The sequence below is a fragment of the Eretmochelys imbricata genome, chromosome 1 (genome assembly GCF_965152235.1).
Source record: "Eretmochelys imbricata isolate rEreImb1 chromosome 1, rEreImb1.hap1, whole genome shotgun sequence".
Taxonomy (NCBI): Eukaryota; Metazoa; Chordata; order Testudines; family Cheloniidae; genus Eretmochelys; species Eretmochelys imbricata.
The window spans coordinates 187,017,426-187,161,604 of NC_135572.1; the positions used below are offsets into that span (position 1 = coordinate 187,017,426).

Sequence of the window (144,179 nt, forward strand, 5' to 3'; positions counted from 1 at the left end):
TGTGGGCCATAAATAGAGATGCATGAAGGATAGATTAGGAGCAAATCTCGACCTCTTCTGCCATCAATTCTCAAGTTAATTATCTGATAATCACCACAGCGTACATTTGCAAAATAAACACCCCGTGTAAATTTAAATCTGCATGTAAATAGAGTAAGAGTTAATTAACGCAAGGATCAAAATACCCAGTGATGTGAGCACTCCAGTGACTCTACTCCCCATTAAAGGGGAGAATCTATGAGAACTTTGTGCTCAACTCCCTGATTGAACTACTCAGGGCTGTAGGGTTAGCAGCAAAGCAGCAGGTAGCATCACAAGGAACAGGGCAGCAAGTTGATCAGTGATCAGGATTCTCAAGTAACTTTCGGCCTGGATTCAGCAAAGCATTTAAGCTCAGGCTTGGGTTTATCCCTATTCAGCAAAGCACTTTACATATATAGAAGTCACATGCTTACGTACTTTGTTGAATAGGTTTAGACATAAGCACGTGCTTCAGTGTTTTGAAGAAACAGGGGCCATAGGCTCCTGATTTTATATTAAAGCAATTAGCTTCCAGGATCAGACACTTCTTCCTAAATTCATGTTAGATGCAGCAGAGAGAGAGAGAGAGAGAGAGATTCTATTTGGTTCTCCCTGCTATGGCAGAGCTTTTCTTCCTGCATCTTTCTTTTAAGGTCTTCTGTGGAGAGGAGGAGGGATTCCTAGGTTCTTTGTCTAACTCTGCCACTGACTCATGGGTCTTTGGCAAGTCACAGTGTCTCAGTTTCCCCATCTGAAAAATGGGGATAAATTCATGTGCCCCACCAGTGTACTGGGAAACTAAATAGCAGTTTGCAAAGCACCTTGAGATCCTTAAATGGAAAGTGCTATAGAACAGCGAAATATAAATCTCTCAGACCTTAACCTTGCCTAGTGATGCACAGACTAGGATTCCTTACTTTATGCAAATAGGATTCACATTCAAATGAAGCCTTTATGAAAGGGAGACAGCAGGAGCTGATATACCGTTGCCTTACACCTTGTGCAGTTATTTATCTCCGTACAAATCCAGTGCAAAGTAGATGTAAAACACTACCCCGACCTTACACAGCAGCTCACAGGTCTATTCAAGACATTGTGTATTGCTCTAAAAAGGAATTGTAGCCTGCTTCTACCTTAGAGCCCCTAACAGTGCAGAGTGTGGTATAAATGCCTAGCTAGGCTGCCTAATACTCTACAGTTCTGTCTTCACACAACTTGGACCTTTGCCTAAACAAACATCCCGAAAAGGTTTCACCAGCCCACCCTCTGACATGTGGCTGAAACTTATCATGCCCTCAGAGCCCTGCAACTAGCTCTCTGTCTAGCTAGACATGCCAAACCCAGTCTGATGCGGCAGCAAAAATGACCCAGCAGCCACTGAATACCCCCTGAAGCCTGGGTAATCTGCAGTAATGCACACAGGCTTCCAACAACCAGACACAGCTGCTTTCACCTTGTTCACGATGCTACTGAAGTCCTAAGCCCCCGTTACCCTGCAGAAGTCTAATGAAGTGATCTAATTACAGTAAGACTGCACCAGCTGGCATTTGCTGCCCTCCAGCTAGACTTAGACATTTGAGATCTCCTAACATTGGGACAATTTCAGCCAAAATAGTATAAACTGAACAGAAGGCTCAAGACTGCCGCTTGGTGAATCCCCTACTGTTGAGGGCAAGGACAAGGCAGCATCCAAACTGTCCACTCTCACCCTCACCAGAGCGTTACTCTACACCTTTTTTAATACGCTTAACAATCGAAGATCCATCCATTGGCAGAAGCTGACTCCACAGCATATCCCTACTAATACCAGGAAAAGCACCTTGAAGGTTTATGAAAAACCAATCCTAAGTCCCAGATGCCCAGTGTCCTTATCAGCTAGAAACAGAAGGTGAAAGTGTTCTTGGCGGGTGAACAACACACCCTGCAAGCATGGCATCTCAGTCTCAGGATAGGCAGCGTTGAGTGCTCAGTGCCATAGGGCACTTGTCTTTGGGGAGAGTCAGGCACCACGCAGGGGCAGCCCTGAGTACCAGATCTTTGAGAACTATGGAGGCAGGGACCTGGTTCACGAGGTGGCCGGCATCGCCTGTAATCCCCACGGTTGTTCCCTGAAACAAAGGGAAAATCTTGTTCCTCAGCCGGGACTGAATCCCCAGCCAGTCTCCTGCCAGCTAATCCACCCCACTGCAAGCAGGTTGAAATAGCGCTAAGCAGTGTTCATGCTCCGAGCCAGAAAAGCTGCATTGCCTCCCTCTGCCTACATATTGCAGCACAAACCAGTATCTGCATAATCAAGGATAAGGCAACAGGACCGTAAACTCTGCGATTCCCCTTTGGCACAATGGGATTGACTTGGTGCACAGGAGGGAATTTTCAGAATGGTGAGGGGGGATGTCCATGACACAACCCACACTGATGCCAGTGAGAGCTACGCTGCAGAGTTCCCATCATTTCAGACCTTCAGTCGTTCCTCTCTGGATTTCCTGCCTCTCATAATGTTATCTGACTGAAGTGTACGTCCCACTTCGTTAAGCCCATAAGCCAGTGGCTGATGGTATCTGACTGACAGCCGTTTGCAATTTAAAATGGGCATATGCCTCAGATCAAAGCAGCAGAAGCGGAAACAGCAATTAGAATATCTCAGTCTCTCTCACTCCACTTTCATTGCCACAGAGTGTCTCACTGATTGCTGGAGAAATGAAAAGTCTTACAGTTCAGCCTTTTAGCCCCTGGCCACTGCGTGAGGCATTCTTGCCACGTTTCACACTGATTGGTCATGGCCCTTCTCTTTCAAATTTGACAGCATGCCTCTTGTTGGCATTACCACCACACAAGGCGGACACAAAGAGTTGGTACCCCGGTTATCTTTCCATACTGCTGTTGGTATTCACGGATTCGTTCCCAGGAGTTTTTTAAGAAATAATACAACTTTTTTTCCCCTGCTGTCAGTTTTCATGCTCTATTGACACCAGTGCTCACTCTATCTGCAGTGCTCAGAAACGGCAGTGCTCACTCTATCTGCAGAACTGGTACGGAAAAGATAGTGCCGGCCCTATTCATCCACAGGACTCAGTTCTGACCTGTGAATTCAGGCTACCTGGTCCATTCAGTCTCCCTGGTCCTGCGGAGAGAGTGCTGACAAGAGTTCTAGATTAGCCTCAGATATGGTGCTGGTGTATTTCCTTGTTATAAGAAATCCTGCCCACTAAGAATTGGGCAGAGCCCCACCAAATTCAATTCACAGGCCACTGAACAGCCATTAGATAATAACTTCTGGTCACTCACTACCACCCTGGGCCACATCCAAAATTCGGAATACTTGACGTTCTTTTCTCCCCTCCAGGCCTGCAGGCATTTGTGTTGAGCAAAATGGAAGCAGAGAAGCATTTTTTTCCTTCATAGTTTACAGTGGACATGGGATTGCTGTTTTCCTTTTGTAGAATTCTGAACAGAATTTGGTGTTCATGAAATTGAGGGGCTAACAAAACTCTGGCCAAATCAGGGCCTCACACACGTAGCTCCATCAATGCACTGCTATCCTGAACTACAACGCATGCTGCTAGAAGCTGGGCATGGACAACACTTGCTGATTGCCTGGTTCTGTTCATTCCCTCTGAAGCACCTCGACAGGATACTGGGCTAGATGGACCATTGGGCTGACCCAGTATGGCCGCTGTTATGTTCTTATGCTAGCCCAGGCCTTGGCCCTCACTCAGCCGTGCCAATGTTTCTCAGTAACTCCCACTAACCCAGGCCTGAGAATAATCGTCACCCAGCCTTGTCAAGCGGACATCAGTCCAACCTCACAGTATTCTCTGCCCTTTGAGTTCTATCAAATTGTGCCAGCCAAAATACTGGGTTAGCTGGGTGATATTTGCAAATGAAGAGATTAGGGCGAGAGCACTAAACTCACTTCATGTGAACTGAGGTCTCCGGGGTGAAAGGAGAATATATAAGGCCCTTTGTGCCAGGAGCCCCTCCCCAAAACACTTTTCCTTTCGGAGCATCTCTGGCACAAAACCCGCTCCTGTAAGGTTACAGAAGTAATAAGCACATTGCCAATTATGAACACACACTTGCATTACTTTCAGTGAGGTCGCAAATGGAGGTGAATGTTTTGCAACTGTTTGTACTGCTTGCCAGCACTCTCATCATTCCAGGGCTTTTGGGAAGGAGCTGGTTTTTATCTGGAAAGGACCTTTCCCTGTTGCAGTCATTTATAAACATGTAAATCTCTCTCACAGTGTAAATGACAAGTGTTAGGATATAGATATTCAGGTCTGTCTGTAAAGGCCTATACTCTAAGAATTTAGCTGTATTCTTATCACTTGGCTAGTTATAGAGGTATAAAAGAAAGAATCAAAATCACTGTCTGCCAGTGTAAGGGCCTTCTCTTACTGTGATAGTCTGAGGCCCTGTTCTTAGGCGAAGGCCTTTGCCTAAGCAAAAGGCAGCCATAAACTGGGAAGCGACCGGTCACATCCTCACATTCCAAACTAGTCACACTGAAAGAAGGTGCTATTGGGCTGTTAGGAATACAATTCTGTCCTGATAGTGCCTATCACCTCCAGAGAAAGGGAAGGGCCTAGAAAATGTAAAAGGAAACTTAGTTTGATAGCATCCTGTCTGGCAAGAACTCACTTATCAATAGCTGGGATGTGAAATCCTCATTTCTGTATTGTTTTGTCATTATAGTTCCCACTTTGCTATTGTTTGTCTGTATAATCTCTGTCTGGTTCTGTGATTGTTCCTGTCTGCTGTATAATTAATTTTGCTGGGTGTAAACTAATTAAGGTGGTGGGATATAATTGGTTACATAATCATGTTACAATATGTTAGGATTGGTTAGTTAAATTTCAGGAAAATGATTGGTTAAGGTATAGCTAGGCTGAACTCAAGTTTTACTATATAGTCTGTAGTCAATCAGCAGGTGAGTGGGTGGGTGTGGGTGGGGGAAATGGGAACAGGGGTGTGGAAATTGGAATCATGTTTGGCTAAAAGGGGAAATGGGAACAGGGAATGGGGGTAAGGAAATTGGAATCATGTTTGGCTAAGGGCAGGAATGGGAACAGGGACACAGGTGTAAGGCTCTGTGGTGTCAGAGCTGGGAAGGAGGATAGTAAGGAAGGAAACGGGAATCATGCTTGCTGGAAGTTCACCCCAATAAACATTGAATTGTTTGCACTTTGGACTTCGGGTATTGTTGCTCTCTGTTCATGCGAGAAGGACCAGGGAAGTAGGTGGGTGAAGGAATAAGCCCCCTAACAACAAGGTGTAAAGCAACCATCTAAGTTGTGCAAAGTATAAATAGAAGCTCGTCCTCAAACTTCTCATTTGTGGTTTTGAGTTCCCTGCGTGGATTGCAGAAGTTCGTGCTGTCTGGCGTCAGGGTGGCTTTCCTGTTTGCGTTTCTAGCTGGGAACCTTTGGGAGACTGAACTACTTGCGACACCTGTGAAGAGGTAGATTTGAGAATGTATTCAGTAGAGCAGGGCTGGGCAAACTTTTTGGCCTAAGGGCCACATCTGGCTATGGAAATTGCATGGCGGGCCATGAATTCTCACGAAATTAACGGATGTTACTGAGGTGTGGAGGGAGGACTCATGGGGTGTGGCGCGGGGGGGGGGGGGTGCCCTATAAGGGATGTTACCAAGGTGCGGGAGGAGGAACTCATGGGGCTGTGAATCGGGGGGCTCTACAGGAGCCGTCCCAGGGACTCCTAGGGGCTCTGCTGGCAGTGACGGCAAGGCTGTCTTGCTAGGCACCGCCATGGAAGGAGACACCCTAGCTGAGACAGGGATGGCCCCTGGGCAGTTTTGACAGTCTCGAGGGTGGGGCTGTAGGAGACTGGAAGGGTCTGGGCCACAGTGATTGGCTGATGAGGAATGAGGGGAGTCTCTTGGAGGAACGGTGCCTCAGGGATTGGTCGATGAAGTAGCTCGTGGTTCCTAATTGGACTCAGTTAGGGGTGGCATCCTGCAGTGCTGCTGGCCTTGATCATTGGCTAGTTTGGGTGGAAGCTGGCTCTTCGGGGATTGGGTGCGGTGCGGGGTAGGGGCGGGGTTCCAATCCCGAAAACAGCGCCGTGAAGTCTCAGTAAGAGGTGCCTGTGCAGTGTGGCTCTGCGTGTAGGAAGATGGTGCTCACTGGGGGCTGGGGAGCACCGGGCAGGCAGAGTGGGGCAAGCCCCCAACCCCGCTCCCCAGCAGGAGCTCGAGGGCTGGATTAAAAGATCTGATGGGCCTGTGGGCCATAGTTTGCCCACCCCTGAGTTAGAGGGCATTAGTCTAGAGATGCGGGGAGGGGCCATAGGGTGGGACAGAGGGAACGCCTTTTCTGGTTTGAGCTCCACCACCTTCCCACTGCCGGAAATCTTCCCAACCACAACTAGTGGCAGTGGCCCCGAACTCTGTTTATTTAAGAATCTGAACGCTCCTCAAGACAATTTAATGCTGCCGAACCAATGCCTGGTCGTTCAATAGGCCATGTCCTGATCTCAACAAGGCCAATGAAAGTTTTGCTACTGAGGTCAGTGAGACCACTTAGTGCAGTGCCACCAGCTACCACAGGGAGAGAGGCAAACAGAAATGAAAACGTTACCGTGCAAGTGTACTACCCAGTGTTTCTCAACAGCCAGTCCATGGACTGGTGCCAGTCCCCGAGATCTGCCTGCCACAGTTTAGGAAAGCAGCAAGCCAGTCTCTGGTATCTAAAGGTTGAGACATATTGTGTTAACCCACTCACACTGCTGCTTGCTGGTACTCAAGATGGTGCAGGCAGGACAAAGGTCATTAGAAAACTGTCATTACCAAGTTGGCATGTAAGGAAAGATCAAATCATGTTCTCAGCCTGGATGGACATGAATGTCAAACCTCAGAAACGCATCACTTCTTTGATGACCAATGTGCTCGCCCTAATCTATTGGGAACGCAGGAGACTAGCAGCTGATCAAAATGCAACCAGTTATTTGGGAACTTCCAAACCCTGTCTTCGCCACCTGTGAGCCACGAGAGCAACTAGTACCACCAGCAGCGTTACCTGTTGGACCAGTGGGAGCCGGTATACCTGCATCAGGGCTGCTTTCAGGGCAGGTCTGGAGAACTACCAGCTGGAAAGGAGCCTAGGTCTTTGGTCAAGAGGGGCCACTCAGCAGCCTCAGAGGGGAAGCTAGGAGAGCTTGCTGTGGGGAGGGAAGATAAGGAGCTGTAGATTAGTATTCTCAGGGCTGTAACAGGAAAATCAATCAAAGGAGTAGGAGACAAAAATACCCCTTTCCCTCAGTTTTCCAGAGACCAACGGTAGTGTGCATTGAAGCGTCACAATGCTCCCATCATGATTTCTTTGCCTTGTTCACCTGCCTTTTATTCATCTCAGAGAGACAGGTTCGCAGGGAGCGACCCAGAGCTCTATGTTACCAGCTTCCCGAAATAACTTCTCTCTGCTCAGGAGCACTTCGCAGCCCTCTCTGCCGAGGTGCAACACTATCACCACCTCATCCACTGGCAGGCATTTCTAGCCAATAGGCTCCAGTTAGCCCCCTGTGCACTATGGGAGATTATTTATTGGAATAAGACACACGGCCAGCAACATCACTGACAGCGTGGGAGCCTGAGCACAGCCACAGGGCAGTTATTTGCAGCTCGCTTAGCCCTCTTAGACTCTCACACTTGCAGCTGTGGCCTGTTCATGACTAGACAGTGTTCCTTGAGGCCCACAGGCATGGTCTCCTGACCTCCGTGTTGTTGACGCTCCACCTGACCATCAGCCTGAAAACCAGCAGTGGGAGGTAAGCCAGGCAGAACTGACCCTGGCTAGGTGGGTGGGGTGAGCTCGGACCTCCTGCGTGTTGTGCAAACACTAGGGTATCTTCCTGTCACTGAATCTTCTCGCCTCCTACCCTGTTTGTGTCATACATTGTGTCATAACCTATTGTGAGCTCGCAGGGGCAGAGACTGTCCTGTTACTGCATGTGCATAGAGTGCCCAGTGCAACGGGGCCCTGAACAGAGGAAAAACAAGAACATCAGCCGGATTTGTAGGGGGAAGTGACAGAGAGTTGAAAGAGGTTCTTTCCAATTCTCCTCCAGCAGCAGGGAGGAAGGGATCAGCCTTTGCAAGGGGTTGAGGCACTTGCTTGGTGGCCAAGAGAGTGTTGGAGTCTCAGGAAAGAATCTACTTGCCTTGGTGCTCCAAGGTCTAATAAACGGAAGGACTCCCTGAATGACAGACCAGCGGGGGCTGAGGAAACCAAGCCCAGGATGTTGAAAGTCTGAGTAAGACCAAAGCAAACTCGAAAACATGCCCTTGTTTGTGACACTTTATCTGCAGTTTAAAACATTTCATCACAGGAACGACAACAAACCCTATTTCAAAATACCTGGAGAGCTGATGGAAAGGGACCAAGAGACCATACTTGGCCTAGAAGCTGAGACAGGCCCAGAGGGACACCCTACAAGGTGGGCAATAGGAAAGCCCCTCGGCTGTTTCTGAGAAGTACCTGAAGGTTCAGCAGCTTTTCCAAGAGCCCTGGATTTGGCACTGTCAGGAAGCACGCTGGTGAGGTTTTCCCTGTTTCCTGAATATGGCAGCAGTACTCGTGCTAGCCCATGGGGGGCCCTAAGCAGGAATATTTTGCCTCCCCCGCCCCCATACTAAAGTTCTTATAATAAAAAGTGAACGGGGGAGTGGGCCTTGAGCTGCTTAAGGCCCTAAGCAATTGTTTAGAAATTATGCCTAGTGCCCGCTCTGTATGGCAGGGAAGCAAATACTGATCTATCAGCTCCAGGATGCACTACTTGCCTACCAACTCACCAACATGGCAAACTGCACCCCGTGCTGCCCCTGCTGAGAGCGTAACCCTGCCCATCTACCTCCTCAGCTTTGCAGTCCAGGGCACACCGTGCCCCACAGCTCCTTTCTCACCCTCCGCAATCATCTGCCCCACCCCAAGAAAGAGCCATTGGGGTGGCAGCACGTAAAGCTGATCTCCATTGTAGCATTTCTGCTTCTCTCCAAAGCCAGCTTGCCACTAACAACTGCAACAAGGGAACGCAGCTTGCAAATCGCTAGCTGAACTTCAGGGCTGACAGCTGAAGGGCTGGGTCTGGTTGTTTGATGCGAACTGGCTCTCTCCTTCCCACTACCATTTCCACCTTGCTTCCTCGGACATCCACACCCTCTTCCTCACACCCCATGAAAGAGAGCTTGGAAAACAGGGAATTGCTCACTGAAGAAAACCTTCCCTTGATTTCTTCTTTTTTGTGCCGACAGGCAAGTCGAGAGATAAGCTCATCAGAGCAAGATGGGAAGTGAGTGTATTTCTCTGGCAGCTTTCACAAAACCTGACTAACAGCTGACTGATTTGTTTTGGCCGCACTCTCCATTGCCCTCTAACATCCCCACCGCTATGCTGCTTTATGGTGTAAAAGGGCCATAAAGGCAGTAGATCGGCCCACCGTGTTACATCCCTAGCCCAGGGAATTCCCAAGGTGGGACAGAAAGCATGGAGGGGCAGAAGCACTGTTACACTCTCTGATTATTCTTAGTTGCTGCAATGCTCCCTAGGGGGCAGGTGCAGCTCAACATAAGTGAGAGAAGCCTGGAGGCTAGTCTAAGTTACACCAGGGGCCAGAACAGGGGGATGCACAAAGTTGGCTCCTCCCCCATTTCTATTCCTGTGCTAAGTAGGGTTCTGGCAGCCCTGTCTCTTTCCTTCTCAGACAGTGCTGGGCAAAATGGTCTCTTTAAAAATAGAGAAGTTTTGGAGGTTTTTAGGAGTGATAGGTCAGTTCACTCGCAGAAGAAAATCAAATTTGTTAAAATAAAGTCAAAGGTTTGGCTGAAACGCAGCAAAACCAGGAAATTCAAACACAAGGTGTTGTGCTTCTCTAGCCCCATCTAATCAAGGCTCTCAGAGCACTTTACAAGCTTTAATTAAGCGTCCCAACCCAGGGATGAAGGAAGTGCTGTGAGGGTCGGCCTGTAGCTAGTCAGGCAAAGGCGAGGCGGCAATAAGAAGGGAATAATTCCCCCCACTGGAATAAACACGGATATACCAGGTGCAATCAGTTTTATTTTAGCAGATTTCAAACATTTTCAACAAACATCGGACCACAGCAAAGAAGCCCACCCGGCCTGGCTGTGGAATTCTCCAGGAAGCTACTGTGCCAATGGGATGTTAGGATCTGCTATTTAAATACCAGTAAGAATGCAACAAGCCCAGCGGTCACTGGGCCTCTAAAGCCCTCACGTCTCTCCATTCAGAAACTGGAGATTGGAACCGGTTTGTCTATAACATAGGTATTAGCACGTGAAGCAGCAGGGCAAGCCACCCCCAGTACAAGCTCCTGCTAATGTGCCTAGTCCACTGGGACCATGGCCTAGTGCCAACCAAAGTTAATGCAAATTGTGATGAGGGGTTTGGGAAGCGAACGCACTACTCCACTAACGATTGGGCTGAAAGCTCTCTCTCACACACACACATTTCATAAGACAAATCAGATGGCAGAGACTTTCAGTCAAGACCAAATGGATCTGGATTGGAGCCAGCAACCTAGAGAAAAAAAGGCTCCATATTCCATTAGTACCAGTCCCCTGAGCCAGCTGGTCCTTATTTGGTTTTAATGCTGATTTGAGTGTATGGTGTGAAAAATGTAATTGTAAGGCAAATATAATAAAACCCTGTTTGTTCACTTTTAATAAGAATTAACACTAACTGCGGGGAATCAGGGCACAGGTGATATTGCAGGAGAATGAGAAATCAGCGATCACATACATGCGGGCAGTGTTCCAAGACCGTAGTTTTGCGGGTCCATCTGTCCATTCAGTGTAAAGAGCAGACAGACATTCTCTATATTTAGGTTAGAACCTCTGGGATCTCTCACTTTCTTGTGCTGCAGGGCTCTGAGGCATGCCTGACTGGCTCTGAATGCTGCTGTCCAAATAACCAGTGTAGACTGGTGGGAGTAGCCATGTGGTAGCAGAATCACAGTTAAAACACTGCCAGACAGCTCCAGGATCTCCCGATTTGCCACTTATGTATTAATTATGTGCTCAGCCCCTGCCCTAAGCAGCTTACAGGCTACTCTGGACACATACAGTGCATTGCATTGAAAGAACTGGAGATTAATTTTGCTGAAGTCATTGCTGAAAGGTGCTGCATCATCCCAGCCATCCTGCCAGCCATGGGGAGTTATATGCAGCTTTCTCCAGAGTCAACCAATAAAAGGATGGAAACAGAAAGTCTGGCACAGCAAAGTGATTACATGAGTGACACAGAGCTAGCCTGGCAGCTGCGGTTTCTTTCTGTGATCCCCAGCTCCATATAACTCCCTTGCTGGGACAATAAGACCTTTTCTCGGACACCTTTCCAAGACGCTTGGTGTTTTCCACATGGACATCTTTTCAGTCTCAGCTAGCCCTCACCTAATATAGAGCCCATCAGCTCTGTTCCGGGCCAGAGCTGGTACAACTGGAGTTTTAATTAGCAGATGGGGCAGGGCACTCAGGTCGTTTTGTACTGAGCGGCTAGCGGAAAGAGGGGTATTCATAGCATGCATTGGACAGAGGTGTTCCAGTGGGTGGGGTGGGGTGGGATGGGAAATAGAGGGGATTTTTACATTTATGTTTTTGGAGTGAATTTAATGCTGGATGGACAGCTTTGGAGAGTGAAGGCCTCTACTTACGCACTGCAGAGGCCCAGTAATAGGAGCGACTCTAGATTTCCCCCCTACACACACACACACTGTTCTGCCACTGTGCTTCCCTCCTGCCCTGAAGGGACCACTCTCTGAAAGGGGAGGGGAGTCCAGTCTCCAGGGCCCACTCAGATACGACTGCCAACAAGGAGGCAAACTGGTGGCAGCTGGAGTTGTGATTATTGATGCAAGGACTCCTTTCCCCTGAGAACTGAATTAAGACCCACCAACTCATCTCTCATAGACCATTCAAGCGTAAGTAGTTGGTAATGACTTTTGGCCCCTAGCCACTGACCACTGCACTAGAGCCAGCTAACGTAAGATGAAAGTTGGTCTGGTGGCTAAGGCATTGGACTAGGACTTGGGAGATGTGAGTTCACGTCGCAGCTCTACTACAGCCCTCCTGTTGGACCTTGGTCAAGTCCCTTAGGCTGAGATTTTCAAAGTCGAATCTCGAATTTAGATGCCTTATTCCCATTAAAGTTAACAGGAATTAGATGTCCAAGTCCCTTTGAAATCTCAGCCTTGATCTCTCAGTGTCTCAAGGCTCCATCTGTAAAATAGGCATCGTACCTTCCTTTTTCACAGGGATTTTGTAAGGATAAATTGATTAATATTATGAAGGCCACAGAAACTACCATTATGGGAGGAGAGCCACATAGGCACCTATGCAAGTAGAGAGGCAAGAAAGCTCCAGTCCCATTACCTTAGCCATCCAATCTGTCTCCTATCACTTTCTTACTTTGCCACATTAAGGTGACTGAAGGAAAATGCACATTTTCAAGGTTCAGAGCATATGATGCTGAACAGCAGCACACAGTCCCTTTCCCCCTGCATGCCACCTGAGCATTCAGTCCATTTTTTCCTCCTTCAGATTATTCATCTCTTCCTCCAGATTACTATGGTCAGAATAAGTGGGCTCAACATCTCCAGCCCCTTTCAAATCCACCCACAGCTCTTTTCCTTTCCTTTGATAGATCGATTCCTTGTGGGTCTGCCTGTTCTTGACATAAAAGTAGAGGAGAGCAGCTATCAGGCCAAGGAACAGAATCAGGGGGTAGATTAGGATGAAGTGGAGCAGTGACGGAGACGAACAGACCCTGGAAGAAATTGTTGACTCTGCAAAAAACAGAAAACAATTGAACACAGCAGCTAATTGTACTTACTCCTCCTGCTGTTCAATATTCACAGCACTAATGGGGGATTATAGCTAACAGCCCAGTGGTTATGGCACTCACCTGGGATGCACAAGACATGGGAGAACTACATTCATGTCCATGTTTTTCCTTATTCAGAGCAGGGGCTTGAATGTAGGTCTCCCACATCCCAGCTCAACCAATTGTGTGAGTCTCTCTTTCCCTCCTACACCCTTCACAATAAACTTTCAGGTTTGAGAAATCAGCAGTTTCCAACGATCTGCATAACACAGGCCACAGAAAGTAATCTCTGGCCTGCTTTAGCACCGATGGTCAGAATGGTCCCTTTGGTGTATTCCTGGTATCTTTGTTTGTTTCCTTTAGTTTTCCCCTTTATGCCATAAAACACCCAGGCATGCTGCTATAGGGTTGTTCATGAGTTTGGGGCTGTATATGTTGTTTTTTTGATCTAGGATTGTTCAGGAAGTGACTAGCCTGGAAGCCAATGTGGTCTAGAGAGTTAGGCAGGACCTAGGAGTCAAGCAACCTGATGTCTAGTCTTGGTGCTGACACTGACTTTCTGTGTTTCACTGAGAAAGTCACTTCATCACTCTGAGGCTCAATTCTCCCATCTGTAAAATGGGAGGAATTTACCCTACCCCATAAAAGTAAAAGTACTATATAAGAATTCTTCAGGCCAGGGAGTGTTAGCAGAGGGTCTAGAATTTAAGATATCATTCCTCTAGATCATAAATCCTGTGGGATACATCCTCACCAGGACACACACATTTTTCGAGTGAGTGGCACTTCCAAGTTTGTGTGCTTCGCTGTGAAAAATATCCAGTCTCCTGGAATTTTACGGAAATCAAAACACTGAGGATGCAAAACTACTTGGCAAAAATATATATCCAAATTCCATGGGAAATTTTCAGCAATTACTATTTCACTCAGCAACAACAAGGAGGGTTAATAAATAATCCACACAAAGGAACAGCTAGTGAAAGAAACATCCCAGTACAACAGAAAGCTAGCATCCAGTTACGAGGATGACTGAGATCCTAACCGCAGATGGGTGATGACAAATCTTCAGCACCTCCCTAAACACACTAAATAAGTTTGAAATCTTTGGTTCTGTTTATTCAGTTTCATTGCTGCAGAATCCCTCTGCATTTCCGAATTTTGTCCAGGCCTTCAACACACCCCAGTTTACCCCCCAAAGGAAGGTTGTTTCCAGTGGGGCCAACTATGAGAACAGACAGGACTGGAAGCATCACCATGAAAGCCTATTCCCAGAGGATTTCCAGGGGCTTTCTGCAATCTCTAGAGATTCGGATGACCACCCAAGAGTTTATCCAAGCTGAATGAAAGCCCTGGTTTTTCTAAGTTTTTCCAAAAAAAAAAAAAAAAAAAAAGAGCCTAATGAGAACACAGGTTCAAGCTCCAAGATTCAGGTTAGGACTGTGAGGGCTTGATCTCACAAGGCATTGAGTGCTCGGTCCCAATCCAGCAAAGCACTTAAGCACAAGAATAGTTCTTTGGAAGTCAGTGGGGTTGTTCACATGCTTAAAGCTCAGCATGTGCTTAAGTGTTTTGCTGGATCGGAGTCAGTGCTCAGCACCTTGCAGGCCAAACCTGGAAACCCCCTCCCCTCCAGAGTTTGAGGTACCCAGCTCCTGGGTCTGGCCCACTAGAGAGCTAAGGGACAGCTGTGGGACTGAGTTCGGATCCCCCCTTAGTAAATTCCAAAACATTCCGTTCCGGGGTTTGGTTTGGGCCCCATCTTCACTCCTTCCCCTGCAGGGCTGGAGGCAAGGGAGAGGCTTTGGAAGGACTTAGAAAGTTGCTCATTGGTTACCTGCTGGAAGAATCAGCACAGTGATGTTCCCTGAGTGCCTTACACTCCTCTGATACCAGCCGCGCCCAGGGCCGAACACCCACATCTCCCCATGGCACTGATAGTCCCCGCTGTCAGACACCTCAGGCCTCAGCAGCGTCAATCTGTACTGCAGCTCCCCAGGCCTCTCAAACCGCAGCCGGTTCCTGACAGTGCTGGTGGTGGCAGGGCCGTACTGAAACACAGAGCTGTGGTTCACACTAAATAACTCTTCTCTGCCTCCCCTGGTCATTCTCCACCAGGTGACGGAGAAGGCGGTGCCGCCGGTGCCGGGCGATCCCAAGATGAAGTTGCAGTCTAGGTGGAGGTCCCCCTGGTTCTCTTGCAGCACAGCTGCTGAGCTTGCAACCTGCACCTGCAGGTCATCAGCTATCCCACAAGGAGAGAGAAGAGAGGCTTCAGGGAACTGGGTGGTTGTTGAACAAAAGCATCGTGAGGTATATTTTCTGCTGGCAGGCACTCCTCCCTTCTTTTCTATTCCCTACATACCAACCAGCAGCACTCCATGCACTTCTGGCCCTCCCTCCCCAACATAGCTCTGCCTCCTTCCCTGCAGCAGGCTATTCCTGCAACTGACCCCAGTGCAGCTGAACCCTAACTTGCAGTCATCTCTGCTATTCCAGCTGTGCTCCCCTTTCCAGACCCTGCAGTGCCCCTCGACCCTGGCTGCATGGGAACATTGCAGAGACGCAGCAGATGTTTGCTGGAGATGGGCAACGTCATATGCAGGGGAACTGGGAATGGGCCGGGGGGGCGGTGGGGGGAGAGCATTACCTGGAGGCAGCGCAGTGAGCCTCGTGTACCCCGACACTTCCGACGCCCGTTGAACCCAACTGCCACTGCTGTCCTGCTGCCACTCCTGCACCTGGCAGCAGTACAGCCCTGCGTCGCCCGGCTCCACGCTCCACAGTACCAGGCTGAAGTCACCGAAGGATGGGCGGCGAAGGTGCAGCCTCCCCGCCATCTTCTCAGCATACTCCACCATGCCGTTGGCGTGGACTTTCACCAGGGTTTTCATCCCAGAGTGCTCCAAACCATGGAACCAGATGACAGAGAAGAGAGAGGCTGGTTGGGAAGGGCCCTGCAGGAGGCAGCTCATGGTCACGTCCTCATTCTCAGTGGCTGTGATGCTGTGGTTTGTTTTTTCAACATGGAGTTTGTTTTCTGGTGTGGGAGGCAAGTGGAAGAGGCCTTCATTTAGGGACTGTGTTCCACAGCACAAAGAGACACACACAGGCTTGTTCGAGGCTGATCTGAGTCTCCATACAGTATGTGGGGGGGGTAGGGTGGAGGGGCAAGGGGTCAATGTGGATGGCCTGTTAAAGGGCCCCTGTTTAAGAACTGGAATCACATTCTTTTCAGGGTTGATGGGAAGTCATGTAACTGGCTCTTGTGTGAGGCGCTCGGGGCTCCTTCTACTGCAAGTCCTAACTCCCACCCTTACGGCTCAGTCAGGGCTCTAGCCCCTGCCTCCACAGCCCCACCGGCTCACTTGGGCAGGTGACCTCCGCACCACAGTATTCAGAGGCTTCCTAATCGCTCACTCAGGGCTCCGGGCTGCAGGACGCGCCAGGCCAGGGAGAGGACAAGACGGAGGTTGGAAGAAGCAATCCCTAAGGGACCATTCCAGCCTGCATAATTGATCAAGGAAGGCCTTCCACCACAGCTGTGTCTAGCATGAGCTCAGTACAGCTGGAGATCCAGCCTTGGCTTCTTACGGACATCCATGCTGTGATAAAGGATCCCTTCTAGGATAGCATAGTTACCTGAAACCTTGAACTCCAGCATGGTCTTTCCTGATTCCTTCTTTCCAAGTTTGTACCAGCCACGGTCTGGAGACCACAGCCACTCCTCTACCAGGCAGTAATACCTGCCACGGTCACCATGATTCACAGACAGAATATGCAGCCAGAACAGGTTGCTGGAGACCCTCTCACTGTGGAATTTCGATTTCTGTATAGCAGAGCTGAACTCTGCCCCGTAGTCCAGGATATTGCTATAGTTGGCCCTCACGATTTGCAGTGGGGCAGCATCAGCTGGAGAAGGCGGTAAGAAGTACCAGGTAATGGCTAACTGAGAATCCCTCTGGGTCAGTGATGTGACTCTGCATTCGATTTCTGTGTCTGCGCCGCCAGAGATCTCCAGGGATCTATCTTCTGTGTTTACTCTTAGCTTGCTCTCTAAATCAACAGGAAGAAAAAGAGAAGAATTTACTATGGTAGATACCAGTACTAGAACACCAGCAGGAAAGGGATAGATTTCTTGAAATGATGGCTTACGAAGCCTTAGGAGAAGAGAAGCTGGAGGGAACAAGTCTGAAATTACACATAAAAGGCTCTGTTCAGGTGTTAGAAACCCTGCATTCTGAAGGATGCCTGGCCCCAATTTCAATCTCCTTTCTTTTAGGAGTCCTTGCAATGTTTCGGTAATTAAAAAAAAAAAAATCTTTGGACACGTTTTTCCTTTGCAGAACCCCCATGAGCAATCCTACAATAACAAGATGTGTGTCCAACTCAGCCTTCACAAGCAACCCTACAAGAACAAGCCTGCGCACACACGTTCAAGCACTCAGGAGCAATCCTACAGCAAACCAATCTGCACAGACCTACCTATCCGACCACCAGGGCTAAAGGAATGCACCAGTGAGAATCACAGAAGTCAGAGATAGAAGAACTCCATGGTCACTGTCAAAGGACTTGCCTGACTTGCAGCACCTCCTGCTGGCCAAGTGTGGCTCCGCAGCACCCTGCCTCTGTTCTTTCGGACCAGATCAGTCAGTTATCCAGACCACAGGAGTTCAAACATATACCACCTTTGTGGGGGCTAGTTTATTAACTCATTCTACAGAGGGTAACTTCTTTAGTTGCTGAAGTTCACAGCCACTCTGGGCCCATGAGTCCTGGGGCCAGTTTTCTTCCCTGCTCAGGAGGCTCTCACCCTCTTCCCAGAGCTGGCTTATACTTCAGACTCTCTCTCTCCTTAAGACAGGAGCTAGAGTTATAATTTAGGCCAGCTGTAGAGCCACAGCCAGCTTCCCCTCCAGCTGGCCCTTCCCCCAGTCAGTCCCTTCACCCGCAGGCTAGGAGAGTTCAGCAGGCAAAACCTTCTGCCCCTGGTAGAAACCGAACATATACAATCCTCTTCCCAGAGCGCGTCCCAATTCACTGGGAAAGCACAGAGCCCTGCCTCGCCCACTCTGTAAGGCTCCTGGTCCTAGGCCCTTAAAAAAATGACAGCCTGGGTTTTCCCCAAGCCTTAACTATTGTCCCGGGACCATTTTCCTTCTCCCAACAGCTAGCTCTGTAGAGTGGATGAAGACCTAGGGAAGGCAAAGTCCCAGAACTTAAGGGTCACACCACTGAAGAGGTGTTGACTGACCACTACAGGCCCTACTACCCTTAAGGGGATGGTCACCCTGTTACAGTCACCCAGCCAACTCCCTGCCCAGGCAGGATTGTTCCTTTCCAGGTATATTTCCCATACTTTAATAACGCCAATACAGATTAGTTTTAAATTTTCTCAAGCGACGGGGCTTCCAGTCCTTCCCTTGGGAGACTGTTCTGCTATCTCACTGTCTGAAAATTTCCCCAGCCAGTTAATCCCATTACTTCTAGTCAGACCCCTGTGTACCATCCCAAACAATTCATCTGCCTTCTTGAGGTTTACTCCCTTCACACAGCAGTAGGTGGGCCCTCCAGGCGGCATTACTGGCATGGGATTGATGCACGAGCTGATAATGGAGGGGGACAAACCGGGAATGAAGATCCCACTGGTGCCAGTCCTCTTTGGTGAAGCAATGGGGAGGGAGGAGAAGATGAATTAACACAAAAGTGCAGCTTTGGAAACTGAACAATGCGGGCCTTTCATCTCAGACAAACTAAAGAGTCTGCGTGGGTTTCACTAACACTTCCTGCCTCATCTGTCTGCCTTGGTTAATAACTAGAAATTTGGTAATGTGTTTCTGAATGTCCCTAGTCATTATACCTGGTAATTGTTCAATTAAGTGCTGAATGTCTCTAGTGCCAACAAAAGAAACATCCTAATCCGTCTTCAATTCTGTAACCATCTCCCACTGGAATGATACTGAGGTGTATCCTGCTAATGCAGTCTCTGTTTATGGGGCTTAGTTCCGATTGCATCACCTGTTGCTAAATCGATTGGGAAAGCAATAAAAAGCATGTGAACATGCAGGTCTCCCACGTAATCCTCCCATCCCCCATGCATACATACCCCACATCCTGCTTTCTAAAGGCCCGTTTATTTTAGATGGCAAGACTAGCCACAAAGCAGGAGATCACGTCTTTGGGGACTTTTCTCCTTCTCTTCTTTCCCTTTTCAGGCTCTCATTCACCCTCTTAGACAGCAGGTGCTGAGGATATAGAAAAACTATCCCATCCCAGAAGCTGCAGGGCTGGATGGGTTGGACTGGGGAGTTGTTGCCTTAGAGTTGGGATCTGATCATCATTTTGGGGTGGGATTGAGGAGCTAGCAAGGGAGACTCTTTTGTCCATATAGATGGTTCCTGCATCCTGTCCTAGAGGCCCCCCCTTATGCATTCAACTGGGACACTATTCTCTTTGCTGGCCACCATGGCAAAGAGAACTGAATGGCATTGCCATATACTGAACATACAGAGGACTGCGGAGGACGGAAATTAGCTCTGGGGTCTTTAATCCCAGCTATGATGGTCAGTGGGATCTCAGGAGAGGCAGAAGAAATTGCCTGTGAAGATGTAGATGAGGTGCATGGCATTCAACATCCTGCCACCCTGGGAACAGGACAATTTTACAAACACACATGCACACACACTTCAGTGAGAGTCAGGAACGGTTGCATCAAGGAACTATTAATTCACGAGGTAAGAATTATGGCTCTGATCCTGTGAGGTACTGTGTCCCCTCAGCTCCCACTGATGTTACTGGGAGACGTAGGAGCTTGGCATCTTCCCCTATTCCTCAGGAGCAAGGCTTTTTGCCTCCTCCCTTCCTTCCCCACTGCCCTGAAGGCTCCTCTAACATCCCTCTCTACATCTGGTGTCCCCCACAGCCTATCTTCTCCCAGAGGTCCCTCACTATTCAGAGCCCCCCCACATTTCCTCTTTCCTTTGGGGATCCCCTCAGCACCCCTATTCCTTCTCAGAACCTATGGACATTCCTTGTCTCCAGAGGGCCCCTCACGTATGCCAGCACCTCATGTTTCCCCTTCTCCTCTTCCTTCCCTCCGAGAGTTCCTCTGCACGTCTGCCAGTGCCCCCAAGAGCCTCACATTCCCCCCCAGCCCCACTGTGTGCCTCTCCCTTCTAAACCTAGGTGTTACAGCCCCTCAATTCTCCGGCCAAAGAGGAATGTCTCCCTTCAGAGCTCATCGTTGCCGCTTCTCGACTCAGATAGCCTCCCTAACCCCTCTTGGGGCTTGGGTGGTGCCTCTGCCTCCCTCTCACATCTGCTAGCCAAGTCTCTCTCGCCTTTATCCCTGTGTTCCTTTCCCTATTCAATGCATCTGCATCCTCCCCTCCCCCTCAACTCTATGTCTTACTCTCTATTTCTCACTCCCCCCCCACCCCGCATCTCAAATCCCACTGGAGACATTAGCACATGTCGCTCTCAAATTGAAAACGCAATACACGGGGATCAGCCTCATAAATGTTTCAGGCAGGTGGAAAAGGCATGTTCCGCAGCCCGACTCTTTGCAGGCTGCCAAGTCAGAGTGAGAACAGCAGCGAGGATTTGGGTCCTACTGTGACAAGAGTCACAAAGGGGCGATGGAAAGAAAAAAGACAGCTGCTTTAAATGGGGTGGCAGGATGCTTTGCTGCTCTGTATTTCCCAGCAGATGACATCTGTGCTTTGAAGCTGGGCTGTGAACGCAGGGATGGTTCTAGGGGCAGGCAAGCAGGGCAGCTTCTCTGGGGGCACCAACTTCCAGGGGGGTGCCATACCACTAGCCTTCCTCCTTCCCCCTCATTCTTTGCTCCACTCCGGCTGGCTGACCATTTTAACTCTGACTTTTTTGGCTCGACTGCTGAGGGGGAGGATTGCGGGGAGAGGAAAGAGGCATAGTTGCCAAAAAACATTTTCCACCCTGGCCAGCTCAATAGCTAGGGCTGCTCCTGCGTGAATGCACAGAATGGCTAGGAAGCAAAGAGGAGCAAATGCATTTCTGTCTCAAGGGTCACCCACTTTAGTCATCTGTCCTGCTGCCATGCACCCCTCTGACTGTTCCATATCAGATCCCATGGGCTAAGCAGAGCTGAGCATGGGCAGGACTCGGATTTGACTTCATTTGTTTATTTCTCCATCCTTAAAATGGCACCCCTCAGAGCCAGCTCTGGGTATTAGCACAAATCTAATGCAGCATAGATTAACTCTTCATAACCTAAAACGGATTCAACCCCAGAACCTAACTGCTAAATATAACAGAAATGTCACTTGCCCCCAGCCCAGATCCGGAAGTCTTATTCTGTGCCCTGAAGGCCAACACAGACTCTGCCACCGTCTAACTAAAAGTGGAAGGAAATTCCAGGGTTAAGAGGCATCCACTGAGAATACCTTGCCAGCAGGCTTTTAAATCTAGACTTGAGCACCAGCGGATCTCAGCTCTTATGGCAGAGCAGAGGGAAGGTGTTGCTTCCTCAGGAAGCTAGGACCCAAACCATAGGGCTTTCAAAATTATGCCACCGTCAATGGCATGAGAACACCTGCATATCAGAGGAAGTGGTGTGATGGCTTAATAGAGGGTGCTGTTCAATACTGAGTTAATCGCCTTAATCTCAGAGGAATAGTGAGCCATTTCTTAGATGAGACAAAGGCAAAGGCCGTGATATCACTTGTGGTCATTAAAGATACTAGGCTTCCTTATTAGAATAGGGCTATGAATTCCAGACTCCTAGCCTATTTATACAATCGCATTCTGATTCCATTTATTTCCACCTCCACTTTCAAAGGGTTACACTATTCTTCTTCATTTCTTTTCCTGAAAGGCTGTGACTTTTGTATCCTGCTGGTCAGTGTGTCGTGTCCCCTTCTGTGTCTGATCCACAGAAGATACCATTCTCAGCTCTAGAGACAGGCTCTTTAGCTCAATCTATAACAACTCATGGTTAGCTCTGAAAGTCCTTGGTTCAATCCCCTGTGATGGCCACCATAACTGTGGTCTCATAAGAGTAGGCTCATCATCTGAGATTCAAACTCCTTGTGGGCTTCAGACATTTGGAATAATCTTCCTCTAGATGGCAGCCTTGAGCATGGTAAAACAGCTGCTTGTGACCCACACCAGAGTGGATGCTATTGCAGCAGTGGCAAATTGATTGTTGAATACAATTTGCAACGCACTCTGAGACCTTTGGAGACAAAGAGCTATAGCAGGGTCAATAATCTGAACTGAAAGAAGGGAAAAGATGTATCACACTGTAACACAGATTCAGGCTAACCTGCATGGTGGCCTCAATCATAGAACATCAGGGTTGGAAGGGACCTCAGGAGGTCATCTAGTCCAAACCTCTGCTCAGAGCAGATCAATCCCCAACTAAATCATCCCAGCCTGGGCTTTATTAAGCCTAACCTTAAAAAAACCTCAAAGGAAGGAGATTTCACCACCTCCCTAGGTAATGCATTCCAGTTCTTCACAACCCTCCTAGTGAAAAAGTTTTTCCTAATATCCAACCTAAACCTCCCCCACTGCAACTTGAGACCATTACTCCTTGTTCTGTCATCTACTACCACTGAGAACAGTCTAGATCCATCCTCTTTGGAACCCCCTTTCAGGTAGTTGAAAGCAGCTATCAAATCCCCCCTCATTCTTCTCTTCTGCAGACTAAACAATCCCAGTTCCCGCAGCCTCTCCTCATAAGTCATGTGTTCCAGTTCCCTAATTATTTTTGTTGCCGTCTGCTGGACGCTTTCCACATCCTTCTTGTGGTGTGGGGCCCAAAACTGGACACAGTACTCCAGATGAGGCCTCACTAATGTCGAATAGAGGGGAATGATCATGTCCCTCGATCTGCTGGCAATGCCCCTACTTATACAGCCCAAAATGCCGTTAGCCTTCTTGGCAACAAGGGCACACTGTTGACTCATATCCAGCTTCTTGTCCACTGTAACCCCTAGGTCCTTTTCTGCAGAACTGCTGCCTAGCCATTCGGTCCCTCGTCTGTAGCGGCGCATGGGATTCTTCCGTCCTAAGTGCAGGACTCTGCACTTGTCCTTGTTGAACCTCATCAGATTTCTTTTGGCCCAATCCTCTAATTTGTCTAGGTCCCTCTGTTTCCTATCCCTACCCTCCAGCGTATCTACCTCTCCTCCCAGTTTAGTGTCATCTGCAAACTTGCTGAGGGTGCAGTCCACGCCATTCTCCAGATCATTAATGAAGATATTAAACAAAACCGGCCCCAGGACCAACCCTTGGGGCACTCCGCTTGATACCAGCTGCCAACTAGACAGGAGCCATTGATCACTACCCATTGAGCCAGATGATCTAAGCAGCTTTCTATCCACCATTCATCCAGCCCATACTTCTTTAACTTGCTGGCGAGAATACTGTGGGAGACCATACCAAAAGCTTTGCTAAAGTCAAGGAATAACATGTCCACTACTTTCCCCTCATCCACAGAGCCAGTTATCGCGTCATAGAAGGCAATTAGATTCATCTGGCATGCCTTTCCCTTGGTGAATCCATGCTGACTGTTCCTGATCACTTTCCTCTCCTCTAAGTGCTTCAGAATTGATTCCTTGAGGACCTGCTCCATGATTTTTCCAGGGACTGAGGTGAGGCTGACTGGCCTGTAGTTCCCCGGATCCGCCTCCTTCCCTTTTTTAAAGATGGGCACTACATTAGCCTTTCCAGTCACCCAGGACCTCCCCCGATCACCGTGAGTTTTCAAAGATAATGGCCAATGGCTCTGCAATCACATCCTCCAACTCCTTGAGCACCCTCGGATGCAGCCCATCCGGCCCCATGGGATTCAAGATGAACTCACTGAAAACTGGGACCTTTCCAAAAAAAGTCAGGATGGGTTGTTAGTCCTAGCTAGTATTACAGCAGCCTGAGAGTGGGAGGGGACCTCACTTTAATGTGTGTGGCTTGGCAGTCTCCTCCCAGGAAATGTTCCAGAGAAACGGATGGGGATTCAGCAGAGCTCACACAGGGAATTTGACCACATAGCCTGCTATTAACAAGGGACACTTGATTCCCATGAGAGGAATTTTTGTTGCAACTCCTCTAAAGATCGTCCCCAAGAGGCAGCAGAGTGCTTGCTAAAGCCCCACCCCTTTTGCTTTAAGCTTCTGTCTCTCACCACCACATTGCTAAAGTTCAATTACTATAAAAAACAGACAGGCCGCTTCCCTCTATAGAAAGATGTGAACACAAAAACAGAACCAATTTCAATTTAATTAACTAAGCAGAATCTCCCGCTGATGGTCTCGTTTTTGAACCCTGTCTGCTGACAATGCACTTTCTGCTCTGACAAGCTGGGGAACAGCTGGAGTATGCAAAAGAACCTACCTGCTCTCTCTCTCTCAGACAGACAGACAGACACACACAGCAGCAACAGCACCACCAGAAGGGCATCTCTCGGGGTTCTGGAAGAATCCTTTTGGGCAAGAGCTAGAAAGGAGCTTTATCCTTCTCTCCAGTAGAGTGTTAAGGTGCATTATGGGTAGATTTAAACTTCTTCTGAAGCAATGGGTATGGGCAACCCTAGGGAGGTAGGATGCTGAACTGTCAGGGCCTAAATTAGATATGGAAGTAATCTGTTGTTTTATAATCTAGCCTCCTCCTGCAAAGGAAGGATTGTTTCTTAGCCTTCATTTTCTAGGGAATTTTGCCCAGTCTCCGTTTAAAGTGTCCCAAACAATGGGGCTCCCATCTCCCACTTGATATTACTACTTAGCCTAGTAGGTTTCATTGCAAAAGTTTTTCCTGATTTGCAGCCACCTTTTTCTGTTACTCAGTTTCATTCCGTTATGCCTAGCTTAATTTCCCTTCCCCAAGCCCCTGTACTATCCTCTCTGGTACTTTTGTCCACCAGATAGACTCATAAGCCGATGACTTTCTTACCAAAGCAGTACACAGCTAGCTTTCCAATCAATCCCTCCATCCCCCTGATCATTTTTGTTGTTCTCCGCTCAACTTTAGTATCTTTCCTGTACTGCAGTTTCCAGGAATGAACACAACATCCTGGGAGCATACAGAGCAAGCCTAGCCTCTTCCTGCTCCATGACCAAGATATGTCTGCATAAGTAACCTACAGCCTTCCACTGGTGTTTTCTGTGGCCATTTTAGATTAAAAAATTTAAGTTTGCTTCACTGTCACCCCTTGTTCCCCTTCAGTGTTACTGTTTCCCTGGGTCCTCGTGCTCACTGAAAGTCTGTATTCCAGATGCAAACCAGAGAGTCACAATGGCCAAATCCTTGGGGAAAGAAAAGGGGCAGCAATGTTGGATGGTGGGAGCAATGATAGCCTCAGTTTGCCAAGCTGGGAATGAGCAACAGGGGATGGATCATTTGGTGATTACTTGTTCTGGTCATCCCCTCTGGGGCACCTGGTATTGGCCACTGTCAGAAGCAGAGCCGTCCCTTGGGTATGGCGAATCAGGGCAACTGCCCCAGGCCCTGCACTTTAGGGGAACCCGCGCTTCAGTAAAATCATGAGGAGGCAGGCGGGGAGGCGAGCGGGGTGGGGAGGTGAGCGGCAGGCAGACAGGCAAATAGCGAGGAGGAGAGCAGCAGTCGGGCGGGAGGGAGAGGAGACTACCAGTGGCCACTGGCAGCCCCCCTACCAGAACCTCCCCCTCCCTCTCAGCACCTACCTCCTGCCACGGATCAGATGTTTTGTGGCATCAGGAGGTGCTGGGGGGAGGGGAGAGGAGCGAGGGTGCAGCGCGCTTGGGGGCGGAACTGGGTGGGAAAGAGGTGGAGTGGGAAGTAGTAGGGTGAGGGTGGGGCCTGGGCGGAGCACCTCCCCAGCCCCCGTAGATTAGAAACTCGGCGCCTATGTCCTGGGCCCGGCAGCCCCGTAGGAAGCACCCTGGTCGGAAGACAGGATACTGAGCTAAATGGACCTTTGGTCTGACCCAGTATGGCTGTTCTTGTGTTCTAAGAAGTTATGGACCTATAGGGAGTCATGGCAGTCGGGCTGAACAGGAGAGGACATATTAAAATACACTACAGCAAGCCCCTCAGTTATGACCGCAGAAAGCTCAAGATTTCAGTTCATGGGACTGCATTCCCTATAAGCCAAAGGCCAGGTCTACACTAAAAAGTGGGTTGACCCAGCTATGTAGCTTAGGGGTGTGAAAAATCTACACCCCTGAGGGACATAATTAAACTGACCCCCACCTCCTGTGTAGACAGTGCAAGGTTGATCAAAGACGTCTTCCATCGACCTAGCTGCTGCCTCTCCGGGAGGTGGATTAATTATAGCCATGGGATAATCCCTCCTGTCCGCACTGAAGCACTGCAGCTGCGATGTTGTGTAGCAGTTTAAGTGTAGATACAGCCTTAGGTTAAGTGGAAAAATTAGAAATAGTTCAAGCAAAAAAAGACTGATTTTTCGTGAACAGAACTGGTACTAGGAAATCCCCATGGTAACAGGGACACAGTCCTCGGCTTGAGCTTCAATGGCCTAGTGGATCAGGCCTGGACAGTCACCATGTATTCTCAAGGGGCCAGATAATTAGCTGCTGTAAGTTGATGTAGCTCTATCCATTTTGATGGAGTTACACAGACCAGCTGAGGATCTGCACAAGGAATTAAATTCACTAACAACATTCAATGGTCCCATATGGGGAATTTCAGTCTGTGACTTCCTACAAGATACTGGGAGACTCTCGAGAGATACGACACAGAGTACAGATCCCTATCAAAGTTCTGGTTACTGACAGAGAATCAGATATACAGATGCTGTTTAATCCAGGATGTACCATGCCTCAGAGGGATCCTTCCCAGCCACTGGAGTCAGAAGGGTAAAAAGTACAAAACACCCAGATCCACTCAGCTTCTTTTTCACAAGCCATGACACCTCCCAAGTAGACTATATTGACCTCTAGTGTATATAGGCTGGTAAGAAGAGAAGAACGTGTTGTGGATACATTGGACAAGTGGAGAGTGGAAGGCTCAAGGGACTGGTAGTAGGGAATGGAGCTTTTTACATCCAAGTCACTGGTTCCTGTCCAACCCAAAGCAGTAGTGACCATATGGTAGCCATTCGGGGGCCTAGGATAGATATGTAGCCTAGAAGAAACCTCAGTAGGTCATCTAGTCCAGTCTAAGTATTATCTAGTGAAATGAGGTGTTCATGTTTCAGAATCTCCTCCACTGGCCCCATTTTGTGACAGTGTGAGCAGAGAGGCCAAAGACTGAATAGGCCACGGAATGAACTCTCACTTTGCCCCAGAGGTTAGGTTTAAAGCCCACCAGCAAGGCTCTGTGTGTGTGTGTGTGTGTGTGTGTGTGTGTGTGTGTGTGTGTGTGTGTGTGTGTGTGTGTGTGTGTGTGTGTGTGTGTGTGTGTGTGTGTGTGTGTGTCTCTCTCTCTCTCTCTCTCTCTCTCTCTCTCTGTGTCGGGGGGGAAGGGTGGGGAGAATCTTCAACAGCCATTCCCCACATTGTACCCATTCTATGGATGACCAGAGGCTTGCACTCACCAGCACTAAGTTCACTTTAACATGCGTAACAGCCACACTGGATGAGGCAGAATTAATACAAGCAGCACCTGCTGCTGTGGCCTTGGTGCATGATCCAGCCCGGAGGGATTCTAGCAGCTTTAGGACCATGGAGTAACTGCTAATTACATTTTTGGATTTATGCAAGTCGCACAGCAAGAAGCTGCTCCGGAGGAAAGCATTTGCTGCAGCTCACCTGGTGGATTGACCTTTATCTCCACAACGTTAGACTTCACAGCAGCAGCTGCTGCCATCGCTGGGTGTCGTGCTTGCTGGCAGCTTCTCCTCCAGACCTCCACCTCACACCTGTACCTGCCCGCATCCTGCTCTGTGGCACTGTGGATTAGAAGTTCGGAGGAAGATGCAGATTTTGTGACTCTGGTCTTCCTCTGAAAGTGAGGTTGGGCAGCCCCCCACTCGATGGTGCCACAGGGCATGATTTTGACCAGCTGTTGATAACCATTAGCCTCTGGGATGGTCTTGAATTGCCAAGTTACTGATATTGGCACTTGGGAGATGAGATGGGTGGCAGAGACCTGGCAGAACAGTTCAAAATCCTGAGTAAATTTGACATTTGCTGTTCGGCTTCCCAGTGTGGCGCTCAAATTCAGACCTGTTAACAGGGAAGCACATCATTGGTACTGGGTTTGTAAGATTATAACAGAGATTGTACAGTCATTCTCCCTGCTTTTATCCCTTCACATGCAGCACTATCCTCCCCTGCCAGGAGCTGTTCCCACACTGATTGGGTGATTTGGGGTTTAGCTGTTTATTTTACAAGTGAACTTTGGGTTTGTGATACTGGGAAACTAATAGCTCTGTCCTGATCATTATGTAGGAAGCATTGACCCAGCTTCCCTGCCATTCCACAGCTCTGATAACACACCTTGCTCCTTCCTTACCCCTCAATGCTATTTCAATCTGGGCTGCCCCGTGCTGTCAGTGTGCCTCCGTCATGACACAGAGCGCCCAGGCTATTCTGGATCATACAAACATTGCCAATACAATTCAATCCTGATTAAAGTCATCCATCCCCTGCTCTCCCATTCCTGTGCCCCTCAGTTCTCCGAATGCATCTCACTCCTGACGTGCACCTTGCTATTCCACTCCTGATCCCATGCGCAGCTCTGGCATTGTGCCTAAATCCTGAGCTGCAGCATCTCCTGCTATTCCAGGCTCAGGCCTGAGCTACACTTTTATACAGGCATAGTTGTGTGGATCAGGATGTGAAAAACCACATCCCTTAGTGACAGACCTACATGGACAAACCCCCAGAGAAGACACAGCTATGTCAACAGAGGAAGGCTCCTGTCAGCACAACTACCGTAATAGGGAGATGGCATTCCTGAACCGGTAGAAAAACTCTGTCAGCATACACTGCGTCTACACTAGGGGGCTCTGCCAGCACAGGCTCCTCAATGTAGATAAAGCTTTGGGTCCCCCATGCAGCTCTGCCAACACCATACTTCAATCCTGCCCTGCAGGACAGTCTGGAATTCCATCACAGCTCTGCTAAAGGAAGGGTCTGTTTTCGATTAATGATAGGTGCTTCATTTTGCCAAGCACACTTTCCCCACTGATCATCCGCAGTATTTATTTACACATTTATTTCGTTTTTTAAAATGCAATGGCCCATCCAGTGCTACAGGCACCTAGCCCATACTAGCCCGTAAACTAAAAGTCTAAACTAAACTAGCCCATGAACGAAAAGTCACCACGTGGACAGAAAGAAAGGTGCCTAAATAGATCCACGTCAACCCAAACCCTCCTCAACAGCCAAACGGGAAAAAAGAAAAGGGGCTTGTGCCTGGAAAAGTTAACCAAACGAGGCTCTGGGGGGGCAAAGAGTGCTCCAAAATCAAGGACCCCTCACCGAGAACTCTTGTAGTACAACTCAGCAAGCCCTTTTGTTCAGTTTCATTTCCATATACCATTGTGGCAATAGATTAATCCCTTCTCATTTCAAGAAGCTGAGGATCCAAAAGGGTTCCTGCTGAGTAGTAATTGGTATTTACACAGTGCCTGGCATTCAGGGGTCTCAGAGCACGTTACCAGTGTTCATTGATAACCTCTCCAAACAGCTTGCATGGCGGGCAGGCAGGTTGTATCCCCCCATTTTACAGGTGGGGAAACCAAAGCACTCAACTGTTAAACGATTTCTCTGCAGTCACATAGTATGTCAATGGCAAAGCTTGGAGCAGAACCCAGGTCTCTTCCTTCGCAGGCCAGTATTTTAACCAGTAGACCACCCTACCTATGATAGAAGGTCATCCAACTGTAACGTAAGGAAGGGATTCTATCAACTTACTGAGAGGGCTAATGGCTACTGATGTTTCCTGTGCCTGTTTCCAGCTCCTGTCCATGGACCACTCTGTCACTTCACATTTGTAAGACCCTCCATCATCGGTCGCTGAAGTGTTGTAGATTGCCAGAGTGAACGTGGTAGAGTTCATCTTCTCTAGTCGGAGGTCCCTATTAGCGCTGCGTTCCTGGTAGGAGGGACCTGGCCTCAGCATGCCATCCTGTTCCATCCCAACTATGTGCTCTGGTTGATCTCCGTTCTTTCGCAGGTGCCACCAATTCACCGAGAGTGGGCTTGTTGCTCCGCTCACCTCACAGTGAAGGATCAAGGTGTCTCCTTCCACTATCTGACTTTCGCCGCCGAGCACAGACACGTGCATGTGGCTTTCTGCGAACAACAGCAGCAGCAATTATCTTTCCAAGCTAGTCAGGAGTATTCTCGTAACAAGGTAAATCTCAATGTAAAGGGTAGGGGGAGTTGTCCTGAAATTTGGAGCCATTTTTTCAGTACCCTGAAGTGCATTTCTTTCTGCCAGTGGCATTCCTGGAGTGGTAGCATTAGGGAATGTGTCAGTGAATACACTCAGTTGGCAGAGTCTTGCCTATTGCATTGAGACAGGCAAATTCTGGGCTCCAGTGCGGACACATCGCGTCAGCTCTTCACAACTGAGCCAGATGCATTTAACTTTCATTTTAAAAGGGTTTTTTTTTTTTTAAAGACACAAGAAGAGTTGTGACAAATATATTAAAGAAAACAAATTATTCTCTTCAGGTTCTTGTACTATGCCCATCACCCTGGCATTTGAGCACCTGTGGGTATTAAATAGAATGTATGAGCTGTCACGGCTACAAGAGGCCTGCAGTAAAACACCTACTCCACACGTTTCAGAGTAACAGCCGTGTTAGTCTGTATTCGCAAAAAGAAAAGGAGTCCTTGTGGCAATTGTGGCACCTTAGAGACTAACCCATTTATTTGAGCATAAGCTTTCGTGAGCTACAGCTCACTTCATCGGATGCATACTGTGGAAACTACAGAAGATGTATGCATCCGATGAAGTGAGCTGTAGCTCACAAAAGCTCATGCTCAAATAAATGGGTTAGTCTCTAAGGTGCCACAAGTCCTCCTTTTCTTTTTGCGAATACAGACTAACACGGCTGCTACTCTGAAACCAAAAATTCACACAGCATCATTGTATGAACAAAACCAAGTAATACAGAAACAGTAAGAACTCTTCTAGCTTGGATATTTTTCTAGAGTGGACTCCTGACTTATATGTGCATGACCTTCATTACTATTTGTGTTCCAGTAGTATTAGAAGCCTCAGTTAAGACAGGGGCTTCATTGTGCTCCTGTGTGTACTGTGTGTACGTACACACGCATACACACACGCACACAAACAGCATAAGAGACAGCCCCTTCTCCAAAGAGCTTCCAATCTAAACAGGCAAATGCAGGGTGAAAGAGAGTAGTATTATTGTCCCCATTTTACAGATAGAAAACTGAGGAACAGAGAGATTAAGTGACGTGCTTAAAGTCACTGTGGCAGAGCAGGGAATTGAATCCAGATCTCCTGAGCCCCAGTCCAATGTTGTAACCACCCCTGACAGTTTATTCACAGGGACACCATGGTGATGGTTGTCTCCTTTGCAATGTTGGGTAGAACAGCATGCCATGGTAGGAGAAGTCATTGGGAGTGTCAGTAAAGCTCATTTAGCCATCCAGGCCTTAAAAAAAAAAAATACTGCAGTATTCTACTATAATAGCCCCAACACGGCAGTATTAATACTGGAAGCTGTCCGACTTTGGACCATTACCACGTAGGCTATTGTAGCCAATGCTTAAAGCGGTTTGCGAAAAGTATGTGTATGGGGTGGGGGGAATGGGGTGGCTCAATCTGGGAGCAGGACCTTTGGTAAGACAGTGCTTAAAGTATATCTCTCAACAACCCAGCTTGACCTGAACTTTCTTTGGGGGGGGGGGGGGAATCTGCCCTCTCCCCCCACATCTCCCCACATTTTAAGTACCACGCATAAGCATAGGCAATAAAAAAGGCAGTAAGTAGAGAGCCCTGATGAAACTGGGACTGATCCTACCAAATGTAGGATCTCAGTCACCCTGTGTGCACAGGCAGCTGCCTCAGAAGAGGTGGTGGAAACTGCAAGAGGGACTGTAGGTGAGAGGGAAAAGACTCTTATGCCTACTGGAGAGAGGAAGCAGGTCATCAGGACACTCTGTGGAGGTGACCCGGTGAATTGGTGCAGACAGTGAATTAGAGCACACACTTCCCTTGCTACAGTAGAAATGTTACGTGTGCCAGTGTGAATACCTTGGTTTCTATCACTGTACCGAGCACTATAGCCCACCTACCCCTTTTGGGGGACAGCTTACTTGTGCCAAGGCAGGAGGCCAAATAGCAGTGGAACCCAGACCAGGGACCTTTTTCAGATTTCACTTAGAAGAAAGGGCATTTAGTTTCACTGACCTATTGGCATCACATTGACATCAATGTCTGACGATGTCTTGAACTGGGTGGTGGAAAAGCCTGTGGAAGCCTTCTCCATCTCTGAAACCTTACAGCTGTATGTGCCTTTGTCTTTTAACTCCACCTGGTATACTTTGAGGATATACAGTTCATTGCTTTTCTTCACCACTTGGAGATGTCCCAAGGCAGCTCTCTCTTCATACTCCTCCTTCAAGGCCAGTACCCCATGTGGGTCAATCCTAGCTACTTCTACTCCTTTGAAGAGCCAAACCACTTGGAACCATCGGTTTTGGTTATTCTGGGCTTTCACATAGCAATTTACCTGCAAGGGCTCCCCTTCTGCAAGGGAACTTTCAACAGCAGCAATATTAGCTTGGAAATCTCTGTCTGTAGAAAAACAAAAGCAAGGTAAGTGTATGTCAAGAGGCCCTGTTCAATCACCCCTTCCTATTACTAGCTTCATTGGAGTCAGAAGGGACCTCTATCAAATGGGTCCTTTAGTCCATTTCCTTTGGATAAGATTCTCCCTTCTTGGAGGGCAAAGTATTTTTAGGTCTAGTACAACGTAGACCAACTTCCACCCTTGCTGAGGCATCTCCCAGGAATTCTTAGATTTGAACCAAAGCCCCAAAAGGTGATTCAGGACAAGATTTTAATAGAAACTGGTCACTGCTGAGTGAGCAGGGAATAAGATCCCCTACCAAACTCCCATGCATGGAACTCATGAAATCAATGAGAATTCTGCGCAAAAATCAAACGCAGAACATATCTCTGTCTGTATACAGGTCGCATTTTTACATGACCATTGCGTTGACTACTTAGATTAATGCTACACAGACAACACCTAGCTCCAGGGGAAATACCATACATTATCGTCCAAAGGTAAAAATACAGTAACTCCTGAGATTTACAGCTGCTTTAAGTATTTATTGCAAATAAGTTATCCTACAGTTTTAAATGTTTGGTTCATAAACAATTCAAGAAGAAACATCCTGATTCCTGCACATATGCTTGGTATTCCCAAATATTGGCTGAATAGTTTATAGGCATAATGAGATCTAGAGGCCTCCACGTTCACACAATGGTGTAAACTGTTCAGGTACCTGGGTGATGAGTATAATATACTAATCTAAGTAGAATAGAATTCTCAGCCTATAGGGAGTTTCAAAACTCTTTACTTTGACTAATCCCTATTCATGAATCATAGCATGTGATTGGTAATTGAAGTTACGTGGTATTGTTTCTGCTTTCTGATTGGATGACGAAACTTTAAACAGGAGAATAATGAAAAGCAAATATTCTTGTCTGCTATGAATGTTCATATGAACTGCAGCTGTTCTCCAAACAATGGTGCACACAAAAACCTCTCCTATGAATGGGAACGAGGGGTACAAACGTTGTCAAACCTGCCAGCCATTCCAAATTAAAATCTATGGTCATGAAGAGAGAGTTTTTGCAGTGTTTGACGGGTGCACAGCATGGAATCTTGCCCACAGCTTAATGAACTGTTTGAACCATTTAGCTCAGTGGGTTTCAACTTGTGGTCCAGAGACCTCTGGGGTCCTCAGACTGTTTCTCAGGGGTCCGCAAAAAGTTGTTGTTACCATATAACAGTGGTTTTCAACCTGTGGTCCGGGGACCCCTGGTAATGGGTCCACACTTCCATTAGAAATTTTTTAGGTGTCTGCAAATGAAAAAAGGTTGAAAAACACTGATTTAGCTATTTGTTTCTTTGGTTTCCTGTTCTGAATCAGGGTCTTTACTAGATGCCAGCTTCCTTTACCCCACACTCTAAAACCCGATCTTTCCTCTCCACCCAGGCCACTAACTTTGGCCCAAACCATGGTCATTTCTCACCTCAACGATCAACATCCTCCTTTCCTCTGGCCCCCTTACATCTCAAATCAGCCACCCTTTCCCAAAATATTTCTGTGATAGCCTTCCTTGTGCACCGTTCCCACCACATCACTTTCTAGTCAGACCTCTTCACTGCATCCCCCGGCTCGCTCCAGCTCCTTGTCCTCGCCAGGGCCAGTATCCTCCATTTAGCTCCTTTCTCTCTCACTGCTTTAACTTCCCTACCCCACCCCAGGCCTAACCTTCTGCCTTTGCTCCCTTCCCACCTTCCTCCATGCTACCTCTGTGCTTGCTATAATCCCCTTTGTCTTGGTCACCAGTGCCTCAATGCTGTACCCACTGCAGTCAATGCGAGTATTGCCTTCATTTGTATCTGGGAAGGTGTTCGTGTTGCCAACTCTCACAATTTTATGAAAAGTCTCACACTATTGGGTGTTTTTAGTGGAGTCAGGTGATTATATGAGAATCTCAGTTTTCAATTAAAAAAAACACAGTGTTTCTAGCCCTCATGGTTGCAGAGAAAAGCTTGAAAACTTGAACCCTAAAGGCTCAGATGCCCAAAGAAAAATAAGAACCCAAAGTTTGTTTTAAAATGTCATGATTTTTAAGATGATCTTAAAATTTGTCAGGGATTAACTAATGATGGGAGAGTTGGGCCAGGCAATATTGAGTCATCCCTCCCTTAAGCACTTCTGATCATCAAACACAGGATTTGTGTACATCTGGAGCCATTCTGTCTCCTGTCTAGAGCCCCTGTCAGTCAAATGTTACAGGACCTAGACCTTCAGAAATCTCATTCACATTAATGCTGTTGTGTAAAATGACATTTTGTGCAGTGGCTTAATGACTGGGTGGATGAAGAGGCTTTAGAGACACACAACAAGCCTGACTCTCATTTACATAAAAGGCATCTTTGTAGAAAGGGTAAGCACGAGTTAGGATCCCTCTGCAGTCCCTAAGATGGAAGCGGAGGTATTTTATAACGACAGTGCGTCTCACCAATGGGCTGTATGCATCTTACCATGGCTTCTGATGGTCAGCGATGTCTTTTCCGTTTTTTTCCGAGCTATGTCTTTCCAAGTCCCATCAGGATCCTGTATCCACTCAACCGCCTCACAGTACACTTGGCCCTGGTCAGAGGGCTGCACTCTGCCAATAGATAGCTTGTATGTGGTGTCCCCAACCTTGTCCAGCCGGACATCTGACAAAAACCTCTGCGTGTAGGAGGAGCCCGGAGTCAAGATGAAATCCTTGGACAAGGAAAGGATCACCATGGCCTGACCATCTCCTGATCCTTGGAGATGGTACCAGGCAACAGAAAGGTGGGTGTGTTGAGCTGTGGATTTTGACACCTCACAGGTGAGCTCTAGTGGATCTCCTTCCACTTGGATGAGGGCCTGCGGTGTCATGGTGGCGGAGAGGGTGTCAGGGATCACTAAACACAACAAAAACACAGCCATGCTGGTCACAAGTGGAACAACTCTCTGTCTAGACATAGATACCCTGCTTATCAGCCATGCCCTCCTCCTGGTGCAGGGATTTCCACTCTGTGGCATTAGCAGCTTTCACTGCTGATTGCCACCGATACATAAAGGGGCTCAGCACCTGGGTGGGCAGAGCATGTCTCCTTTGCTGCAACGCTCTCTTGCGCCCTCTTCAGTCAACGTGAGCCAGAGTTAACTGACTCCAAAGAGAATCAGGTGTAGCCCAAAGAGTATGGGCTGGTACACCCCAAGGATAAAGGGAAAACATGTGTGTGGAGGAGGGGGAGGTACCCCAGAGGCCCCACCAAAGTTACCACAGAGCATCTCCCTCTAGGGAATGCTGCACCGTCATTTACATAGGAGAGTTCTGAATAAGGCATTTTCCTTTGCCTCTCCCACCCAGTCATGCTTCCCCCTCCTAGCTCTCTCCCCCCTTCCCAAAGATGTCTCTTAGGATGGTCACCCTTTCCGGAACATCTATGGGCATCCCACGTATGTCAGAGTGACCCTGTGTCCTATCGGCATGGCCTAAAGGATGCTGAGGGTCAGTTTTGAGGGCCTTTGTATCCATGGAGATGTTCTGATGTGATCTGCTAGAGCTCTGTCATGACTAGGGGTTCAAGAAATGAGGTGTGGAGAACACGGCTCCCCTTCCTCAACTAATAGCAGAGCGGCGGCTCCCCTTCCTTTCTCCTTTTCTGGCTGGTGGGGGGGAGCTCAGCTCCTCCTCCCTAGTGGAAGTGAGGATTCACCAGGAAAGGAACATGAAGTGGGAGCCGCTGGAGGGGTTTGTGACTGGCTGAGGGGCCCCCCAGGTGGAGCAGCAGCAAAAGCCCCAAATGGGGAAGAAAGAAAGGCCTAGCTAAGAGACCCTATTCACCTCCTCTCCCAATACCACACCATCTGCCCCTTCCCTTCAAGGAGGAAGACACCTGTCCCTCCATCTACTCTGAGGAGGTGGGGAGAACAGCCATCTGATGTCTCTGTGCTTTTTAGACCCTGCACTTCACTGGCCTCTCCCTTTACTAAATGGGATGCTGACATACAGGGTTTCACTGCCAACTTGGGACCGCCACAGCTGGACAGCGTCAACAGCAAAAGAAAAGCAAAACCTGAACCGTCCTATCTCACCACCCTCACCCAGTGCCTCAGAGCAGCCGATAGAAGGTGGCCGAATGGCAAGTGTGAGGCTAGCAACCTTCTCTAGTTCTTACCTGAGAGGTTCATCTTGTCGCTGTAACTCCCGAAGTACCTCTCGTCGGTGGTGGGTGTGTGGCACTCATACTCGCCGGCGTCCCGATCCTGGAGCTCCGTGATGTGCAGCAGGGCAGAGTCCCCCTGTACCCTCTCTACGTAGATCTCTCCACTCCGCACACGCTGGGTGTAGATGGCGTAAGGGAAGGAGGGATCCATGGTGCTGATAATCTGCACTTCCCGTTCTGGGGCAGATGGCAGGTAAATGGACCACTGGAAATTCTGCTCTGAGGGCCCCTGGTAGCCACTGACCTTGCACCAGATGGTGATGTGATAACCTCTAGCCCGGTAAAGACGTCCTTCCTGAACCAGCACTACTCTCTGGCCAACGCAGAGGCCTGCTTATGAATAATGAAACAGCAGTAGCGTTATGTGGCAATGCAAGTTCTTCTAGAGGCACATCCCAAAAGAGGGGATTTGGGATTTAAAAATACCTGGAATCTGAGTTGTAGAAGTGGGGTGCTTGCAGTCACAGGCTTAAGTCACTTGTGCATTTACCACAATTGCGAGAGCAAATCAAGTATCAGCGCAACTGTCATTTACAAGTGCGGATACCCAGGTGGCACATACAGCTCCAGTGACTGCATGTTCAAACCGAGCGCCTCACATTTTAAGGAATGGCGTCCTTTTAATGATTATTCTGCCCGCCTTGGTGCTGCTTAGATCTCTGTTTGGAGGGGAGAGCAGAGTGACATGGGGTTGAGATGGATGCCCCACAGTTCTAATGAGATCAAGTGGGGCCAGTTCAGAGGAGAGCACCAAAGAGGATAACAGGTTTCAGTAGGGTCCTATGAAGAGGTTAAGAGAACTGGGCGTGATTAGCCTGTGGATAACACAGCTGGGGTGAGTGGATATCCGAATTTCCTATCAGTATCATAAGGGATGTTAGAAAGAGGGCAGAAAAAACTTATCTCACTAGCCAGCATGCACATCTGATGGGCTGCAAGTGCAGTGGGGGATAAGGCTGGTTTGCCATTAGAAAAACAGCTATAGGAACATGTCAGGTGATGAGCTGTGCCAAAGGAGGCCTCATCAGAGCAGACAGATAAGGACGTCCCAGCAGAGGTGAATAGTCTGCAAGGGCGGTTCACCCCTCAGCTGTATGGCCCATCCTCCTTCTGTCTGCATGGGGCCTGAATGGAGTGGGAATGGGAAGCAACAGGGTCATCTACTCAGCTGGTAGTTTTTCTCCCCTCATTACAAGTGGAGTTCACAGAGCAAGTTGTTTTAATCTACATTTTATTTGAGAGTCCCAAAAAGGGCTTGTCTACACAGAGACATTGACCAGAATGACCATTAAGTAGATTACACTAACCCAGAGAAAGGTGTTTGTATTCTGGAACACAGTGTCCACCTGGAGAGTTATATCAGTATAACTACAGCCCTTATAGTCACACCCTGCGCTATACTGGAATAGCTTCCCTTGGAGATAAGCCCTTAGTCTCCTGAGTAAAGTACAAACAGCACCATAAGCAAAAGGACCAATAACAGCAGGTGCAGCTCCCTAGGGAGGCTGTGGGCCAAATTAAGTTGGGATGGAATTTATGGTGCAACATGCAGGTCCAGTGTAAGCTAGTGATAAATGGGGGTATGCAGTAAGGTGATGTAACGTGTGCCAGTCGGGCATTCAGCAGTTGTACAAAATGGAGTGAAACAGGCAGGAGTTTTTGCCATTTATTTTGGAGAGATCATCATATTAATCAAGGGCCAACCAGGAACAAGGCCCCATTGAGCTAGGCACTGTACAGAGAGAGTAGTAGGGGGTCTTGCCCTGGAGTGCTTCCAGTCCAAATAGCTAAGCCAGGGCAGGTGAAGGGCTGTCATACACAAGCAGCGTGAATGATGGGATGGCAGCAAATGTCATGTTAGCGCCACAAGTTTTTGGTTTGGCTTTTTCAGTTGGCAGGGGACCAGGTAAATGGACAGAAAAGGGAAGGGAGCGGGAACATTGAAGGGGGAGATCAGGAGTAGCTCAGCCAGGGGAGCATAGCAAGAGGAAGCAACTAAAAGGAGAGTGACAGAAAGCAGCCCCACCCGTCCAGGCTAACGTACCTCCACAGTGCTCTCAGCACCCCTATGGGCCATGCTAAGCCACTGAGAGGAGGGCATCTCTGTCCACGACTGAGCCCTAGTGCACCTCATTGCCAGCTCAGTGGCCAGCGCGACAGAGAACCCCAGACACACCCAAAACCCCAGGGGCTGAGTCCCCTCCCTGAGAGGAGCCAAAGGAGTGGGTGGCTTTGATGAAAATCAGAGAAGGGTGATGGATGGCTTGCACGTCTAAGCCCTCCCTTTGGTCTTTGCCTACACTCCTTCCCACCCCCACCCCCTCAAGTGCTGAATGGAGAGGAAAGCCAACAAGCTCCATGACACTCACCGAGGACGAAGAGAAGCAAAGCGGCCGAGCGCTGGACAGGCCCCATTACAAACAGGTGCAGACGGGTCCTTCCCCTGCAAGTGGCAGGAAGTTCTCCTCAGACAGCTGCAGCCACCAAGCCCTGCAAGAGCCACCGGACGGAAGGCAGCCGGCTCACGCTGTGGTTTCCCTTTTTTCAAAGGGGGGGGCAGAAAGAGGCTAGCGAAGTGACTTATTTCAGAGCTGCAAAGGCAGGGTCCCAGTGCACAGACACAAAACCAAGATGTTACGTGTCAGATGCCCCCATTTCCTTGCCCTGCTTTGTGATGCATCTCACCCAGTGCTGAGGTGCAGCCTGCTTAGACTGTAAGCCTCATTGCAGGGACAGTGGTTTCTCTGCTGTCCATACAGCACCTAGCATGCAGCAAGTGCTCTGCAACGGATGAGAGAGATCACCCCCCTCGTTTGTCACTGTGGCCACCATTAAAATGCTCACCATATAGGCCCATGTGCCCAACACTGGGGTTCACACCGCTGTGCTTCATTTTGTTATTAAACAAAAACCTAAAAAGAGACCCCAAACAAACCAACCAAAACAGACACACCCCCACACAGCAGAGGGAGAAGAGTTAGCAATTCCATAGGAGACTACTTCGGGATTTGGGTACTGCCCCCCGCCCCCCATTGTGCATGGAAGGTGCTGAGGAGCAATACAAAACCCTTACTTAGATCCACGGGGGTTCACATGATCACGTATGGCCAAGAACTTGGCATCACAACTTATACAACAGGCAGCGGGGCACCTCCACTACAGTGTTGGGGCACGGACTCCATACTGGCTCCGATTAAGACCACATTTGATTGAGCCACCAACTCATTGGCAACCACATTTTCCAGCAGGGGAAGAGAATCTCTCTCGTATCCAGATGCTGAGTAGGCCCAACCTGTGCGGCTCATTAGCGCTCACAGGATGACAGCCCCTTAGCAGGACAGCTAAAGGCCCGCTGATGTACTGATCTCCACCATCAGCCCCACTCTGCTTTAAATCTCAACACAGATATGGGTTCCGGGGCCTCATTGATGGAAGCCTCCCCTCCACTTATCTGCCCTGCAGCTGGAAAACAGCTGCCTGCTTCCCCACCTCCACCCCGCCAGCTCCCTTTAATACCATGAGGTGGGTTAACGGGAGACCGGAGCACCTGCCCCACGGTTCTCTATGACCTTATTAGAGGCTGCGTGCCAAAAGCGGGCGTTTGCTTCAATTAACTTTTATGGCCAGGCATTGGAAAACCCCTGAACAGGCCTCCTGCTTCCAGAACTTCTGGGATCCCTTTCTGCAGTTGCTGAGGAAATGGCGGCCACAGAGTAAAACGAGACACCACCCCCCCGTCCCCCCGGCTCAGCAGTTTGCACACACCCACAAAATGCAGCTGAGCAAAGCAAGGCTGGTGGAAAAGCAGTCACGTGCAAGAGGCTCAGCAGCACCCAAGGCATCTGCAAACATTTGAGGCGACCTGGAGAGCGCTGAGGGGGGCGGGGGCACCGCAGTGGAAATTGAGACTCCTGGTTTTTGGAGTTGCGGCAGCAGGGTCTGACACACAGCTACAGAGAGGAGCACTGCTGCTCCTCTTTCCTTCTGTGAGAGGGGAAGAGTTGCATCCTGGCTAGTGCTGCTTTCCCATTCATTTCAACGGGACGGTTTGGAACACCATGACCTCTCTGGCTTTCAGCTTCAAGCTGCCCCCTAAAGGGCATCCTGGGGTCTGTCCACGCCATTTCTATCCACACCTGGAATCTGCAGGAGAGCAACACAGCCTGATGCACAGCCCAGCCAACGGGAAATCCAGCCCCCCCCCAAGGCATCTGGCTAATCCACAGAAAATGGTTTGAGTTGGAGGGACTTTCTGAAGGGAGTTTTCCGTAGGAAGAATGTCGACACAACATGGTTAGTCGAGAGTTGTGCAGCTCTGCGCAGCACGGCTGGGGTAGCAGCTGAAACAGACCACTGGTTCAGGGACGTGGCGTTGGAAGGCAGATTGTAGAACAAATGCTGTTAGCGTGAGCCCACCAGACTGGGAGAGGGAGCAAGGGGCATTTAAAGAACAAAACCAAACATCAGATCTCTATTTTCTCCTTTTAATCAACTGATTCATGTGACAGAACCTGCAGGTCTGGGAAATAAAGACAGATACTCGGTAGGTTATTCGCTCCTACTCAGGCTGCTTGTTAGCCTGTTTGAATGATTTCAGTACAGACAAGCAGCCCCAGCGACAGAGACCAGCCTCCATCCTTGGTGACACACATCATACAGAGCTCCCCGCCAGAATGTTGCCTGTCTCCTATGTGCAACCATATAAAAACAGCATGTGCTTTCAGGGATCTGGGGGAGTACAGGGCCTAATTCTGCTCTCTGGTTCCACAAATGGCAGGAAGCAGAAAGTGGCTGATCATGACAAGCAGCGGCGTGTCTCTCTATAGGGATATGTATATAGGGGAGGGAGTAAGCTCTGTGGGACCTTCCCCAATTGCCCTCCTCTGCAAAACTGCAAAAGCCCCTCATTGAGACAAAACATCATGGGAGAGGACTGGCAAGGCGTGGGGGTCAAGCAAATGGCTGAAGCCCATGGCATTGTTCCTGGACTAAGTTAGTGCTTACCACATCTGCTTTTGCTTACCTTAGTTCCTCCACCCCAGCATGAAACCCCCTTGGGCGGGGGTTAGGGAACATTCTGGGAGCGGTCTACTGTCATGGGCTCCCTGTGGATGACTCTGGCCTCTCCTACTTGAAGATCCCAGGTCAATCCCCCTACCAGGTCCATGGGAGAGCAAACTGCCATTGCTACCCCAACAGAGCAATGGAAAGGAAACACAGAGGTCAGACTCACTGAGTTTCCTACAGTCAGTGTAGAAACAATAACACTGGGACAATTTGGCTTTGAGTCTGAAGTCAAATGATGTGTTAACTGACCTTTGCATTTGCAAAAGAAAAACTGGATACACTTGAAAAAAGGAGGAGGACTTGTGGCACCTTAGAGACTAACCAATTTATTAGAGCATAAGCTTTTGTGAGCTACAGCTCACTTCATCGGATGCATGTAGTGGAAAATGCCACAAGTCCTCCTGTTCTTTTTGCGGATACAGACTAACACGGTGGCTCCTCTGAAAAGGATACACTTGCTTTACCCAGCCCCACAGGTGTGTGTATAGAGCTCTCTAAACAAAGAGAAACAACAACTCCCAGCCTGGAGGAATTTGCAGTCTTTAAAAACACTCCTCCTCAGAGGGAAAATGTTAAAACAAACATAGGGGAGGGCTAGCAAAGGCAGAAAGCAGAAAGAAGGGAAAGGATCAGAGTCCTTTACAAAGCTGGTTAAAAGTTGCCAATTCTGTTAAAAACCATATCAGCAAAGCCAGATCAGTGGCTAGAGGTTTACCAATTCTATCTTTCAGGTACCTGGACAAAAAAAGGAGGGATGGGGAGCGGGAAGAGAAAGAGGAAAATGAAAAAAAATCAACTAAGACCAGGATAATATATAGACCAGCTATGCACTAGCTCACAGGGAATTGATTAGATATGAAATTAGAGCTGGAAAAAAAATTAGGGCACAAATAGACACTTACTTGTACCTTGAATGATGTGTTACGAGTGTTACTCTAGCACCCTCTGGGGGCAGATGTTGTTACCTCTCATCGCTTTCTCAGGGGAAGCTCGATCAATGTAAGAAATGGAATAGTGGAGACTTTTTAAAATCTATAAATACCCGTGTAACACACACACTATGTTAAAACAACATTAAGGTTTCCTATTCTAACTTGAGTGCTTGACTTTGACACAGTAAAAGCTGCCGCTACAATCTTCATTCAGCCCCCTTGCGCACATGCATTATGATACAGTTTTAATCACATGATCACACTCTCTTTTCCCTCCTCCTCTAGGCTCCCTGCCAATGCCTCTTCCTTATTCTCCTTCTTGGACATGGCCGAACCATTTTGGCTGAAATTTTCCAGAAAAAATGAGCCGGAGAGAAAGTTCAACCCGAACAGTTAAAGCTTGGTAAAGTGACAAGCAACTGAAAGTAGGGTCTGATAATGAGATGCATCAGGGCCACGTTAATATGTGGTGCTACCAGGTGTGCCTATAAATGTTAAACTTTCCAGAGGACTACTCTTACAACGCTCCATTTAGGATCAACATTTTAAAAGCACTTTGGGACACTCATCCAAGCGGATGCCTTAATTGGCCTGAGAGAACAGGGGCCTCGCGTGTGTGGTGCCACGGGTGGCCAAGCAAGATGAGCCCATTCCACCATGACTGCACCGGGCGAGGCAGTGTTTGAGAAATAGGAAAAGCAGGGCTACATCTTTCAAAGGGTGAAGAAGAAGCCATTCAAGCCGAGGCAAGAGGATCTGTGTTCGGTCACTGTTTTAAGGGGGCAGATTGATTTTTAAAGTTGAGTCATTGATTTCCATCCCCTTGCCTGGTATAGGCTCCCTGTTACATTAGAGAAGCCCTTGGCCAGGTGAGGATCTGTAACTGACAGCACCTGCCTATTCAGAGTACTGCCATTCTTCCTTGCCAACAGCTGACAGAGCTTTTGCTGGGGTGGTCTCCACTCCTTCTCAAACATCTAGCACAGCCTGTTCCTCCCAGCTTTTAAAAACCATGGGCAAATCCAACTTTTCCCAAGAAGTGTTTTCAGCTTCAATTCAGGGGACTCCCTACATAGGACTCACCCCTTTAAAAATCATGCTTCTAACCCTCTTGCCTTGTGTATGCAGCATAACTAATGACCTTGCTGAGTAGTACCTGGATTGATTATGGTGGGCGCTGTAGCTGCTATAGCAGCAAACCCTTAATCCTGACCTGCAGCACCTTTCTCCTTCCAGTCCTGCCTTCACACAGCTCCCCCAATGAACCACCACCCTGTTCAGATGCCCTTCTTGCTGTTCTGCTGAGGAGTGAAGAATGCAGATGCCTTGAAGTTGGGGTCTCCAGCGTGAAGAGAGGAGCGAGGGAAGTGCCCCACTCCCACTTTGTTTCTTGGACGGCAGCAAACCCCATCTAATGTGTTTTTGTTAGGCAAGATGGTCCGGCAAGTAGGTCCCATCTCCTGCATCTCAGGGCTTGGTGCAGTTTGGGCTGAAAGGGGCAGTGAAGGCTTTTCGGTTGACAGCATTATCACGTTTAGCAGCTCTTAGAGGTATTTAATAATTGGCTGCAGCAGTGGCTGTTTAATTCTCTCTACCGTTTCAAATGTAACCATTTAATTTAAAAAACCCTCGGCCGCTGGAAATCCTGTAATCGAATCCAAGCCTCTGTCAATCTAATTAGTTTTGAAATACTGTATCTCCAGCACTTGGAGACCTAAATAAGCAGCTTAATATTAAAACCCAGCTTCTTTCCCAAACATTTACTGCTTATTTCTTTTAAATTCCAAAACAGAAGCCTCATGAAACAATAGTCAGCTGAAATTTTTATTTCCATTCCCCTCTTGGGTCCCCCCCACCAACTCCCGGCATTTGCCTTAAGAGCTTGGGTCAGGAAGCTGGAAGGCAGGTGAGGCGCGATGTGCATCACCTCTGCCATTCTGTCCATCAGGCATTTTGAACCGTGCTTCACTATTGCTACAGAGGCTCGTGTGCCTTCACATCCCAGCGCAGCAAGGTTTAACCAGCTTATGTAACAGTTTACAATGCCCTGCTGTAGCCTAGCTCAGCAGGACCAGCAACCAATGAGACCGAGGCTATCACCTGCTTTTTTCAGCTGTTTAGTAACATGAGTAGGTCCCATCTGTGCTGGAATAGGGGTCACATTCCTATTTAAAAGAAATTAGGCTGCATTGTCCGGGGCCGGGCTGCTCTTCCTATGGGGCATGGCCAGGAACGGAGTTGTGAAGGGCCATCTGCGGGATTGCACCCTCTTGGCTGAGACAGCAGACCAATCCCATGCTCCACGTGTTCCAGCAGGGAAGAGAAGCAGGAGCTTTCTTTCTGCCCTCCCTGCTGATGCTTTTGCTCTTCCCTTCTCTGCCCATCCCGGGCAGCAGAAGTGTGCTTCAAAGGGCCACGGGGTTGGATTCATGGTTCCCTGGAGCAAGGAAGTCCCAGAGCTGAAGGATGTGCAGGCAGGAAGGGGAGAGGAAAGGGAGATTGGCTCCCGCACCACTAGGTCCATTCTCCACAAGTCCCTCAACCCACAATATATCCAAAAAGAACTGTGATCCAAATCCCATAGTCCTTTAGGATACACAGAGTCATGGGACAGGATTTCCCCCCAGGCCCCAGCCATTTCATCAGTGGCAGACAAAAGGGTTGAGAGACTTGGTTAGTGGGACAGGGCACAGGGCGAGGAGACATGGGCTCTATTTTTGCCTTAGTCACATACAGTGTGACCTTAGGCAAGTCACTTAATCTCCCCATGCCTGTGCTTCCCCATATGTAAAACTGGCATAATGATACTTAACCTCCTTTCTGAAACAGCTTATGATCCAGAGGTCAATAAAGCAGGGGCCTGATGGTGCCATTATTCACCATGGGTCCAGTCTGATTTGAACAGCGATTGACTTGATGCACACTATTCCCTAAATAACTTACTCAAAGAACAACAGCAAAACTGTTAACACGATTCATTGACTAACATCTGAGTAGCTCTATTTATTTTGGATATCACAGCTTGCAGTCTAGGTCCAAGGAGGCGACAGCATCCCCGCCCCCTCCCCCGACGACTTTAATTTCAGTTTAAAAACCATGGGTTTTTAAGCTCGGGAATCAATAGCCTCCTTGCTGCACAAACCTAACCCTCACACACACACCTTTCTGCTTTCAAAGCTACCCAGGTGGTTCATCACTACACCTCCCTTAACTGAACCCTTCCTCTTATCTGAAACCAGGTCACAGCCCAGGGGGGCATTAGACAAGTGAGGCTCAGATAACAGTGGCTGCACTCAGAGCTCCCTAGGCAGCTACTTCCTGTAGGAGGAATGGCAGTTTCATTTCCCTTGCTTGGTACCTTCCCCCCGCCACATCAAGTCAGGGGCAGATGGCTTCCCTAAGGCTGGCTGGCTCAGTGGCATTCGCTGCACAAGCCTTTATCCACTGAAATCTGACTTGACTCCATTAAAACAGCAGGAAAGAGCTTAAGCGACTACAGGCCAGCCGCTCTATTGAAGTTAATGGGGAGTTTGGGCCACGCAAGGACTAGAGGATTCAGATCTTTGCGCTCCAGAGTGAGCTTTCAGCACACGAATACATGCACGTGGGAGTGTAGCTGATCTGGCCGGCCTTAGGGCAGTCAGCCAGTCAGCTCGCTCTCTGTAATTAGAACTAACTGGCAGGCTTTGAAGTCTGCGATCAGGGCTGAGAAAACCTGACAGCAGACTTCAAAGTCTGCTGCGCCAGCTCGCCTGATTATCTGAAGCCTGCTGGTGTCCCCCAAGACTCTGAGATAATCATGGTAGCGCTGCACTTTTCCCCTCCTCCCCTCCCCAAATTGCTAGGATTTGAACTCAGGATTATATTTCCTCTGCTCCTCTTGGTGTGTGAGAGCTGAATCCTCCCCGAGGAAACATGTGGGTTCTGCTGAAACATTTCAGTGAAAGGCTCGAGGAAGCTGGAAGTCTTGGAGTGAATTCACCACTAATTTTTGCTGCAGGTGCTGAAAGCCAGACAGGCCGACTGCAATCACAGCATGGAGTGCTGGGCCTTATTGTGCTGTGAGTGACTTAGCTTACACCAGTTACTGGGATAAATGTTGACTCAAACCACACATTTTCAAACCTGGCTGCCTAAAAGTGGGCTCTTGCTCTCTACTGCCAGCCTAGTCACCCAAAGCCCTGAGCTTTGTTGTCAAGAGAGCCCGGCTTGTAACCACAGAAGGTGACTTGTTAGCAGGCACTGGCTGAGCAGCTCTGACACTGGGTGAGGAGCAATCATGCTGCAGGGCTAAGCAACCAGGCTGCAGGGAGACAGCTGCTGGGCCACTGTATTTATAAAGCGCCCTGGCTCCGTGGAGGGATTGGGGTGCTGTACAGACATGCTGAAATGGACTGCAATGAAAACACCCTGCTAAGAACCAAGGGTTCAGCACTGGAATATCAAGGGATTGCACTTCCTCACCCAGAGGTACTGGCAGAGCTCTGGAGAGCTCACAGCTCCTGAACCCCCAGCTGGGTCTGACACTACCCAGTCCTGTAGCGCCTCACTCTTGTCACTGTAACACGTACAATATACCCACCAGCAATGTCTTTGGGCATGGCCAGTGACGCTCCACTCTAAACAGAAACCGATTCTCTCTCTCCTCCCCCTCCCCCACCCTTGAAATTGTGTATGTCAGACAGGCAGCATCCACAGAAGCTGCTCAGATTTCACAAGGTCCATTAGCAGAGTCAAAGTGGGTCCAGCTGAAAGCCTGGAGCTGCAAACTCTAGCTTACCGCAGGCTCCTAAAGCTTCCAACCTGCTTCATAGTGATTTATAGCTCCTCTGAAATGAATATAATCTGCAAACTCGGGATCATGCATGGCTCAGCAGAGCGTGGGGTGGGGGCAGAACCTTTCACTTCCAGTTTAAATACAGCACTGTTTGGCAGTAACTGACGAGATACCAACTGATGGCTATTCTGCGGGCAGGGCGCAGGTGGTCTCTGCTCACCTGCTAGCAGACAGCTCTTCATATCAATACAATTGCTGCCCTCCCAGCCCTTTGACAGGCTCAGCAAAACAGCCACAAACTAAACAGGCTATGTAGGCTGACCTGTTCTCCCCTGAAGAGCTGGTCCCAGGAGATCAGATTGCAGGACAAGGGTAGGTAACACCTGTCCGGCTGCCGCCAATGCTCTGGCGAGAGGCTGCTCCAGCATCTTTCACCGTTACTACATTTACTTGAAAAGAAACCCTCGTTATGCCAAGTCAGACTTTGTTTCTTAAAAGTAGGTGGGGCGAAGTAAAGGGAACTTCTTAGACCTGCCGTTTTTGTGACACAGATACATTCGTGCGGGTGCTGGATAAACCATATTCTAACCTCGCCTCTCCTGTCGCACAGAGGAAGCAGTCGCCCCTCTGTTATTCCAAGGGGTGCAAATGGTTCTAGAATGAGAAATGATTTGAAAAGTACCTTGATAAATGAGCCATCAGGACCAGCACTGCAACATGGTGAGACCGCTCTTACACTGACACAGCACCTTTCATCCAAAGGACCCTAAGCACTACGCCTATTGTACATACCCAAGGGAAACACCTTCCACTGAGGAAATGCAGCTCCCATTTGAGTGGTGACAGTTTAACAGGACAGGACAGCACTTCTCAACCTCACTGCGCTCAGACACGACCAACATTTATTTCAAAAGAGACCCTGCCCCCAAAGATCTCATAACTTGGAATCTGGGAAATCATGAAAACTCCATACTGATTGTCATGATCTTTTCTTTCGGTCATGGCTGCCAGACCTGAGCTGGGGAGGGAAAGAAACCAAGGCATACACTTCAGTGGGAGCTGCCACACAAGCCACCACTCAGCAGTTCTACATGCTACCGTGAGGTGGCTTTGGTATTGCGATCAAGCAGGATAGCATGAGTGACCTGAAAGACTGACCTTGCCAAAGAACGAGTACAGGAGTTCCCAGAGGCTTTTGCACCAGCAGACTTAAATACCTACAGAAGGACAAATTACCACCCTTACCGCATCAGAGCAGGGAGGTGCATTCTTTACCCTGCTGTAGGGGTTGGTGATGTTACCAGCTGTGACAGGAAGAAAAAAAAAAATCCCAGTCTGGGGGCACGTCTTCACTGGCAGGGCTTTAACATGGCTTGAGTGGTCGTGGCAGAGCACTGGGAAAGAGTTTTTCCAGCGCTGTAAAAAATCACCTCCACAAGAGGCGTGGCTCTGGGGCACGGTCTACACTGGTGCTTTATAGCGCTGAAACTTGTTGTGCTCAGAAGGGTGTTTTTTCACACCCCTGAGCGAGAAAGTTGCAGGGCTGTAAATTGCCAGTGTGGACAAGCCCTCAGACGCCGGCAGATACAGTAGGCGAAACACACAGATTTTCCACTCCAGCACCACTGACTTTCCTGATGGCTGTTTGGCAGAGTCAGGAGAGCCAGCCAGCAGGCCTGATGCACTGGTTTCAGAGGATACAATAGGCATTAACTCATGGCCCTTGTGCAACAGACTGGTTCAGGGTGGGCAGGAGGAGAAAGTTGCTGCTATCAAGTTGCCTGTTGTATAGCGGGCAGAGCCTGGAATCAAAGTTTAGACCTACCTCTGACAAGGATACACCATATAACCATAGTCCAGTCATTTAACCTTTCCATAAAACCAGGAGAATACTTACTGAATTGGAGGGGGGGGGGGAAGAGAGCAAAGAGGGCTGGAGGCTCAAATCCGATGTCTGTTTGAGAGGAGCTCTGAGTGCAAAGTTGATGGGAAGTGCCGCGTGCAGCGTGAACATTCTGACCAGAGAGCGGTTACCAAAAGACTTGCTCTTTATTTTGAACATAAAAAGAAACATTACATAGCATCATTAGAACCGTTCAATTCCGGCAGTCCAGAATTGTGCCAAACACCTTATTCTGTACCTTCCACCAATTCCTGTCTATTTCCTAAAGTCATTTTCAAGCAATGCCTGGTTCAGAGTCCAAGTAGAGAGGAATTTCCCAGCTGTAACCGAGTAGGAAACACATGGCAAAGTGAACAGAGTAAGATCAACAGGAGCCCTTAGCATACTTGGCTATTGGTTTCAATCCCAGGAGTTGCAGCTTAGATGGTACTGAACCCTTGCATCGCACCTCATGCAGCTTAATCCTTAATCTCCTCAGATACCAACCACTCCTAACACACACAAGTGGGCACAGGGAGTAAAAAAAAAATCATGGGAAAAGGAGTGACTAAGAGACACAGGTTCTTTACTTAGAGACGAGATTCCCATTGTATAAAAAGAGGATAATACAAAATTGGCACACTTGGAAGACCTGCTGGGGAACTACTGCCCCAAGAATTTCAGCCTTTGAAAATACAGCAACACCAGGGAGTAAGGGGGAGGGAGCACCATCTCCCAAAGGGCTAGCAGCTGTGCGATGTAGTGGCCATCTCCTTTCACTTGGAACGGGAAGGAGATGTGTTATGGGCTATGATGGAAGAAGTGGTTACTCACCCTCTGCAGTAACTGTGGTTCTTTGAGATTTGTGCCCTTACAGGTGCTCCACCTAGGTGCACGTGTGCCCCAGAGGCCCTTGGAGATTTTCAGGAGCAGTGTCCGTTCAGCCCTTGCATGCATCATGGTTATCCTTGTGCCCAGCGCCAAGGCTGTATCAGGCTACATGGGTGAACTGTGCCCCCAGTGCCTTCTGCACCACTGAGTCTCAGAGGAAACTGAAACAGAGGGGAAGGAGCGTGGGTAGCGGAGCACCTACAGGGACACACATCTTGAAGAACCACACAGTTACTACACAGGGTAAGTAACCTCTTCTTCTTTTTCAAGTAGTGTCTGTATGGGTACTCCACTCTTGGAGACTCCTGAGCACTATCCCCCCATACGAGCAGGGAGCTTAGGATTGGAGTCCATCACAGAAGAGAGAACTGCATTGCCATCAGCCGCATCTGTGCCTAGAGAAGCTATGTATTGAAGATTATGTGACAGCTCTGCAGATTTCTGGAAAGGGAACATTAAGGAGAGCCACAGATGTAGATTGTGATCTAGCTGAGTGCACCAAAACACTGATGGTGGTGGAATGTCAACAGCCTAGTAGCAGGCTATAAAATACCCGGACACGCATTTAGAGCGTGTCTCTAGGTAGAAATGGCAGAACTCTGTTTCAGTTGCAGACAGGTCAAAAACGTTCTAGTGGATTTATAAAATGGCTTAGCTCTGTCCAGATGAAAAGAGAATGCCCTCCTGACATCCAGAGCATGGAGAGCAGTCCCCAGGTTAGAAGAATGTGGCTTCGGAAAGAAAACTGGTCGGTATATGCTCTGATTCAGGTGAAATTCGTATGCTACTTTAGGAGAAACCGGAGACGTAGCCGTAAGGGCACCTTATCCTTGTGGAATGTTGTGAAAGGAGGGTCAGCCATTAAGACCCTGATCTCTCTGACTCTGCAGGCTGAGGCAATAGTAATAAAGTCAATAAGGAGCAGGTCGCCATTGGTTCAAAAGGGGGCTTTGTGAGGCTTTTGGGAACTAGGTTCAGGTCCTACACAATGACCTGTGGGAAGGTCTTTGTGTGGGAGAAGAGGGTCCCCAAGCCTTTCATGAATCACATGGGTGTGGGGTGAGCAAACAGAAAAGTCTTTGATCTAAGACTGGACTCCACCCTCTATAATAAAAAAAAATTTCTTTTTCTTTTAAACAAATACTAATCTAACTACTAACAACTAAACTAAACTAGCTAACTAGGAGAAACTCTGTAACTACCGAGGTAGGCAAGAGGCGGACATGCTAACTCCATTGTGCCGACGCAGCCTGATATAGCCTCGGCCGGGGCACAAGGATACCAACGGCGCAAGTGTGGGTTGAACAGACATTGCTAATGAAAATCTCCGATTGAGGGCATGTGGGGCGCACACGCACCCAGAGGGACACTACTCGAAAAATAAGGTTGATGTTAGCTAAGGGCATGGGGACCCTTCACTAATGGGTAAGGAACCCTCACAGCCAAAATAACCCTGAGTTTCTTTCTGCAGGGAGAAAATGCCAGCATGCAGTGTGTGCTTAGGAAGAGCTGCCATTCCATGCTTGTTCATTCCATATTACTGCATTCCAAGCTTGGTTCTGTTTCCCCCAAACGTAACGGACAGCAACAGAGATGAGGGTTAAACCTGCAAGGAAAGCGAGTGACTTGTGCTTTGGATAACTAATCCCCACCCCACCCAACAGAGAGACATGCTAGGAACATTTTTAAAAGAACATCAATGATGTGAGGAAAGCAAATATTAAAGCAGGAAAGAGAAGAGTCGTTTAGCTGTGTGTGGGAAAGAGGACATCAATGCAAACTCAGTGCCCCGCAAGACCAGCAAGCGAGTGCCTCAGTGTGGTAAGGCAGCGCAGGAGAGGACAACAAACATTCTGTGCTGGTTCTGGAAGAGGATGACATCCTGCTCTAGCAAATCAACTCCTATGCTTTCCTCTTTTTGGAGAGCATATAGATGCAAGTTCTTCCACTTTAACATGGGGAACTCAGGTGTGCCATGATGGCTATGCATTCCTCCCCCACCAGCTTCTTGCTGTGTCCACATGCAGATTCAGGAAGGGCACTGAAACACGAGGCTCGGCTTCAGAAAAAGCTAGCAATAGGGGGAGGCTGCCAAGAAGACGCAGGTCAAGATTTTCCAGCTGTGACGAGTGATTTTGGGTGCCTCCATTTCTGGATGGCCCACATGAGACACCTTAAAGGGGCCAAAGTACAAAAAATGATGCTGAGCACCCCCTCTGAAAAATCAGGCTGCTTTTGAAATGCACACATCCAAAATAGTCACGCGAAAAATCTTAGCCCCAGTTCCCTTTCAGGGACAAAGTCTTGTGCCAGTGCTGGGGAAAATATCAGGACAAAAGTAACTGAACACTGAGCATCTCAAATAAATGCCGTCTGTAGCGGTTACAATACAATGGCGTTAAAGACTTCACTAGCTCAGCTGTGAAATGAAGTCATGTTAATAAAAGGAGGTTAGATCCTGCAGTACCCCGGAGGGTACGTGCGAATGGACTACTAGTCACAGAGAAGGCCTAGAATGTAATGAAAGTCTCGAGACAGTTAACAATACAGCAGGGCCTCTAGCTTTTGCAGATGGTCTCATCTGTCATTGGTTCTTTATTCCTAAAGCATAATGGAGAAGGATGGACCATTGGTGGTAACTCAATTTCCTATCTTTGTTGATTTTAGCCAAACCCAACATGCGATATCAGTGTACTTCTTTTGTACACAATGTCTGACTTTTATTGCTTAAAAACACCAGCTGTGCTAGAAGACAGAGCTGCCCGGATAACTGAGAGCAGCTCCTTAGGAGCCATGCCAAGGGAGTGTGGAAGACCAGAGCCGGGCTTTCATACGATAGCACCTATGAATATGCCTCAAACCCCCTGGAGAGATCTGCCCATGTAGTGTCCAGCAATGGAGAGGACCCCTTGAAAAGACAGGGGTCACTGCAGGTACAAAGAGACAGAGACCTGCTTTAAAAAAAAAAAATATCAAAAATCAAACTCCCTTCTATGATGGCCTGATTTTGCACCCACACAGCCACAATTTGGCTGCTGTTGATTGTGGACACACTGCTGCCAAATTAGAGATTGCAGAGATGTGTGTTAGGTGGCTGCAAGGAAACAAAATGGAAATTACTTTAGAACCTGCTCTGGGTATAGGTAATAGCTGGTTCCCACACCATTTCCAGCCAACGGCCAGTTGACCATATACCTGAAAAGAGCTGGTGGTCTCCATCCTCTTCCTAAAAGGACGTGTGTTCCTCTGACGAACACATCACCACCGCCATGACTGGTAACTGGCGCCTTGCTGGTGGTCTCAGCAGAGAGGCCAGGGAGACACTCTCCACTCAGGAAGAGTAGCACCCCTGTGGGTCAGGGTAGAGGCACAGTGGGAGGGGCTATGGTGGGAAGGAAGGCCTGCACTGTGAAGTACTTGGTCTGAGCATTCAGCCTCTAGGGTTGCCAAGCTAGCACTTGTCACCAGAACAAAGACCAACTTTAAAAAAAATATATTTAAGAAAATTGTCACAGACACGTCCATACATGCTGTATTGTGGAGTGAACTCCAAACCCCTGAAAATAGGGGAAGAGTGGGCACCCTGACAACCATAAACCCACCTTGACCATTGCATCTTTACCAAACAAGTACTAGAGCACCTCATACGGCTGCTTCCTTCCCAGCACTGGAGATAGGAACAAAACCCGGGGAGGGGGGGGGGGGGAGGGAGGGAGGGAAAAGAGAGAGAGAACAGGTCAGCTAATTTTATAAAAGGCAAAATATTTCTCCCAAGCCTTGCCCACCACAATAACCCTCCCCCCCGCCCAACGATGTTCACACACAAAGAGAGATCCTAAAAACAAGACAAAAGGATTTAACAGTGAATCTTGTCTGAAGGCTGCTGAACAGTTTGCGTGTCAGAAGAAAATATCCCCACAGTAAGTGTCCCTGGAAGAAGAGCTCTGTGCTGGTACACATGGCCTGTGCTCTCAGTACTTAGCATGTGGAGAGGAGAAGCTCTAGGTCCTGGCTTAGATCAGAGAGAAAGATACTGTCCATTGGGCATTTGTGTGTCTCACACACACACATCTTAGTCTCAGGCCAACTGCCCAAATCTCTCCCAAAACGTGCATAGTCTCATTCCCACACTCAGTCCATCTCCATTGACATTAGCCGGCGTCGCTCCCGTCTGGTTTCTTGTACTTCCTTCTTGCAACACCAGCGGGAACTGCAGTAGCCAATGAGGCAGGATAAGAGTCCGATGATGGTGGCTAGACCAATGCCTATCAACAGTGGATATTTCAAAGCGTTCAGCACTAGGAAGGGGGAGAAAAAAAAAGCAAAAGCAAAATGATTAAATACAGCGTATAGAGAAATGCCAAACTTGCTCACTCTGTCTAAGAAAGGGAAAATACACATCAGCCAGGGACAGATGAAACCATTCAGAAAGAAATTCTAGTTCCCCCTCTCCATTTCGAAGGTTCTGAAAAAATTCAGCTCTCACTCCCCTCTGTTTTGCTTCCATAATTCTCAAGCCCATATAGAAACAAGAAGGACAGGATGCAAAATCTCACAAGAAAATGTCTCATTGTGAGATTCCCAGCTCCAATCTGACAGACTCCAAAGGTTAAGCTAGTCCTGAGGAGCATCCACATTTTGGGTTCTTATCCAAACCAGATTAATCCACCAACAATTTAAACAAAGATGGATGGAAACCCATTCCTTTTACAACACAGCTTCCAAGTGACGAGTCAAGGGCTCTGACTTTTTGAAGGACTGTATACGTAGATTTAGAGCTCGTTAGGAAGCAAATTCATTCTAGCCACCTAGCAGTTTCCAGTCAAGTCCATATTTAGGTGCCCAAAGAAGTGGCCTGCTTTTCAGAAGTGCTGAACATCCTGCAGTTCAGTGAAATGGAGGGTCTGGAATGAGGACCCATTCAGGGGATTAGGTAAATCAACTCAAGGGGCACACTGCTCCAGGAGGCTCATGCAGAGTTTGAATCAACTGCAGCTCTCTCTATGGCTGGTATGGACAAGCAATATTAATTGTAGGATTAGCTCCACCAGGGATGGGAGCAGAGCATTAGAAAATTAGGGACATTTCGTCCCTGAGGTAACTCACTAGCTGCACAGAAAGCAGAACAAAGACTTATGTTTCATTTCATCTTCTTTGGGGCTCTCAGTGAGGCCATTCCTTGAATTTATGGGAAGTACCTTGGTAAGTACTTGGCCTGACATGCCCCCTAGATTATCACTAAATCACAGTTTTAACTATATGCTGGATGTATACAACTAATGTTAAGTACATGCAGCAGTTATCAAAATTAGTTTCTCATACTTCAGGAGATTTAAGGGTTGCGTGTAACATGCAGAAAGGGCTGAAACATAGGTCAAGAACCATGAGCACAGGGAGCAGTGTATTCGTTGTGTTTACAACAGGGGATTAGGAGTCAGACTCCTGGGTTCTGTTATCGATTGAGATACTAATTGCACCACAATTCACCATGCCTCAAGTCCCCTGTCTGAGAAATGCAGCTAAGGCCTGGTCTACACTACGAAGTTAAGACGACTTACGTCAACCTTTGTTGACAATGATGCCACCTCTCCTAGTGGCGTTGCACCATGGTCTACACACCGAGGTCAGTGCGTGTGCAGACACTGTGACCTGTATCAATCCTAACAATCCTCCAGTAGCTGTCCCACAATGCTAGACAGTGACTCCACTGCTCAGACGCTGGAAGCCACCCACTTCCCTTTAAAACCCACACATACTTTTGGAATGTCTTTTCCCGATTGTTCAGCTTTGACAAGTGCACCCAACAGCTCTCCACTGTTGCGTAAAATTGCCCAACCAACCATGGCAGCTACATACTATAGACATGCTCCTGCCTGGAGCAGACAGGAGGTATTGGATCTCCTGGGCATCTGGGGAGAAGAGGCTGTGCAGACACAGCTATGGACCAGTCATAGAAACATGGACATCTATGAAAAGATTGCACAGGGGATGTGGGTGAAGGGGTATGACAGGGATCAGCAGCAGTGCCGCATGAAAGTGAAGGAACTATGGTAGGCATATCAGGAGGCCAGGGAGGCCAACCGTCTACCTGGTGCTGAGCTGCAGACCTGCTACTTTTACAATGAGCTGCAGGCCATACTTGGACCCTGCACATCACCATGGATACCCAGACAGAGACTCTTGCCTGGAGCAATGAGGAGGAGGGATATGCAGCAAGAGGTCAAGCTAGGCCACAAGCCAGGAACTTGGAGACTCCATAACCATCTAGCCAGTTCCGCCAGCCAAGCACAAATGAGCCCGATCCAGTAGAAGGAACCTCAGGGTAAACGTGGGCATGCATTCTCCCTTCACGTGTTTAGATGTGGAGATGGCGCCTGGCCCAACCACAAGTTAGCAGGACACCGGTATCTACGCTTCACTGTTTTACTCAACAAGAAGAGGTAAAGGTACCACACACACACACACACAGGTAGTGTTTTCTGCATTTCAGTCTCCTGTAGAGTTAGGCAGTGGGGGGCACGCATGATGTGGAGCACTTTGTTTATGTACACAGGGACATCCCTTGTATTGTCCTGAGAGATCTTGATGAAACGCCCATGGAGGTACTCTTCAATCCTCTTCCGAAGGTTTTTAGGAATGGCTGCCTTATTTCTGCTTCCATGGTTGGACACTTTCCCCACGTCACTCCATGATGACTTTGGCAGGCACCGTTGCAGTAAACAGGCTAATGGCATATGGGCCCAGATGGCTTCAGGATGCCGGAAGTCACTGTGTTCTCTGGGCCTTCGTGACCCTCAAGAGCAAGGTATCAGCTAAAATCATTTGTGCCCATGGTAAATAGTGCCAGTACTCAGTGCCATTGCCCTGTCCTCATGCCCACGGAAATAAGTGCTGAAATTTTATTGTTTTACGCAACCAAACAATTCCCTCCTGATTCCCCACCTTGCCCCTAGTGGCCATAGTGACTGTGGCTGCTGCTGGAGAGCGGTGCTGTGGAGAGGCACTCCAGAGGGTCAACAAGCAGGTCTTGTTTAAAACTTGTAGGGGAATAAGGGAAGGGAATCCTGAGATCTTCTGCTTTCTGTCTTGACTGTAAATAGGATACATCTGTCTGTTTTATCTGTGGCTGCTGACACTGCAGCCTTGAGGGGTGCCCCCTCCACACCCATCCCCTGATGAGGAAGAGAAAGAGGACATGTTCATCGAGATAATGAAAGTCAGTGGCGCATCAGACCATGAACAGAGGGCCAGGAGGGTGAACACAGCAGACAGCCTGGAGAAGGAAGGAACGGGCAGGAGAAAGACACAGGAGTCCCAGCAGGAAAAGGAGAGGAAGATGCACCAGGACAATGGGGTTTCCCAGGCAGCAAACACAAATGCTGCAGACTCTTGTAGACCTACAGCTCCAACAGTCACGGGCTCACCTCCCCTTACAGTCAACCGAGACTTCCACTTCAGCAGCTTCTTACATCTTGCATCAGGGGCCACATCCCTATCCCCCCACAGCAACGGACAGTGAGAAAAACCACAGCTTCACATACACTGACCTGTGAGAGCCAGCATTGGTGCATGTTTGGCAGAAATGGACTGGCATGGACATGAACGTTTTCCACCGTTCTAATTTTAAAGTTCTGTTCTGTTAATTTACAATTAAAATTTTGCACTATCTTGGTTTTTCTTTGCACATTAATGTTTGGCACTGGTTTAGGTATGCAATACATTTTTATTTTTTGGACAAATTCATCTTTATTACTTCATTACATTCTGCGGTATGTCTGTGCTTCGAGTGCCACTAGATTATTCATAAGAGACCAGAGATACAGAATTCATAGGTTGAGTGAAAAACCCAGTGTAATAATTATAAAATGTACAATAAGCACTGCAGAATTCATTGGTTCATTAAAAGACGAACATAAATGTACACCAAGCACTACACGATTCTTGACAGCCACCCAAAGGTCAGGGACAGGTAGAGTACAGCCTACCACACCACACTGCTGTGGCTGATGGTTAAAATGATCTTTCAAGGTGTCCCTCAGCTGCACAGCTCCACACTGAGCTCTTCTAATGGTGCTCGTGTCAATGTCAGCCAACAGCTGTTCCACCTCCATCCTACTTCTCAGCAACTTTTCCTTCTTTGCCTCATAGATATTATGCGGTACACAGCAGGAAGCTATAACCATTGAGATGTTTTTCTCACAGAGATCTAATCTAGTGAGTAAACACTGCCAAAATCCCTTCCATCTGCCGAAAGCACATTCAGCTGCCATTCTGCACCTGCTGGGCCGGTAACTGAATCTTTCCTTAGAGCTGTCAAAGTGGACAGTGTACAGCTTCATAAGCCAGGGGAGCAAAGGATAGGTGTGGTCACCCAAGATCACTTGGCATTTCAGCATTGCCAAATAGTAATCCACCTGTCTAGAACAAGTGTCCCTGATGCAGATTTCTGAACAGCCCTGTGTTCTTAAAGATGGAAGCACAATGTATGTTCCCGGACCAGCCCACATTGATCTCAGTGAAGCATCTCCAGTGATCCACCAACTCTTGCATAACCATAGAAAAGTAGCCCTTTCTGTTCATGTGCCAAGAAGGGCTGGGGCCAAAATAGGGATATGCGTGTCACAGTTCTGGAAACCCACAGCTGAAAATCCATCCATATCATCCTGCACATTGCCTAGAGTCACAGTCCTGTGTACCAGGATACAGTTAATGGTCCTACACACTCGCATAAAGGCAGCCCCCCACTGTGGATTTTCCAATTCCAAAATTATTTTCCACTAACCGGCAGCAACCTGGCATTGCAAGTTTCCATGGTGCTATCATCACTCACTTCTCAACCATCAATGCAGCTCTCATTCTGGTGTCCCTGCACTGGATTGCGGGTGCCAACTCGGCACACAGATCCAGGAACGTAGCCTTTCCCACCCAAAAGTTCTGCAGCCACCGCTCATTATCCCAAACCTTCATTATGATGTGATCCCACTAGTCAGTGCTCAGCTTTCAGGCCCAGAAGGGGCACTCCACCGTCTGCAGCTGCTCTGTGAACGCCAACAACCTTGCATTCTTTTAATTTTTATTTTTTTCCCCACTGTGTTCCCTAGTAATCTGTCCTCAAAGAAATCATCATGTCCCGTGTTGTTGCGGTACTTCCTGCAGCTCTGCAAATACCGGAGCACCATTCTCCCTGAGTTTGTAACGTTCATGACAACAGTACACAGCTGTGCAGGCTCCATGCTTCTGTCAGAGATGGCAGACACTAACAAGTGTGGGTTTGTAGGGTTTTTAAAAAAGACACAAAAACGTGATAGGATAGAGATGGCATTATGGGATGAGAAAATTGCCTGGTGGGAACATGACCCCTTGCTCCCCCTTCCCCGTGACTCGTGTGTGCGCAAGCATGTTCCAAAAATTTCCCAAAAGGTATTGCACCAGAGGGTGCACCATGACGCACTGGGATACCTACCTATGGTGCACCGCATTTTACATTGACACAAGCTCTCCTGGTGTGTACATGCAGCACCAACACAAGCAGTCATGTACGCACAAGCGATGCAGTAACTGCAGTGGCTTTACACCGATAGAACTTACATTTACCAGAGTTTGTAATGTAGACATGGCTTAATCTTCCCTTGTGTGGTCAGCATCAGGGTAACTTTACAATGTATATCATGTGGAGAGTCTTGGTTAAAAGATGCTTTAGGTGTGAGAAGTATCAGGCCACTCAACGGGTTGGGAAAGGGGAAAGCTTTGCCTTTGTAAGCACGATACATTGCTGGGCACATTGTATGATCAGGAATTAAAAGTTTAACATGCAAGAGAAAATGCAAAGTTTAACTGCAGATAGAACTAGCACTTTTCATATTTAGAGGCAGTTGCAGAGTACTTAAAAAGCTTTTCTAGTTCTACGACAGCACACATTAGACCCATAGCATTACGTGTGTTCTTATCATCAACATGGGGTAAAGTGTCATCACTGGTATTCCTGAGCCTTAGCATCCCCACTGGCAGAATACAGCAGGTGTACAGATGGGCTGTGAAGTACCCTGTGCAGTCACCTTCGGAAGAAAGGAGGCAGCTACAATGCAGGGGCCTCTAAAAGTGGGGGTGGGCTGGAGGGAGGGGCGCATGCAGAATGGGGAATAGTTGGTACCTGAGGGCTCCAACAGCGGTGTGGCAAGTACATTCCCCAGCCTCAACAAGAAAAGTATTTAAAACCCTTACCATCCATTTTCACAGATATGAATATGGGCTTGGATTTGATCTCCGGTTCCCGCTGCCAGACACCCGTGGCTGATCGCACCCAAGGGGTTATTGAGCAGTAATGGTTGCCGAAATCCTGGCCCTCACAGCCATGCACCCGCAGCCGGAACTCCATGGGGCTGATCCTCTCCAGGCTGACGTCGCTGCTCCAGTTCCTCCTGGCCTGGGTCACGATCCCTTTCCGATCCAAGGAAGCTAGCAAGACAGGGGCTCTGTCCAGTGCAAAGGAATGCACAGCAAACCAGGAGACGTCGAAGGACATATCATCTGAGTTTGAAGGCAAACAGAATTTGGCAAGGACAGTGAGCTCTGAAGGGTATTTACAGTGTCACTTAGTAAGCAAATGGGCAGAGTCTGGTGTCTCGGAACATACAGGAGCATTATAACCAAATGACTGAAAATACAGCATAGATTAAAAACAAAAAACAAAACAAAAAAAAACACCCTGTTCTTTGACAACTCAGCTTTCCAGCACAAACCAGGTAAATCACAGAAGGATTACAATGCAGGTGGTATCATGAAAATATGAACTCTTAGGCAGTTAACCTCATTTCTGAATTGACCAGACACACAAAGAAGATTATGACTGCAGGAAACTAAGTAGGCCGGATCAGTATTTGGCATTAACCCTTGGAATGCTACCTAATTATGACAGAGATGTTGGGAGTCGTGGGCACTTGCTAAAGCAGAGGAAGCAGAAAGCGAAGAGACAGGGCTAGGACACTTAGTGGGGTGGTTGGGTCTTTTTTTCAGGGATGGTAGCAAGGGATTTTTAGCTGGGAAGGGCTGTCAGTGGGAGCATAGGAAGGGTAGTGAGCAGAGGTGAAAGTAAGCCGGTGCGCCGTACCGGGGTGACCTGGCTTCCGCAGGTGGCAATTTAAAGGGCCTGGGGCTCCCAGCAGCGGCTGGAGCCCCAGGCCCTTTAAATTGCCGCCAGAGCCCCACTGCTGGAGCCCTTGTAGAGGGCAGCACATGAGCGTTTAGCAGCTGAAGAGGAATGGGATTAAGATCTTGTCAAAACACAGGTTTAGCAACTAGGGGACAGTGGGTAAATCGTGCAGGTACTTGTTGGGAGGGTAAGTGTGTCATGAAGTTGGGCTGGGGTACAACAGTAGGAAGGCTATGAATAGTTGGGAGAGGGACAGGGTTTCCTACTGGGGACAGCAGAAGATCTTCTATTGTGTCTTTTTCCTACTATTTTAGACTGAAATCTCAAATTTAATTTCATAGGTGAGTCTTTGCTAAGCAAGCCTAGAAGCTGGGTAAGACCGTTGTAATTCCCACATGATTAAACTAAAGCGCAAGGCCTGAGGAGCAGAATGCTAGAAGTTTGCTAGCGGGCAACAGTTTCCAAACAACATCCTTGACCTTGTCTAGTCTCTCGTGCTTTCAGAGAAGTCTCTCCTCTAAAAAGACAGCCTCCCAGCTGTAGTTAGTGTGCTGTGTGCTCAACATAAAAAGGCAGGCCCCCAGGTAGTACAGCGATGAGCATGCTAGAATTGCTCATAAAACACCACACACACAATGATATCACTAAATATTTGCCTTCACATCCTGCCCATGAAACAGCCTACCTTTCTGCCATAGTTTTTCTTTAATTATGTGTCAGAAGGAACTATGCCTCACACATATTGCACTTGCAAGGAGATAATCTACCAAGTGTCTTTGTAGTGACTTCCACCTCTAACACCAGTTGACAGATAGTCAGAGTCCATCAGTACTACCGTCCCTTTCCGTGCTCATACAAGATCATATTGATCCATTTAGCAGATCTGCACTTTTAACCCTATTAGGCTGGCAGCTGAGGATGCAGTTTAATCTCTGCAACATCCTCTGTGTTAATACCCCAATTCACCGCACAGCGGGTTAGAAAACCAACATGGATGCTATTATATATGAGTAATATACAGAAAGCTGCTAAAGAAAGAGACCATAAAAAACAATGACTTAACAAACTTGTCTAAACTCCAGCTGAAGATGGATTCCATCTGAGAGCAATAATGAAATATTCTCATAATCTGTGTGTAGGGATGATAGGGGTGGGATGGACCATTCTCTATCTGACCTATCCACAATGTCAGGAAGCTAAGCAGGAGGGACCTAACACTATCTCCTTGATCACCAGAGCTGGGGACTTTATCCTGAGGTGTGCTAGACTGACCACATTGTAGTCAATGGGCTCTAATAATACACAGCACACATCTAATACTGTTCTTAACTAAATAGTCAGTGGCCCACACTGTCCAAGGAAAACTGTGTTGAGCTCTTCTTACCACACAAGTGCCTCAGACGTAGTAGTGGCTAGCATGGCTTTGAGTGTGATGAGGACACAGCCTTAGACAATTCTGCTGCTTCTATACATTATCTGCATCTCTGATTCCCCTACACATTAAGCACACAGATGGGCCACAACTGACTCTCACATCCTTATGAATTTTGGATACAGATTGGTGTTGGCGGGGAGTGAGGGGGGAGGGAGGATGGGATACTGAATATGAATTAGTTGAATTCCCATATCCAAGCCAGCCTCTACAATTTTGGATCCACATCAGATCTAAAACTGGAAAGGGTTTATGTTTTCCAGTTCTGAGTAAGGTCCAACCAAAATAACACTAACATTTTGCAGGATATCTGCACTGCCAGTCCTGAATTGAGCTTCAATCTCAGTACCTAGCCCTACCCTACACTTGCAGGGGGTATCTCCTCGGCTTATCTGTAGTTAGCAGGTGCCACATCTACGTACGTATGCTGAGCTGTAGCCGTGATGGTTCCAGGAGATTAGAAAGGCAAGGTGGATGCGATAATATCTTTTACTGACCAAATTCTGCTGGTGAGAGAGAGAAGTGATCGAGCTACACAGAGCTCTTCATGTTTCAGGAAGGACCTGAAGAAAAACTCTGTCTAAAATGAAAGATATTACCTCACCTACCTTGTCTCTCTAATAGCTATGTATTGCATTTCAAATTCTGTTACTTATTCCCCTACTGGAGGGGATAATTCTGTTTGTAATATCATTAATTGACCTGGAAGTACCCATAAACAGGATTGAAATATGTAGCAGGAGCAGATAAACGCTATGGGATAAAATGTCCTATTTTCATGTACGTCTTCTGTAACGAAAAGAGGGAAAGACAGCAGATAGGGGCACACTATATAGCAACAGAGACCCTGGCATCTCCAAATAGTCCATTCACCCAGTAAGTTCACTATCCTGACTGCAACAATGGCCAGTACCAGAAGATGCCACAGAACCTCCATAAAAGTACCTGGTGTATTTTGCAGTTCTGGAGAAGGGAAACATTACCCAACCCCACCTGGGGATCAGTTAATGCCCTGAAGCACATTTGTTGACAGACAGTCCTTGTAGATCATTCCTACTGCCTGTAACTGCAGAGGCTACTTTTAGTTACTCAGGGTGACATCCTGGCCCCCCTGAAGTCAAGGGAAAAATTCCCATTTGTTTCAACACAGCCAGAATTTCACCCTCTATCTTGCCTGCTCCCTTCACCACCAGTGTCCCTCATTCTGCACCTGGACCAACCACTTCTAGAAGAAGAGTTCCATCTCCATAGCCCAGTCAGTTCTTGACTTCTGTGGAGACTGCTAAAAAGGTGGCCTGTTATGTGGTAGCGGGCACCAGTCCACAAGAAGCCAGATTGAAAACCACCCACTCATTTCAAAGATCATTAAGACAGCCATTAGCTTTTTTGTCTCCACCAAGCTGGGTTGAGTTTGAAACCGTGACCCGAGGTAACAGGTCCACACACCCTGGCTACACCCAATCTCTGAAGACATACATTGCCCATAAATTCCTCTTACTTCCACATATTCTACTTCAGACAAGCTCGATCCAGTTATAGTAAGGACACTTGGACATTCTCCAGGATAAATGACATCAATGATGACACAGCTCTGACCCATTGCCTCCCCCAAATCCCCAGTCACACACAGTTACACTTGCAGAATAAAATTTTAACAAACAAGTCCTTTTAACGTCTCAGACAAATTCATACCTTTGAAGAATTGTTTTCTGTTTAAAATTATACTGTTAATTTGAGGTTCTCTTTTTCCTTCATACAGAGATAATGAGTTGAAAGTTATAAGATCTTGCTGTCATTCTGAGAATGCCAAATCTATCTTTTGTAATTACACCATGGCATAATAGTATTATGCCAACATATCTTATTAATCAGTATACACAGTGCGCAATTAGTGACTCAGTACCGACACACAGAGAATCAGAGGGAGATTTTGTCTGCCTGAAAGATTTCCTCGTTATTATATCCCTTGAAGGGGCTGTGTGCCAAAGTCATTTGCTTTATTCCTGAGTTTTGTGTAATTTTTCACATTACAAAATATTAGAAATTTAGCAACAGCAGGACATGAATTTGGTGCTCTATAAAGATTAGTAGCAAATACGTCCAGCTGCTCCCAGAATCTGATCAATTAAACAGCATATTTAAATATTTGGTTATCCACTGGTATCCCCAAAAGCAAGAAAAAAAAATCTTTCCTCCATCCCCGTTGTTCATACTAAGTATCAATTTTAATTATGGAACAAAAATAAAGTCTCCATTTTTGGATCACTGGAACAGATCATTGTCACCACAAATTCATTGCTATTCTTCCCTGCCCCGCCATACAGTCTTATATTAGTCAATATCAGGCACCAGGAAAAGAGAGGCTAAATGATCCCTGGGATATTATGAGGGAGAAATATAACATCCCAGTGACAAATCCAGGGGGCTGCTGATCCCTTTGGGTGATGAAACTCTCAGGTCCTCTCTACATGCAGACTAATGTGGTGGTGTCCTGCTTTCTCCCTCCAGGCTGGCTAGAATCATCAACATGTAAGGCACATCTTTAGGCATATTCCAATTTGACACACAGGACTAAGCTGTCTGGGTTTTAGCTACTTTCCTGGCTACTCAGTCCTCAAGATAGTGAATTCTATTCCCAGCCCACCTACTAGACACCATGCACTTCCACTCGACAGAATGGAGCTCTTTTAGCATCTTGTGATTGTGCTGAATCACAATTTTGAAACCCCTTTTTGTTTGCTAAATTGATATGAGGTTGAACAGGGCTTCCTAGAGAGCTGAGAGAACCACTCTTCAAGACAGGGTAAAGAAGCTGGCTTTGTTAATTTTCCAGGGCACTCACTGGGTCTGTCTGGAGCACATAAAACTACTTTTTCAGAGAGAGACACCGTAATACTCTCAAGGACCTGAGAATACAGGCCTATGAAGGGGTCATTTGGGAGACATTGTTATCTGTTCGAAGAAGAATTTTTACAGAACTAATAGAAGAGACTCTGCCCTTGAGGCAATGGAGACACTAGCTTACTCAAAGAATTAAAAAAATTTCATTTGAATTTAGCGCACTAATCACAGCTGTTAAACTAACAGACTGGCTCTCCCAGATGAAGAATCTATAAGGGACAGATGTTCCAGTGTCCCAACCCTTCATAACGCACACTCCATTCGGGGCTCAGAGCAGCAACGGCACTCCTTCGCATAGTGTTGCGGCCAGAGCAGAGCACTGCGGGAGACATCCAAAAGTGCCTTCAGTGATGGATAAATGTACTGCTAGCTAAGACAAGTTACTTTGCCCCACCTAAGTCTGACCTACAACCAGTACTATTATAAGTACTCTAAATTGATTCTGGGTGTAACAGAAGGAGGATAAGCTGACTGATAAAGAGAAAGACATTGTCTTCTCTCAAGCACAGCAAATATTTCACAATCTTCCTATAAGTACTTTGCACAGATGGTTATGAAAATTAAGGAGCGTGTAAAACAGATCACCCCAGATGTTTCCCTACCTTACTCCATGAAATATAAACATCTATTAGAATTGCACACTTGTGAAGGAGAGCTGCAAAGCTTAGATGAAAATAGTTCAGCACAAATCTGGGCTTAATGCCCTCAGCAACACGTCTGCGGACTTTAAAATAAAAGATCCTCTCAAATCCACTGGCTCGTCTGTGTTCATGAGAGATAACCTAGAATGAACAATTCTGGAACATCAGAGACCAAAACAGCAAGGATTTAATATGGAGACTTGACTTCTATGATATTCCAGAAGATGCAAGTGGGCCAGGGGTGGTGCTACCTCTCTGTGCAAGTTAAGCAGACAGTTGGCAGAGCAGTGATGTCTGCTCTGCCTTCACTTAACTTCCCACATCCCGGGGGCAGGCGGAGACCAGTACTACATTGCTCAGTCAACCCAGAAAGTACATCAACTCTTGCTGTATGTATTCAGTTGGTGCAAGCTTTCCCCAGTATTGGGTGTCAGTTCCAATTTGGGGGGAGTTTCCATGGTCTGTTCATTTCCTTGGTGTCTCTGCTAAGTTTGGGTTATTAATTCCAGTTGTGAATTAAGTTTTGCGATATGGAGAGATGTCTCACTAAAAACAAGCCAAGCCACCAACAGGAGAAAAAGATATCAGACTCCCATCCACAGGTCCAGCAGAGGGCTGGAGAGGTGCCAGTTTCTCTAGCATGCCTGAAGGGCCCAGATGCAGCTTCTCCATGAGGATACAGATGGGGCTGGTTTGAATCTCAAATCTTGTTAAACAATGTTTGCACAGACCACTGACTAAGTTACTTGGACACCTGTCACAATTCCACACTTAGTCATTCCCTGCTGTGCACGTCCACTGTACAAGCTGAATACGGGTCTGTTTGCCCAGCTGTTACAGACTTAAGGAACTGTGGAAGCAGAGATCTGCCAAACACAATGAGACAATTCCCAGAAGCAGAATCGATTACAAAAATCTTCAGTGCTATGATAATGGAAACTCTGCACTGATTGCTCTGGGTGACAAGGACATTTCTAATTCTCAGCAGTATCAATGCTTTCAATAAGCATCTCAACCCCAGTGAGACTGCACTATTCACACCTTGGCCATAGGGATTGGCAGTTTCCTGGAGAGGTCACCGTTCCAGTGTAAAACTCTGTTCTCTATCATCCTTCCACCCCTTGTCTGAATACCTCCAATCTCTTGTTCTCCGCATACCCCCCAGAACAGTCATATAATAAACCTCACTACAATGTACACTGAGTGGCCTCCTTGTTGGAAATCTCAGAGGCATCAAGAGCTGAAAATGGGCCACGGAGACTAAATTGTCTGATGATTTCTAAAGGGCTCTTGTGCAAAGCACACTAAGGGCAGATTGGGGCACAAAGAACACAATTATATTGCTGCAGATCATGCCCATTCTCCAGGGTTATGAATCTTGTCAACATTAAAGATTCCTCAACTTTCTCCCCACCTACCAATTCAAATAAGACACACAAACCAGGTTTTCACCATTCTCACTACAGTCTTTACTCATATTTTCACAGACAGCACAGAGCAGTAATTTAGCAGACTACTTCCCTACTGCATTTGCCTCTGCAGCACAAACTGCTTGACTAACTCTTGGTATGTCATGTTATACGCTTCTATAATAAAAGATGTAATCTTTTTTGGAGAAGCATCATGCTTACAGAGGTCATAAGTGCCACATGTACTAATTTACATAACAAATAGGGACAAATTAAAGAGAATATAAACCAAACTAAACCTTCATCCAAAACTCATATCAAGCCTAGGGTTTTTTTTGTTTGTTTTTGAGTTCTCAAAGCACAAATATATCATTTAAAGCTATTTCATGGTTTTTTTACCCCAAGTCAGGATCAGCCAAGCTAGTGTCAAGCAGGCATCTGAACTTTTGGTGCGTCTCTGAACCTCATAACCTTTTAAGGTTTGCATTCAGTGTGCATCCTACCATGTTAGCAATGAACAGAATGCAACATTTCTTCTTGGTATTTCATACAAAAGCTCCTGAATCTAGAAGCAGGCTCATTACTAAAGAGATCAGCAATGAGAAAGGATTGTTGGCATCTTGGCTAAATTTTAAAATTGTAAAAACAAGATATAAAGTAAGTTTAGTGTTGGACAAACAGTGCTAAGCTGACACGTGGAGATTTAATGACTATCCACAGAAGATACACAGCTTTTCCCCCGCACTGCCCTGACAATGAATCTCATTCCTAACTAAGGGTGACTGGGCCCACAGCGCATTCAATCTTTGGCTCTTTGCTCAGACTGCCAGCAATGGGGACTGTTAGTGTGAACAGTAATGGAGGTTTGTGATGAGAACACCTCTTCACTAGGATATGAAATGAGAACCTACCAGTTTGTTTTATATATACAAATATAACCTTTTGGCCTATATTTTCCTATATTCTCCATTGCTTTGACTAGTATTATGGGGCTTTGTGGTGGTTCTTGATTTCTAGACCTATTCGAATAGTGTCCCAATTGCCAGTGTTGTACAGTACAGTGAAGGTAACGGAGTTATTTCCAAAAAACAAAAAATGAAATAAAGTTCAGTGGAGTACCTGGCTCAAGTACCACTCTGTCGATGGTGACAATGCAGAGCAGATCTGCCAGCTCGCCCTGGTAAACCGTCGGGTTGTCCGAATGCACTGAGACATTAAACACGGGACCTAAAAGATAGCAATTTAATCCCATTATTCATTCAAGGTTCCTTCTTTGTGTTACCCAAAAGCTTTTAACCAGTGCTTAAAACAATCTAGGTTAGTTTGTGAAGCACTTTGATGTCAGATGACTAATATATTGCCTCTGCTCTCAAAGTGAAGATTTATGGAACCACCTGCATATTCTTTAAGACACTAAATTTCATGCTGGTGGAAACTACCAATCACCAGCTCTGAAGTCCTCTACTGATTCATAGAACAGGCACAGTATGGCAGGAGGAGTTTACCACACACTGACCTCTGCCAATATGCCATCCACTTGCCCTGGAGGAGGCCCCTATGGGTGTCTTTCACCTGTTCAGTCTTGGGAACCCCCCCGCTTTGATTGCGGAGCCACTGATGTGTGTGATGTGGACATTTCTATTAGGAGCTGAACAAAGACCAACTCACCTCTTAGAACATGTAACCTTTATTATATGGCCACAATTCCATATGGTTTTCATATGGGTCCTGGCTCTACCCCATACAACTTCTTCTATGATCCTAGGCAAGTCAAAATATCTGTGTCTGAATTCCTCCACCTATACAATGGTTATAATATGGATATACCCTCACAGGGGTGTGGTGAGGTGCTCAGCTACTATGGTGATGGGCATCACAGAAAAGCCTTTAGATCAAGACACCCACTTTTGACCAGTACCAAATCCATGGTGCAAAATTAATGACAGAGTGATGGTACTTCACATAGGTTTACATGGCTAGAACTGTACCTCTTTTGTAGGCAGAAGACTGAAGGACAGATATCTGAATATCCCATAATCTGAGTCCTCCACTAAAATAAGGATTCACCTACCAGAGAGGTGAGAAACAAGACAGCACTGTTTATGGTTGTCTCCATCATTCTGAGGTCTAGGCCCTACTTTAAATCCAAGAATCTTCATAACTCTTGCAGAGTCCCACCAGGCTTTTGACGGGAAACCTCCAAGGAAAATCCAGGTTTCTGTAGGAAGCTGTACTAGTGACTGAGTAGATTGTACTTTTTCTTCAAGTCACTACTGAACCAATGTTCTGGAATGGAATTAGGGCATTATGCCACTAGCTGTAACCTATTGGTTGAGATATTGAAGACCGCAGGGGGATGACTATTTGTGGTCCACGGAGATTACAGAGCACTTTTTACAAGAGCCAAAATTCCAATTAAGAGGAAGCAATTACTTTGTGGCTTCCTAAATTTGCCTGATGATTTCAAATGGGCATAATTTTCTTTACTTTCTGTTAAACTGTAGTGCAACATTCTTGTTGCAGTTAAATCTCCCATTCCCCCCCCACACCTCCCCATGGCTGCATTTTGGCAGTGATGAAGCAAGGTCTACCTATGTAAGTTTATAAAATCACTGTCACATGAAAGGCATTATATAAAAGTGTAAGATGTCCCTGAAAACATGGAGATAAATGAATACCAAAGATGCCTTAGAAGTTGTATGAACTATTGGTTTAGACTTGAAGAGTCTGCTAGAACATATTTACGGAAATAAGAGACCTAGAATATTATGAAGTTCAGATGCTATGGTGATGGGTGTCTTATAAATGCATTAAAATTGGCACACATTTAAAAGTTGAGCCCTCCCCCTCGATCCCCTGCAAGCAAAGGGGAAGGAATATTAGCATGACCACTTCCTCAGACTCTGTCCAAGATCTTCCTATGAACATTCAATTTGTTTCCAAAGATAGCCAGCAACCTCACTTTCATTAGAGGTGTTGTTATAAAGTTTATCCTTCAAATAAAACAAATTAAGCTCTTTCCTGTGAGCCTTCAGTGAGTTGTGCAGCTAGAAATTAAAGATGCTAACGCACTTGTTACAAAGTCAATGTTAACCATCACGTTCAGGCCAGCATCCCTTCATTTGATTTTATTTAGATTTATAAAACATCAGTCTCAATGCATGAGATTGTCATGTTTGCTTGCAGTGCCACTGCCCTCCCAGAGTCTAATGTGTTGCAGTGTAGACTAAATGTGAATGGCACCGTCATCACTCACTCCTGTTTTACATGCACCCCATTTTACAGTAAGTAACTGCAGCGTTTCAGAATCAATGAGTGAACTCTCACATCAGGTGAGGAGAGAATCACTGCATTCCCACAGATCCTGCCACTATACTGGTAGGGAGAAGAGAATCAAGCTTGAGTTCCTGTACATACCTCCCTAGAGGCCATGGACAGAGAGTGAGAGAAGAATTGTCTGATCCTTGTCAATGTCACTTTGCCCTGCTGAGTGTTTCAGAAGCACAGCCTGGATACTGTGTGTGTGTGTTTGGGGGGGGGGGGGGGGAGGGGGGAGAGAAGGAGAAGGAGGAGAGGGGAGAGTTATCAATGCAGAACATTGCACACTGTGACCTGTAGTTTCTACAGGTCATGTTTCTATATTAAAGATGAGGTCATCTGTGATTTACTCCATTTTATAGACATTGATTGTAGCCATCAAGGCCCCAGCAAGTTGCCAGTGTAGCTTCTCAGCTGGGCAGAATCTGAGCACCCTTTACCATAAAAGACCTTAAAAGCATAAGTCAATGTGCTTAGGTTATTATCAGATCAAATTTCTTCATCTCTTATAAAAGAGAATTTCTGCTTTCAGACCATCAGCTGCATCTCCCGGCTTGTCATCAGCATGCCCAAGTTTCTAGGGCAATACTGATGCAACAACTAGAGCAGCTGCTTCCCTATGTCCATCATTTAATGATCACACTTCCCCTGGGTAAACCACAGTAACCAGCAGAAAATCATTAGTTCCCTTCCAGAGTACACAACTCCTGCAAATCATCTCCACGCTGGGGAAAATTGTCCCTGAAGCACAAAGAAAGTTAGAAGGAGAGAAGGATACCATCATCCTACGTCAGAAGTGCTGGACTTCAACAGAAAGCCCTGAAACATTTCCGGGGTCACCATCCTCTCCATTCATCCAACAGACTAAAAATCTTGGGCTTCCTCTTTTAAACAATGTTTTAAGCAAAGCTTTGTTCTAGTAAGCGCTGCTAGGCTGACAATCTGGGAAACTCTATCCACACAATTATGGCTTCGACGAGAGCAGTTTCCCAGTGAGGCACCATTCCACTTCTCACACCAAAGTGCCTCACCCCGGCCTGAAGAGACCATCTTCAGAGATAAGCTCATGGCTCATTCAATTCTTTGTCCCTCTGCAGAAGTTGCAAGTACCTGAGGACAATCAATACTCATGGTTATGATTGTTTGTGATGTGGGCACTTAACCAGGAACTGGACTGTATTTCACACACGCCACTGAAACGCAACCAAAAAGTAACAAGTTTTGATCACTTGCCACCTGGGCAGGATTTGTACTAGTGACCTAGCTGTGAAGTGCTCCATAACTCACTAAAAGCCCCTGCAGCCACCAACTCCCCATTCCTTAAAAAAAAAAAAAAAAAAAAAGGGCAGGTGAAAGTAATCTTTATTTCATTCAGAGTGCTATTTGCCTTGATTTAGATCTCCCTGTTTAAACCAGGTTTCAGAGTAACAGCCGTGTTAGTCTGTATCCGCAAAAAGAAAAGGAGTACTTGTGGCACCTTAGAGACTAACCAATTTATTTGAGCATAAGCTTTCGTGAGCTACAGCTCACGAAAGTTTATGCTCAAATAAATTGGTTAGTCTCTAAGGTGCCACAAGTACTCCTTTTCTTTCTGTTTAAACCAGTTGCCCTGACTTCAGCTAAAGCTAATAGGAAGAGATGAGCAGGAATGAGCAGTGAACCATTACCACAGAAAAACAACATTGTGATCTGTCAGCGAAAGCATACATAGCAAAAAACCTGCTAGCTAGGCATTTTATTTCTGAGGGCTCTAAGAAAAGCATCTTGGCAAGCACTGGTATCAGTGCAATAGCATGCAGCTTTCAGGCATGCCTCTTAGCACAGGGCACCCAAATTAAATGAGCAACAGTAAAGACTTCTGGGACATTTATGCAAATCAGGTTGGTTTTCCCTCACGCTCATAGCTCCATCTTAACCCAGGTCCCTGTACTTAATACTTCAAAATATGGACAGTCACTATTATAAACTACAAAAAGAAATTTCAGTTACAGTACTGACAAATCACATGACTTGTTTTATAGCTCTCATTGAGACCTAAATCAAGCCAAGTTTGAAAATATTATTCAGTAGGTTTAAAATCTGGAACATTTAAAGCTGAATGACCTCGAGTTTGGCTTAGACCTTGATTTTTTCCAATGTAGCTTTGACTCAAGCTAAGAAATCCAATGAAAAAGCTTGAACATAAACTTTACAGACAAGCATTATTAAAGGAAAACTGATTTCCTAGTTTTGAAATTAAGTTGACATTTTGTAAATCTCATTGAAACTTAAAAATCAAACCAAGATCGAAGTCAGACAGTAAGCTGTCATACGTACACAGGTAATAAGCAATACCTGTTTTTATTCTACTATATTATGCATCCAATGAAGTGAGCTGTAGCTCACGAAAGCTTATGCTCAAATAAACTGGTTAGTCTCTAAGGTGCCACAAGTCCTCCTTTTCTTTCTGCAAACACAGACTAACACAGCTACTACTCTGAAACCTGTATTATGGTTGTAAAGGTTAAAAAGTTGTTATATTAAAAAGCTATAAACATAATAATGGCAAAGGTAAAATAGATCTTTCAACCACAGCTCTTCATCTCTTCATTTTTGAAAGACTGATTACTCAAGTCCAACATTACACCACCTTGATTTTGGGAGTGGGGGGTTAGGGAGGAATGAGGTTAAGCACAATTTTAAAAACAACCAAGAGTAAAAGTTGCTAAATGGGAATTTGTAAATTCCAGAACCAGGATTTACTGGTTTAATTCCTTCTGAATGCAGCTATTGGTTAACTCTCCAGGCCCAAATTCTGGGCCAGAGTTTAGTTCCATCCAAAAAATAGAGTACATCTCAGTGCCTAGCAGTTTGAAGTAACTTAGCTTTAGATTTTAAAAAAAAAGTTACAGCAATTTCTTCTGTGGATACACTGAAAAAAGCTAATGGTTCAAACAACATCAAGCTTGATTTATTCCTTATACCTCAGACATCTACACAAGAAGCCAGGCTTGAACAAAACTGGCTTGGTTGATAGAGGTTTTGTGCAAGTATAACTCAGAGTTTAAGGATTGTTTTCCTTTTATTTTTAAAGACTCATACAGAGAATTTAAAATAAAAACAGCTGAATTGATAGCAATCAATCTTTCTAGATCGCTGGATCAAGACCAAGTAAAGCGCGGAAAATTTCATTCCCAAAATAAACATTTCAGAAAGTTAGAATTAATGGGGAAAAGGATTTATAATGGAAGATGGCAACCTTCACTTCTGGCCTCCGTTACTGCATTTTAGACTGTGTTCTCAAAGCACTATACAAAAATCAAATTTAGTTTCACGTAGACAAGTATTATGCCTATTTTATAGATGGGAAAAGTGGGGGATGGAGAAGTTAAGTAACTTGCCCAAGGTAACAGTGACTCAGAATCAGAAGTACAAACAAGGAATTCTGTCATATACTCTCTTCCTCAACAGCCAGACAGCAATCATTGTAGTGTGCCTTTTCTACTTGAAATCAAGCAGTGCCATAAACCATGTGAGGAAAAATTGATGCAATCTGCAAATTCTCTCTATTCAAAAATATTACTCATAACTGCCCTGGCACCAAGCCATCCACTATTGCACTGAAGAGACCATAATCTGCTCTTCTCTAAGTAATAAACTCCTTCTCTCAACCTCCCCCACCGCCTTTATTCTTTCTATATAGATTTCCCTAACCAGCACCATCCCAAGTTTCATAATAGTTATTCCTGGAAAGAACCCTCTGTACTTTAATCTGTGGTTTATATTTCCAACTACAAATTGACGAGAGGAAAAAACTATGATGACTAATCATATTTCTATCCATTAATTAAGGGTAGAAAATACAGGGCTTTCTTGCCAGGGAGTTTCTGCTGTATTGCTCTTCATTCACTTCCCTGATTAAGACAAATATATTTGATCAAGTGAGTGAGTGACGCAGGAAGAGAAGGCAAGGGAGAAGTCAGATCTCCAGGTCAGCAGGGGGCACGGTTTTATTTTAATTTGAAGTTTAACAACAAATATTCAGCTCACATTTCAACATTTCTTGGTTTATCTTTGCTCCTTCCAAAACAAGTGATAAAACATTGCTGTGTAATGAGCTCATACACAGATATCATCCAGAGTTGAAGATTACAACCAAGAAGCTTCTTAAATTCCCTTTTGTTTCTGACTTTCACCAGCTTTCAGCCTTTGCTGGGGTTTCTCTGGAGGCAGCCAGCAGAATGAAGCCAAGCTCGATTCTTCTCTCTCGTACATCTTATTTTAGAGAAGCACATTATCACACACGCATGCCCCCCCCCCCCATCCCCCACCAAAGCACTTCTGTGGAACAGAAAAACTGTACTGGATCTCTGTGTAACCATGCTGTGGGAGAAGCCATTCTAAATACTATCTGGGAGGATGATGGCAAAGAATTTAACGCTATGGGATAAGCCATCTGAATTGCAGGCTGACTGGGTGCCTCTGAGTACAAGAGTAGGAGGCTTTTCATGTCAAGGTCACTGGCTCAACTGCGGTCCAGCTGGGAAGAAAATGAACCTATTACTATCTGACGGCTGTACAACGACCTGTGTGAAATGAATGTTTTAGTCCCAGTCTGAGGCCTAACAGATAGGGATCCGCTTCACAAAAACCATACATGCAGTTAAGTGCTAATTAGACCTTTGTTACCCAGCTCAGCAAGAGGATGAAAAGGACTATGAGAAAGTGAACACTCCTCTCTTTTAATGGTGATCCCGTGTGAGTGCAGTGAAAAGACATATTGTGGAATAAGAAGTTAGCACTGCTCAGAGTCTTAGTAATCGCCAGTCTCCAGGGTTGTTGATTTAGCACCTTTCAGTTGCCAAATAGACCTTTGCCCTCAAAGGACTCGGAGAATTTCTCCAAGTGGGCTAACAACAGGTCCTTTAGGCCAGAGAGAACTGAGGCACTGGTCTAGCAAGAGGCAGCCTGAGTGTTGCACTGTATCAAGGAGCAGCTCTAACATCACCTAAAATGCATGGTTTATACCCTGAGATGGAAAGTATTCAACATGTTACAAGTAGTTCTAATGTTTAAGAAGCCTGGTCTGAAGGAGGGCTAGGAAGGATCATGAGCTTTGGGTTGGAGGAGTATGCTCTATGAAAGGGACTACCTTGTGAGGAGTTAAAAGAACTAAATAGATACACAGTTTGGCCAGATTGAGAGGACACATGTACACATATTTGAAGAGTGCACGCACTAAGGAGGGAGAAGAACTGCTTAGGGTTGTGCCAGGAGATGTCACTAGGAGTGGTGGCATGAAATTAAGAGAAGGAGATTTCAGGCTGGATATCAAACATTTGTCAACAGTGAGAACTATTAGACTGCAGAATAATCTCCCAAAGGAAATGACAGTTCTTCCATTTCAGGATACTTTTCAAAGTAGACTAAAAAAGAGCATTGGATAATCACTGGAAATCTTTAAATCAAGACTGGACGTTTTTCTAGAAGACATGCTTTAAATCAATCGCAGCTATCGGACTTGGAGCAGGAATTAAAACAAGTCCTGTGGCAGGTTATGCAGGAGGTTAAACCAGATGATCACAATGGTCCTTTTTGGCCATAAAAAAAAAAAAATCTATGAAGCTATCCACTAGGGAACAATCTCCAATCGACTCAGGTTTTGGGAGTACACAGACTATACCTAATAGTTCCCTTCCGCTTCTCCCCCACAAACGTCTAATTTATGGGATTCTGAAATATAGATTGTATCACATCTTTCAATTAATGAAATTTCAAGTAGGTTTTTCCCTTTAAGTTTCAGACCACGAATTTACTGTAGTAAATTCATTTTTATGCAGCATTGAGCAAAGAACAAGATTGCCTCTGCCTGCAGCCAGCAAGTCGTGCCACCACGGGACAGAATCTGGAGGGAGACATTTTCCCATAGATATTCATGGAAAAACTTTTCATAACAATGCCACATTTCAAGATCATTATTGGTGGAGTTTGTGTGTGCAGTCTCCAGCTCGTATATAAAAATCTTACAGGCCTCCTTCACATTTCACAAGGTGTATGTGCAATAAAAAAAAAGTTTTCCTTGAAACACAGCCAAGCTCAGACAAAACAGATCTGGGAGGAAGCCAGGTTACAGGAAAGGACTTCCAATCCAACAAGTCCCCCAGCTCCAAACAGAAATCAATAAAGACACAGAAGGATAGTCCTACAACCACTAAAAGCTTTCATGTAACACTCATTAAGGACTTCCTTTGCTGAAAGAGTTTCTCTATTTTCTTATTTATTCCCCTCCCCCCACCCCCAAAGCATGGACTCAGGATATGGTCATAGTTTGAGCTTGTCAAATTGGAGAAGATTGGAACACTACAGTTGTTAATTGTTTAGATAAATAACCTGATTGTAAACCACCACCAGCAGTTAAAATGCCTTGCTGGTCAGCAGTGACAGTTCTAAATGGTCAGGAATTCCAGATGGTGAGGCAGCACTATTACCGAACAGAAGATGGAAGCATCCTTCGGAGCGAGTCAGAGTTCACCCCCATCAGGCCTCCACTCAGTTCAGGATTTACTGCAAAGTGGCACTTTATAGCTTTTTCAGTCCTCCATGGACTTCTTCCAACTCATGTCAAGGACCTCATCTCACTACTCCCCACCCATTGGCTTTTGTTCCCTTCACACCGTCTTCATGAGTGCCTTCCCTTCTGCAGAGTCTGCCATGTGGAATAGCCTACCTTACCTTTCTGCCTCTTGACCTTGACCTCGATCAAGTCAAACTCTGTGCATAGGCGCTGGAACTAGGGATGCTGCCGCACTCCCTGGCGTGAAGTGGTTTCCATTATATAACAGGTTTACAGTTTGGTTCAGTGGCTCTCTGCACCCCCACTATACAAATTGTTCCAGCACCCCTGACTCTGTGCCCATTTTCTCATCCGTAAAACAGGCATACCACCTCTTGTCTGACATGGAGGAGATATAAGGGTAAATTAATTTGCATTAGCACCTTTACCGTTATTGGGCACTGTCTGAGGCCGGTGAGATATCTTCAAATCTGAGTAGAAACATTTCTCCTCGAACTATGCTTTTTAATTTCTCCCTACCTTTGTTATTCATCTATGTAACTATTACTTCAATCCATACTGTATCCTGAATTTAAGTTGTATTTTAACCCATCTTTCATGTAAGCCAACCATAGATATTCATTCCCCCTAGAAAGCTAGGTGTATTGTATCTGCCTGTAATCATTCCTCTAAATTTCACTCGCCTGTCTGAATCCAAGAACAGAACAAAAAGGCACAGGAGATAGGAATGGAGCTAGAGGAAGGCAGGTGTGGTATGCACTCTCATGTGTGCCCCTATTCCTAATGATAAGCAGGACGTCTTTTTGGTTTGGCATGTTTGCCAACGTCCCTTCTAATTGAGCTTGACGAGTTCCTTTTTCTCCACAGATGCTTCAGTCTGGCAACACCAGCATTTCCCATCCAAACTATATTCAGACAGTTCAAGAAAAGGTCCCAAATAAATAACCTGCAGACAAATAGGATTTTAAAATGTCAGCTAATCACTCAGTCAAAGTGAGGCAACAGGTCGAGATTCAAGAGAGCTTTTAGAAAAGCTACTACTCGGGGGGACTGGGAAGGCCAGTGCAGACGATATTACAATCAGAACCAGATAAGACTGTGAAATTTGTTCATGTGCCATGAAACTTGAATTGCCAATGTGAAAATTTTAAATCAGCCTTTGCTATTTGCCAGATTTATTTTGGGAAACAGCTTTTTCTTCTCTTGGAAGGACTGAAAAGGGAAATAAGATTCTCTTTTGGCCAGGAAAGATGGCAATGCAACAAACAGACCCATCACTTACAAGCTCACAGGTCTTCCTCCATACTGTGGAGATTAATGGAGTGCCTTTTTTGTCAAACTGTTTGGCATGAATACAAAGTGACACCATATGAACACATTCAAAAGAGTCGTATTAGTGACCCCCCCCCCTTTCTCGGGGGGAGAGGGAGGCTCTGGGTAGGGGAAAAAGGCTCGCCTTTTCAGGCTTCTCGTAGTACTCGTTGTACACTGGCAACACAAGCATTCAGGTAACACGCATCCTGCTGGAGCGATAAGCCACGAGCCGTGGTACTCTGAATGGAACCAGAGCATGGGTAATGTCTGCTTTTAGAATGATTGTTTTATGGTTAGAAGCAAAAAGGGAAGAGGGAGTAAAGAGTAATGCCTAGCAGTGCTAGTTTCTGAGCCCTGCACAGTTGCAGTGGAGGACATCGTTTTATGATGACTGCTTAAGGCTTAGCCTGTGGCCCTTGCCATAAGATGTTTCAGATTTAAATACCGGCTGGTTGAGGATCATTTCATTATTATTTGGACAACTGGAAATGAACAGATCCTAGTTTGTGCAAATGTTTGTCCTCTCACCAAACCCAGAATTCCTCTTCCCCAAAGCTTCAGATACTGTGCACCTAATGTGACTCTGGGCCGTGCGTGGGACCACAGAGAAGGAGTGAGATGGTGCAAGGGGAAGGAACACATGGGGAACAGAGATAAAAACAAAGTTGCTACCTGCATTGATACATTAAAAAAAAAACAGGGTCAATTTGCCCACAGAGCCGTTAACTTTGATGGAAATGCTCTTGGGGAATCTGAAATATGTAATCACTAAAAATTCAGTAAATTGCCAGTTAAACCAACATCAACATCTAGAGCAGCCTCAGCTCTTGTATAACCACTCAAAACCCTCCCAGACGGTTCAGCACCATAAAAATGTAACAATGCAATGTATAACAAATCAGAAACGCACCTATCTGATGCCTCAGTCACACTCAAGTGCACACAGACATCATACCCATGGACAGACAACATCCACGGAAATAGTTTAATCTAGCAGCTAAGGCTGTGAGTTTGAGTGTAATTCTGAGGAACAGATGCATGCACTGCAGTTGTGTATTTGCTGAAATTCAAAATACCAAGTCACACTTTGGAGTCCAAGTATGATTGGGTTTTAAGATGTTTGGGTAGTGGTGCATGCAAGCAGAGGCTCCTGCAATGTAAAAGTTGGCTTAACTGGCAATTTCCTGGATTTTTTTGCAATTATATTGATAGGAAATGCACTTGGGCAATTTTACTCCAAACTAATTAAGTTTGCTTTAGAACAGAAATAGGATTCTCCATGGCTTTTTAGCGTTAAAGCTCTCCCAAAGCAATCGTTATATACCAGCAATATAGTGACTGAACTGGCAAGCGTAGTAGCCATTCTCCACTCAGAGATAGGTCATGCCATGGGAGACTTTCAAGCCTGTATTAGCGAAGGAAGGAATGTGGGCCAGGACTCCAAGGTCAGACACAGTTCATTTAAAGTATTCCAAGATATAACTAGGCACAATGAACAGCAGAGAAGTGCCAGGGGAGTGCAGATACGCAACATTCTAGTGACCATACCCATCTCAGCATGGAGATGCTCTCAGATCGAGCTAAGGAATAGCAGCAACGACCCCAGAGATTAGGGACACTGCCACAAGCACCATGCAGCACTCAGCTCCCTCCCAAAGCACATACATGTATACACTGAATTCCGTACTGACCTGAGGTTTGGAAATCTATCTGGATGGGATTGGATAAGCCGTTCACTGCCTCTCGCCACATGCCACTGCCGCCTGGGGACCAGGCGGTCACCACGCAGCGATACAGGCCAGCGTCAGACATCTGCGTTTGGTACATCCTATAGCGGAACTCGTTCTCCTGAACCTTCTCCAGGACCACACCATCCACTCGGGCCTGGTCTGTCCAGTCTTCCAGTCTTACCACCGAATCCTGGTTCAAGGAGATTATGCGAGTGGTTCCATTAGGGTTTGACTGATCAGTCAGTGGCTTTTCTGCTGTAATGAGAACAGAGTAACGCGGTGTCTTGATGTTTTGGGAAGACACTTTGCATATCATCTCAAAAGTGTGTCCTGCCATGAAGAACGGCTTCAGTTTCACAGCCTCCACTGTTAGTGTATAATCTGAAAGAGGGAAGGAAATCAGAAGCAATAAATAGCAGTCTGCATTTATGTAGCACCTTACAACCCAGCAGATTTTCAAAATGCTTCACGAACAAAGTAGACACAGTCCTAGAACACTTTGCCTATTGCTGGTGTAGTGTGCAGCTTGCTATTTAACAGCCTACACTGTTACATAAACAGCTTAGGATAGGACATGAAGAACATTATTCCTGACAGACACCGCAGAGAAACTGTGACAGGTGGAACTTAATTACTCAAGTCAGATGTGGCCAGAACATCAAGGACAGTACCCCTACATTTGAATAAATCCCTAAAGGGATCAGGGCCTCAGTTTTATGTTGCTATAGGAAGTGCCATTTCAGATCAAAGTGCTGGGGCATTGGTTCAGCACCAGTGATTCAAAATGAAAATTACAGCCTTTTGGATCAACACCAATTCCTGCAGCACTATGGGTTTGCCTTGAAGATCCATTCAAGTAGTGTCCTACCCTTGCAAGATCAGCTGGGATCAGAGAATAAGGAGGGTTGGTTACAAAAACAAAAAAGTCCCCCTCACACTTCTACATATAGGAAAAAAATCCAGGATAGATCTCCTCCACCGCTGGACTTCTCACCTGTACTCTACTTATTTGTCTAAATCAGTCATAACTAATATTGGAATGTTAGAAGTTGCATATTTGACATAATTAACTACAATAAAAAAAGAGCAGAGGACTTGCCCTACATTTCCCTGCTCCTTCCCAATCTCTGGGAGCCTGAATCCTAAATATCCCTTATTGACAGGATTTTCAAAAGTTCTGCATGTAGGAGGGGAGCAGAGCCCCCAGACATGGAAAATTTGAGCTTAAGAGCAAAGAATCAAAAAAATTATAGGCAAAAAACAAAAATAAAAACCAACAAAAACCAAAGACCAGAGGTAGATAAAGGTAGCGGAGTTGCAAACTTAAGTATATTGTTCACTACTGGGAAAGATCACACACTTGAGAAGGGTCCTACTTTTTGAGGCACTTAAGACACCAAATGCCATATCTATGTCCTGGTCTGCACACAGAAATTGCACTGGTTTCACTAAAGTCAATTTATAAAAGTCAGTTAAATAGCTGTACAGATGCATCAATTTACAACTCTCAGTTTAACTTCCACCAGCTCATTTTACAAACAAGGTGACATTTCCATGTTTAGATAAGAACTTTGCACTAGTTACATTTCATAGAACAAAAGAAGTTATATGAAGGCCTTGTGGCCAATCTATGAGACAAAGAGCAACTAGGGCTCCAATTCATATCCCTTCCATAAGGAATACAGGGTTCTCTTAACTTCCAACAGTGTCCTAGTTTGGCGGAAGTGGGTGGGAAAAGATGACCCCAATATCATCTTTCCAGCTCTCATTGCTGGGATTGATCCTCCATTTATCTCATGAGCTATGGCTCCTTCCAGTGGAGAGAGTACAACATACCTACCCACGCATTATAAGCTGAAAAAGCCTCTGGATTGGCATTGCCCATCCCCTCTAAACAAATCAAGATAGATCCCTAAAGCATAACCCCCTGAGCCATTTGGGAGACCATATTAACCTGGTCTGCGTGAGCATGCTTTCTGTCTAACCTTTGCCTGCGCCACACAATGCCAGTATATTTAACTTGTCAGTCAACCCACACGAGTCAAGGTATCTATTGGTTATTATGGCAAGAAAACACAGAAGTGCAAACAGTAGACTGGAGTCAGCTCAGTGTTCAGTACTGATTTTGCGACAGTGAATTTTCTTCCAGTAATGAAAATGACTGCATATTAAACACAAACCCAGCCACGCTGTGCAAGGCAAAACTTTACAGGGCAACAGGGAAATAAGCTAGAGTAAGACTGCAACACATACCCCCCACATTGAAATAAATACTTCTGCCTTCCCCAGGAGAGCAACAAGATACTAGTCATGATTACATTTTGCAGTGTTTTGCCTTTAAGCAGCAGTTTGTCCAATGACTAAACAGTGCACGAAATGAGAAACTGGGTATGACAACTTTAAAATCAGCACTGTACAAAGTAGATCACTATGCAATGCTACATAAAGCATCAGCAGGAACAGAAAAGGAATATGGTATTAGCAGTAGTCTGGGTGAGCATGGAATTAGATATTCCATATAACAAAATTTGAGAATATTAGGATTGCAGTTAGGTGCTCAAAAGTCAGGAGATCCCAAAATTGTGGTTGCATGCACAACCAAGTCTCTGCCCCCTTGTGCACATTAAGCAGTAACAGTTTAACAAACAGTCAGAGGGAATATAATGAAATCCAATGGACAGTAATGTAGTTATTAAAATAGTTACCAGTGCAACTGGATTCTGAATGCCTCTAGTAGGCAGCAGTGGGCATGCCACAGTTTAAGTTGGAACCAAGTTTCCATTATAAGACCAATTTTGGCAGGTTAAGTCTGAAATGGGTAGAATTATTCTATCAAATTTAAGTAAATCAGACAAGGGGTTGATACATTAGGAGTTGAGGATGAATTAGAATCATTAACTATTTCATCATTCTGTAGCCAGAAAATAGAAAGAAGAGAAAACCTAGTTTGCTGGACTCGCCTAGTTGAGATCTAATGACCAGGACCTGGTTAAACAACAAGTAATAATGGTAGATGGCATATCAACTCTGCTGTGATAGTGCTCAGCAGAAGTTCAACAGATCAAGCCTGAAAGCAGCAAGAGTCAGGCTAGGGGAAAGAGTAGGATAAGGGTTTGCTCACTTCCTGGCTCTCCTGCAAGTAAGAAGGCAAGCAAGATTGGGCATGGGGACTGTCCCTGAGGTAGGCTGTCCCCCAGGCTCTCCGTGCTTGCCCAGTCCCCTCCTATAAGGCAGTGATACTCACACTGTGGCTCACAAGACACAAGTGGCTCTTTAATGTGTCTCATGGCACACTTTGCAGCACATATTAAAACAATATGTGATTTAATTAATAACCAGTTTAAGTTATTAACCTATCAGGATGCTTTTACCACTGAGGTCTGAGCATCACTACTATAAGGTCTACTGAGGGGGCTTTGGCAGATCCGAGGAGGAAGGGGAAGCAGCACAGAAGGGGACTATCACCTCCCTGCTACCACCTGGGCCTCATGCAGGGAGCCTGAATGATCTCTTTCCTTGCCTCCCTTCCTGCTCCAGCCCTCACCTTGTCCTCCTGGTCCCAGTTCTGCTTCCCCCACCCTTCCACAGGGTCCAGAGAACAGAGAGGGGACAGCAGGGAAGAGGTTCTTCATTCCCTGGGACCACAATCTCCACCCTAAAAACCCTTACTGAGCCCATCCAATGAGCCTACTTAGGCTCCTCAACCACGATGTGCTTCCTGGGGATTGTCAGGTGAGGAGAACAACAGAGAAATGGAAGACAGCTCACCAACTCTGTGGAGGATTAGAAGGCACCATGGAGGATGAGGAAGAAGTTCTTCACATGACCTGCTCCAGAGAAACCAGACAACAGCAAGAGGCAAGGTAGGGGAAAGTTCTTCCGCTGGATTCTGATCACCTTTGAGTCTCCTGAAAACTCCATACATCTCCCTTTCCTGCAGACCTTAGGACAGCCCCAGGCCTGTGGACCGTAGGAAGTTGACAGGACTGTGGCTCCCCTCCTAGGCTCTTTAGGAGAGGGGCCCCTGATCCTTAGGGCCTACAGGGGGTTCATAGAAATGGGACTCCTTTTGGCAGGCCACAGGCTTATAGCATCAGGACTCCTTTCCAAAGGATGGTGCATAAGGACTGTGGTTAGCAGATGATTTATGACCAGTTACTGATGGTTTCACATATGCTGGCAATGACCTCCTTTTAAGGACTGCTTGATCAGGGCTCCTCTCTTGTAAAGATTCTAGGAATTACAGAGACAGGGCTCCTGTCTAACGGAACTTGGGGCCTAGAAAATAGAAACTAGCATTCCAAATATCTTTTTACTGAAGATGAGGTGGCCGGTACATATCAGGATTTTGACTGACTGCATACATCAAGAACAGGTGTTACAAAACCACAGAGTCAAGGCTGTCCCAGTGGAGTTGCAACTATTCTGTATTTGCAGGTTAATTTAGTTACAGGGTTGGGAGTTTTTTGGCTTTCAAAACAGTTCATTTCCAGAAATTATGCATTCAGCTGAATTTTTTCAATTAAGAAGTCAGTTAAGAGTGCTGGTGACAACTCACAGCTTGATTTATGGACCAACTGTCCAACTCTTGCTCATGAACATCTTGCCTGGAAGGTTATTTTTAAGTAGTTTTCCATTGATAAATACAAGCACAATAAAGTCTGCGGTCCATGTATGTAATAAACAGAGGAATAGCACATTCGTCTATTTCCATCTTGATGTATAGCTTTACCCAAGCATTTATGCACTCAAACCACATGCTCTGAAAATGGCTTTAATAATGTAAGGTATCTTTAGATACGTTATATAAAGTGTACCTAATTTAATTAAGTATATGCTATATGTCCCCATTTTAACTCCTAGCTCTTGAGAGAGGAACTGAGCACATTTTTGAATTTAAAATGACTCTTGTTCGCTATGTAGTGAAAAGCAGAATAGATAAACCTAGTAATTTCAATGTCTACAATGCAGAGCATTTTGAAATAAGCCAGTTCCTACTGCAGTATTACAGCTAACTTATTAGCACCTCCTGAGGACTGGTTACAGTAATGGAATGTTCTGTTCCTTTGAGGTTCTTTACCATAGTGGTTCATATGGTTCATTGCCAGAGTACCTGAATGCCTCCACCCCTGCCCCTCAACCTCCCCAGTCGGAGTTTTGGCATTTGTTGGCCAAATGGGACAGAATTAAGATTGTGATGGATGTTTTAAGTGGCTGTGGTTAACTCTAGACTTATATTTTTAATTCTGAATTTCTTATTTGTTTAACACTAACATTCTTGAAAGTTTATACATATTTGAAATATTTTTGCCTTCCACCTTACCTATTGCGGGGGAGGGCGGGGCTTGGCCGGAAATTTTTGCTATTTTATATTTACTCTGTAATAGGAGTGGCGTATTGCTTCTTGTTCCCAATTTTCATGGCCAACCTGGCATAGCTGGCATACTCCGAAGAGAACAGAGTATTGTAAGCTGGCCCAAATGGGTCTGTAATGTATATAGAAAAAAGCGGTTTCATGTTTTATATTTCATTTGAGAAATACTATCACTTGTGATCATGTAATTAGGGGACTATCATGATGCATACACACAAGGCGGTCGAGTTACTGTTGCATGTGGATACCACTCAGCTCCGTATCTCCTTTTCACTGCCCCCAAATGGTGCTCTCTTGACTTTCCCAATGCCTGTCTGAGACCACGACCTGAATCAGAGATAACTGGCTGTGGCTCAGTCCAGATAAGACAGGAGTGATGCCGACTGGAGGAGGGAAGCAGTCAGATGGCAGAGGCAATATTGGTTCTCATGAGAGAAGGGATACATCTGCTTTTTATTAATGTTCACAGCCTGCTGATCCTAGTGAACCTTGAGTTACCTCTGGAATTCCAGGAACCAGTAGTATCTGAGCATGCTCTGATCCATCTGCACTTTACAAACACATTGCTACAGCTATCCACACCTTTCTCCCCTTCATATTAGATTACTGCAGCGAGCTATTCTTGGGGCTACACTACTTAGTGTTTCATGCATGGAGCATATTACACTTGTGCTTCACAAACTGTGCTAGCTTTCAAGTTGTTTTTGGGTACAATTCAAGATTTTAGGTTTAAACTACAAAGCCTAGTATGTTTTGGGTCCTAGCTGTTTTATAAATGCTTCCGCTGATTTCAGTTCCCAGCATGAAAGACTCAAGTTGACAATCCACAGTTTATGTCTTGAGGGCTTACTGTGGAAAAGCATTTTCAGCAAAAGGCCTTACTCAGATTCACTTCTCCGACTCATCTGATGGGGCTGGAGTGGGCTGACAGACCGGACATGCTGCAAATCCCATATCTTCAATCAGGCTTTTGCACACATGGGATAGAGTGGGAGGAATTGATTTTCAAGGATGGGTGGGAAGCTTTTTGTTTTGCTTTTGGAGAGTCTGACGTGTCAATTCTAGGACCTAATACACAGAGGGATTTTTCATAAACATGCCTAAGATGCCAGTAGGTACAATATATATTTGTAATATAAATTGGAGGGCTATGGTGATTCAACATGCAACCCCACTTTGTCTATGAACAATCCCCTTCATGAGAACATCTGACCCTCCTAGAACAAGACCACTGTAAAACCAGTTCTTACAATGATGCTCTGATCCCAGAAGTGACAAGGAAAGGTGTCATACATATAAAGGGAAGGGTAACCACCTTTCTGTATACAGTGCTATAAAATCCATCCTGGCTAGAGGCAAAACCCTTTCACCTGTAAAGGGTTAAGAAGCTAAGATAACCTCGCTGGCACCTGACCCAAAATGACCAATGAGAGGACAAGTTACTTTCAAAGCTGGGGGGGGGGGGGGGGGAGGGTCTGTCTGTCTGTGTGATGCTTTTGCCGGGACCAGAGCAGGAATACAGGAATCCTGTAAAGGAATACAGGAATCCTGTAAAGAGAGTTAGTAAGCAATCTAGTTAGATATGCATTAGATTCTGTTTTGTTTAAATGGCTGATAAAATAAGCTGTGCTGGAGGGAAGGTATATTCCTGTTTTTGTGTCTTTTTGTAACTTAAGGTTTTGCCTAGAGGGATTCTCTATGTTTTGAATCTGATTACCCTGTAAAGTATTTACCATCCTGATTTTACAGAGGTGATTCTTTTACCTTTTCTTTAATTAAAATTCTTTTTTAAGAACCTGATTGATTTTTCATTGTTCTTAAGATCCAAGGGTTTGGGTCTGTGTTCACCTGTACAAATTGGTGAGGATTCTTATCCAGCCTTCCCCAGGAAAGGGGGTGTAGTGCTTGGGGGAAGATGTCTCCAAGTGGGCTCTTTCCCTGTTCTTTGTTTAAAACGTTTGGTGGTGGCAGCATACGGTTCAACGACGAGGCAAAGTTTGTACCTTGGGAAAGTTTTTAACCTAAGCTAGTAAGAATAAGCTTATGGGGTCTTTCATGCAGGTCCCCACATCTGTACCCTAGAGTTCAGAGTGGGAAAGGAACCTTGACAAAAGGGTAGAGAACAACCTCTCCAATTGGAATGACCCAGTCATCCCCAGGACTCCAAGAGAGTTATTTCCCCTCCCAGGAAATGTCCTATTTAGATTTCACATTAAGGTAGCACTGTTCTGTTCTATAGGGCATCCCGGCCTGCCTTTATCTACATCCTACTTCATAGCCTTTGTTACCTTGCTGCTGTAGACGGGGGCACGAAGCCAGTATTTTCAATCTAGCCAAGTTTTTCCACCTTCTGATTCATCCAAGCCTAAGGATCAGAAGGGGACTGCTTCAGAAGAAAGGGGAAAAGAAAGCACAGCAAGGATCACCAGGAAGCATACATGTGCTTAGACCAATGGTGGGCAACCTGCGACCCATCAGGGTAATCTGCTGGAAGGCTGCGAGACCATTCACATGCACGGTCACCCACAGCTCCCAGTGGCAGCGGTTCACCATTCCTGCCCAATGGGAGCTGTGGGAAGCAGCAGCCAGCACGTCTGCCAGCAGGTTACTCTGATGGGCCGCAGGTTGCCCACCACTGGCTTAGACAGTTATTGCTGAACAAGAGTGAGGAAAAGTCACATAAGGAAAAAGAGTGGGCATTTCTGCATCTCTAATACACAACGTCAATATTTTTGGCACTAATTTATGCAACTGTACCTCACACAATACCATAGCTGGGATCATCCATGTAGCAAGGTATGGATTTAGGCTAAAATAGGGCTCAGATGGCCCTATTCTAACTGACAGAAGCTGGATCACTGAAAAACTGCCCCGTTCTGTTCATTCCCTCTGAAGCATCTGGCCCTGGCCACTGTCAGAAGACAGGATACTGGGCTGGATGGACCATTGGTTTGACCCAGCATGGCCGTTCATATGTCTTTAGTGATCAAAACAGAAAGCTCTCCCCAAAACCACACTCCATCAGTTGCTACTGGTTAAAGAACAGGGGGCCCTCTTAATGTGATCTGTGAAATATGCCTTTTCTCTCTCATTGCACACAGCACACAAGCTACAGAGCAGCACCACCACCATCAACATTTCCCTCTGGACAGGCCAGCCAGTGGTAGTTGTGCAGATTACAGAAAAATCCAAGATTTGATACTTAGAAAGAGAATGCTTCAGAAGTTAAGTAAAGAATGAAATGGGGAAAACGTTTCCTCACATTTCCTAATACTAAGCAACAGTGCAACTTATTAACCTTTAAAGAAAGACTGGCCAGAAAGGTTAAAAAAAGAGGCGCTTTCCTCAAACAATGTAACCTGAATCCTTCTAGGGTATGCATCTCCTCCCATCTGCAGTAGTCCCACAAAGTCATCTACGGAGACAGACTCCTGGAACCTCCAATTAATAAAAAGGGTCAAAAGTGCAACAGAAATCCACCCAATACCTACATATACAAAAAATGTTGGCAGCAGAAAAAAAACAAAACAGATAAGATCCCGGAAGGAAACCACAAGAATACACCCCCAGCTTACCGTCAGTCTGGGTGTTACTCCAAATAGACCAAGGCCAAAGACAAAAGAAATCCTGGCCAAATTATTCCTTTTGGTCTTGCAGTACTTCCTGACTTGTATGACTGGCTGTTTCAATTCTATAAGTTACAGTATTCCTCTGTTGCTCCTACTATTTAATGTACACTTTTTCAAGGCCTTAGCAATCAGTACAGAATATACTTCTGGGTAATGACTGAAGACAAGTTTTCAAAGAAAATCACCAATTCAAAACGTGGCCATGACAAATCACTGAAAAAAAGAGATGGTTATAACGGAGGAAGAGTTTAGAAACAAATGGGGGGAATGCACTTTTCCACCAATTCCCACCCTGACAAAACAGAAAAAAGGGAAATTGTGGCTAGAACAGATGTTCTGACAGGATCGGCATTTAATACAGTTACCTTAAGTAACACTACCTCAATATCTGCACTATCCCCTGCTAGGTAGTGCTGCAAACACCAAGGTACTCTTATTTAAGGCAAATTGGAAGTTTAAGAGTAAGGGAAATCACTATACCAGCATCTCCAATGCACAGTCTCCAAGCAAAGAGTATCAACTCTTAATTCTCATGGATCTGTCCTACACTAGCAAGGGTCAAGAAGAGTTGTGAAAAAGGGTCACAATTTCTTTTCACTTCTATTTTCAGTTATTTCTGAAGCACAAGAATCATGCAGCTTCTGCGCACAATGTAAACCAGGGTAATCGCTACATGGGACTTCAGGCCAAACGAAACTAAACTAACTTTAGGCCAAATATTTAGATACTGTATAAGAAATGGAGAGTTTTACAAAGCCTGATAGCGTTTGAAAAATGTGTGGATGTCTAAAGAACAATATAATTGAAAGGAGAAGTTTTCTCTTATATGAACTTTCCCAGACAGTGCTGCAAACCCAAATGCAACAGCACTGGGTCAGGCATGAGACCCAAACCAGCATGGAATCTCTATGCAAGCAGACAACTTTGTTTTATATGCAAGCATCAGTGATGAAAGTAGTAAATCAGACGGTCAGATTTCTTTGATATTAAATAACCTCAGGTACCATTAGTAGCACTTGTTTTTGTTTGTTTGTTTGTTTTGTTTTTGTTTTTTTTGTTTTTTTACACAAGAGTTATGTTTGGTGTTGAAGTAAAAAAAATAAACAAAAGTGAAGTAAAGTAAGATCTAGCCAAGATGCCTTCAAAAACAAACAGAAGAACTTTACACAGACTACGTCAGAAACCAGTCACGACATATCTTAATGACTAGCTGTATTTGCAAAGCTGAGCAAGCAGAAAAGCCTTTAAGCTATATCGGTCTCCTGAGAATGAACAAAATAGATTAACAATCTCACATTAATGGACAAACAATACAGTTACCGCATAATACAAGCCAAAAGACGACTCCTCAATCTCTACATGTGGCTTTTACATTTCAAGCAAGAAACTGAACACCTATGTATACCAACAGATCAATGAATGCAGTACAAAGTCTTCCCTCCTTTCTGTAAAGCATGGTTGGACGCTGGCCTTGCCTAAACTGTGGTTTTTCTCAAATTCTCTCAGTGTTGCACTAGCACCAGTGTGGCATTGCTAACCGTGAGAGAATCTCAGAAAAACTGCAGTGTAGGCACAAGCTGTATTTAGAACAGGCCAACTTTTGGCTTCGAAGGGGACATGCAAAAGCTTCTCTCCTTAGACAAGCACACAGGAAGCAGGCTGCGTTCTTTTTATTAGGCTTGGGAGCAGTCAGGAACTCAAAATCACCAAAGATTCTTGTTAAACCAATCATCACAAGGAACAGAAAAGCATGTGGCAGCTTAACTCTTTCATGGCTGCTGGCGACAATGTTGGTGCACACCAGGTCCTGGAGCTTTGGGGTAAGGAGGAGGGGAGAACCTCGCCACTTGCAAAACTGACTGGGTGGGGGAGAAGGATAAGAAGGTTTTAGTCAAATTGCTGAAAAATAAGTGGAGATGGAGTAAGTCAGTCCTAATATGTTCACACCAAATTTCTCATCACAAAGGTGGTGTGTGTGTGTGTGTGTGTGTGTGTGTGTGCGCGTGCAGAGTTGCCTTTCATGTCAGCAGGTGCTCCACTCCTTTCCAGTAAATGTCTTTTTCAGAAAACCCTCTGGCACTTGGGCTACAATATTTACACTTGCACATCAGTGAATATTGTGGAAACTAGCAGAGATTTTGGAAGAGTACCAGAATCAGGAATATTTACACCTGTCACAATTTTTTCCACAGAAATTAACATGGGCAAAGACATCTCATAGCTCCACGTTGCCCCAGCTGAACGGAAGACCGTTATACATGGCAGACATACCCGCTGCATGTTGTGGCATACAGCAACATCCCTTGTATCACAAAAGCAGATGTTTCCATCTTCATCAGATGTTTCCGTTAACATGGTGCTTGGTAATTCTGTTTGCACCTGCTTGTGATCAGAGCAAGTGCCAGCCATATTAGTGATTGGACTGACTGCCATGTGAGGTCTTTCCTATGAATGAGATCACATCACCGCTGGAGAAGCAAACTTCAGAGAAACATAGTAACTCATTTGATCTTGCAGGGATTAAACCTCTCCATTCCCAGGCCAAGTTACAAATCGTGCTTTGAAGTTATGCATGATTCTTACAGATCTTCTCTTTGCTGGAGCTGAATTACTGTAGGGATTCCCTTTGGTCCCTCTCTAGGCTGAGGCTGTGACCTGAGCAGTTGTACACTGGTTCAAGCTAGCTGGGTTTTAGACATGGCTTTGTCAACCAAGGGTGGAGGGGATCAGACTGTTTAAACAAATATATTTTGGAAGATGCACACATTAAACAAAGAGAAAGTTTATAAAGCCTTTTGCCTAAATGCTATGTTCTAGTCTAATCCCCCATTCAGTGACCCTACATCTAAATTGTAACACTGTTGTTAAACTCTGTTTTAAACATATTTTGGAGTGACCCAAAAGTACCCAGCTAGACAGAGTCAGCCTGAATCCATTTTAAACTGGTTTTTAGAATTGGTTGAGGTAATTTTTTTTAGCCCCTGCGTAGATGGGGTGATGAACGGTCGAAGTCTTGCCCATCCATAGTTACCCTCTTTCCAGCAAACTAGCTCTAAATGGGATTTCAGCACTGTATGGCTCTCACACTTGGCCATTAATTTTTCAAAAGCCAATTCCTTGCATGCCTGCAAGTTTCTCTGTGGCGCCTTCTTAAAGCCAGCACCTACAGGTAAAGAAAGGATGGGAGGGAGAAGACTATAGCTTCTGGGTTGTAGGCTTGTCCAGGCATGGACTGTCTTCATTTTGGGCCTTACAAAGTACCAAGCACAGGTTACCTGCTTAACAGTAAAGGCATTACAGAGGCAGAGAGAATGTCCCACTTGTTGGCAACGAGATGCATCCTGGAAAAATCCTTACATGGGAGACAGAGATCCTGACCGCTTGTGCTTTGTGTACCATGACATTTTTCTTAATAGAAGGCACAATAACCTCAGCGCCCTGGCCTGATTCCAGTTCTGAAAGTTACATTCTGCCTCCCTAAATTCCCACTGCAGTTTGATGGATACACGGTTATTCTTCACTTCCTTTCCAAAACATTGCATGATACTGTTAGTACCATTAAGTAGTTGCTACCTTTCACTTCAGAAGGGGCTACAATTCTGTAGTGGATTAAACAAATCCAATATTTTATATTATATATATATATAGAGAGAGAGAGCGAGCGAGAGAGAGAGCGAGAGCGAGCTTCCAAAGCCCACTGGAATGCTTCTGGCTGAGAGGGGCTACATAAGAGAAAGCTGTGAAATCAGCAGCTATCAGCAGCAAGAGATTTAAACCAGTAAGTGTGAAGTACCTACCTTGGGTAGCCCAGAAAACACTGACCAGCGCGGATGTCACATCCTTGCTCTTTACCCAGCTGTTGTTGTGGTACCTGCTCCAGGCAGAGACGACACAGTAATAATCCCCTCTGTCTGCTTCAGAGGTCCATTGGATTCGTAAACTGAAAGTATCCATGGCCTGTTTAGAGAAAATTATTTCCCCATTCTGGGTCCTCTGTCTGCTCTTATCCCCAACCAGCAACGTCCAGTCTGCACCCATAGTGGCAAGAAGTTCATCCGTCACAACAGCGTCATTGCGCAGGTGCATTCTGTAATACCAAGAGACGGTAAAACGTATGTTTGCGTCTGTGTTCTGCGCATTCACGATCCTGCACTCCAATTCTGTGGGGTCGTCTGAAAATTTAGGCGTTTTAGAAGCATTCAGAACTATCTGGTAGTCCAGCTCTGCAAGGGAATTGGAAAAGCGGGAAGAAAGCCAAGAGAACATGTTAAAAGTAGCAAGTAAAAAGCAAACACCCAGGTAACAGTGAAAACCAAGTGCCGTCCTGAGATCTGGAGCTATCAAACACGACACAGAAAAAGCATGTGGGCTAAATATAGAAGACTTGTAAAATCAAGGGACTGGGAACCTGGACTCAGGCTCTGCCATAGATTTGTGAGACCATCAGCAAGTCCCAGAGGTAAAAATTTTCATAAGTGGCCTTTTATTTTAGGCATCCAACTTACTCGTTGAGCTTGATTTTCAGCTCTCATGGACTTTACCGGGAGTTGCCAGAGTCCAGTATTTCAGAAAATCAAGTCCAAAGCCTCTCAAGGTGATGTGGCCTCTGAGAAATAATGTTTCCTTCCCTGGCCTGTTCTCCGACATCCAAGTGTGCAAGTTTCAGTCTCAGATTTTAAATCACCTTTTGTGTTTCCTCAGAGAGTTCAGGATGAATGTACGACTTGGGACTCTTCATTCTCAAGTTGCAAACTGATCAGTTGAGACTCTAGGAAATGACACCCCATCTCCTCTCCCTCTCCAGGATAAAAAGCCCATCCCCAGAAATCACCACTTCCCACTTACAGTCCCATGCCCCACAGATCCCCCATACCAACTCCTGCCTCCTCCCCGGACAATGCCAACACCTTGTCAAGGTTAACTCCAGCAAGCATCCTAGAATGTTTAGCTGGTTAACATGACAACCAAGGATGCACATACCAAAAGCAATTTTGAGTTTGAATTGTGAAGTGGTATGACCTGTATGGAGCTGGAATCTCTCAAGGTTCATAGTTTAAGAGCTGAGCAGCTGAATCGAAGGTTGGAATAGCTGGTTGTCCTGACCCAGGAAAGGAGGAGTCAAGGGTGCATGACTTTGTTCTCGACTAGATTACAGAGACAGCAGACTACAGGCTTGTGAACTGAGCTACTATGGTAAGAATCTCTCAACACTGAATTTTAGTTATGGAAATAAGTGCTTTTCTACCAATGATAAGACTTATTTTTCCTGAATTACTTTTTTTAATGTTACTTGAAAAACAACTTCCTACTGTTTTCTGACTAAATATCCCAACATTTTGTTTTTGTTTTCAACAAATTTATTCTTTATTCCTTTATCTTGTGGTGGATGTATTAATCTCAGAAACAGTAATTGTCTATAACTGGGACAAAGAAGGAAATGCAAGTCTAAAATGTAGCCATCTCTCAAATATGGCACTAGAACAGGAGCGAGCAAACTTTTTGGCCTCAGGGCCACATCAGGTTTCGGAAATTGTATGGAGGGCCGGTTAGGGGAGGCTGTGCCTCCCCAAACAGCCAAGCGTGGCCCGGCTTCCACCCCCTATTCCCCCCCCCACCGCTTCTCGTCCCCGACGGACCCCCCCCCCCCCGCGGACTCCTGCCCCATCCAAGCCCCCAATTCCCTGACAGCCCACCCCCCCAGGATCCCTGCCCCATTCACCCCCCCACCCCCCTGCTCCCTGTCCCCTGACCGCCCCCAGAACCCCACACTGCCCCCTGCCACCCCATCCAACCCCTCCTCTCCTTCCTGACTACCCCCCCCGGACCCCTACCCCTGACTGCCCCCTGCCGCCCCATCCAACCCTTCCCCGTTCCTGACTGCCCCCATTCTACCCAGCCGTTCCCCACCCTCTGACCGCCCCGCCCTCTGTCCATCTCCCCCCCCCCCCCCACATACTCCCTGCCCCCTTACCATGCTACCTGGAGCGCCGGTGGCTGGCGGAGCTACAGCCGTGCCGCCCGGCGGGAGCCAGCCGCGCACTGCGCAGCACAGAGCACTGAGTCAGGCCAGGCTCTGCAGCTGCGCTGCCCAAGGAGCTCGCAGCCCCCAGCCCAGAGCATTGCGCCAGCGGCGCAGTGAGCGGAGGCTGCAGGGAAGGGGGAACAGCAAAGGAGGGGCCGGGGGTGAGCCTCCTGAGCCAGGCACTCAGGGGCCAGGCAGGAGGGTCCAGTGGGCCCGATGTGGCCCGCGGGCCGTAGTTTGCCCACCTCTGCACTAGAACATGTTAGCGGAAACGTGAGGAGGTAAGCCCTAGCGCCTTTTCTCTCCGGGTGCGTTTGATAGTACAATTCCACTTAATCTGGCTACATCTACACTGGAAATTTTAAGGGAATCTCCCGTAGTTGCTATCTCTGGTGCAGTTTCATCAGTGCTAGTAACCATGGGAGCACTAGTGTAGACTAGATATCAGTTGTTTTAATCATTGGTTTTTACAGGATTAGATGACCAGGGTAAAAATGAAAGAAGCTAGTTTACACTACTGCTTCCATGGTTGCTAGCACCAGTAACAGGGGAAATTTCCCTAAAATTCCCAGTATAAACAAGGCCTTAAAAAAAAAAATGCACAGAATTCTGGTTCCACTTTCAAACAACAGGGTCTGTGTGGGAGGCCATGAGACTCAACACCGCGATCCTTGAGAGAACTAAATCCCCACAGATCCTAGACAACTATACCACTCCTCACATCCCGTTTACACACAGCAATAATCTTCAAGACTTGAAACTGAAGGACAAGTTACTTAAACCACACTGCAGTATTCTGACCCCTCCAAAGCCAGAGGGGTTATGATTCAAGAGTGGTAGCTACAGAAGGTTGTGTCCTGTGACTGCTTTAGCAGCTTGGTACAAACATGGGAGAGTTTGAAGGCTGAAGTTCTTCTCAGGCCAGGAACAGGATGAGAAAAGAGCTGAAAGAAACAGTTTTCAGGTAATCACTTTGGTATTAGTTTTAATTATTTATTAATAATAATAATTAATAATTATTGAGGAGGAGGAAGGAATGCTAGGGAGAGTTTTGGCTTTGACAGCACCACTCTGGCTAGGCACATCACACTGACAGACACTCTCAGACAGAGGATTTAAAAGGAATAAAAGGCTCCCTGGATAAGCCTCATTCCTCCACTCTGTCAGCTGTCAACGAACAGCCTCACTGACAGTTCAGTGACTTAATACCACATTCGCACTGAACTTCAATCAAGGAGGAAGGGGTTAGTGGTGAGTTTAGGATGCAGTTTAGAACCTCACATGCTGAGAACTCTTCTCCCACTCCCTCCCAGCCCTAGGCAGCAGTATCCTATGAGGAGTAACATTTATACACTCCTGTATCTCAGGCAACTGGTGAGAGATAGGACAGGAAATTTCTACCAGCCTAAGGAATGCTTCAGACCAGAGACAAAGTGACCTGCTGCAGCCAGGTTTTGAAGCCCAGAAACGTAACAGGAAGTTGGGAATGGCCAGATGATAGTTTGAAAGGAAGACGGGGGCCAGCACAGGATAGCAATGGCATCCATCTCCTAAAGCATATTGGGAACATTTTTTAAAATGTTAATGGCTATTTACTGTTTTGGAGATGGAGACAGAAGTGTGTCTATTCTCCCTACAATGCATATGGGAAATAAAGAGTAACCCAAAGGGGTCTCAGTGGGACGGTCAACCTCGTGACTTGGCCATTCACTTCCAAGTACCTGGGTTCAGACCCGAATTTAGGCTTGCTGGCCTCCATTCTAATCCTCAGACCAGCACCACAGTTTGGCATTACTGCTAGTGTCTGATCAGGAATGGCTCTGAACAGGAATAGTAGGAGGCTTCAAGCCACAATTGAGTGCACTGGTAGAACTGGGGTACCTTGCACACCAGCCTAGGCATTAACTAGGCTCAGTTAACTCTGAAAGATAATCAGTACTTTCTGGATTTTAGCACAGAGAGTAGGTAGAAATGCCCCCCCACTTCCTCCAGGTTTGAAATGCTGTCAGAAGTAATTTAGATCCTAAATGCAGAAGTCAAATAAAGAAATTGTTTTAATCATTCGTTGAGAGAGGCTGACATGTCATGGCAAACTGAAAAATACAGCTCTTTAGAAATTCTGCTTAGGTTTGGTTTTCTGGATCACTCCAGCGTGACTGTTCGCTTCTCAGGATATTTGCATAAAAACAGGATCTCTGTAGCTTAAGAATTCAAGGATTTTTAACATATCATATGAACTGGAAGACATGACTTACTCTTAAGTGACACATGGCATGACCTTTGACTTGTAAAACAAGTCCCTTGATGTCATATGGTATTAAGGGTCTCCATAATAAAGAAATATAGGGGAGACCACCAAAAAGTAACTATAAGGTCAGTAAATTTACGACTAGATTAGACACTTGTGGTTAGTGAGTGGAGCCACGAGAAGTTACTGTACGAAGATTGCCTGGCTTGGTAGTCCCGTGTACAGCCAAACAGACAATTCTTTGTTTATTTGTACGGTTAAATTAGAAAAATTCACTCATTTCTAAAATTTTAAAACTTATTTACAGTGAATAGAAAATTCCGCTAGTCCAGGTCAACTTACATTAATGGTCACCTGCAAACAAATACCATCTGTCTTAATATTGAGGTATTCAGCGAGTGCATTATAAAAACCTTTACAGAACAGATTACTAAGTCACACTTATGGAACAACCGGTCATAAAAGAATAAAGATAACCGCCTCCATAGGGACTTATCAGGCTACTAAAGGTGTGGAAGCTCCAGAGTTCACCAGTTCCTGTAGGTTGTAGTACAAAGCCCTTAGGCTCCTGGCAAATCTCCTAAAATACATGACAACAGAGGCCAGAAGAGTGGGTGTGGATGGATCTGTATCGCAAGGGGCATGGATAAAAAGACTCTGGCGTAGGAACATTTTTCCATATCTGTGGTCAATAGGATAGAGGGGTGCCCAGAACAGACCCTGTAATGTCTTTGCTCTGCATACTCCATAGTGGAATTGAACACAGGAAAAGAATGGCTCATTATCTGTTGAGCCTCAGGATGGAGCCACTCACCTAATGCTGTCACCACCACGCTGACTGGTGAAGAGGTCTTCTCCACCACCTTGTGCCAGCTCCCATTGTGCTGTGGCACCCAGACAGATGCTTGGCAGAAATAGTAGCCAGTGTCTTCCACACCCACATCACGCACCAGCAGGTGATAGGAATTTCTATCCATGTGACTCAGGCTGATGAGGGGAGAGTTGCTGACCACAGAATCACGGTCCACGCTCAACAAAACCCGGGCATCCGACAAGGTATCATCAAGTGACTCACTGAAGTACCACGTCACCTGAGCTTGGAAGATGCCACTTCGGTCTGTTGTGATGTTGCAGGTTAGGTCCAGGGAATCCCTTTCAGTCACAGACATGTTGCTTGTGGCAATAAGCACATCCAGAGCTTGAATATTAAAAAACAAGACAAGACAAGTATTCAAGTGTTTGTCACAAACTATTTAGTGCCTACTGCTCTGGTACTGCAAGTTCTTAAGTAACTTCAGCTCTCTGCTTTCAGCGCTCGATGACTTGACTACAGGTTTGTACCTATCTATAAAAGTTGCAAACTATGAGTGTGTATAGCAGTTAGGGAGGGAGAAATCAAGACTTGAGTTTTTATTCCCAGCTTTGCTACAGACTTCCGGTGTGTCTTTAGGCAAGGAATAACCTCTGCACTTGCTTTCCCATAAAGAAAAGGCGGATAATATTTCCTTATCTTACTGTGGTGCTGAGACATTTGGGGTCTAATTCACAGAAGGCAGAACTCCTACTGAAGTGCACCCATTTATATCAGAGCTGAATTTGGTCTCTGTCTAAACAATTTTGAGCTCCTGTGATCAAAGGATGAATGAATAAATAAATAAATAAAAATGAAAAGATAAAAGAAAAGCAGCAGCAACAGCTACAGAAAGTTAAGCGTGACTTAATGTAAGCAGCCATGGGCAAATCTTGAACTCCTGACTCACCTTAAGGGAGTTGCTGAGACCAGAAATGAAAGTGCACAGAGGGCAATGGTAGTTCCATAGACTGCTGCTTCTTCACATACTACAGAGTCCAACATACACTACAGATTTTATAGCAATGCAAATAGCTACTCAGTGTTGTTGTCACTATATCAGTCCCAGGATATTAGAGAGACAAGGTGGGTGAGGGAATATCATTTGTTGGACCAACTTCTGCTGGAGAGAGAGACAAGCTTTCAAGCTACACAGAACCCTTCTTCAGCTCTGGGAAACTTACTCAGAGCATTTAACAGGCTCCTCTCCCGCCCAGTGGTTGTACTCAGTCCACAGAACACATGGTCACAGGCAGCATTCAGAGAGGACCTTTGTGATCAGTAGGCTGCACAGCTGATGACAGCATCAATTTAGTTTAGTTTAAATTAGGGGTGTTGATTACTCGCAGTTAACTCACATGATTAACAAAAGAATTAATCGCAATTAATCGCTGTTTTAATTGCACTGTTAAACAATAGAATACCAATTGAAATGTATTTAATATTTTGGATGTTTCTACATATTCAAATATATTCAAATACAGAATACAAAGTGTACAGTACTCATTTTATATTATTTTTATTATACATAATTGCACTGTAAAAATGATAAACAAAAGAAATCGTATTTTTCAATTCATCTCATATAAGTACCATAGTGCAAATTACAAAAGGTAGATTTTTTTGGTTATATAACTGCACTCAAAAACAAAAAAAATGTAAAACTTTAGCACCTACAAGTCCACTCAGTCCTACTTCTTGTTCAGCCAATCACTAAGACAAACAAATTTGTTTACACTTACGGAAGATAATGCTGCCCGCTTCTTATTTACGTCACCAAAAAGTGAGAACATACGTTCACATGGCACTTTTGTAGCCAGCATTGCAAGGTATTTACATGCCAGATATGCTAAACATTCATATGCCCCTTCATGCTTTGGCCACCATTCCAGAGGACATGTCTCCATGCTGATGATGCTCATTAAAAAAATAATGTGTTAATTAAATTTGTGACTGAACTTCTTGGGGGAGAATTGTATATCTCCTGCTCTGTGTTTTACCTGCATTCGGCCATATATTTCATGTTATAGCAGTCTTGGATGACGGCCCAGTTTTAAGAACACTTTCATTGCAGATTTGACAAGACGGAAAGAAGGTACCAATGTGAGATTTCTAAAAGATAGCTACTACACTTGACCCAAGATTTAAGTGCTTTCCAAAATCTAAGAGGGATGAGGTGTGGAACATGCTTTCAGAAGTCTTAAAAGAGCAACACTCCAATGCGAAAACTACAGAACTCGAACCACCAAAAAAGAAAAATCAACCTTCTGCTGGTGGCATCTGACTCAGATAATGAAAATGAATATACGTTGGTCTGCACTGCTTTGGATCATTATCGAGCAGAAGCATGTCCTCTGGAATAATGGTTGAAGCATGAAGGGACTTAAGAATCTTTATCACATCTGGCACGTAAATATCTTGCGACACCAGCTACAACAATGCCATGTAAATGCCTGTTTCAGGTGACATTGTAAACAAGAAGCGGGCAGCATTATCTCCTGCAAATGTAAACAAATTTGTTTGTCTGAGCGATTGGCTGAACAAGAAGTAGGACTGAGTGGACTTGTGGGCTCTAAAGTTTTACATTGTTTTGTTTTTGAGTGCAGTAATTTTTTGTACATAATTCTACATTTGTAAGTTCAACTTTCATGATAAAGAGATTGCACTACAGTACTTGTATTAAGTGAATTGAAAAATACTATTTTTTATTTTTACAGTGAAAATATTTATAATAAAAAATATAAAGTGAGCACTGTACACTTTGTATTCGGCATTGTAATTGAAATTAATATACTTGAAAATGTGGAAAATATCCAAAAATATTTATATAAATAGTATTCTATTGTTTAACAGCGTGATTAATCATACAATTAATTGCGATTAATCACAATTAATTTTTTTAATCACTTGACAGCCCTATTTTAATAATGAAAAGCATGTATTAGGAGGGACTTCCACACTTTTCATCCCTTATGCTTTGTTAACAAGTGCTATTTACCTCCTGCTGCAAGACTTTTCAGGTGTCTGTTACCCTGTCCCCTCTCCTTCATTTGTCTATTTGTTTATGCACATGTCCAAGGACTGTTTGAGTATTGTTTGTACACTGTCTGGTTGAACTGGCTCTAATCCCTGATTAGCATTCTAAGGGACCTAAGGATCCCAAGGACCCGAATCAAGGATTAAGAGCCCAATTCTACTAGACCCTGTACAAGCAGAGTTGTTACATGTTCCTTAACAGTGACCATGTGCTCACCTCAGAAGGTGGTTGGGCATTTTTATGGTGGGTGAAGTGATTTCTGCTTAGATGCTCATTCCTGTACATATTGCCTATCAGCTTGTAAAGCATTTAGGGATTCTTGGGAATGGTACTATATAAATGCAAGAACCTATGAGCTTATCTACACTACTGGGCAGGACTGATCTAAGATCCAACAACTTCAGCTACGTAAATAGTGTAGCTGAAGTCGACATACTTAGATCTACCCACCGCGTTTTCTCCACTGCAGTAAGTCAACAGGTGACTCTCCCCCGTCAACTCCCACTTGCGCTCCTCGTTCTGGTGGGAGTACCAGAGTCGATGGGAGAGCGCTCAGCAGTTGATTTATCGCGTCTATACGAGATGCGATAAATCGACCCTCACTGGATTGATCGCTGCCTGCCGATCCGGCGGGTAGAGTAGACAAGCCCTATGTGTTTTTTCTCAATTTTCAAAGCCCTTGTCTTTAAAACCAAGAATTACTCCTCTCACAGCTTACCACTGCATCTGACAGCACAGAAAAGTGAGAAGGCTCAAGCTGACACCACAATACAGGAGACTTGCAGTCACCTACATGCCCCAAGTACCTCCTCACAGCCGACTAAGGGGTCATTAGTTTTTCCTGTTAGGATCATCATGATATGAGTAGAGAGGACAGTAAAACCTTCACAGTAATTATTCAGGGTTGTAATAGACTAACATTACAACTCCACTGTAAGGTGAAGGGAGCCTCCAAGAAACTTAAGTATCTTCACACAAGCCAGGGGCACTCAAACACTACATTTATAAACCAAGAGATACTTTCGTAAGAATCTCACCCCTCCCCACATTCCTGAGCCTCCTTTGTTCTATCATCACTGAAGTGCCTGAATGACCCATTCAGGATTACAGGCCCACTATGCTAGATGGTGCACTTAACCATAGGAAGAAGACAAGTCCCTGTGCCCGAGATCTTAGAATCAAATTTAAAACAAGGCAAGCAAATGTGACAAACAATAGAATGGAAGGTAGCAATAGGACAAGGTTAGCAGTAACAAGTCCATGAAGTTACATAGCCTGTGTGCACAAATTAACAGTACTATATCAGTTTTGCAGGTTCACACCTCCTTATTTACAGAAGAGATTGTAGTGTCCAGGACGGCCAAAATAGCCTGGAATACACTGCATCCACCTTTGTCTTTAATATGGAGGTACAGTCTACAGAGGCTACAGGACCCAGTACAAAATGCTCTCCAAAGCCAAGCAGTTGGGCCATGTTGCATGATGGTATATACAGCATGTACAGGCCACACCGGACCACCCTCCATTTTATATATAAGGAGGAGGATGTGATCTACTCAACGTTATGCAATTTAGGACAGGCCTCCTGCTCATGACAAATGGCTAGTGCTGCCATTGACCAGGCTGAATTTAGAAGCCTATAACAAAATTAAAAAATCAGCAAAAATGCAGTAAAATATCATGCACAGCATTTCTGGTCCCTAGTACCCCCTCCCCTTTCATTCAACCACTGATTAAACCCCACCTACATAAGCAAGCTTCTCAAAAATTTAAGGACTTGACAAGGCAATGCCAGAATTAGAGCCCTTACTCAGTACTGTACCCCATGGCTCTGGAGAGAGCATTTGAGAGCTTTCCTGTCTAGCAGACATACCCTAAGAGAAGAGGGAGCAGACTGATCCAGCAGAGCTCACAACTAAGCCCCACCAACCAAAATTAGCTATCTAACCCTAAGTTCCGGGTTATCTCTCTGGCAAAGGATTTCACATGGCAGATACCTCTACTGCCTGAGCACACTGTCACAGTTCAGGAGAACTTCACCTATATTTCCTGTCATAAATATAAAGGGAAGGGTAAACCCCTTTGAAATCCCTCCTGGCCAGGGGAAAGCTCCTCTCACCTGTAAAGGGTTAAGAAGCTAAAGGTAACCTCGCTGGCACCTGACCAAAATGACCAATGAGGAGACAAGATACTTTCAAAAGCTGGGAGGAGGGAGAGAAACAAAGGGTCTGTGTCTGTCTGTATGCTGGTCTTTGCCAGGGATAGACCAGGAATGGAGTCTTAGAACTTTTAGTAAGTAATCTAGCTAGGTATGTGTTAGATTATGATTTCTTTAAATGGCTGGGAAAAGAATTGTGCTGAATAGAATAACTATTTCTGTCTGTGTATCTTTTTTGTAACTTAAGGTTTTGCCTAGAGGGGTTCTCTATGTTTTTAATCTAATTACCCTGTAAGATATCTACCATCCTGATTTTACAGGGGGGATTTCTTTATTTCTATTTACTTCTATTTTCTATTAAAAGTCTTCTTGTAAAAAAACTGAATGCTTTTTCATTGTTCTCAGATCCAAGGGTTTGGGTCTGTAGTCACCTAGGCAAATTGGTGAGGCTTTTTACCAAACCTTGTCCAGGACGTGGGGTGCAAGGTTTTGGGAAGTATTTTGGGGGGAAGACGCGTCCAAACAGCTCTTCCCCAGTAACCAGTATTAGTTTGGTGGTGGTAGCGGCCAGTCCAAGGACAACGGGGGGGAATATTTTGTACCTTGGGGAAGTTTTGACCTAAGCTGGTAAAGATAAGCTTAGGGGGTTTTTTCATGCAGGTCCCCACATCTGTACCCTAGAGTTCAGAGTGGGGGAGGAACCTTGACATTTCCCCTCAGAAATCCAGCAAGGGCACCCCCTCTCAGGCTTCCAGCTCCCCAGCTGTTGCCTTTCTTGGGTGGAGACAAACACCTCACTTCCTTCTGATCAGGGAATTTCCAGGAGGCCCAGCTCCCTGCCTACACTGTGTTATTCCCAGCACAAGCAGGCTGCCCAACCTCACCTATTTGCTTTCCTTTCAGAGACTGATAACAGAGGTATAAATGACTACACAGTTCTTCCTGTGCAAGCCTATTTTATTCTTAAGATAAAAAGCACTATAGAGAAAACACTAAAGAATCTACATGTGTAGTGGTAAGCTCACCGGAGAATCTCCCAACCTTAACGCCACCTCTAGCAGAGTAGTCCTTCCACACCCCATCCAGATTTCACAGGTTCATCACAGTTTCAGCTCACAATCAGGACCCTCATAACACGTTTAGTCCATCTTTTATACAGCTCAGGGGTCTTAGAGCTGGAGTTTCCAGGAGCAGGCTGTTAGTGGACAATGGGTTTTCCTCCCCTGGTTGAATTCTCCCTTTTGAAGCTACAAAGTGGATAATTTGCATTCTCCTCACACCACCGCTCCCCATGCCCGCCCCCCTGCCCGTATTTTCTAGGAAAACTATTTTACGCACATTGTCTAAAAAAAAAAAAAAGTCTTTTGAAGTTTCCAATGTTTACATTAGACAAGTCCCTAGAAAAGTTACATGCAATTCTACAGTAACACGAACAATTGCATTTTCAATACAAGAGACCCCAAAGGCACCAAACCCAATTAAATAAGGTTTAACTTCATTCAATAAAGTTGGTCTTAATTCCATAAGGTGTATTCAGGATATTGTCAGCCTGTCACACACACTTCCTAAAATACTATCACACTCTCATTTCTGAGGGGACATCATGCCTGTTCTTCCACCAACTACATGATAAGATGCATCATCACTATTACAACTCCCCCAACCCCACACTTTGGCAGGGCTGGCACACTTATGTGCTCAGTGTATCTATTCATGAAGTCTGTGGGAAAGAGATATTTGGATACTCAACCCAGCACCAGGAGTCTTTTTGTTTCCTAAACACATGTAATTTACAGTGCCTAAACATCAGTGCTCAGAAATACTCCTTGCTAAACGGCTGCCAACATTACAGAGCAAGCAGTCCAATGGCTGGGGGCAGCAAAATGAACACAAGCAGAGCTAAACAGTCATACTTTGAAATTATATTGGTATTTACCCTGAAAAGCTACATACAGCAAACACTACACACCTGCCACTGCAGCACAGACACCTCTGGGGAGGACTGAGGCAGCTGTTTAACACCAGAGGACAGAAAATAGAGGAAAAGGAGAGAGGAATCCGGGGACAGAAAAATACGAGTACCCAAGTAGAAATGTCACCAAGACACAGTAACAACCCCGCTCTCGGGAGGTGCGACAAGAAATTAAATGACCGTAAGGGGTACGTCTCCAGTGGAATACAAAGACCCGCGGCACAGCCACGGCTGGCTCGAGTCAGGCTCACAGGGCTCAGCATGCATGGCTAGAAATTGCTGTGCAGACATTTGAGCCTGAGGTCTGGGACCCCGAGAGCGGGGAGGCTCCCAGAGCCCAGGTTCCAGCCTAAGCCCAAATGTCCACACAGCAATTTTACAGCCCGGTGAGCCCAAGTCACCTGACCCAGACCAGATGCGAGTTTTTAACTGCTGTGTAGACATACCTTAGTGATTTGAATCTGGATTTTATACCTCATTTAGAAGACAGAGCCCTCAACAGCACATCGCCCCCCAGCACTATGCTGAGGCCCTGTCCCAGCACTGACTCAGAAAGAAGAGAGCCACCAGTATCACCTCCTGCAGCAATCTAGGTTCTCCCAGGAGTACTGACCCAGGCTTTCCCTGCTTCACTTCTGCTCTCATAAGTTCTCCTGGCTTAGGTGTGGCATGGTTACAAGTCATACGGAGACCCATGCACCTGAAACTCACCAGTCTGTTGGATTACCACGCTTGCTACTTCCACATTCTTCTCCTGGATCTTCTGCCAGGAACTATCTGCACCTTTCACCCACTCGCTCACAAGACACCTGTAGAGGCCCTCATCCAGAGGCAGTGCCTGGGATACAGACAGTCGGTAAATGTCATTTGCCACTGTGTCCAAGCGCACATCTCCACTCAGGTAGCGCTCTTCATACTCCGGGCTGGGCTGGAACTTGCCCTCGTGTGTCAGAGAGAGGATTTCCTGCCAGGCTGGGCCATTCTTGAGCTCCCAAGTAACTTGCAGGTGAGTGTGTTCTGAGGAGGTGGTGGAAGCTGAGCAGCGTAATTCAAAGGAGTCTCCCTCAGACAGTTTGAGAGGTTTCGAGGACCGAGCTTTGGATCCACTCACAGTTAAGCCATCGGCAATCACTATTTAAAGAAGAAAACATGATAAAACACACAGAGTAATATATGTGAGTTTATGGAAACGGTAAAGAGAGGGGATGGGAAATGCTGTTGGCTGACTGACCCAACTGTGCAATTATACTGAATTCTCACAGCAGGTCTTGGACAATCACTCTCATCTCCCCCACAACCTTCCTGCCCCCTCAAAAAACAAAGTCACATTAAACCCCAGGTATTTTATCAGAGCAAGCCACCCACTTCAGGAATCAGGATTGAAGTCCTTAATTTTATCATCACCCCTTTCCCTCTAGTTCTGCTCTCTAGGGCAAGACCAAGGCAACACCATTCCAACCTACTGTACATCCCCAGGGAAGGGCCTAGCTGTTTTTGTGGTATTCAGAGAAGAAACACCAAGTCAAAAAAAGCTCCTTTTCTAACATCAAAGGAGATAAGCCAGGATGCTGCTGCTGCTGAAGGAACACAGCATGCTATCTAGAAAAAGGGAAACTATTCCTACCGCACTGGGAAACCCCTAGATGACATTACCTCAGCTACAAAACATCATCCTTCTCCCACTCCTCAGTTATTCTCCCTGCCTCCACATCAACCAATATTTTACCAAGGGTTGTGGTGGATTCTCCACCACTGACCATTTTAAAATCAGGATTGGATGTTGTTCTAAAAGCTCTGCTCTAGGAATTATTTTGGAGACGTTCTATGGCCCATTTGATACAGGAGGTCAGACTAGATGACCACAATGGTCCCTTGGAATCTATGAATCTGGAAAAATTGCAAATTTACAGCATCCTGGACTCTAAGAACAAACAATTTTTAGTGTGTTATTGGTTTTTGGCAGTTGGTAATATGAAAAAGTTTGGCGTCATTTACAATAATGTTCCTCCTTCACCTCTATCTTACTTCCCTCTGCTGTTGCCACCCTTTGAATAGCATATTTTTGAAGGGTGGCTTTAGGAAAGGACCTGGAGGGAGGGGGAACCACATACAGATAAGCAGAAACAGCAATTTAGACAAAACAGGGCTATGTCTATTCTCAGGACTGTACAGATGCACAACATGATGAGAACACCCAGCAGTACGTATTTGTCTGGTACTGATTACAAACACCCCTCACCCTGTGGAAATACCTTTCACTTGGACTGTAGCATCGTAATTTCCCTGAACAGTGGCATCTGTGCTGGGGGTGATGCACTTGTATTCTCCTTGGTCAATTGGCTGGATATTTCTGATCAGAAGTTCCACAGCATTATTGCTGCTCCGCCTCAGCACGATTTCCCTGCTGCTAACCCTCTTCTGGTATTGCTGGGAGGTGAATGATGAGTCCCAGGTACTCACTATCCGCACAAAGTCAGTTCCCTGGGAAAATTCCCAGTCAAAGTTCTGCTCACTGGGTCCATCATAGTCAGTAACATTGCAAGGGATCACCGTCTCTGTACCTTCGACTCGAATGAGTGGGCTTTTGGGCACCCTCACAATTCGCCCTTTGCAGAAAGCTGGGTGGGAGAAGAGAAAACAGACAATTAGCACAGGAATTATCATGCTGGGTCAGATGTGATGTCCGGCTAGTCCAGCATTTGGCTTCGGACTGTGCCAAGTATCAGATGCTTCGGGGCGTGTGTGAGAAGCCCAAATAATTATGGAATGGATAATTATGGAATAACCTGACAAGTTTTTCCTTCTAACCTTGGTCAATTACAGGCTGTCATACACATTAGGTGCTTTATCCTCTATCTGCATTTCATGTCTAATGTAACTATGGATCATGAATAGCTACGTCTAATCCTTTGAATCCTGTTAAGCTATCACAAGATATTACTGAAAATAAGTTTCACATGTTAACTATTTCCTCTTTTCAGTTTTAAGTTTGTTGCCTTTCAATTTGCATTTGAATGTCCCCTTAACTTTATGAGAAAGGGTAAACAGGAGTGTCTTATTTACCTTTTCTATTTAATTGAGTGTACCAGTTATCATATTCACTTCTCTTTCTAACAAACAGTTCTATATGAGCACAGTGTGAAAAGACTGGAAGTCTTCCCATGTCTCTAATCATTTGTCACCCACCAATTTCAATGCCTGATAAAATATTTGAGATGGGTTGGTCATAAGACAACACAGTATTCCAGGTGGGTGTGCATCACTGATTACATAAACACTTTGTAATACTCTGAGCATTATTCCCTATCCCATTCTGTATTCATTCTATTATAGTTTGCTTAGTGACCCACTGTCTATTGAGGGAGTTTCCACCTTCCTCTGGAGTGCCAACTGAGATTCACTCATTAAGATCAGATGAGGGTATCCCAAAAAATCCATTTCCTTCAGACTTAGATCTCCGCCTTTCCCCTCTTCCATGTTGCTGGATTAGACACACAAGTGGCTTTACATAGCACAACTAAGAACTGAACCAAGAACTAGACCCTTCTACTTTACCACCCAATCTTATTGCCATAATCCTTTTGCCTCCAGAGAATTTCAACTGAAACACAGCTCTTTGTATGTAGAAGGTAGGGTGACTACACAAGAGAAGCAACTAATTGGCCAGCCATCCAAAAGTGAAAGTCTGCAGTTACTACAGGATCTGAAGCCTGGACATACTGGGCTCCTTTCCCCTTCAGGCTAGTTGCCATGTGACATAATGATCAAAGACCAAAACACTCATGGGCTCCCCCAAAGCCTCTAGAGCAGATGTGTCAAACAAAACCCAGAGGCAGGACCTAGGTGTATAATTTATTTATGCAGTATGTTCAGAATTTGCAGAACTTAAGTTTTCATGCTTTTTAAAAGTGAATTTTAGCCCTTCTGGTTACAAAGAACCTAAAACCTAACCCCACTAATTTAAGCATTACTCTTTTACTGTTTAAATTAGCATTAGAATATGCAGAGAGAAGAAAGGAGAAGAGAGAAGACAGGAAGGAGGATGAGGAAGGAAGAGAAACCCAGGGTGGAAATAGCAGGGGGCAATGCTGAATGCAACAATAAGGTACTAAACAAATAGCTAACAGTTTTGTTTCTACACAAAGGACATTCTAACCTGATCTCTCTGAAAACCTCCATGAAGTCTTACATTTTTACTCTGCCTTGACAACCAAAATTAAAAATGGTATTTAGCCTTCTCCACAGAATAGAGTTCAGAACCTCTGCTCCAAAGGCTAATGGCTCTAAACACTTCTGTAATCCTATGTATTCCCTCTCCCACAGTTTACTCCCACAATAAAATTAAAACAAAACAAACTTTTCATTTACTTAAAAGATCCCCAACTTTTCTCACTTCTAGGGCACACTTTGAGACCACTTTTTGACTGCACCCTCAATCCTCCTCCAAAATCTTCTGATAGGTAAACACTGTAATTGTGGTAAAAGGTCACTAATACAATATGAAAAGTGTGCATCTTGCCACTTGCAAGTCTTTTGTGCACATTCAGTTTCTGTATCCAATCTGTAGAAAATCAGCACCAGTCATCATTTGCTGGCTAAGGGACTATTACCCAAGGAGTCACAGATATTTAAGGTTCCAAAAGGCAAGGTCCTTTCACCCCTTGCACACCAAATTTCAAAAAGTCACCTGGGCTCTCCCTCTTTTCTGCCACAGAGCAGTTCAGTAAAGAATGTGGTCTTTCCTTTCCACACCAGAAGAAAGAGCCTGATCAAGATTAAACTATCCAGCCTGAATTGCTGACAAATAAATTCCAAAACAAATAAAAGGAAGTCTAGAGAGTTCAGGAGAAACAGCAGCTTAAAATAAAAGCACAAAACTCAAAACAGAGAGGAAAGGCAAACACTCCCCACCAGGCACCCCAAAACCCCAATGGAGACCATGGCACAAAGGCTCAGGGTTGGTAGATCAGGATTCCTGTACCACAAGACTGGATAATATTGCAAATATTTATTGGAAAACCAACCATGCACAGAGCTGTAGAGAAGATCAAGAAAGACATGGTCCCATATAGTATTCCTTAAACCCCACAACCATGCAGGCACAAAGGAAGTGTTAATTCTCTGCAGAAGACTGGAGAAGCAATACATTATGCTAGGGCCAAATGCAAACTACTTAATTTAGCCAGATGACCTGGCAAAGAAACAGTAGTGAGACTTTTCCGGTGGGTTTGGCTCTGTAGCCAGAGAATAATCTCTGCAGCTGCAGGCTGGCTTTGGCAGGTTAGCTCACTTCCCCAAGAGAGAACGAGAGCTGCCTTGATTCACAACCCCAGCCTTTCCACGAAAGAAAAACACTTTTTCAGCAAAAGACGCAAACCTTTCAGATTCAGTTGCTCAACAAAATCACTTACACAAACCTGTAATCCTGCTCCATCACCCCTAGCTACACATCCATTGCAAGACATATTGGTATAGTGTTTGGGAGTGCCGAGGGGCAGCCAGGATGTTGAAAGGATCTGTCCTCCTGAGACCACCCCAGCTTCTAGGACCACAAAGCAAGGTCAAGTGGATCTAATATCCAGAGTCCTCTGGAGAGCACTCACATGAACTCTGAGCACAGATTTTAAAAAATAAAGTTCAACAACTTTTAACCACTTCACCATCACTAGGGAAGCCACCCGTTATAGACATGGAAGAACAACATATTTGTCCAAGAAAAGGTCCATTAAACTCAATGATATCCCTGTTTGCAGATCAATGACACACACAGGATACAGGGGGACTAATGCGAGATGCTGGCCACATCCAAGTCTAGCTATAGGATTTCCAACAAAAACATCCCATTGGTTAAAAGTCATGCTGTTGTCATATGAATTTGAGCCCAGTAAGAATGCCAGGATTTATCAATAGGAACCTCTCTCTCAGGGAGGGGCCCCATGTCACTCCTCACAGGGCATGCCCTGCCCATCCACACTTCTTTCCCATAACCTGCACCAGTCGGAAATATAAGTACTTACTTCAGTGCAACGTTAGTTGTAACAATTAAAGCCTCCACAATAATTTTAACATAGTTTTGTGCCCAAACATTAAAATAAATTATCTAGTATGATTGTTTATCTTCTGATCACAGGTAGCATGACCTAGCAATTCAACTAAAAGAAGATTAATGAAGCATTGATAGGTGGTCCTCTTCACCCCTGCTCTTAACTCCTATAATGCATTTTCCCACAGAATCACAGCCCACATTCAACCCTTCATTTTGTAGTACATTCATTTCTACTGGGCATATGCATGATATGGCAAAGAGAACATTGTGGTAAGCCTAGCTAATTTCCTGACTTTCATGCTATTAAGTTTCCAACCTTAGTGCTCCATTAAATGTAGGTTTTTTACTTTTAACATCTTTAAGAAAAACAAAGCACTATAATAAACCAAATGAAATAACAGCAGGAAAACATAATTACATGATAGATCAAGTCATTTAGTTTACTAGTAAGGAAACTGGACTTCTCTGCACCACCCAGCTATGTTTCTTCCACTTTCTCCAATTCAGTTTTAATGCAGGAGCCCACCCAGCGAGAGGCAGAATTTACTGTCTGCAGTGTAAGGGTGGAGATGAATATAATAAGCATGAAGATGTGCTCCTACAGGTTGCTGAAGACAGAAGCTAGATGGACTAGTTTATTGCTTTACAACGTGTTTATCTCCTCTCTCTAAACACATGCACACCACAAATTAAGTTAAGTTAGTAATACAAACTGACCCAGTGTTAAAGGACTCAAGCCCATTTAAACCCCAGTAAGGCTCAACTCATATCCTTCCCTAACCCTCTACTCTTTTCTGAAGGGTGAGAGTCATAAGCAAAGGATGAGCTTTGCTATTTGCCCTGTAGGTCAAAACAGCCTTCGACAGACCAGCGAGTGGAGTGAATTCCAGAGTCCAGGATACTTCACCTACAACACTCGGCCAGGAGCCCCCGGACATTAGAATCTGGAGGCTACCAATCACAACTGTTGAGAAATAACATGAGGAAAAGCAATATCGAAGGCCTTGAATACACTAGAAAAGCTGCATGGGTTTAACGAAATTGATTTAGTTAAGGTAGTGCAAGCTCCCTAACATAGGATGAACTTTAAAAACAAAGTTTTCACCCTTACTTAAACTGGTTCATCTTACATCAGTAAATTATGGAAAAGCTAACCCTATATGGTTATACATGGTAATCCGCTGGTCAGGAAAGAAGGTCCAAGTGCAGCTTCCTGAACAGTCCTATATTCTTAAAGGAGCAAGTGTCATGCACCTTCCCTGAGCAGCTCCATGTTGATATCCATGAAGTGTCCCCAGTGATCCACCAACACTTGCATAACCATAGATTTCTGTGGATGTACTCTGTGGCAAGGTGGGGTGGTACCAAAATAGGATGTACATGCCATCTATCACTCACACAGTTTGGGAATCTCATTGCTGCAAAGCCATCTACTACGCCCAGCGCATGGCCAAGGATCAAAGTCCTGCATAGCAGGAGACAATTAATGGCCCTGCACACCTGCATGACAACATACCCCTACTTCCCTCTCCCGCCCCGTGGATTTTCCAACTTCAACAGGATTTTCCACTGACTGGTAGCAATGCAACATTCCAAGTTTCCAGAGTATGATTACCACTCGCTCCTCCAGTGTCACTGCAGCTCTCATTCTGTTGTTCCTGAGCTGAAGGGCTGGGGCAAGCTCAGGACATAGATCCAGGACCGTGACCTTTTGCATCTGAAAGTTCTGCAGCCACTGCTCATCATCCCAAATCTGTATTACAACACGATCCCACCAGTCTGCTCATTCTTGGGACCAGAGCAGTGCTCTGCCTCCCGTAGCTGCTCCATGAGTACCACCAACAACCCTGAATTGTTTTTCCACTCTGTCCCTCAGCAAACCGTCCTTGAAGAAATCATGTCCTCAGTTGTTGCGGTACTTCCTGAGGGTCTGTAAATTCAGGATAATCGTGCGCCCTGTATTTGCAACCTTCATGAAAACAGTACAGAGTTCTTTGGACTCCGGGCTTCTATTAGAGATTGCAGACAAAGTGCAGCATGGGTTTGTGGGATTTTTTTTTAAAAGGCATGAAAATTATGGGATATGGATGGCATTATGGGATGAAGAAAATTGCCCGCTGGGAAGTTAACCTCTGGCTCTCAGCAATCCCTGGGCAAGTCATTACTATCCCACAAAACATTGCTAAAGTGTCCCAAAAGGCACCGAGCCAGACAGCAGCACTTGTCATACAGGGATACCTACCCATGGTGCACTGCACTTTGTATCGACACAAGCTCTCCTGGCGAGAACGCGCAGCGAACACACAAGCAGATAAGTATGCACATGCCTGAGCAATATACAAACTTTGGTGGTTGTATGCTACCAATACTTGTATGCATCGAAGTTTGTAATGTAGACATGGCCTAAATAAGAAGGTAACCATGTTTTCCACTAGTCTTCAAGTGTAGCCCCACATACAGCATACTGCACTAACCCAATCTAGAGGTGACAAAGGCATGGCTAATGTGGTGAGGTCGACACATTTGCACTGTGAGTAACAGAGTTAGTTCAGCACCTTATTCTTTCAAGGTCACTACAGATCCCATTAACTTAAACTGAAGGCATGGGCATTTAGCACCTCTGAAAACCAGGTCTGTGGACTCTGTGGTGAATTTGTTGGGCATGCATCCTGAACACCCCTACAGGTAAAGCACAGACTAACCCCTCCTCCTTAGGGCACAGTTTTAGCAACATGGGATTGATCGTTCCATTCTTATGTTGGGGGTGGAAGTGAACTGGAGGAAAGAAATTTTATTTTCTGAAAACACTATTTGCAGCTGCTAATATAAACTGGGTCTCTCTCAGTGCCGAGATTTTACCTCATTCTCTGATCAGCCAACACATAAGAGCACAGCTTCACCTGATAGGTGCATTTGATGTGGCTCAAGTTGTTCAAGATACCCATTACTGGGTGACTCCTGTGACAGATGACATTCCATGATGTTACAGGTGACCTGGAAGGCTGGATATTGACCAACCCCGGGAATTTAGGGTTCTGCTTTTATTCCTGCTGCAGTCAATGCCATCGCTATCCCTAAAAACCAAGTACAGTGCTGCGTTCTCTACTGAAGTTAGTGATGCACATGGCTTCTGCATCTCCTGCTACAGTTATGAACTCTGGTCTTGGCAGAAGGACAACTCCTATTTGTGTTAGCAGATACATGGAGACAATTTATTAATATTTGGTTTTAAAATGCATTGTTTAAAACGCATATTTTCCCCATTCCTAAGAGCAGACAGAGTTCAGCTTTTGTGATATACAAAAGGTTTCCAAACTATTGGTTTATTGGGAGCATTTATCTCCCAAGGCATCGAATTCATTTCAGTGTTAATACAGGGTGGCACGCTCGTAATGAATTCACTGGAATCCCATTTAACTGTAGAAACAGATGGGGGAGAAGACAAGACACTGTATATGTTAGTGACAGAAAAGCAAGAAGGATATTTAAAGTTTAATATTTTATATGGATTACAGAGACCACCAATGTTTATTTAGCTCGGACTTAAAGACAACTGTCTTCATATAACAAACAAGAATTAAGACACTGAACCTGGTTGAACAGAAACCCTGCATAAATGCTAACCTCCTTTAAAGACTTACCAGGCCACCAGCTGAAGAACTGGAGTTACTTTAAAAAACAAAAACAAAAGGATCTCTGTAGTGAGGCAAACACATATACAATAGACAAGTGAACATTCCTCAGCCTTGTGATACAAATGACGGACTAGGTAACTTAGGGTATGTCTACACTACGAAATTAGGTCGAATTTATAGAAGTCGGTTTTTTAGAAATCGGTTTTATATATTCGAGCGTATGTGTCCCCACAGAAAATGCTCTAAGTGCATTAAGTGCATTAACTCGGCGGAGTGCTTCCACAGTACCGAGGCAAGCGTCGACTTCCGGAGCGTTGCACTGTGGGTAGCTATCCCACAGTTCCCGCAGTCTCCGCTGCCCAATGGAATTCTGGGTTGAGATCCCAATGCCTGATGGGGCTAAAACATTGTCGCGGGTGGTTCTGGGTACATATCGTCAGGCCCCCGTTCCCTCCCTCCCTCCCTCCGTGAAAGCAGCAGCAGACAATCGTTTCGCGCCTTTTTTTCTTGAGTTACCTGTGCAGACGCCATACCACGGCAAGCATGGAGCCTGCTTAGGTAACCGTCACCATATGTCTCCTAGGTGCTGGCAGACGTGGTATGCATTGCTACACAGCAGCAGCAACCCCTTGCCTTGTGGCAGCAGACAGTACAATAGGACTGGTAGCCGTCATCGTCATGTCCAAGGTGCTCCTGGCCACGTTGGCCAGGAGCGCCTGGGCAGACATGGGTGCAGGGACTACATTAGAAGTGACTTGACCAGGTCATTCTCTTTAGTCCTGCAGTCAGTCCTATTGAACCATCTTATGGTGAGCAGGCAGGCGGTACAGATTGCTAGCAGTCCTATTGTACCATCTTCTGCCGAGCAGCCATGAGATGTGGATGGCTTGCAGTCCTTCTGCACCGTCTGCTGCCAGCCAAAGATGTAAAAGATAGATGGAGTGTATCAAAACAAGAAATAGACCAGATTTGTTTTGTACTCATTTGCTTCCCCCCGTCTAGGGGACTCATTCCTCTAGGTCACACTGCAGTCACTCACAGAGAAGGTGCAGCGAGGTAAATCTAGCCATGTATCAATCAGAGGCCAGACCAACCTGCTTATTCCAATAAGAACAATTACTTAGGTGCACCATTTCTTATTGGAACCCTCCGTGAAGTTCTGCCTGAAATACTCATTGTGTAAAGCCACCCCCTTTGTTGATTTTAATTCCCTGTAAGCCGTGTCGTCAGTCGCCCCTCCCTCTGTCAGAGCAATGGCAGACAATCGTTCCGCGCCTTTTTTCTGTGCGGACGCCATACCAAGGCAAGCATGGAGGCCGCTCAGCTCACTTTGGCAATTAGGAGCACATTAAACACCACACGCATTATCCAGCAGTATATGAGGCACCAGAACCTGGCAGAGCGATACCGGGCGAGGAGGCGACGTCAGCGCGGTCACGTGAGTGATCAGGACATGGACACAGATTTCTCAAAGCATGGGCCCTGCCAATGTATGCATCATGGTGCTAATGGGGCAGGTTCATGCTGTGGAACGCCAATTCTGGGCTCGGGAAACAAGCACAGACTGGTGGGACCCCATAGTGTTGCGGGTCTGGGACGATTCCCAGTGGCTGCGAAACTTTCGCATGCGTAAGGGCACTTTCATGGAACTTTGTGACTTGCTTTCCCCTGCCCTGAGGCGCATGAATACCAAGATGAGAGCAGCCCTCACAGTTCACAAGCAAGTGGCGATAGCCCTGTGGAAGCTTGCAACGCCAGACAGCTACCGGTCAGTTGGGAATCAATTTGGAGTGGGCAAATCTACTTGTGGGGGCTGCTGTGATGCAAGTACCCCATGCAATCAAAGATCTGCTGATATCAAGGGTAGTGACCCTGGGAAATGTGCAGGTCATAGTGGATGGCTTTGCTGCAATGGGATTCCTTAACTGTAGTGGGGCCATAGACGGAACCCATATCCCTATTTTGGCACCGGAGCACCAAGCCGGCGAGTACATAAACCGCAAGGGGTACTTTTCAATAGTGCTGCAAGCTCTGGTGGATCACAAGGGACGTTTCACCAACATCAACATGGGATGGCCGGGAAAGGTACATGACGCTTGCATCTTCAGGAACTCTGGTCTGTTTCAAAAGCTGCAGGAAGGGACTTTATTCCCAGACCAGAAAATAACTGTTGGGGATGTTGAAATGCCTATAGTTATCCTTGGGGACCCCAGCCTACCCTTAATGCCATGGCTCATGAAGCCGTACACAGGCAGCCTGGACAGTAGTCAGGAGCTGTTCAGCTACAGGCTGAGCAAGTGCAGAATGGTGGTAGAATGTGCATTTGGACATTAAAGGCGTGCTGGTGCAGTTTACTGTCCTGCTTAGACTTCAGCAAAACCAATATTCCCACTGTTATTACTGCTTGCTGTGCGCTCCACAATATCTGAGAGAGTAAGGGGGAGACGTTTATGGCGGGGTGGGAGGTTGAGGCAAATCGCCTGGCTGCTGGTTACGCGCAGCCAGACACCAGGGCAGTTAGAAGAGCACAGGAGGGCGCGGTACGCCTCAGAGAAGCTTTGAAAAACAGTTTCATGACTGGCCAGGCTATGGTGTGAAAGTTCTGTTTGTTTCTCCTTGATGAAACCCCCCGCCCCTTGGTTCACTCTACTTCCCTGTAAGCTAACCACCCTCCCCTCCTCCCTTCGATCACCGCTTGCAGAGGCAATAAAGTCATTGTTGCTTCACATTCATGCATTCTTTATTCATTCATCACACAAATAGGGGGATGACTACCAAGGTAGCCCAGGAGGAGTGGTGGAGGAGGGAAGGAAAATGCCACACAGCACTTTAAAAGTTTACAACTTTAAAATTTATTGAATGCCAGCCTTCTGGTTTTTGGGCAACCCTCTGTGGTGGAATGGCTGGTTGGCCGGAGGCCCCCCCACCGCGTTCTTGGGCGTCTGGGTCTGGAGGCTATGGAACTTGGGGATGAGGGCGGTTGGTTACACAGGGTCTGTAGTGGCAGTCTGTGCTCCAGCTGCCTTTGCTGCAGCTCAACCATGCACTGGAGCATATTGGTTTGATCCTCCAGCAGCCTCAGCATTGAATCCTGCCTCCTCTCATCACGCTGCCGCCACATTTGAGCTTCAGCCCTGTCTTCAGCCCGCCACTTACTCTCTTCGGCCCGCCACCTCTCCTCCTGGTCATTTTGTGCTTTCCTGCACTCTGACATTATTTGCCTCCACGCATTCGTCTGTGCTCTGTCAGTGAGGGAGGACAGCATGAGCTCAGAAAACATTTCATCACGAGTGTGTTTTTTTTTTTTCTTTCTAATCTTCACTAGCCTCTGGGAAGGAGAAGATCCTGTGATCATTGAAACACATGCAGCTGGTGGAGGAAAAAAAAAAAGGGACAGCGGTATTTAAAAAGACACATTTTATAAAACAATGGCTACACTCTTTCAGGGTAAACCTTGCTGTTAACATTACATACATAGCACATGTGCTTTCGTTACAAGGTCGCATTTTGCCTCCCCCCACCGCGTGGCTACCCCCTCAACCCTCCCCGTGGCTAACAGTGGGGAACATTTCTGTTCATCCACAGGCAAACAGCCGAGCAGGAACGGGCATCTCTGAGTGTCCCCTGAAGAAAAGCACTCTATTTCAACCAGGTGACCATGAATGATATCTCACTCTCCTGAGGATAACACAGAGAGATAAAGAACGGATGTTGTTTGAACGCCAGCAAACATACACTGCAATGCTTTGTTGTACAATGATTCCCGAGTACGTGTTACTGGCCTGGAGTGGTAAAGTGTCCTACCATGGAGAACGCAATAAGGCTGCCGTCCCCAGAAACTTTTTCAAAGGCTTTGGGAGTACATCCAGGAGAGCCGCGAATGCCAGGGCAAATTAATCCTTTCACATGCTTGCTTTTAAACCATGTATAGTATTTTAAAAAGGTACACTCACCGGAGGTCCCTTCACTGCCTGCCGGGTCCAGGAGGCAGCCTTGGGTGGGTTCGGGGGGTACTGGTTCCAGGTCCAGGGTGAGAAACAGTTCCTGGCTGTCGGGAAAACCGGTTTCTCCGCTTGCTTGCTGTGAGATACCTACAACCTCATCATCATCATCATCATCTTCATCCCCAAAACCTGCTTCCGTGTTGCCTCCATCTCCATTGAAGGAGTCAAACAACGTGGCTGGGGTAATGGTGGCTGAACCCCATAAAATGGCATGCAGCTCATCATAGAAGCGGCATGTTTGGGGCTCTGACCCGGAGCGGCCGTTCGCCTCTCTGGTTTTCTGGTAGGCTTGCCTCAGCTCCTTCAGTTTCATGCCGCACTGCTTCGGGTCCCTGTTATGGCCTCTGTCCTTCATGCCCTGGGAGATTTTGACAAAGGTTTTGGCATTTCGAAAACGGGAACGGAGTTCTGATAGCACGTATTCCTCTCCCCATACAGCGATCAGATCCCATACCTCCCGTTCAGTCCATGCTGGAGCTCTTTTGCGATTCTGGGACTCCATCATGGTCACCTCTGCTGATGAGCTCTGCATGGTCACCTGCAGCTTGCCAAGCTGGCCAAACAGGAAATGAGATTCAAAAGTTTGCGGTTCTTTTCCTGTCTACCTGGCCAGTGCATCTGAGTTGAGAGTGCTGTCCAGAGCAGTCACAATGGAGCACTCTGGGATAGCTCCCGGAGGCCAATACCGTCGAATTGTGTCCACAGTACCCCAAATTCGACCCAGCAAGGCTGATTTAAGCGTTAATCCACTTGTCAGTGGTGGAGTAAGGAAATTGATTTTAAGAGCCCTTTAAGTCGAAATGAAGGCCTTCATCGTGTGGACGGGTGCAGGTTTACATCAATTTAACGCTGCTAAATTCGACCTAAAGTCCTAGTGTAGACCAGGGCTTAGTGTCTGCACTCTAGGGGGATTAAGCAAGAACCACAAGAATGTAGGGAAACCAAAGAGCTATGCTAATCATTTATCAGAAACATTTAAATGGAGCACATTTAACTTGCTCACACCTCTTAATATACCCACTGGAATCCACAAGTCCCAGTATACAAATGCTTCATCTTGATCAGAGTGGCAAGCAGCTTGCATCAAGATAGAATGTTTCATACTGGGATCTGTAGTCTCCACAAGCCTCATTGCTGTATTTAAGATGAGGTTATCTTGAAAGCACTCTGTGGTGGATGTCACACTTCAACCACCGCTGGACTAGTGCCTATTTCCCCTTTAATCAACAGTTGTGTACGTCCCATTATTGCCCTCTTCACTGTACCTGCTATACAGTACACACATTCACCTGCCCCCTTGGCTTTTCTCTCAATCACTGGTATGCACTGTTTATGTGTTATCCAATGATTAAATAAACGCCAGAGTAGAGATTGGGGGTGAGTGGGTTTGAGGTGAGGAGAGGAAGAAAGATTGATTGGACAGGCTGAAGTTAACCAGACTATCTGCAGAGCAGCTCATGGTTTTTAGATGATGAGGGACAGATGAAGAGAAGTTTAAAAATTATCTCACCTCTAAGTTTTGTATAAATGTATTCTCAATGACAAGGAAATTCCCAACCCAATTATCCCCTCCAGCAATACCAGTTTTCAGTGCTTGCCTCAATTGATATGAGAATACTGCTGATAGGAAGTGAAGAGCATCCGATACTAAAATATTTTAGATGCTTCTTGATTACTCAGGTTTTACATATAGGAGAAGAAAGTAGAGAATCTGTAGAGTCACCTACAAGGCCCAAAAACCTGGAATTCTGTCAGCAGCCCTTTTTCTTATGACACAGGCAGAGTGAATTTATTCCTAGAGCACAAGAGACCTGGAGACTACATTGGAAGAGTGCTCTGGTTTGTTAGCATCATAGGACTGCACACTAATGTTAGTTTCCAGAGAAAAATGAAGCTGCTGTAATGTGTTGTATTACTCTGGAGGTGAAATGTGTGTACTAAAGGTAATAAGGGAATCTTCCTTATCACCCTAGCTAGTCTGTTCGTGTCTCACTACTGGGACTTGCTAAGCATGCCCCCTGTAGAGTCACAACAGAACAGACCACTGTTTTGGAGACCATTCTCTTGTAAGAAGTTCCTTCTGTGGCCTAGACACATCCACCTAATAAAAGGAGAACATGGTTTCAACAGCTAGGTCAACTCTCCATGTCAGCTGCAAAAATGTAAGTGTGATGTGATAAGCAGTGGGATGCCAATTAAAAAACCATTCAATATCCAAAAAGGGTTGAAAGACAAGCAAACTGGCTGAGAATAAGCACCGTATGTCTATGCTTCAGGCAGGCAATGATAGTTGAAACATCCAGGTGGATTCTTTCAACCAAGGCAACCATATGAAATGATATATGTCTGAGATCCTTCAGGGATGAACACACTAAAGTGCTTTTCAAGCAGATATACAATGGATGCTTGATTTGCCAATGAAATGCAGGCATGTCTGGGGTGAAACAAAGCATCTGTTTAAACAGTGTACAACAATTTATGACAAGAAGAACACGGCAGCCAACTTTGAAAATAAATGAAGGTATTTAGGAAGGGAGAATCATTACCACAGTTGCAATCTGGCCTTTGATTCAGTGCAGTATTGTGTCAAAGGAAAGAGTCCCTTTAGTGTGTCATCAGCCGCAAACACCCAGGAATTGCTTCCACCGGCAGCTAGCTGACATGTCTCCTATTTCTAACAAAGTGCCAGATCTCCCACTTCCATGCTGCAACTGAAAATGCACTAAACTTGTGGTTACCATTCTGTAGAACTACAATGGGTACAAGCCCTGTTCCTTACACTCCTTTTGCACTCCCAAGGAAACACCCATGCAAGTGCATCAGAGCAGCTTTCTTTCCACAGGAAGACTGGTCAGACCACTGTCAGAAACCATTTGCCTGCCTGTCATCTGAGGAAAGAACAGCGACTGAAGAGACAGGAAGTCTACCATTCCTCTGGTAGCTCTCCTCAGCAGCACTACAGTTCTCCTTCCCCAGGGAGTGAAAGACAATTTGGTCCTCATCTCTGATCCCTTCATGCTGCATTGCCATAAGGCAGCTCCAACCAAGAAACAAATGCAGTAAGTGACAGAACCACCACTGGGAAGGGAAGGGGAAAATGAATACACCCATATTGTGTGTCAAAACCCTCTGATAAAATGTATGTAACAGCAATAATATTTTATAATATAACCTCCCTAAAAATGACATGTTTACACCAACATCTTTTAAAAAAAAAATCCATCCAATAATAACCTTTATCTCATACTGCGCTTTGCAGTCTGGCAAGAAGTAGGTTAAGCAGATTGAAAGGAATTTCTCCGGGTGTCAGAAATTCAGCTAGCGACTTTAAATAAATTACTCATCTTAAATCTAATTAACGGAAATCTCTTTCATTTTTCCTCCATACCCCCACACCATACCCCTCTCCCTAATGCAGATCCAAACAAAGGGACGGGGTTTTGTGGGTTTATACTACATGAAATGATAGGCTCAGCGACAGCATTCAGAGCATCTGACATCTCATAATCAGAGACTACAGGGAGAGCACTGAGGGCTTCATGAAGAGAGGCCAAATTTGAGAGACTTTGTGGCCAAGCTGTAATCATCCTACAAGCACTGGAGTATCTGAAGCATGCAGAGCTCTGTACCCTGTCTCCTGACAGTGCTGTTATACCTCTCTTATTGCGGCACCCTCTAGATAGAGCACTGACTTGTAGATTGTTATGGCTCAACAGATCTGCAGCATTATCATCCCAAGACATCAGTAAGGAGTGAATGGGAGAGTGCATGAGAGAGACATTTACATTGTTCTTTCCCAGTTGGTTGGGGTTCTTTTTTTAGATAATGCAGAGTGCTTATCTAAAGGAATTAAGCCAGGGTGTAATTGCTTAAAACCCATTATCTCCATCAGGCTGAAGAAACGCATATTGCATTTTAAGTGAAGCCTCAAACGTGATCAGAGACTAATTCCATTAGATTTTTTAGTAACTCAGATGTCAATGAGATCAGAACAGAGACCTGCAGGTTCCCACTGCTCAACCCATGCAGAATACCTCCTGGATCCCACTCCATAGCATGCTCCATCCACAAGCTCTCACGTCCTGCTCCACATACAAAGCAACCAAGGTGAAAACCTCACATTTCTTTTTATACAATATTGGCTTGTTATCTCATCCATCTCTCCTTCCCAGGAATGGAGTTTCAACTCACCTGAGCAACCTGTAACCCAGCTTTTCTTAAGTGGGCAATAGGAGACCTGAAGTCCTGAGAAAAAATTCATATGGGGAGGGCTAACTGGGCCCAATATTAATACCTGAAGAAAGGGGTAAACCTTTCCACAGGAAACTGTGTTCCACACTTCCCAGTTAAGCTGCAGTATAGATGGGGTCTCAGGGAGGCTAAACTCCCAAGCCAGAGGATTTTGATACATTGCAAAAGTTGCTCTAAGGCAAAGGAGCTCTGCTGGAAGGACAGAAGCACAGCCAGCCTCCGCATGATGTGTCAGATGAAACTTCAGATCTGTCTCTCCACCTGTCCCATACAAGTGCCCGTATGCTGCCACCATTGAGATATATATGGTGGATGGGCAAGATCAGGACCTGCAGGAACAGCAATAGGAAGGCCCAATGACTATGTCAGGGGTGACCAAAGCAGAGAAATGAGAAAAACTCTGTGCTCATAAGCTAGCAATTTCACAGTGCAAGACTAAAAATAGTTGCTTACCACACGTTTGATCACTGGCCACAAGTCTGCCTTGGAGTAGTTCCTTCTACCTGCCAACGAGGATGGAAGGATGCCTCCGACTCCTCCTTCCCAAGGCAATCATCAATCAGTTACCCTGATTCTTTTCTCTGCTGAAGAGTTATGGGACAGGAGTTCCAGCCTACCAAGCCACCAATCCCTGGTAGAGAGAAGGTAACCCCTGCCACTTCCATCTTTTAAATGACCCAGCTGTACAATAGTTCCTCATCTCCTAAAAAAATTGACAGTCTATTTCTTCTGGCTGTCAGGCTGAACCCTACATTACCCAAGATGCAGAGACTGGTAAGCGAAGTGGCAGTTTGTGGAGAAGCAGTGACTAGCAGATGATGTTCCAAAATGGAACACTAAATATGGCGATAGTATTTTATATCACAGCCTGCTTGAGAATACAGGTCCCAAAGTGCACTGCTGCATCTTGATCACTGCACAAAGCAAATCAGATGAAGATAGTACACAAAGTCTGCTGCAGTTTCCATGGTATGCATCCGATGAAGTGAGCTGTAGCTCACGAAAGCTCATGCTCAAATAAATTGGTTAGTCTCTAAGGTGCCACAAGTACTCCTTTTCTTTTTACACCTAGTATTAAAGATGAATTCACAAGGGAAAAGACAACTTGCTGTAAATTGTTAAAGCGGCCCTTGTTCTAAACAGAGCATTGATTGCTAGATGTTTACAACACTAAAGTTTGTGTTGTTAGCTTTCTCAGAACATCAAATACAACTCTATTAAGTGCTGGCTCTGTATTTCCTTTCACTGCCACTGATAGTTAAAGGTAATAATAGGCTGCAGAAAGCAGTGAAGAAACCTATAAAATCCAGAAAGAAACAACTCTGCTTTTCCATGGTCCTATCTGAAAGACCCTCACATAGCAATCTGCATGGAACTCAGTTTACCTACCTCCAAAGGATAATGGGCTGAGTTGCCCATATAGATTTATACTCTGGTTCCAGGAAGTTAAGTTATTCCAAAATTGATACTTAGACCTCTAAGCAAGGGGGGAAATTATCTGCTCTTCTGCCTGAGAAACTGAATTCAAAGAGGAGAGTTTTAATACATTAAATTTTAAGGAAGAATAAGCAGAAAAGTTGTTATAGCAGCTCCAACAAAAGAACAAGTGGAAGAGCTGGCATGGTTGGAAGCAAAGCTGAAAAGGTTTGTGGAAATATTAGTTCCAATTCTCACTCCTAATTCTTGGGAAATACAAATGTCAAACCAAACTGTAAACATTTGTATAAAATTTTTCTGACATTAAGATGTCTGCCAACTAGAATTTACAGGATTAAAATCAGAGCTGTTCAATAATATCTAGTTTGTTGTATTTATTATCCCAGTTCTTTCCTAAACAGCTGTGTAACTGAGGCTCTGTCGACACTAGCACTTTTGTTGGTAAAACCTTTTGTCAGTCAGTGGTGTGTTTTTTCACACCCCTGACCCACATGTGTTTCATCAACAAAAGCGCCAGTGTGGACAGCGCTAGGGCAGCGGGAGACGCTCTCCTGCCGACGTAGCTACTGCCACTCTATTGGGGGCGGTTTAATTATGCTGGCAGGAGAGCTTTCTCCCAATGGCACAGAGCAGCTACATAGGGGACCTTACAGTGGCACAGCTTTGCCGCTGTAAGGTCCGTAGGTAGACGTAGCCTGAGAGGAGCAGTCCCAATGCATGTAGACATGTATGTGTATCTTTCGGAAGCAAGTGACTATTTTTGTGGATTGTACAGCACAGAGCTTTGGCGCTAAATCTAAGCCATTGTCCTTATTTAACATCAAAGGACAATTTTGAGACTGGAAAAGACCATCTGGGCCAGTGCAAACACTGTAGTTAGGTTTTATCTGTGCGTGTGTAGATAAGGAAATGGTCATTAAGACATTGACTCACACATTTTAACCAACATGATTTTACAAAGGACTTTACACCCAGCATAGACAGGGAAAGTCACTTTTAGAAACACAACAGCTGTCAATCCTTGGCTCCCCCCATCACCCAATCGATACTAGGTGGAAGGTCTCATACAGTAGAGCCTCAGAGTTGTGAGCTGACCAGTCAATCACACACCTCATTTGGAACAGAAAGTACGCAATCAGGCAGCAACAGAGACAAAGAAAGCAAATACAGTACTGTGTTAAATGTAAACAACTAAAAAAAATAAAGGGAAAGCAGCATTTTTCTTCTGCACAGTAAAGTTTCAAAGCTGTATTAAGTCAAGGTTCAGCTGTAAACTTTTGAAAGAACCGTAATGTTTGTTCAGAGTTATGAACAACCTCCTTTCCTGAGATGTTCATAATTCTGAGGCACTACTGTAAAGTCATGTTAACTAAAATGTGTCAGCTAACATGTCGGGGGGGAAAAATACTATCATTTTTCCTGGTCTAGACATGCCCATAATTTCACCTTCCCCCTTCTCTTCTCCAATAAGTTTTCAATCCTCTTTTGAAAAACCATTCAAAGTCAGTCCCTGGGTAGCCTGATCTTCTGGGAAGTCGCACTTTGGGTGACAAAAACTGGCATTATAACAAAACGGAACCATCCAGCAGAGCCAGAATATGGGTAACAGCAGCCACAACACTGACCAACCCAAAACATGCATATCAGGCTCTAGCCTCTCCACTTTGCCTTGGGTCCTGACTCTCTTGAGCCGTTTCTTCCCCGTTTACATAATCTGCGTTGTTGATTGGAGGTAATGAGAGACTGGGCAGTGCAGTTGCTGGAGGTACTGAACAAACAGTGAAACAGACAGTGCAGGACCACCCTGGTACCAAGTTTGAGAGTGCATTTGCAAACTATTTGCCATGAGGCAAAACTGCAGTGACAAACTGGTGATGAACTAGCGTTCAGACTGTAAATTCCTAGAGAAGATTTTATTGTCTAGGGATCCATCTTCATTATATTAGCTCGGGGTCCATTTTCACTGTAAAAACAACCATGCTAAGGACCAAGTTAAGGCACAAACAATGAAAACAGAGCATGGTTTGCATGGCATGATAAAATTTCCTGAGCCATCTCCCCACAAGTAGGTCAGGATACACCATTACTGACTGATAGAATATGGGTATTTTGCTATCCAGGGGTATTAACTGACTTGCCCAAGCTCATGCAATAAATCAGTGACAGTCACGAATAGGAAACCAGGTTTTCAGCCCAGTGTTTATTCCACCACATCATGCTCTCTCTTCACTGGTCAAGAAAATTGAAAGCCATGCACTCTGGCAAAGAAGAAAGCAAATGTGTGATTACTAATTTTAGTTTATTTCCTACAAGATGTTGTTCCTGTAATTTAATAGCCCTTATCGAAGGGCATTTGTTCATCTTCCTGGTGCAAGGCAAACTGCGACCTCATGTATACTGTGACAATCTGGAAAACCAACAAAGACTACTGGTTTCAGGCCCATTCTCTCACAACCAGTGGATCCTAATCAATACTTAAGAGCCAATTTCAGGTCACGCAGAGTAGAGCAGCACTATTTAGTATGCTAATCTCCACAGAGTCTGGATGTCAGGAGCACTGATATCTCTCTTCTCCCACAACTCCAGGCAAGACAGAGACAGACAGACTCTCTCTCTCACACACACACACTAGTGCTCTTCCTGCTTTAATCTAAAGATTTTTATAACCATTCCGTAACTTAAAGTGGGGGCACAAGGTATTTACAGTCATCACTGCTGAGCCTTTCCTATTTGATATAATCTTGATAAAAAGCAACCTTCTCTTGTTGCAGGATAGGCACCTATTCCAGTCTCTGGCAAAATAGATACAATGAAACCTCATTGCTTAGCAAGAGACATTTTTAATTTTAAACACAATGTGAAAGGGGTAGGTGAAGGACAGAAGTGAGCAGGCTCATAAAAACCTTTAAAAAGATACACAGAAACAGGTCAATAGCTTTAAAGAGTCTGTGCTCCAGACCCCACTGCCTCATAGCACATTTCTAAAGTACTACCAGATGTTTTTGCAAACCAGCCTGTTTTAGGCTGACTATGCCCCAATAGTCTTCACTGTGATCAAGGGACTTGGGAGCACAAAATTAACTTGGTGAGGTAAAGCAGAATTCTCGTGTTAGATTACTAAAGATTGAGGGTAAAGCTATTTAAATCAACAGGTATAACCCAAGACAGTATTCTTCCTTGCTTCACCATGGGACCAGAAAGTACAAGGGTTCTACCTCTTAATACACTAGTATGTCACATATGCATAATTTATGGAGGCTTAATGAGTCATACTCACATTTTAACTCTAGAAACCTGGGTTTACATGTCAAAAGTTCTCCTTATACCATAAAAGAGAGTTTAGTCCTCAGTGGCTCTCTGTCCACATCACAAAATTCACCATGTAGTTTGGTATAATTAGTCTTCTCTTCTCAAGAGGTTGTATTAATAAGGGAAAGTGTGTTGGCATATAAAGGCTTCCAAAGCTTGCAGCCAAGTTAGCTGTACAGTTAACTGCCGCAATCCCTAAATTGCACCTATGGAAGGCTGTGCTGATGGTTAAAAGAAATGCATACCATGAGCTGCTAACTTAGTAAAACAGATGGAAAGAAGAGTCTTTCAGTTGTGTGGGGAAACATGGAAAATGCAGAAGTCCTGCAAGGGAGTGCTAAACTTTAAATGCATGATCCTTACCTGAAGCACACTCTTGCTCCCTGCTATTTCAGTCTTGGAGAGACAGAAATAACAGTATACACTGAAGCAGAGTTTCAAAAACGACTAGTGATTTAAGGCTACCCAACTTGAGACATCTTGAGGCCTGATTTTCAGAAAGTGCTGACCACTAACTCTCTCAAAAATCAGGGAAAAGAACGAGGAGTACTGGTAGGAAGAAGAGTACTTAGAGACTAACAAATTTATTTGAGCATAAGCTTTCGTGGGCTAAAACCCACTTCATTGGATGCATGCAGTGGAAAATACAGTAGGAAGATATTATATACACGTACGTACGTGTACACACACACACACAGAACATGAAAAAATGGGTGTTGCCAGACACACTATAATGAGAGTGATCAATTAACGTGAGCTATTACCAGCAGGAGAAAAAAAACCTTTTGTAGTGATAATCAGGATGGCCCATTTCCAACAGTTGACAAGAAGGTGAGAGTGTGTGTGAGACGAGAGTGTGTGTGTGTGGGGGGGGGGGGGGGGAATATAAGCACAGGGAAATAGTTTCTATATCCCCATGCTTATCCCCCCTCCGCCCACCCCGGAAATGGGCCATCCTGATTATCACTACAAAAGGTTTTTTTCTCCTGCTGATAACAACTCACCTTAATTGATCACTCTCATTATAGTGTGTATGGCAACACCCATTTTTTCACGTTCTCTGTGTGTGAGTGTGTATCTTCCTATTGTATTTTCCACTGCATGCATCCGATGAGTGGGTTTTAGCCCACAAAAACTTATGCTCAGATAAATTTGTTAGTCTCTAAGGGTATGTCTACACTATGAAATTAGGTCGAATTTATAGAAGTCGGTTTTTTAGAAATCGGTTTTATATATTTGAGTGTGTGTGTCCCCACAGAAAATGCTCTAAGTGCATTAAGTGCATTAACTCGGCAGAGTGCTTCCACAGTACCGAGGCAAGCATCGACTTCCGGAGCGTTGCACTGTGGGTAGCTATCTCACAGTTTCCGCTGCCCATTGGAATTCTGGGTTGAGATCCCAATGCCTGATGGGGCTAAAACATTGTCGCGGGTGGTTTTGGGTACATATCGTCAGGCCCCCGTTCCCTCCCTCCCTCCCTCCCTCCCTCCCTCCGTGAAAGCAAGGGCAGACAATCGTTTCGCGCCTTTTTTCTGAGTTACCTGTGCAGACACCATACCACGGCAAGCATGGAGCCCGCTCAGCTCACTGTCACCGTATGTCTCCTGGGTGCTGGCAGACGTGGTACTGCATTGCTACACAGCAGCAGCAACCCATTGCCTTGTGGCAGCAGACGGTGCAATAGGACTGGTAGCCATCATCGTCATGTCCGAGGTGCTCCTGGTCACCTGTGTGAGATCGATCAGGAGCGCCTGGGCAGACATGGGCACAGGGACTAAATTTGGAGTGACTTGATCAAGTCATTCTCTTTAGTCCTGCAGTCAGTCCTATTGAACCATCTTATGGTGAGCAGGCAGGTGATACGGATTGCTAGCAGTCCTATTGCATCATCTTCTGCTGGGCACGCAAGAGATGAGGATGGCTAGCAGTCCTATTGTACCATCTTCTGCCGAGCAGCCATGAGATGTGGATGGCTTGCAGTCCTTCTGCACCGTCTGCTGCCAGCCAAAGATGTAAAAGATAGATGGAGTGTATCAAAACAAGAAATAGACCAGATTTGTTTTGTACTTATTTGCAAACCCCCCCCCGTCTAGGGGACTCATTCCTCTAGGTCACACTGCAGTCACTCACAGAGAAGGTGCAGCGAGATAAATCTAGCCATTTATCAATCAGAGGCCAGGCTAACCTTCCTGTTCCAATAAGAACAACAACTTAGGTGCACCATTTCCTATTGGAACCCTCTGTGAAGTCCTGCCTGAAATACTCCTTGATGTAAAGCCACCCCCTTTGTTGATTTTAACTCCCTGTAAGCCAACCCTGTAAGCCGTGTCATCAGTCGCCCCTCCCTGCGTCAAAGCAACGGCAAATAATCGTGCATCTGAGTTGAGAGTGCTGTCCAGAGCAGTCACAATGGAGCACTCTGGGATAGCTCCCGGAGGCCAATACCGTCGAATTGCGTCCACAGTACCCCAACTTCGACCCGGCAAGGCCGATTTAAGCGCTAATCCACTCGTCGGGGTGGAGTAAGGAAATCGATTTTAAGAGCCCTTTAAGCTGAAATAAAGGGCTTCATCGTGTGGACGGGTGCAGGTTTACATCGATTTAACGCTGCTAAATTCGACCTAAAGTCCTAGTGTAGACCAGGGCTAAGGTGCCACAAGTACTCCTGTTCTTTTTGCTGATACAGACTAACACAGCTGCTACTCTGAATGAAACCTGTCAAAAATTAGGCTTCTTTAAAGATGTCAAGTTGAACACACAAAATCACTATTACTTGGTTATATTTGATCAGTACTAAATGTATTATTTCATACAAACAGGATTAATGGGCTGCCAGGCACACACACAGTACTGCAGATATTATACATGTATTGCTATGGTTGTTGAAAAAAAGTATATATTCGAGAAACAGTATGTGACCATGTAATTTAAGACTATATCATAAAGCACAGTCACAAAGGGGCTTAGAAGAAGTTGGATGTTCACCCTTAAATTAATAATTTTTCAACGTGCTTAATAGCGTGACCAGATGTCCCGATTTTTGGTCTCTCTCTTATGTAGGCTCCTATTATCCCCCCACCCCCGTCCCAATTTTTCACATTTGCTGTCTGGTCACCCTAGAGCTTAAATATGCAACAAACGTTCTGCTTAAAGTTAAAGTTGGATTTCTCTCTGCTGCCTGCCTCTTCTGGGAACACACGGTATGCTCAACATAGATGACAATGAGGGAGGGAGGAAGGAAAGAGAAACTCACATTCAGATGCCCCAATTAATTCATTTAACTGGGTATTTATATGGCCACCAACACTATATAGTGTCTAAGTTTGGGAATCTGGAACAGCAACCTAATGCAGTACACATCAATTAGGATCAACTCATTTGCATTCTCTGGGCCAAGAGGGGTGGGGAGCACTGAGGACACTGCACTTTCAGTGCATGAGTCAGCGGGGAGGGTGAAAAAGGAAGCAAAAGAGAACATGGAATTTTAGAAGAACTCCTTCAAGAACAAAGGGAATAGAGAATCTCAAACAATGTGGGAGACAGACAGGGCAAAGACAGAGATTGAACCAAAGGAGCAGAAAAAAATGTACAGAATCTCGGACCTTGGGGCCAGCAGAGGAATTGTTTAATATTAGGATGGAGATCGTGTTATTTTGTTTGGCTGCTGATATAGTTGTAGGATTGTTCTAGGTTGTACTAGTTTGTTTGCCATCCTGCAAATGGAAAGAGAATTCTCTTTATTACAAAAAGAAAAGGAGTACTTATGGCACCTTAGAGACTAACAAATTTATTTGAGCATAAGCTTTTGTGAGCTACAGCTCACTTTTCTTTTTGCGAATACAGACTAACACGGCTGCTACTCTGAAACCTCTTTTTATTACAATTAGCAACTCCCATATACCTAACTTTTGCATTATGTAAGTACCTGAAATTGTTTAGTAACTAACACTGAGAATCAGCTTATATGTTTATAGGAATCAAGACAGTAACAAAACAATGCTATTTGTTACAGACAAAAAAATAAACAAAAAAAAATAACTTTACTGCGGGGGCGGGGAGAGGAAAAGGAAGGGGAACGACTGGATATGACCCAATATATCTTGTTCATCTGTCACCTAAAGTCTAAGACATCATAATGCCTAGAGCTTTCATGAGCAAAAAGCTCCAGTACCAAGCTTTACCCAACCACAGAGCATGCTACCAACTGTTCAGGAGCCAGAGGGGATGCACCTCATTTGCCTAAAAATTAACAACAAAATCAGCAGCAGCCCCCCTCATCACCAGAATGAAGGTGTGGGCTATGAATACTTCAGATCTTGGCAGCCTTATGCTAATCACTGTATCCATTTCTACAAAGGAAGCACTTCACCCATCACTGAAAAGCAGCCACTTCTGACCATAGTGTGGCAGCTGTTTAACAGTGCAGATAGAAAGTGAAGAACACCCCATTTAAAATCAAGGGGAGGGGGGCTGAGTTAGTAATTTTCTGCAGTATTCAAACTGGAATTTGATCAAGACTTCAGGATTAGCACCCCCCTCACACACAAAAACACACTAGGACTGATGAGAGAAGCAGAAAGGGGAACAATTATACCAGGGTCCTGAGCTCAGGGCCCTCCACAAAAGTCTGTAAAAATAAAGTGAAATGGGAGGGGGTGGGTACCCAAAGAACATCATGTACTATGGCCCCAAATTTCTCTTAGTATCTTTATAAGGGTGGGGGACCATTATGAGATTATTAATATATATATATTCTGTAAAGCTCTTTGAGACCCTTCTGAATGAAAGATGCTACATAAAAAACTAATATACAGCCATTATAATCACCTCTCCTAGCTGGCCAATCTGATTCTGAGTAGCGCTCAAGTTACAAAGGAGTTGCACAGTTCTATTGGAACCAGATTTTCAGAAAAGTGTTTTTGATTAGATCAGCTGACAAAAGCATACATCTGTGCCATCAAACCCAGGGCTAGTTTCTGATCCTTATCAGAATATCGTAACAATCGTACCAAGTCAAGGACTCCCACTCTGGCCTTTGCGACAAAGAGAACAGGGAGTACTTATGTCTTTCACAACATGAGGCAAACAACCTCCCACCCCGCAAAAAGAGAAAAACAAAAACAGATTTGCCATAGCATTTACCCAGCACCAACTTAAACCCAAGAGTTGCCTAGCTGCTTCTGATCCTTTGACCTCCCATGCACAAAAAGTTGAAAGCTCTGACCAAAAACATTAGCCAAAAAATAAAGGATGAACAAACAAGAGACACTGAAATCCACACAATGTGAGAAAATGGCCCCCTCACTCATGTCCCATGATAGTATGTATCTGAGGTGTTAACACCCACAAAACCCAGTAAGCAGGAGGAAAGGAGCTATGATTTAATTATCTCTTAGAAACAGCTGCAACAGAAAAACTATCAAGTTATCACAGACTTCTGAACATTTTAAAAAAAAATCTTTATTTTTAAGCAAAAACACAACTTTGCATCTATGCCATGTCTAAAGCCAACAAGATACATGTTGATAGATTTAAAAGCCACAACAAAAAGGCTGACAGGTCCTTCCTATGTAAACCTATTAAAACAGATATTTATTAATTCTTCATTGTTTGCAATTCCTGCTTGGAAGCTTGAAAGTAAGATCCCTGTTCATTTTCTCTGGTAAATGATTTTTTATTCGATTGTATCTCAAAGTTATTTGATTTTACCTCTTTGTTTATACTCTGGAATCAGTCATGTTAACAGCACCACCTTGCAATAAAGTTTGTTTAGTTAATTATTAAACAGTAAATCAGTTATTACGCTTATAAAAAGCAATCAAAAAAGTAACTAAGGCACTTATCTTGCCTCTTGAGAACTAACAAAAAGCTACATTTGTGGGGTCCTAATTAACAAGTCAGTTTTTTTCTTCCCTAATTTCTCAGCAACAAGAACTGAATTTAAAAAAAAAAATTAGTGATCTGAACAACACTTCCCTGGAGATAATACCACCATCAGATTAAGACATTTCAAAGTACTCAGATAAAATATTTTACAGTATGAAGCCTGTTCTAAGCAAGTGGTACACTTTGTAACCTACTAATTGGTAGGTTTAACTGTAAATCTATACACAAAGTATGTGCTCATTGCACCAAAACAGTAGAAGTGCTCACGCTTACCCCTGCATTGATAGACAAAAAGGAAGTATTTTTTCCAATCATGTTAGCTTAAAAAATTTTAAAAAAAAACCCACCCCTTTTTCCCGTCAAGACACACATCTTGCGTTTAACCAGTTTACAAGTACAATTACCTGTAGTTTCAGTTAGGATATTCATCACTTTCTGTCCTGTCCTGATTCATTTCATGTTACTTGTTTTTTCACTCTATTGGTGGATGCATTAATTTATGGCAGATTCATTTCCTTATACAGCATATATAATTTGCAGTCAGTGAAAGCTTCTAAAGTTCTTTGGGATCCCATTGGAAAGCCCCTATATAAAATGTAATGAATTAACTGTTCGTGATCTATCTGGCAGGTATATCTGTCCCTCTCATTATTATATGTCTTTATAAGTCTCTAATGAAGCTGTTCTCACACTGCATTAGTCAGAGTTAGATTACAAGATCTTCAAAACAGGCTGTGTTTAAGTTTGTGAGAGTTACCATATACACTCTCTACTCAAGTTTATGAGTTCTTTATGGCAAGAACTACATACTTCTATGCACTTGTGCAGTGTCTAGAACACCAGGGCCCTAATCGTGACTGGGCATCTGGCTGCTACTACAGTATTTATAATATAAACAATTTGGAAGAAAAGACTTTTGGCCTTAATGAAACACCTTTACTTATACAGTTTGTTCTCAACTTGAGGTGATAGTCAGAGCCCTGTGTTTATGCAGCTGCAGAATCCACCCTCTGACAGAACCATGCTCCAGAATCTAGTTTTTAAAAAGTTAACATTTAGCTCCTCTGCTTAGTGAGGCTACCCTCCCAAACATAGACTTAATGTAAACCAGTGCAGTCATGAATCTATACATAGCCGGAGACAGCAAGCTCAGTCTCAGTCAGTTCTAGTGGGTCTGAACACTGAAGCTAAAGACAGCAAATGTAGTATCCTCATTAATTATTTCATTGCTAGCTTTAGCAGAAATATGCAACAAATGTGCTTATTTGCTTTTGTTGGATGCAGATTTGAGGGTGGAGTGAAGCTGCTGAAAGGGCTCAAGGATTGTTGGAACAGGGCTCCAGAAAGTTTTGAAAGGGAAACGGAACTCCAGGTCACTTCCACCCCTGCCCAGAAAGAGGAAGGGAAGAGGAGAAGCCTCCCAGTGCCACGAGCTTAGCTGAATCTGGATGGCACTGACACTAGGGTTGCCAACACTGTATTTCAAAAATAAGGGTCTGTTTTCTTCGCACCCCCACCCCACCCCTCCTCCCAATATTATTATTATTATTAATAAAATAATAAACAAGCAGCACTCCCCTATATTCGCCAAGGGTATTCCTTGTTGCTTTTTGCAGCACTCAGCAACTCCCGATCTTAATGTACAGAGATGAAAAAATAAGGGACTTCCTTTGTAATAAGGCACCATTGGCAACCCTCATGGCAACATGCCATACATTTCCCAATCCCTTCTTGCACGTCAACAGCCCCCACAACCAAAGCCTTCACCTCATCCCCGTCAGCAGCTTCTGAAGTTCATATCAGAAATACAAATTTATGCCACAGATTGAAAACTCGGGGGCATTAAGTTGAGATAGTCTAAAAAAAAAAATGGAGATTTTGAGCAAACTGCACATCAAAATAAATACAAGGCATACTATACTATTACCCATTTTCATGGCTAATTAAATTAAAAACCTCTGGTTTTGAGTTTACTTGAAGTTTATGGAGAAACTTCTACATGCTGCCTATTTCAGCATGTATGTGGCAAAAAATATCATAATTGTAATAAATCAAAATATAATTATGGCATAATTTAGGTCTAGTGAGACAGGGAGTACACAAGACACTGGTCCTAATCCTCCATCCAGTAAACAGCTTAAATTCAGCACAGGCCCATGGCCGTCTCATGACTTCCCACTTCTCACATTTTAAAGACAGAATATCACTCTGCTGCTGCCCATAGCACTTTCCCCAGGAGAAGCCGCACCCAAGAGAGACCAATAAGAGCCTCATCAGCTTGCAATTCTGACACTATGAAGAAAGCACTTTGGACAAAAGCAGTAGATTCAACTGGAGGAAGAAAAGGGAAGCAAGAATAGAAGACAGGATTATGTTTTCAAGTGTAGAAACAGAAATTCTAAAAAAGCCAGATGAGATGCCATTTTCCTACAAGTGCCTAATAATAAAGAGAAAACAGATGAAATTTCAGAAAGACAGAATTATGTGCCAGATAAGCAAAATTATCACTCTAAATAGAAAGCTATTCAAGTTTCTCAGCAGGCATTATCAGCTTTTTATAAACTCAAGTTCAGCGCACTCGTGTCATCTTTTTCAGAAATAGTAACGCAATTTCAGTACCACCAGACTGGAATAGATCTGCACTGTATTACATTTATTGCAGAGACTGCTGGGACTCCGCAGCTACGGAGTGACACAGAGAAACTAGAGATCTCGACAGGTAACATACCACCTTGATACAAGTGACAATTATGCGTAGGAACCCGTAGTCTCCATGGACCACAACAATATATCTGAGCTGCATCTGCTCTGTTTTACACCACTCTGGAGAATTTGTGAAGCTCCTGCAAGTTGCCACTGCAGTCTTCTACCGGGCAGAGTTTGGGCACCTCTCAATATGGGAAATTATTAGGAGCACAAAGGAATTCTCCACACTCGCTATTAACCTCCAATAAAATCATGCACCTTGGAGACCAAGTCTTGAACCTTCCCTTTAAATAGCTTACATGTGCTACCATGGCCAATAGCAGCTTTTAAACAGAGTTAGAGAAGAAAAAAAGTGTAAGGATACAAAACACAGAATGGGCCACCTGGAATGGCTTACTGGAGTCTCTCCCCAGAGTCAAGAACATTGTCAGGAGAGTTTTATATCGTAAGATGATGGTATATGACCAACATCTCAGGGAAGTTCTTGGGTTTGGGAGTCAGTTACCCCACATGCTTGTTAAAGTCACCCTCAGCTGCATTTAATGGAAATAATTGCCAATTCACTAGTCTTTCAAATTACTGTATAAATATATAGAAAATAAAACTGGTGGGAGGAGGGGAAGGTGAAGTGCTAGTAAGAGGTGCTCAACTCAGTCTTGGACACCAAAGTCCTTTATTCACCCACAGGACAGACAGCAGGGACAACAGAAGTGCAAGCTTTTCCCATGCTGTCCTCAACCATAGCCAAGAGGGACTCTCTCTAATAGCTAGGAAAGAAGTACAGTCCCCAGGGACTATTCAGCCCTTGTTTTGAGTTAAAACTTATGTTCTGAAGAAATCCATTAGATCCCTGACTTCCTAGGGAAAGTTTCCTACTCAACACTGGTGAGTAATAGGCAAGGTGACTTCAAGATCTGATGTTTCAGGCTCCCTTCCTAGTACTGCATTAAAGCAGTAAAGCTTGAACATGCTCTCTCTCATCTTTTGCAAGGACTGTTCCTTGGTGAAGGTTTTCTTACCTCATTCTTCACTTGCAGACAGAACTCCCCTTTCTTTCTGACCTTTGCCCGCTCCCCTTCCCCCCCACCCCATCTTGTTTCTGAAGCAGCCTATCACCTCGCTACACCTTTTGTTCCTCCCAGCATTCCCACACATTTGTCAGTAGCTGTGTACTGTTTACAGACACCTATCAATACAGCTTCCTGTGCCCAGCACTTGGTAAATAGCCCAGACAGTGACTATTCAGCCCCCCATTAGTGCTAGGTCTCCCAAAGATATAAGGCAACCAAAACTCCCTCACCCCCAAACAAGCACTGTTTCTAAACTACCAAAATAAATTGTCAGGCTTGCTTGCTTGTTTTTTTAAAGCCAAAAAGAAGGATCTGCTCAAGAAATGTCACTGGTCAGAGCTTTGTCACCTGAACAGTTGGTCACCAAAGGAGCAAACACACACATGGACGAAATCTCCTCATTGGCCTTAAGCAAGCTAAAGTTAAGGTCCCACACGCCTTGGGCCAAATCTAAACCTGGAGTTTGAGGCAAGTCGCCTAGTTTCTGCAGCAGACTGGAAACTCTGCAGCACATTCAAGTAAATATGATTTTTTTAAAACTGAATTAAACAAAAAATGCACAATATTAGCAGTGCAGCACTCTATGCTACTTTGACACTAAGGTCCATTTCTTTTATGCTGACCCCAAATATTCATTGTGGCATAGGGATATAGCACTAAAAATACAACTCTTGTCTTGGAGAAAAGCTAGAGGTTTTGACATCTGGGTTGGCGACATTCATGGTTTTTTGGTGCCTAGGAGGCAGAAGAAGATTTTGCCAATAGGGAGGGAGATTCATCATCTCTTTCCACCCTCCATTCCTCATGTTATGGGTAGGGTTAGAGCAGACAGGAAGAAACCTTGAACACCTCAGTCCATCCCAGCAGTTCTCATTAGTAAAGGGCTATCTCAGTGACCCACCCCTCAATACCAGTCACTGTATTCAACCACAGTGGATAAGTACATTAGCTGGATATATTGCTATTCTAATGATCAGCAGTGATATAGTTAGTGTTGGGATTTAAATGGTCATCATTAAGCTTCAGAGTTAACACCCAAATGAGAAGAAGAAACAGGGCACTTCTCTCTAAACAACTTAGGGTTGTCTGAAAATCCAGGAAGAGTGCTGGATTAGTTCAAGTTTGCTACATATCTGGCAGATATTCTTTGCCCACATATGGGCCAGGAACATTTTTAAAACAAGAGTTTAGATTCTGCTGAACAATTCCTTTTTAGACTAAGAAAAATGCCATAGCTAGAGGATACACTGGTTATCATGAAGGGTAACGTGTCAGTATAAACTACTGAACAGGCCAGTAATGACAGACATTTACTGTCATTAAAGATTGTCTGACCCTCCCCTTCATAATTTCCTATAACTATGAAAATTTAAATTGATGGAAAGCTAAAGAAATGCTTGAACTGTACATATTAGCCATCTAAATTATGAAAAACTGAAAAATCAAATTCTGCCAAGCTTCATTATAAATAACTAAAACATAGAATCACAGGGATAGAAGAGACCACAAGGGTCATCTAGTCCAGTGGCTCTCAACCTTTCCAGATTACTGTATTTCTGATTTGTCTTGCATACCCCCAAGTTTCACCTCACTTAAAAACTACTTGCTTACAAAATCAAACAAAAAATACAAAAGTGTCACAGCACACGCTTATTGAAAAAATTGTGCACTCTCTCATTTTTACCATATAATTATAAAATAAATGAATTGGAATATAAATATTGTACTTACATTTCAGTGTACAGTACATAGAGCAGTATAAACAAGTAATTGTATGAAATTTTAGTTTGTACTGACTTCGTTAATGCTTTTTATGTAGCCTGTTGTAAAACTAAGCAAATATCTAGATGATTTGATGTACCCCCTCCTGGAAGAACTCTGTGCACCGCTGGTTGAGAACCACTGATCTAGTCTAATCCCCTACCAAGATGCAGCAATTGTTGTGTCCAAACCGTCCAAGAGAGATGGCTATCCAGCCTCCTTTTGAAAACCTCCAGCAAAGGAGCTTCCACAACCTCTGGAGGCAAACTGTTCCAAAGAGTCTTATACTGGAAAGTGTTAGGCAACCTGAAGTATAGGCATTGCTAGCTGCTCTGCATATCAACAGCTGTGTAGTTTGTCCCTTTGATAGTCAGAGTGCCTTAGAATTCAATCTAAGTAGTTCCTCAGCTGCTTTTCCTGGTACTGAACTTCACCGGTCAATTAATTCCAAAAAACATCTTTAGATCCATTTTAAAAGTAGATTACAATATTGGCCAACTTTCAGTCTTCTACTTTAGTAGTTATTTTTGTTAGTAGCTCAGTTAATTCTTCAGTTCTTTTAGAAGACCCACATGAATATCATCAAGTCCAGTGAAATTTTGACTTGTTTCATCACTTCTTGATACTTCTCTCTGACAGTATTTCACCTTCACTACCTGAAAATAAGAAACTCCCCGGTAGTTATTTTCTCATCATCCTCTTTGGTAAAGCGTGATGCAGTCTCCTTATAATCTCAGATTATACCCTGGGGATATTATGAACCCACTGAACCTCCCACAAATTTCCCATTTCAAATGAAACTGAAAAGGTTATATTTGGCTTTGCTTTTTCAAATTTCCTCTTGCTACTTATACAGCCCTGTATTCCCCTCCAAGGGCAGAATTACCAACAATTTCAATGGCACTTTTCCCTGGGCAAGTGCTTTGGATCAGGTTCTTAATCACCAGTTAACTGTCAACAATTATTCTGGGGGGCAAGGTGGGAGAGGTAACGTCTTCTATGGGACCAGCCTCTACTGCTGAAAGAGATAAGCTTTCAAACTTACACAATTCATCTTAAGCTTGAAAGCTTCTCTCTCTCTCATCAACAGAAGTTGGTCTTGTAAAAAAATACTACGGCACCAGCTAGTCTCTCTAATATTGTGGGACCAACTCGGTTACAACAACACTGCATAGAACAATTATTCTGTTCTATTAGCATTGCTTAGGCTGGATCTCCATCTGTTAAAGGACTTTTTTAGGGCCTCGATAAACTCCTATTCATTAATACAACCATGCTATGATTCTTCCTCCATTTGTTTCCTTTTTATGTTCTGGAATAGAAAAGTCTTCCATGATGCTCTACAGCAGGGGTCGGCAACCTTTCAGAAGTGGTGTGCCGAGTCTTCGTTTAGTCACTCTAATGTAAGGTTTTGTGTGCCAGTAATACATTTTAACGTTTTTAGAAGGTCTCTTTCTATAAGTCTACATACAACAATAGTTTAGTTATATATTATAAAGTAAATAAGGTTTTTAAAATGTTTTAGAAGCTTCATTTAAAAATTAAATTAAAATGCAGAGCCCCCCCGGACCGGTGGCCAGGACCCAGGCAGCGAGAGTGCCACTGAAAATCAGCTCGCGTGCCGCCTTTGGCGCACATGCCATAGGTTGCCTACCCCTGCTCTACAGTATGTCTTAAGCAGCCTCCATGACACTGTACTGTATTTGATTCTAATTTACTAACTTCCCCTTTCAGGCTCTGACTACTTTAAAAAAAAAATCCCCTTCTTGAAGTTTAGTGACATTGCCCCACCTCTTACTCAAATCTCCTTTAAGGACATTAAACTTAATTATAGCACCACAGTAATGACTCCATAGTTAAGGTTGTGAGACGATTTCCATTATAAGCCCACCTTTTGAAACCTCATCTAACTCTGAAAAAACTCTATCCTGTTTGCTTTGTCCTGTTTACTCAGACCAGAGCAGATCTTTTAAAAAAAAATTAATAAAAGAAAATAAAAAAATTGAAGTCCAAGTTGAATTAGATAAGCCAGTTTTGAGATACGGAATTTCTAAAATTTAGTAGTTTTTCACTTTCCAAATGTCTTAAGTTTTATCTATTAAGATTTAGAAAAGAAAGTTACGTATCCAAGGCTCTAGGTGCCCTCACACTGTTACCTAGAAAACCCTATCTCAAAAGCATTTTGGTCTAGAAACTAAGTGTTTTATTCTTTTGACCTCAATGTAATCTGATTCATCAGGACTTTACAGTTACCTGGTTACTTTTAGAGTTCTTCTCTGCAAATATATGAACCTCAGAAGGTGTCTGAAAACTTGGAACTTTTGGACTGAATTAACTTGTTAGTGAACACCAATATGGTTGGGAAAGCAGATTTTTTTTTTTTTTTTTGCTCTTCAGAGCACAAGTTAAGATGTACACCTATCAATATCCTGACCAACTCGCTTATACATAACATCCCTTTTCCCAAAACTTTTGTCAGTCTCTTTTTATAAGTTTCAGAGTAGCAGCCGTGTTAGTCTGTATCCGCAAAAAGAAAAAGGAGGACTTGTGGCACCTTAGAGACTAACAAATTTATTTGAGCATAAGCTTTCGTGAGCTACAGCTCACTTCATCAGATCCGATGAAGTGAGCTGTAGCTCACGAAAGCTTATGCTCAAATAAATTTGTTAGTCTCTAAGGTGCCACAAGTCCTCCTTTTCTTTTTATAAGGGAGACAAGATGGAAGAGGTAATAAGGGTGGACAGATAAGGAGTTAACATGTTGCAAGAGACCATTCAAGGTGAAGCAGTCAGTTAACACCTCTACAGTCAGAGGACAAAGTGAGAGTTAGTGGGTTACAGATTGTTGTAATGAGCTATAAATCCACTGCCTTTATTAAGACCATGATTTTTGGTGTCTAGCAGAGTTATGAATTTAAGATCCTAGGCTCATCTTTTGAGGGCATTGTACAGGTTTCCTTTCACGCTGAGGACTGAGAGGTCAGATATGGAGTGATCATTTTGTGAAAAGCGTTTGCCCACAGGAAAGAGGGTGCTTTTGTCTTATTTTTCTGTGAGAGTTCATTTGAAGGCATAGTGATTGTCTCATTTTACCCACATAGTTGTTACTGGGGTATTTAGTGCACTGGATGAGGTACGCCACATACTGTGATAAGCATGTGTAGGACCTATGGATCTCGAAAGGTGTATTGTGGGTGGTACTGATCATGATAGCAGTACAGAGATGTCTGCAGATTCTGCATCTGTTCTTGTGGCAGGGCCTGCAGCTGCTTGAATTGGTGGGTCCTGGTCTGTGGGGAGCTTGCTTCAGATGATGAGCTTGGTGAGGTTGAGGGACTATTTGAAGGCCAGAAAAGAGGGTTTGGGACAGATTTCTTACTGGATGTGCTCCCCATTGAGTCTGAGTTGTAACTGTTTAATGATACCCCGCATAGGTTCCAGGATGGGGCAGTAGGTGACAAGTAGGGGTACACAGTGGGAGGGGATTTTATTTTTGTATAGAAGCAGGTTCTCTCAGGGTATTTGGGTGACACGTTCCATGATGTGATCTACTTCTCCCATGGAGCATCCTTTTTTGGTGAGGTGGTTTTAAGTGTGAATCCCAGACTTTCTCTTTGGAATATATTCTGTGGTATCCGAGTGCCTAGCCGTAGATCAGTGGTTCTCAACCAGGGGTACGTGTACCCCTGAGGGTATGCAAAGTTCTTCCAGGGGCTACATCAACTCATCAAGATATCTGCATAGTTTTACAACAGGCTACATAAAAAGCACTAGCAAAGTCAGTACAAACTAAAATTTCAGAGCAATATAAACAAGTCATTGTCTGCATATATACACTATATGCTGAAATGTAAGTACAATATTTATATTCCAATTATTTTATAATTATATGGTAAAAATGAGAAAGTAAGCAATTTCTCAGTAACAGTGTGCTGTGACACTTTTGTATTTTGATGTCTGATTTTGTAAGTAAGTAGTTTTTAATTGAAGTGAAACT

General features: G+C 45.2%; 2 protein-coding genes across 2 annotated transcripts; both read right to left on the reverse strand.

Annotated features, from left to right (window-relative positions):
- Positions 1-11,774: 11,774 nt before the first annotated feature.
- LOC144259107 (immunoglobulin superfamily member 2-like) lies at positions 11,775-39,207 on the reverse strand. Its single transcript, XM_077807287.1, has 10 exons — positions 39,162-39,207; positions 36,745-37,125; positions 35,068-35,481; positions 32,190-32,576; positions 29,714-30,094; positions 27,602-28,018; positions 16,512-16,925; positions 15,520-15,909; positions 14,707-15,114; positions 11,775-12,834 (listed from the first exon to the last, which is right to left on the reverse strand). Exons 1-10 carry the CDS (start codon positions 39,205-39,207, stop codon positions 12,566-12,568), a joined length of 3,507 nt encoding a protein of 1,168 aa, XP_077663413.1. The 3' UTR covers positions 11,775-12,565.
- Positions 39,208-54,472: 15,265 nt separating this feature from the next.
- PTGFRN (prostaglandin F2 receptor inhibitor) lies at positions 54,473-109,555 on the reverse strand. Its single transcript, XM_077816084.1, has 9 exons — positions 109,429-109,555; positions 108,331-108,696; positions 106,790-107,209; positions 98,876-99,259; positions 93,589-94,014; positions 80,750-81,169; positions 68,993-69,100; positions 60,563-60,868; positions 54,473-54,639 (listed from the first exon to the last, which is right to left on the reverse strand). The coding sequence occupies exons 1-9, from the start codon at positions 109,553-109,555 to the stop codon at positions 54,473-54,475; spliced, it is 2,724 nt and encodes a 907-aa protein (XP_077672210.1).
- Between the last annotated feature and the right edge of the window lie 34,624 nt (positions 109,556-144,179).

What these genes read in the sequence shown, in the direction of transcription:
- LOC144259107 (XM_077807287.1), bottom strand. Translation starts at nt 39,207, where the DNA reads ATGGGGCCTGTCCAGCGCTCGGCCGCTTTGCTTCTCTTCGTCCTCG. An exon ending in TTTGCTTCTCTTCGTCCTCG is followed by an intron (nt 37,126 to 39,161) that starts GTGAGTGTCATG and finishes ATTATTCATAAG; the next exon opens with CAGGCCTCTGCGTTGGCCAG. An exon ending in GATAAAGGTCAATCCACCAG is followed by an intron (nt 16,926 to 27,601) that starts GTGAGCTGCAGC and finishes CTGTTGATTTAG; the next exon opens with AGAGCAAGCTAAGAGTAAAC.
- PTGFRN (XM_077816084.1), bottom strand. Translation starts at nt 109,555, where the DNA reads ATGGAAGAGGGGAAAGGCGGAGATCTAAGTCTGAAGGAAATGGATTTT. An exon ending in GATAGATTTCCAAACCTCAG is followed by an intron (nt 69,101 to 80,749) that starts GTCAGTACGGAA and finishes GCTATCTTTTAG; the next exon opens with GTCCCGTGTTTAATGTCTCA. An exon ending in CATATCTGTGAAAATGGATG is followed by an intron (nt 54,640 to 60,562) that starts GTAAGGGTTTTA and finishes CCCCCTTCCTAG; the next exon opens with TGCTGAACGCTTTGAAATAT.